The sequence below is a fragment of the Gallinula chloropus genome (genome assembly GCF_964237585.1).
Source record: "Gallinula chloropus genome assembly, chromosome: 4".
Classification (NCBI taxonomy): Eukaryota; Metazoa; Chordata; class Aves; order Gruiformes; family Rallidae; genus Gallinula; species Gallinula chloropus.
Genome location: NC_140088.1, coordinates 29,145,056 through 29,289,234, shown reverse-complemented (window position 1 = coordinate 29,289,234; position 144,179 = coordinate 29,145,056). Strand labels below are relative to the sequence as shown.

General features: G+C 39.2%; 2 protein-coding genes across 2 annotated transcripts; one reads left to right on the top strand and one right to left on the bottom strand.

Moving 5' to 3' along the window:
* Positions 1-45,022: 45,022 nt before the first annotated feature.
* Positions 45,023-74,295, top strand: DKK3 (dickkopf WNT signaling pathway inhibitor 3; the record flags this gene model as incomplete). The annotated part of the gene is made up of 7 exons (XM_084262975.1): positions 45,023-45,220; positions 47,237-47,374; positions 47,868-47,951; positions 67,243-67,335; positions 69,290-69,434; positions 71,449-71,605; positions 73,657-74,295. 7 exons carry the CDS (start codon positions 45,023-45,025, stop codon positions 73,898-73,900), a joined length of 1,059 nt encoding a protein of 352 aa, XP_084119101.1. The 3' UTR covers positions 73,901-74,295.
* A 2,173-nt stretch (positions 74,296-76,468) lies between these two features.
* USP47 (ubiquitin specific peptidase 47) lies at positions 76,469-130,168 on the bottom strand. The gene is made up of 28 exons (XM_084262739.1): positions 130,115-130,168; positions 112,581-112,784; positions 111,610-111,723; positions 110,491-110,629; positions 108,857-108,953; positions 108,206-108,351; positions 107,319-107,398; positions 106,368-106,517; positions 100,289-100,384; positions 100,043-100,195; positions 98,614-98,781; positions 96,469-96,600; positions 96,068-96,144; positions 95,703-95,758; positions 93,438-93,550; positions 92,776-92,880; positions 91,680-91,887; positions 91,149-91,264; positions 90,232-90,351; positions 88,206-88,980; positions 86,362-86,537; positions 86,104-86,184; positions 84,963-85,078; positions 83,393-83,511; positions 81,108-81,238; positions 79,084-79,131; positions 78,867-78,997; positions 76,469-77,923 (listed from the first exon to the last, which is right to left on the bottom strand). Exons 1-28 carry the CDS (start codon positions 130,151-130,153, stop codon positions 77,749-77,751), a joined length of 4,065 nt encoding a protein of 1,354 aa, XP_084118865.1. The 5' UTR covers positions 130,154-130,168; the 3' UTR covers positions 76,469-77,748.
* Positions 130,169-144,179: the final 14,011 nt, after the last annotated feature.

Genomic DNA, 144,179 nt, shown 5'->3' with positions numbered 1-144,179 from the left:
CAATGCCAGGCACAGTAATTTTAAAAACTGAATTGGTAATATCCACTTGGCTGAATGCAGCAAGTAGAGAAACTGCTGCCATTATTTGTCCATAGCACTGCAGACAAGGTGCCAGTGACAAGAACAAAAGTTTAAATCTAATACGCATATCTCCCTCACACAATTTAACAAACCATTTGCCTGAAAGAGAGCCCAAATAGAAACCTTGTAGAGACCAGGTAACCAGGCAAAGCTTGTCCAGAAACAGACAAGCAGGTGATCTCTGAATCCACATGGTCATCTGCAGAATTATTCCCTTCTTACCAGGTCTAGGAGGAAAAAAAAACAAGAAGAAACAAACCCCAGTTCAGAATCTCCTCCTAGTGACTTCAGTGTTATGGAAACACTGAAATAGAAAGAATCAGAATGCAAACTGGATATAAACTAGGGCAGTGGTGTCTATTATAAGTTGTGTCGTGGTAGGGTCTGCCTTTCCCAACAAGGAATTGGGTGTCTATTGCCCCCTTCCCTGTGATATAGATTGCCCACAAATATTTGGAGGGGATAATAAAACAAAAAAAATCCCAAACCAAAACCCCTCACTGAAAAACAGTTCAGAGCAAGAAAAGGGCTTGATAGCACACACTGCTTGGATTTAAGCACAAGTCAGAATTTTTTTCCTTTCATGGAACTAAGAGTCTAAATATGACTAAAGATCATTTTGGGGAAGTTTTTACATGCTTGTAAATGTAACTATGCATAGATGAAAGAGTTATTCTTAGTCATCTTCTCCATGTCAAAAATAAACCCAGCAATTTCCAGAATGTGTCACAATACAATATTAACTATGTATCTGCACAGTCACTGAATCAAGAGACACTTAATAGCCTTAATTTAGAATACCTGTATTTTCTGGAAAGAATCTAATGTACCATGCTGGAATACCATGAACTACTAGTGCCACTCCTGAAAGAGTCAGTTTGCCATATAAACACCTCTAAAACTGGTCCTAGTGATGAGCTGAGCAAAGCAAACAGCATGCTGTCCCTTAGAGGACAGGGTGCCAGACAAAGAGCAGAGGCCTTGTCTTTTGAATTAACAGACTCCTCACACAGAAAGTGGTTGAAAAGAAAAGGTGTATCAAGGAAACAATTGGCTCCCATACAAAACACACATGCTAAATGTATATTTCTGAGGTACACATGTATTAGTTACATACATGCCAGGCTGCCTGTACAGACATACAAAACAACCCCTCCACCTTCCTGTAGCTCATGGGCTCTGGATACAGCAAGTGAGAAAGCTGAGAAAACAGAAAGAACATACTGGGTGGCAGACCTGTTATCATCTGGTCTAACTGAGGGTATCCCTGCCCATGGCAGGGAGGTTGGAACTAGATAATCTTCAAGGTCCTTTCCAACCCAAACAATACTGTGATTCTACAAAACTGTCTTTGGTTTAAGGGAATCAAAACATAGCATGCCCCTAAAAAGCAAAGACTCTTTGACCAGAGAACGGAGCTTTTCTGCTGACACCAGGGGAATCAAAGTGAGAGGAAGGACTCCTGAGGAACAGATACATGTTACCAAGGACTCACAACAAATGTTACAGCCACGTGGAAGAGTCCCAATGGGAAATATATAGCATTTGAAAGTTTTCCCTTGAGTTTTCAAGATGCTAATTATAAAATACCAGAGCAGTGAGACAGCTGGAGCAGATACAAGGTACGTGCTAGAAGAGGTGAAAGGCTTAAAGCATATGCATGGAGAAACCGGATAGCGATCACCTCTCTTGTTTTATGGTTTCTTACACTTACAGAACATACCCAGCCAAAAAATAGGAGCTCTCATCTCCACAAGGAATGGAACAGGAGCACCAGACAAGAAAACTCTACTTCAGAATATATGTGAGAAAACGAAATCTTTTCAGATCAGTCACATTTCTAGATTCTAGACAAAACCAAAGGAAACTAACTCATCACAAACGGTGCAACCACCACTCTGGGATATTTTACTGCTATCCAGCATTAGGGCAACTAAGAGCAACCAAACAATAAGAAATTCAGAGTTCTAACCAGAGGATACTTCTCATTTCTGTATACTTTGTTGGTTTGCTAAGAATTTACCTAGTTTTAGAGACAGGACAGGAAAAATCACGTCACTTGCTGCAGGCCACATGGCAAGAGGAATTTGGGTGCAGCATCCTTCAGTTTCCCATTCAATCTTCATTTCTCCACCACATAGTATAAACTGCACCTCCAATATCTTTTTCTAGTACTATGAAGAGAACAACACTAACCAATGTCAAGCAGCATTTTAAAATCTTTCTTTGACAGGTCTGTTTAATGCAGGGGCTAATACATGTTTTGTAGCAACAAACTTAAAAAGAGAACAGAATAAAATGTGTGGGACAAATGTGCTGGTACCTGGGTGCTCACCCTTGCCATAAATCAACCTCCCAGCACACAGCCTTGTGGTATGAAGAATCCAAGATGTAGGGAAAGGACTGAGAATTTCTCAACCCAAAGCTTTAGCTGAAAAAAGACAATTACTCCTGTGCTGTAAGTAGGTGTGTCCATTCACACCACCTGATTTATACAATAGTGATGTCTTCTGGCCGGTGACCCCATTAATTGCCACTGCTGGTCCTGCTATCTGCCTGAAGGAGGAGGCAGCAGTGATAAGGAAGAGGTGGGGCGAGATTCAAGTCAGGGGAGTAAAGTGCTAATTATTGCTTTGGACAGCAAGTAAAATGGTTACCCTGATAAATGCAGCACTTATATTTTGAAGACAATTAGTATTTTCAAGCAGAGAATTGTTAGATTACTGTACACTTTTCAAGTTTCTAAAGAACTAAACATGACAAAACCTGAGACCGAGCATGACATTCAGTCTGAGTAAGACCAAGATCAAGGACGTGTTGAGTGTTAAATGAGTCAACATCATTTTAATTCTTAAAACATGTACTGACCTCATAATACACAGATAAAAACTGTACGCTATCTCTAGAGTTAGGAGTTCGCTGATGCTTCAGCACAGTATTTTAGAAGTACCTTTACCAGATGCATTCTCTAGAAAGGATAAGCACCGCTGTCTTTAGACAAATACCCAGATAAGTTCAAACTAAACAGACATGGACATACACTTAGAGCGCTTGTTTAAATGGTAACAGATATGAATTCTGGTTTGTTTGTTGGATAATCTGTTTTCTGCTCATGTAATATAATTAACAAACAATATGAAGTGGTGAAACGAGGGAGGGAAGATGCCCTCTCTTCTCTCAGATCAAGCACTTGACGAATATCAATTAGATGTTAATATCCCTGAGAGGCAAGCGTGACAAGATTTATTAAGCCATTTTAAAGATTAGGACACTGAGTCACAGAGAGATTAAGAACTTCCTCAAAACCAACAGTGGAGTTGGGGGGGGGCAAGTTGCGCCCCAGCCGGGCCTGGCAGCATAAGACTGCACTGATCCACCTTCTTTCAAGATACAGCGTCACCAAGGGAAAAAAATTTAAATATATATATATATACACGTATTCATCGACGCTCCTATGAAGTTTCCTGGCCATGCCAACGCACCTCAGTTTTGACCTGCAGGGACCATCTTTAGATACAAGAATGCAGTTTGGTTTCCATGCTCGGATCGCATTTTGGCTGAAAGTACCAGCAGGGTTGCCAACTGTAAACGGTTTTTTAAGTCGACAGAGACCTCCAGATCTTTTCTGATAAGCTTGAGAGAGGAGTGAAAACTTTTTGATAGTGGTTCAACCCTATAAGCCTAGGGGCAAATAAATCTGCAATCATCAGTCTTCAAGCTACAAGCCACGGCCAACCGTCTGATTTCAAGTCACATGCTGAATTTACACATTAAAAAGCGTAGCGAACATGACAAGACAATTACTATCGCAGGTTAACACATACTTCAAAGCACAAAGGAAAACCCAACAGATGCCATATTCAATTAGCCCAAAAGGTGAGCAGGGAAGGATGTTACGCTGATTAACACACTCATTAAGACGCATCCAAACTAATAGCCCACTTCAGTGTTGTAACACGTTGGAAGGCATTTTGCTGTCTTAGTCGCAGGGTACTTACGAAGCTAAAGACTGTTTTTACTTTTCCAGCGTCGCCCTCCGACAGAGCACGAGAGCGAGCCCCGACTTACCCTTCGCTGCCACCAACGCGCAGGGGCAGGTCGAGCCCTCGGCTCGCAAAGTGCCACGGCCGGCACAACCCCAACTCCGCCGAGTCAAGCCCAGCTCGTCGGGCGCGGCAAGCCGCTGCCGCACGCCCCGCCGGCACCGGCCGCGCTCCCCGCCGCGCTCAGCCGGGCACCAGCCGCCCGCGCCCTGCGAAGGGACGGCGCGGCCCCGAGCGCCGCCACCCGCGGAGGGACAGAGAGCCGCCCGGCTTCGGCTGCCCTCGCCCGCGGAGGGACCCTCCGGGCCCCAGCCGCCGCCCGCGGGGAGTCCCGCTCCCACCGCACCTGCTCCGCTCTCCACGATGCGCCCCCAGCCCCGCGGACCTACCGGTGGCGGCGACGCCGCTCCGCATGCTGCCCGCGGCTCAGCTCGGCGCGGCTCCGGACGGCTCGGGGCGGGGCCGGCAGACCGGGGCGGGCCGAGGCGGGATGGCCGCCCCAACCCCGTGCGAGCCGTCACCGGGCGCCCTTGCGCTTCGAGCAAGGTGCATTCCCCTCCTCCCCCCGCCTTTTCGGGACCAGCCGTGCCCGGGGCCGTGTGGGTCCCGCACCCCGCTCCGCCTGCAGCCCCGCTGAAGCTCACCTGTCCTGTGCGGGTCTGGTCCGGCGTCCCCCGCTGCCGGTCTCCACGGGCACACGGATAGCGAAGATGCCACCTGGAAATTGGGGAAGTGTGTGTGTGTGTCAGCGCATCCGGCAGAGCGCAAAATAGGGAACTCAGAACCGATCTGCCTGTTTGGTTTCTACATTTGAGGAAGCTTAAAAGCTCGTCATATATTCAGATGTTAGAACCTGTAGATCAGCAAGCAAACGAGGGAAAACTACTGGAAAGAAAGTCCAAGATTGGTAGGTAATGTAAGCAACAGCATGTGCACTACAACCCCCTGACTTTAATCAACAGTAACATCTTGCAAGTAGTAGAAGTGAAGTTTGATGAAAAAAGGACAAAGAAAAACAACCAGGATTCGATTGAACTGCTGCAACAGGGAAGGTAAAATGCTCCACAGCTAAAGGTCGTATCTGCTAAGCTAGAGGCTTGATTAAAAACCTCAGCATGCTCACTTTTAGGTAACTTAAAACATTCATAAATATTTTGACATCTGCCACCCAGACACTATACCTTAAATGACCTTGAAGAAAGCTGTGGCAGAACCAGGGAGCGGAACCTTAGCCTGCCATGATGGGAGCTACCTGACCTTTTTCACACTTGCCTGCTCTGAGCCAAATTTAAAGCTGCTTTGGATAACACAGAAGGAAAACAAGTGTGAATGTGGCCCCATTTATCCATGCACAGCTGATTGTATCACAATCCCTATTAAGCCAAGCATTTAACCAACTCTCTAAACCAATTTGTTGACCTCAAGGTAAGCATTTCATTGTGGAAAATATCCCCCTCATTTGGGTTGAAAGTTGTCTTATAGGTCCTTGCATCGTGCTTGGCCAAACCCAAGTTTTACTCAATCATTAACTTTAGAATTGCAGTATGTTTATCTGCTTATTTAACTCTGGGAGATTAAAAGTATGTTTGTCTCAAAGTGATAAAAGCTGAAACACAGACATAATGGTGCATACATACTATTTCTCTGTTATCTATAACACTACCTTCCTTAGCAGCCTTGAGAAAGGCAAGAACATGGAATGAGAAAATGCTCTTGGCAAACTTTCAGCAAGTGATCCGTAGTTTGCAAAGGGGGGAGATGTATGTATGAAAGAAATAATATCTACATGATTTGTACAGTCTTCCTACTTTCAGCCCAGCAATGAGAGCCACATGAAAGCAAGATTGATCCACAGAGAACCCAGAAAATATGAAGTCAAAAAGAATTTATTCCCTCCTGGGAACCGTTCCAAAACTTCCTTCTTTAGCAAAGATGTTCATTCTTGATTAAGAAAAATGCTTACGGTATGGGCATTCCCTATATCTCTTCACCTTTAGCAGCTGTCCTCTTCCCTCCACTCCTTGCAGAAAAAGTTACAAAATCCACAAAATGATAACCTCCTGCCAAGTCCTTCTAAAAATTTTATGTGCTCCCTGTAAAAGAGAGACATGTCAGAAGCTGCATGAAGACCACCAGGGACCTTGCTATTCTAACTGTAATATTTACTGATTGCCCTTAAATACTTGAGCTTTGAAAACGGCCAAAAGATGAATGTATAGTTCACGCTCACTAATCTTTACTGTTATCATAACCATCTTTAAAAATTATGTTTCATTAGATGTTACTTAACCAGAATGAAGAAATTCTTTATTCACAGTCACACCTACCTCTCTCCAAAGGAAACCATAACTAAGGTACAGTTTAATCACGCTAGGCTAAGATGAACACACTTCAGTAAAGATTAGATTAATAAACATTAATAGGAACCACAAATTTGGCATTACAGGTCAGCTATTCTAGCCCACCCTCCCAAATGTGAAGACTGGTACACAAAACCACAAAGAGAAAGAGCAAGCTCCCTGGGTGCTGCACAGCCTCCCCTCCCTGTGACACCAAGTTCCTAACCCATTATTTTTAACGCTGCAGCAACTTTGTTATTGTGCTGTCTTTGCCTGTTGTGTGTGTCTTCTCCACCACCACCACCACTGAAAGGACAGGAAAAAGGAGTAGGCGTAGCCCTTATGACAAACAATCCAGCCTTATCAGCTAGTAAAAAGCCAGGCCTGCTAACTGCACTGGAGGATGTTCATCCCTCACTGCAGCTGATTATGTAAAGCACTCCCTTCCCTGACATGTGCAAGCCTATCTATTCAAATTCTTGTAAATGGAATACTATCTACATACCCAACACAATAAAAGCTCCTCTTGTGGTATTTAAACAACCTGTCTGATCTCTTCTGATTAATTGTGTATTTCTTCAAAGTTAACTGAACTTTTTTATACAAAAGTGATGGTCTGGTTGTTATGTTGCAGCCTGGGCCTCAGGAGACTGTGCTGAACTCTCTCTTCCACCACTCATCCCTTTTTTGAGTTTAGGAAGTTGCACATACATTGTGTTACCATCAGTTCATGATCCTTAGGGTTAAGGTAAGACTTCCCTGCCTCTTGTGGGCTTGTGAGGGCAAAACCCTCATATGGGGGAAAAGCAGTGACATTGTACTACATCACAAGAAAAGTCATTATGGGTAGCATAGGTTTTCTCCTGCTCTTGGGTTGAAGGGCTGTCATCATATTCTTCTCTGGTGAGAATCAGTAGTTAAGTACAAATTTTCATATTCTTTTCCTTCCTTAATGCTTTTTGTTTTAAATGATGATATAGAGCCATTAGAGTGTTTCTTTTAAAGAACTTTTGCTTTATGTATTGAGGAAAAAGATCTAAGGAAAGGAAGCTGAATCCTTTATGTGGGAGCATATAATTTTCCCAGAGCCTGGCATAGCTGGATTTTCTTACCACATGTGCAGGAAATAGCCCTTCCTACCCAATCCTGAGTGCAACAGATAATACCCTGAGCATTGCAACGGAAGTATTCTAGCAAGAAACACCTTCTAAGCAACATTCCTGTTCAAGCTTCTAAAGACATTAAAAGATTTATACATGTCTATTGAGGAACAGTTCAAAACACTGTGGTTCATTGGTAACTAATGAATATTTAAATTATTTCACAGGATCCTTGTTTCTTAATTAAAAAACAGACTGAAGTACTAACAAAACACACCCAGCTAATTTTCTAGCCCTCTTCCCACAGATGACAAGTTTATTTGTTAGGGAAGTTTGGGGATGGGTCCTTCATCACCCTACCTTCCTCATATTAGCAATTTCTCCTATGCTCACTGCTTCTGCTGCAGTAATAGCAGTAAGGCTCTCCCACACTGGCAGAGAACTGCCAGGATTTGTATCTGCCCTCTGTTGTCACTATCCTTCCTTTAAGAGAGCAAACTTAGGCCAGTAACACATCCCCAGACCAGTAACATTAATTCTCCTTTCTTCAACAGAAAATAGTTTCTTCACCACCAGCCCTATGTGACTATTTTCTGTGATATTTTGACAAAAAGGAGATAGAATTTGTTATGTGGGTTACTGACCCAAATCTAGGAAATTTCACTCTCAGTGAATGAGTCTTCACATCTCTGCTGGTTAAATCTCCCTGAAGCTAAAAATTTTTCTGATGTGCAACTTCTAATCAAGTGCCAAATCCAAGCACAGGATGATCTCTTGCTCCCAGTACCACTCAGTATAAAGTGATTCAGTTCCTAAGAGACTTTGATAACTGCAATCTCATATGGGGAGTACCCAGCTAGCCAGTACCAGCCTCTTCAAAATCTTCATTTAATGAATCCTGAAAGTCCATCTTTGAAGGCAGATGAGCTTCACGCTCTCTAGGACATCTCTCATTTTAGTAAGGCATAAATTTATAATCCCCTTTGTATTCCTACAAGATGATCACATCTTAGTGTCATTTAACTTTATGTAAGGGATAATGTCAGCTTTGATGATGTTGAAATTACAAATCATGGAAACATTTTTTGATTTCTGGAAAGCAACAACCAGAACCTTAAGAAGCTTAAAGCTTCTCTTGGGGCACATATAATCATTATTATAAAGAGTTGGATTTTTTTTTTTTTTGTCCTTGTTGTAGCCAGTCTTTTAGTCAGCTGTGAAAAGATTTAGTCTTCCACAGGGATCTATTTGGATATTTTCCCTAAGGAATGTCATAATTATTGCACTAAAAGTCATAATTTTACTATGGCTGAGCCTCAGTACCCTGAAGGCTTTATTCCACAGATTTTTGTATTTTCACTTCTGACATTAGAGTTTGAGTCAGATACAGTTTTGACTCTGCTTTGATTTGCAGGAGTCACTTGTCTAAGAAACAGCCGAGAGAATATCAATGACACAGAGCTGCTACTCCTGCTGAAATAACGTCAACATCTTACTGACTTCAGAATGAAAAAGATCAAGTAATTAAACATTGTTTTGCATGTATTCCAATAGGCTTTGAATCAGACCTCCCTCATTTTCCTAGCTCATACTTGCAGCTTTGCTGCTTTGGATTCTGCTGACAGATGACTCTCTAAAACTAACCGACCAAGCTCAGCAAAGCTGATAAGATTTCCTTCCTGCACTGCTGTGCTAACACCTTCCCTGAAAATGCACACTGAGTTGGGTCACACTTGATTTCAGATTAAGACTCCGCAGAGCACTGTGAAAATTAAATGTCAGCTGAATAAAGAAATTTAAGTTAACACACAGTCTCTCAAGCCAAATGATTCTGGGCTGCATACAGCTGGTAAATAGATTCTGCTTTGTTGGAGTGCTAAAACAACTGCATGAGGCGGCAACTGTCAGCTGCTCAAAGGATGTCACATTGCAAAACAGCTGGCTAGATTAATTCAGATTGTATCAGGAGAAAAATATAGTGATCTGTGATAGAGATGTTGGGGAAATTTTGTGAAGACAAAAAAACCAACAAAGAACCCAAAGACCAACACAACAACAAAAAAGACTTGTGTATTTAGCACACACCTGCATTAAAAGGGCTCCCAGAATGTGACTGTGAGTGAATAAAGGGAATCTCCTGTAAATACAGAAGCTTAATATGAATTAAACCATTCTGTATGTGCTGTCAGCAAGAACCTGAGATTACTTCTTGTCTGTGGGAAACCTGCTGTCAGAGACAAAGATCACTTTCCAGATGCTTTGATGTTGGCATATTAAATCTTAGCAGAGACTTTACTTAATTAAACGTTATTTATGTTTTGTGGGTGTTACTGAACAAAGCCTTCCCTGAGTGTCATTAATGGAAGAATGACAGTTCAAACCAGTGAGGACCATCACGATAAGTCCAAGTGCAGAGATCTCTGGTGATGTTTTAGGGAAATTACTGTTTCTCAGACAGCTGAGCCCTCAGACGTACTTGCCTAGCTCAAGGATGAGAAACCACAACACTTCTAATTGCCGTGCTTCCAGTTTCACAGATTCTCATTCTTCATTTTTAAGTTAAACACTCCTAGAGAGTCTGTGCTATTGTAATTTTTTCTTAAATGAATATGACTCCATATGCACAAGTAAACCCATGTTAGAAGTTCAATGCTAAATCTCTTTTCTCATTCTCAGGCAAGGAGGTACTTTCTTTGGCAATTCCAGAGTTTACTTTGGGAAATACTAGTGACTGATCATTTACTTTGCTGCATTATGCTGTATTAGAGATGAGATGACATCGCTTCCCACACTTAGCCAGGAAGGAATGGCTAGGAAGATACAGTTTTTTTTTAAAAACTCTCTAAAGCAAATGTTTCTAGCTTGCTCTATGGAGATAAGAGAAAACAATCAGCAACTGCTGGGTATCACTTTTGTCTGTTACACATTACTGCCTGTCTTGACAGACCACATAAAATAAAGCATACCTATTTAGCCCCCTTTGTTTAAAAACTAAGATTGCTAAGAAACAACAGTTGTGCGTGTTTAACACCATTTACAATCAGCATTTATAAAAATGTGAAACCCAGCTATGATGCACTTGGACACTATTACAGTGCAACTGAAATGAAAACTTGTAGTCTGGGCAAAGAAGAAAAAATGAGAGTTTTTACTGTCATGTCATAATTAGGACTCTGACCAATGTATAAGTACAACTTTTAAAGTTCCTTTCCATATTCTGGATTCTGTAGGAAATGTCAGTTAATGTCACTGACATTTTTATTCTCATTTTTACTCTTCCCTCAAGATAATGTTGTTAGAGATTTCCAAAGGATACTATCAGTAAGAGTGGAATAACTAAGGACCTACAGGTTCTACAGAGATTGTGCATACAATTCAGCAACAGAAGTGTTGATCTGTATAAAATTTGGGTTATCTGTAGATTCACTTTTCCATCTGATTCACATGTGTCAGAAGTATTTGCATATGTAAACTTTGTTCAGAAATACTCATTTGTTGTCATGGCTCAGAAGGTAAGGGGTTATGCTCAGGGAAATATGCATACTGACATTTTTCACTATGTAAGAAAATTTCATCCAGCCTCCTACCTTTCACTGAAGTTAACCCTTTGCTCATTGAAACCAATAACCAACTTTCCTTCTGACCTCACCCAATTGAAAAAAAACAAACAACAACAAGAAGACAGAGACACCTGTTAAAAGCAAGGATTCTGCAGTCCTCACCAAAGGCAAAGAGCAGCCCAGAAACACAAGTGCTAAAGCTACTCATGGCATTGATAGGCTACCCACAGTATGGACAGAAGAGAGACTTTTTCCTAAACATGATGCTATAAAATTGTAGTGACTGGGGACCTGTAACTCACCTTAACTTTAGGAAAATAATCCTAAAAAAATTGGTCTGGTAAAAACTACAGCAGTGTTCTTTAACTGCTACTCAGGAATACGTTCTTGAAAGTTTAATCGCCTTATAAACTACCCATGGCAACTTCAGGTTTTCTATTTTATATCCAGCTACAGCAGCTCTGAAGATTTTTTATTTCTTATCTGATCACATTTAAAAAAGCAGATTATCCTTGTTTCCATTCTTTCATCCCTGGCTTTTTTTAATGGGGCCTAAAGCCATTTACCTCTTTAACCTTACGTGATAATTACATTGTTCAAACTTAGTCAACTTCAGTTTCCCCAGTTAAACTGGCTCCCTTCCAGCATTGTCAGTTTTCCATAAAGGTATAGGGAAGAGCCCAGCCTTAAATAATGCCTCCACTCCCAGAGGAACTCATTGCTGCTGTACAGACACAGGCCACATGCCTATGTGCTATCAAAACCCATCTGCCAAATTTGAAGTGGCTAAGGAGGACACAACCATCTTCAACACTGAGAGGGAAGACAAGTGCTAGAGCCCACCTGGAAGAGCAAAGAAAGTTTTACAGCAAGCATTTGATACACTGAGACTGCCTGTGGAATAAAGCCATGGTCATTTTCCTCCCCTACATAAGCTTTGGAGATTTCAAAGACCCTGCATGTAACTCAGCCCCCACTGCTGCCTCTCCCCGAGATAGCAGGCTCTGCATCACCACATTTCCTACTACCACTTGGCTACTGGCTTAGCTTTGGACAGAGAGTTGCCACCTCATAAATGGCCATGAGCTCCCAGGGTGGCTTGTTGAATAGTCTCATTTCTGTTGCTTGCATACTCTTACTTCATGTGATCTCACTGGATCACAGCACAAGCAATATTGTTCCTGACAACATCTAAAATATTTTTATGAGCCCCCTAATATAGTATTTAAACATGTCATGTCAGCAACTTCAAACAAACAAGCATAGCTTAAAGAGAGACATTCAGACATGCACCGTCTGCATCTGCTTTCCAGCCTCAGTGCTGGTATATTAAAAAAAGGTATTCTTTAATTAAAAAAAAAAAAGTCCTGTCCATCTGCAAATTTGTCAACAGGGCAATTGGCATCCTTCCACCTATCCTGCACATGCATACCCAGAGTTTGTAATATCAGATTTCAGCTGGTGAAGGAGGGGCCTGAACACACAGAGCAAAACCACTTTGAACTCTCTGGAATGGTAACAGCAGCACTTGGGTAGAAAACAAAGCCTGGGCACAAGTGCGTGTTCACAACAGCTGAAATAAAGACATCTAACAACTGCCACATTCCCAGAGGAAATCCTGTTGAGCAGAAACTTAGTCCGATCAACTTTTATGGTTGCTCCATGTCACTCACAGAACTCTCCTTTCTTTGGAGTGCCCTTCATAAGTTATTTAAAATTCATACATGAGATTGACCTGTGAAACTCAACACAACTGAGAAGTCTTTTGCCATTCAACCTTCCTGATTTGAAAGACATCTTTCTGCTTGTGAAGTGCTTCTTTTAGCTATATTGTATCCCTGCAATTTCTTAATGAGCTCTTTTATGCTGTTCTTTGGAGATATGCATCTGGCATCACACATTTACCAACACACTATTTAACAATGTAAAAGATAAAGTCTAAAAGGTTTTTTTCAGTATTAAAAAAGGTAAATTTCAAACAACTTTCCAGGAGTCAAATGGTTTCTTCATTTACAATAGTGCAATACTGCCTGTTCATCTAGACATCACTGTCTGGCCTTTCATTGTCACCCACACAGACAAATATTTGTTGTCAGACAGTAAACAGAAGTTTAGATATACATGTATAGCTCCTATCAAACTTCAATAAAATACAGTCACTATCTAACAGGCTGTTATGGAGAATGGTTTATTGTCAAACTTTACAGATGAAACTTCCTTATTAATGTTCTATCTTTCAAGCAGATGTCCATTTTTAATTAATTTAATTAAATGGCTGGCTGGCTTTATGAGCCCTGCCACTTCTCTTATCATTTACTCCAAGCAGTAACAGAGTAGAATTTTTATTTTTTTTAGTGTACAGTAGTTGGATTTTTTGGCAACATGCACATTTCGCTGTGCACTCATGGAGAGAAAGCTTATACATACTTCTTTAATTCCACAATATACCCAGATACTGGAAACTTGCCCGCTCTTGCCTTCTGTCTTGCTTAAAACATTAGACTACACAGCATCAATAAGCATCTTAAACTAAACTAATGTCTGCATGTCATTATTTATAAACACTCAGGCACTTGCCTGGAGGCAAAAGCACCCTCAGCACTGCTACCCTTTACTGTTATTTACATTTTGCTTTTTATTTTCTAGCGCAGGTTTTCCTGCGGAATTTCTTCGTTGCAGGTTTTCGTCCAGCCTGCCCTTGGTACTGTGCACAGTACCATTTCCACTCTCACAGCTCTGTACGCCGGCCAAAGAAGGTCAGCTGAGAACAAGGGGTTGGAGCATCTCCCAGGGCCTGGCTGGGCTGTACTACTAGCACTTCTGCAGACAAATATGCAAAGTTTAATGAAGTCAGTGGAAAGACTCCTACTGGCTTTCGTTAGCTTTGGATCCGGCTACAAATTAGGAAAGCCTGATTTTAGTTCCATTACTTGGCCACAATATTTTTTTTTCTGTGTTAGCAACGTAGCTGCTATTTAAACAATGACAGAACTGCTTCTTTCAGTCAAATGGTCAGTTTGTCAATGACTGACACTGTAATATGACCAGATAGGGATCCTAAGATTGCTGTTAACTTTGAGGGGAAAAACAGACATGATTTCTGGTTTTGAGGATGAAGTCGTCGTCTTCAAGGGACTTGTACAGTAGCCTACTGTGCTTTCTGTTCAGCATGGAGCAAAATACTGTTTTGAAATGTGTGAGTAGCTGTTAATCTACCTTTCTGGAAGAACAAACTGAAGAAAAATCACAGTCCTAGGAAAAAACAGTGAAATAATAGGAAAGCTCATTTAAAGCGACTCACTAATTTAGGTATGGCAGAAGCAGTATTAATGCAGCAATTTCTAACTTCTGTGTCCCATTCCTCACTCCCTCCATATGTATGATGTATACACATTGTAGTGCAGAAAAAAGCACATTGGAAATGCACAGTAAATCAGGCTTTTGTCAGTTTAACAAGGGTAAATTTAAAGAAATATATACTCTTAGAGTCGAAAACATAGGCCCTGAAAACAAGGCTGTTTATTTTGAAATTTAAAAGTGATTGTGGTGTCAACACATTCATGTGACTAAGATAAAGATGTAAAGAAAAAGTATTAAATAATTCAAGGGGTTTTTTAAATAAATAAAAATTTCCATTAAAAATACTGGTCTTATACAACAGACGTCATCTACGCAGTCATGTATCAATAGAATCTGCTTTCTGAGAAGTGATTCTCTCAGAACATTTTCTATTTATAAACCCCCTTTAAGCCTTTTGCAGTATGTTTCCTGTTCAGACATACCACTTAATTACCAGAAAATGACTCAGCCAATCAGTGCAGGCACTTCCCAAACACAGGATTCAAAACTATGAGAAAAGTATGAACACGCTCAAAACTTGATGAGTCAAGATACTGTTTAAACTGATTCTTTTTTCCTACAGAAGGAATATGTTAGAAATTGTTCACCCTGTCATAGAAAGCACTCGGGCATTTGTTCAGCAAGAATAAGAGTATTTTGCTCATTCATTCATTCTGAAATGATTTCTTTCTGTAATTACCACAGTATTATATTTCAAAAGCAAACAAACAGGCTGATGTTTGAGATTTGAGACACAGATAACTCCTGCTGCTCTTCTTTGGTTTGGGGTGGGTATTGTTATGAAGAAATGTTCATCTTTTTAGTTTGCGCAAGAAATTATCTTGGAAACATAAAGACATACCTGGCTAAAATTGTCATTTTCAAATAATTTATTGACTGATAATTATTAATCTCTAGCATATCAAGTAACTTGCTAAATTTTCTGTACACAAAAATGAGTGGTTTAAATATTCATCCATAATCATTCAGCATATTGATCTGCAAAAAATATTACAGACAGAACAGAAATACAGAGCATAAGCAATCTCAATTCCCCTTTCAAGAGCAGAAGCATTATCAAAAACGAAGAATAAAGTTTCATCCTAAAACATTAACTACTGCATAACCACTATCTGCATCATTCATCATGGAAACAACAACAGAATTTCGTCCAGACTCCACAGTAAAAGAAGAGCAGTGGGAGTATTTCCTTTTTGTCCAGACATAGAAGCACCAAACTTCTGACATTTCAACCATTTAGTTTAAAGACACCTATATAGATTGTCCTAATCTGTATGCACCAACAAAACCCAAAAATATTCCTGACCATTTGGAATTTCCTGGGAAACACAGTCCACAAAATCTCAAATCTGTAACATCTTCTAAATAGTACCACAGAAATAATAGTATTTTGCATTACAAAGGACATGAATTTAAGTACTCTTGAGTCTTACCCTGTTTTGCAGCTGTAGATGTTGTGTTTTAAGGAAATAAATGCTCACAGCACAAGCCAGTGGCTAGGTTCAGAATGGAATGGATGTATTGGTATATCTAGGCACAGCTTTCACTGTAAACCTATTCACCAAACACCTCCATCAGCTTCAGCTGCAAAAAGGAAGAAGAAAGCTATAGACATTACACCCAAGTAACTAAAAATCTATCTTTTAGGTATCAGCTTCTTTTCTGTTGTTTCAGGTACTTTCTACATCTGAGGCAGGAAGAAATAATCACTTGCCATTTATGAGACCTTGGTCTATTAAGCAGACAAACACACATGATGCATAGCAAGAAAGTTATCTTCATTTGATACTTATTGTAATTATTTTTCAGAGAAGATAGCCAGTCTTTCTCTAATCCCAGTGGTTTCTCTCAAGCAGACTTTTGAAACAGGTTGGAAGTGACAGAGGAACATGCTAAATATCTACACACAAGAGGGGACTTTTGAAGTGAAACCTATTTCATATTAACTAAGCTAACTTCATATTAAGAGGTTTAATATGCCATTTATGGATATATGCATGGCATGGCAGTATATGCCCCCACCCTGAACTGACCTGATTCCATGCCAAAATTGGTTGGAAAAATAAGAATGCTGTATCATCTAACAGACAATGTCATTCTGATAAACGTCCGAGGTCACATTCCAATGCTATCATTGCTGGTCTTTCATCTGCAGAAACCGCTCTCTCACTTTCACAGCCAGCAGTACAGCAAAGTGACTCAACAGCAGGATAACTACCATAGAAACATAAAGGAAAAAAATAATCAAAATACTAGAATGTGTTCAGCTACAAACACAGCTTCAAATGCCTTAATACCTATCTCTATCCAAGCTCTGTCCCAAGCATCTGCCTTTCTACACGCCACAGCCTTACAGCGGGTTCAGTACGGAAAGCTGACAGAAGGGGTGAACAATGAACTAGTGCTTACAAAAGCTTTGTATATCTTAGTATCTGCAAAATGCCATGATTTCTCCCATCTCTGAATGACATTTCAGGTTCTACATTGACTCCAATATCGAGTGATATTATGGTAATAATGAAGCTGCTTGTCAACACTGCAAAATCTAGACACACTTTGCCAAGTCCAATTTGCTATTAGTCAGAAAAAAAAAAAAAGAAGGTTTGTAGGTGAGAGATGCCTTCTCTCTCTTTTCTGAACCAAAGTTTTTTCAGCTGGTCCTGTAAGGGACAAGGTAACCTCAACTTCTGGAAATTAAAAATTTTTATATCTCTATGCTATGCATATATTTACTGGGAGAGGAAAAAGATGGGTCTTCAATGTCATCAGAAGTTTTCCTGCTGACCCAGGGAAAGTACATGTGACCCTCGCCCTATAGCTGCAAGAAGCCTTGATTTAAAATTTTGTTTTAAAATAGATTTGGACAGCTGCCTGAGTCTGAATGCCTGCAGCTGTGTTCTGCAACAGAGGGGAAAGAGGGACAGAAGGAAGAAAGAAGAGAGAAAGAGGGAGGAAATTGGATTAAAAAGAACTCCCCACATAAACACAGGCAAAATAATTAAACAGAGATCCTGGCAAACTTCATCTCTTAAAGTTATTAGGAAATAAGGATTTGAAAATACATGCAAGTCAGCCAATGTATAATTAAACAGTTTAACAGTGTACCTTTTATTTAACAAAAAATTGTTATGCAAATGCAGTTTTTACATTAGATAGAGTGAAATGAGATGCACACAGTACAGAACAGAAAAGAAACTATTTCCAAGCACCATTATTACTTCCAAGACCCCTTTGTATTGTGTTCTTAAGCAACTTCTCCATCTTCTTCTGTGGAGACTAACTTGCTTAGTTTGTCCTTTCCACGCTCCGCCGCCTTTCCCCACATCCCCCCCCGATAGGGGAAGTTCAGAAGGGATGCAAAGAGCAAACCAGCCAGGGTTCAGGTTGGTCACAACACATCCACAGGCAGTCCAAGGAGGTCACAAAAGCAAACTTCATCGAGACGAGGCAAACACAACAAACCACTATTGATATGTATTCTGTCAGCTAGAACAATAAAACCAAACACTCACAAAGGAGTAATATATCAGTTGGCCTTTGGTTAAGAAATGCTCAAGAAGTAAAAAACTCTGTCAATTATATCTGAAATGGTTCCAAAAGAAGGACCAACACCACATACTCAGTGGCTCTTAGGTAGTAAATTAGGAAACTTGCCACCATAGGCTGCTGATTTAGTCAGGAGGTAGAGAGGACCTCCCAAAGTGATAAGTCAGATGAAAGCTTCTTCCCTAACTTGACCCTGAAAGTCTCACTAGCCCCAGTCTGTCTCCTAACCTGAAGGGATGCAGTGTGAGCACATTTTTGCACATACAAAACAGTCACAAGACCAACACCTGTGTAGCTTCATCCCACTCCCACTGACTCCAGCAATGCATGAGCAGATGCATGAGCAGATCTGCATCTGTTGTAAGAAATAAGTTTCTTACAACAAATTAGTGTTCTTTCAGGAAGTGCTCATACATGACAAAAAAGTAAGGTTGTAGATAGCATAGGATAAATAATTTCTAAGCTTAGTTATGACCCAATGGCTAGGAGTTACTACTCCCCCAAACGCAGCACTTCATCTGACAATAATGCAAAGTAAATAGGTAATCTTAAGTCACACTTTTTACTGAAGCTGAACAATAAAGCACTCAAGTTATTGGCATATATTAAAACCATTCAGTACTTTTGCTGGTTCTGATAAACTTCAGTGTGAATTGTTGTATGAGTATGTGGATATCAAAAATAACAAGATTGCAGCCATGTCTTCTACTGTTTCAAGACATTGAATACACCCTTGATAGGCTACTAATACTCAGAAGGAAAATTGCATTCAAAGATATATACATAGATTAAGACCCAAGGAGCTTTATCATCATTTAACTTGACTTCCTATTTAATACAAGCTTTTAATTTTCAACCATATACTTTCCACTTGCTTTATAGTATCCATTTTAGAAACACTTTAGAATTTATGAAAAAGGCTCAAGTATTAAAGAAGCTTCTGCATACCAAGATTGCACCAGGAACTAGATTGCCTCAGAATAAAAAAACTGCTGCAGGTTATTTGTGGCTTGGATGTATCCTGTTTCTGCTTCCAAATTTAGGGTGTTTCTTCTGCTTGATTATAGAACTGGCAGTCACCTTTTTTTACTTGTGGACTGTGATAAATGCTAACTCTTGGATTAAATAAATTAGCTTTTGTTAGACTCTTCCTCCATAAGCAATCATTGTTAATACTCAAACTTAATATTCAAGTGGTCAGATCTTATCAAATTATTCAGGTCAAATTTTACAGGTGACTCGCAGTCATCAGCGTTTTCTATGTTGATTCTGACAAAAACATGGCATTTCACCAGAGCAAGAACAAACTCTTCTGAGAAAAATAATTCAAGCTAACTATTCTTCTCTGATAGCTGATAGGCTGAAAAAGTGGTTACCTAGCTAATATTACATTTATATATATTTAATCAGATCGTCCAACGTCCTGAGAACGATTGAACCATATGTTCCACAAACAATAGGTATGTTTATTAGCCACACTTAGAAATGCACATTACACATTGATTGTCAAGCGCCATCACCAATAAAACTATGTCAACTGCTATTAGTTATGTTACCATCAATTAATTATTTTCTAACTGCAACCCACCTCAAACTCTGTCTGATTTTGCCTCTAGCAGTATTAGAATAACTACTCTGAATTTCATGATCCATACCTTTTTTCAGTTTAAATATTGGACTATAATCTATTTTTATTCCATCCCATTCTACGATTTGGTAAAAACACTACTCGATCAAGAAATTCTTTAACCACCCAAGCTATATCCTATCAACTATTGGACTACAAAGCTGTAAACATATCTTTGTATATACGATAAATTAAAAGCAGGAATCAAGAGGGACACATATCACCATACAATGCAAAAAACCCTCAAAAATAACGTGACTTGAAAGTTTTTAAAGGTTATAAATTTCTGCTATCAATACATTGACTTTAACAAATCCTTTTAGTAGCAGTGTCTGTGCTGGAAGTTTGGCAGGAATTGCCATACTTCAGTCTGGGGTAAATAGAGGTATGGGCAACTTTCAAAACACCTCAGGTGGTAACAGGGTAAAAGCCTAGCACTCTTCTACAAATAGTAAAAAGAAAAGGTTCAAATGCTTGAAACACAGTTCTCTAATGGGAAGACTGAAAAATAACACAGCAGTCCAAATCAAAGGATAAAGTATCTGAAGAGTAATTCCATATAAAGAAAAAAACCCCCACCAGTAAATTCAGTAAGTGGTTATATTTAGAAGGCCTCAGTGGCAACTTTTTTCTGGTTATGAGTTGGTGCCAACCCTCCTTCTGAAGATAAATAACATCAAATGGACAGCTTTTTGGTCATGAGAAACAAGCACAAAGATGGCCAAGACTTAGCAGAAAAAGACAGCAAAAGGCTGCACTGGATCACACGTAGCACCTATGCAAGGGATCAAAACCTGATATTGCGGATTACTATGGCAGAGTGAGATCAATCAGAAGAAGCAATTTCATTCACAGACTTGACACAGTAAATCCAGGTTTATACTGGCCCTAAGCCCGTTTACCCTAGAACAAACAAATATGACCCTAAAAAAAAACCCAGGGCAAAATCAGAACACTAAGTATGACAAAGAACGTTTCACTTTGAAAATTCCCAGCAATATTTTCTTTTGTAAATAATTTAAATCTTCCATTAACTTGCAGTTAATATTCTGAAAGTTATTTTTGAACTCAGGTCTGGTTTTGTCCTACTGATACGTTTTGTTTCTATACTTTCTCTATACAGAGTGATTTAAGTGGATTAGAAGTCTCTACAGTTATTCACATGGGAGAAGACTATTCATCTGGGTAAGTATACTTCTTGTCCCAAGCACTACAGGCGAATATGCCAGAATTGGTAATGCATTTTGAATAATATCCAGCTTGAGAAGAAAGCCATTTGTAAAACAAACAGCTGTGATTGCATGAATGACAGATTTTTTTTCTCTACAAAGCAACAGAACAAACCTGTGTCATCTGGAAATCTTAAATTTAAACCAAGAAGTATCATGCTTCAGATATGCACCAAAACCACCTATATCTCAGGATTTATTTAGACTTTTGGATCTGCATTTGAAAGGAAAAAAGATGCTTACGGAGAGCAGATGCACAGAGTTTTAATCCCAGTTCCTGTTTGGGTGTACTTGGCTTCTCCTCTCATCTTCAACAGGATGTGAAAGTATTTAGAAATGTTTCTTCTGCGTGAGGAAGACCTTACTCATGTGATTACTGGGTTAAGAGGTACAGATTAATGATTGTAAAGTGCTTTGAAATCCTGAGATGAAAGGTATTATGCAAGAATGATGATTTTATACCATTTAATATCTGTATGTTCATGATGGTGTCACATAATGAGGAAGGAAGTATTCCTAAACTAGACACAGATCTGGCAAGGGAACTCGTATTCTGGCTGCAACAAATTTCACATGTCCATGTGGCATAGCAACATCAGAGACCCTCCCTTTCTTCACCACAAAATGGAAGTGAAATACTTCTGTTGTTGCACTAGCATCCTTCAACAGAAGTGATTGTGATGGGTGCAAAGCTGCTTGAATGGAACAGCCATATAACACGTACCATGTAGGACTGTACCATATAAGGAAAAAGCCACCCCACTTTTTTGTTTTAAAAGTCATTTAATCTAGTTTACTGCCTGCTTTTTCTGGGCCTCTGGCCTTTCTGGTCCACTAGCAGATTACATAAATACATACACATAAAAGGCAATTATTTTTTATTTTTCCTAGCCTTCAATGACCTGTTCACAGCAATACTCCACAGACTGTATCTCCTACTAGCTGATGAAAGAAAAGTGCCACATCTCTGCCCAGTATCATTTCCCAGTCCTGCTTGCCACACCTGGGAAGAAAGTGAAGTTTCTCCTGACACAAGGAAGGCAAAGAAATAAAATTAAAAATATGGATGTAGGAAAGATAACTGCTGTACTAGCAGTGGAAAAAGGATTCTAAAGTTTTCTTCCTTTATTTTTTACAAAACCCTAATACATACAAGATGCTAAAGTGCTATAAAGCATAATTCTACTTCTGCAATGCTGCCTTCTCTAAAGAAAGGCTTAGTCTCCTGGATGATCGTGGGGACAGCAAGGTCCCTGGGACAGGGTCGTGTCAGCCTGCCTAATGCCTCTGTTGCTGCAGCAGGTAACCTACTTGTCTCAGACAGACTCTAGTAAAAACTTCATGTCTCTCCACTACATAGCTTCACACATATATAAGTAAATACATCTCTCTGTGTATAGCTACAGAGAGGAAATATTTACACTGCTAAGCATTTGGATTATGAAAGCATAAATAAAGTGAAGGCTACTGGAGCCACTGTAAAGCATCAGAGTTATGCTAGCCTAAGTATGGTGAGATACACTGTATATTGTATCACCTGCTCTGGATGTGTCAATATTAGAATGCTGAACTGTGCTTTTCAGAAAACTCTATCTTCAGTAAGCACTGACAGTATCTTAATCCCTTTAGTATGGCTCTGATACACTGATCACCAAAATCTAGGGCAGGCCTCTGAAGTAGTTGGATCAGGCTCTAATACTCCTTTAGATCATAATCCTGCAAAGATTTAACATTTACAAATAACTTTATCATGTGAGTAGTTAAATGGGATGTTGGAAGATCAGGGTCAGAACCGGAGCATTCAACAAATTCCGGCTTCTATTATCTCTCTCAAGTATACAACAGAAACAAGAAAAAAGCTAGGGTGGCTTCTGATAGAACCTCATTCTTAGGAACATACAGCATTCAAGGACTTAAGTATCAGCTTAAATTCACCCACAACTATTCATTCCTATCAGCTTCAAAGGATCTTAATCAGCATGCAAAGCTAAGTGCATCTGCAAAAGATAGGGACCTGAGCTGTAGCAGTCTTTCCACTGACACAAATATTCTGCACTCTACTGTGACCCACTGCCTATGTGAACGTTCCCACACACACCATTTCTAAGCCTTTGCTGTTTTATTTTTTTTAAACTTTCATCCTCCAAATCATCAAGAAGGATACTGACCTGGATACCTCAGAGTGCAAATACTGCAAAGCTTTTACCTGCAAGAACAATCAAGATAAGGCTAGAAATAGAAGAGCTGAAAAAGAGAAGCTACTCTTTAATTTAAAAGCTAAACAATGAGTGTTTATAGCCCTCAGCTGAGCAAGGCCACCCTGCCCTTGCCATTTCAAAAATTCTGGCTGTTGATTTGGCCTCTTATCTTGGGGTAAAGCACTGGAAGTTTAATTCGAGGGAAAATCAAATTGTGTTTCTTCAACTAGTTTTCTATGTTTTTGCAGGGGGATGGAAGAAGCTGAGGAGAAAAAGAGGTGTCCAAACAAAATATATTCTAAAGCATCAGGCAGACTAGAGAAGGATCAGGTGAGAAGCATTTCTTGGTCAGATTGCAGGGATAAACACTCTCAGCAAAATGAAAAGTGTTCTGGAAATAAAACAGATGGAAAACAACTACTTGGGCCTGGCATCTACTTTACTCAATTTATACCAGTTATTGCATATATTTTTTTACTTTTTCATTATGAAGAAAATAATACCAGAAAGAAAACCCAACAGTGATTACTGCTGGTTTGTAGATCAGTGTACAATTAAGATTCAGACACTATTGGAAGAAAAACTGGGCAACAGCAGAGTATGAATAGTCAGTTCTGAAATCTGTGCCTATCTGGAAATTATGCAGAAGTCCTCAGATACTGAACAGTGCAAGCACTACATGAATAAAGGAGCAATCTTTAGCATGTTACCAAGAATCTAATTTTCTGCAGAATCTGTCCTTTAGTTATACAAGTCGTAAGTCATCTGTAAAAAATACTTCCACTGCTAATAGAAACATGTGGTATGAATGCTTCTTTAGAAGCTATCACTTCCTATTATCCATTATAGTTTAGTTCTAACAGTTGCATAATGGGCCAACTCTTTTTTTTTATAGGCTGCAGTGATACGATGCCTGTAAAACTGAGGTTATGAAATGCAAACTATTTTACAACAGCATGTCCCTGCTATCAGAGAGTAGCTTTCACAGCAAATTCACAGCTAAATATGTCTTCTGTGCTCCTATATTGATTTCACTCCTGGTAAACAAATAAAAGTCCCCCTCTATCATTGCAGGATGTTTGCTGCAAAATTCAATGTTTTGAACTAACATGGCTTGAAAGTAATTTATTAAACACATTAATCTTAAGGTCTTGAAAAGCTACACAAGTCAGAAACACAGTAACAGTGGTTAAATGCGGAAATAAGTTATAATATAATAAAGGAATTGTAATTTCTAAACAACATTGCTAGAGCTTGTGCCAAGAAAGGTTGGAACAGATGATCCTTGAGGTCCCTTCTAACCTGGTATTCTATAACTCTATGATTTCATCGAGATCCCATATGTACTTAAATCCTTGCAGATTGAAGGCCTATTGTAGTCTTTTTCCAATATTTTAAATGTTTCTAAAATTTAGTTTAGACAAGAAAAATAAAAATATTAATTAAAGTATGTCTCTATAGTTTCTGCCTGAAGAATCAAAGCAGATGGTGCCATTATTTACTAAAGAAAACACTGTGTGAATTAGATTAGGACAGGAAATTTGAATGTTAATCTATTTGTTTAAAATACAAGTGACAGGCTATAAAAATAGGTTGTTGTTTCTGAGCCACACAACAGCCTGGTAAGAAAAAGACCTCATCCAAATAAAACCCCGAGAGCTGGGATTTTTAATTTTTTTTTACAATTCTACGTCTAATAATACATTTTATCTCAGAAAAGGTTTACAAATCCTATTTTTTTCTAGTAATTTCTTAAAGTACAATGTTTAATGTAGGATTTTCCTTACAACTAAAGGCCATACTCATTAAGTAGCTTAAATATTCCTGGTTTAGAAAAACTCACAAGTAGGATGTTAACAGCCCACAAAAATAAATTTCATTTTTATAGTAATTGGCTAAATTATTAATCACATTTCTAGATGTGTTGAAAACAACCGTGTGCCTAAAACAGCACAGTAACTAAGTGTGACTAAATAATTACTAAATTCCTAATCCAAACTTCTCCAGTACAGAAATCCTGTTGTTTATGTGCTAGTAAATAGCCAACAACTGTGTATGGAATATCACCAGTCCCAAGGATTCAAAAATCATGGCTTAGGCCCCCAAATCAGAAGTTTTTTCATAATAAATATGCTTGTAATTTGCTTTTCATGTACAACTCAGCAGGTTGCTAAGTATTTTTCCACAACCACAAGAGCTTGATAGATAGGCTATTTTCACATGTATGTAAAAAATCAAGAAGCTGGAGCTCAACAAAACCCACCAAAAATGATGCCACACACGATAATGTGAAATTTAGTGAGGAGACAGATGGAAAAATGAAGTGATACATGACATTTTAAAAGCTGCTTAATTTAGTTTCATCATGGCACGTCATACAGACCTACCCAACAATTTTAGCATGGATGATAAAAGGACTCTTTTTTCAAAAGGAATTAAGGTAAGACAGACAGACTAAAAAAGAGTCCTGAAAGATCAAAAGGCAAAAGAAAAAAAAATTGCTTGCCTCCAGGAAAGGGAAAACCTCCTTGAACTAAACACCCAAGAGAAAAGGCAGCGTGTACATAGCGTGAGAAATTCCATCAATGGTACAATTTATCCTCCAGATTTCATCAAATGGTAAATGAGTGTACATACACATAAGGACAGTCAGCTACATTCTGTTCTTAGTTGTAGTCACGCAACCCAGGCGTGAGCAACCAGAGCTTAAGCAGCGATTGCTTTTTTACCTGTGTTCAAACACGTTCATTGTTTATGTGGATGTGAACGACAACAGCGCTTGTCCCGTATTTCTTCCTTCACTACATCTCTAGCCATTCTTGTAAGACAGATTCAGGTTACAGTGGAGACGAGAACAATTGATACCATGGGGATTTTAAATGGGGTCCCCATTTCCCTGAAGAAATACTGCAAATGTATGCTGTAACTTCTCAGTCAGTATGAACAGACTGCAGTCCAGCCCTGTCCATTCACTACAGCAGGATTTCACAAGAGCAACTGGGGGCAGAGTGCCGCTGTCGTGCTTCAAAACCTTTGCAGAATGATTGGATACAACTCTTTGAACAGGACTTAATTTTCTTAATGAGTCTGAGTAAATCATTAGCCTCCACAGTTGCAAGGGGAATACTTCAGGAGATTTTATGAGGTGTATTTTAGAAGAGCAAAACAACGCAGAGTCATACTGGCTGGACACAAGGTCTCAGAACAGAATGAACTGTTCCTCTACTACTTCTACTGCACAGTATATTTTTAAAATACTAAACAAATCAATCACACTGATTGATTGTACTGTACCAGAGAATATACATAATTTTTTTTCTTGTCAGTGTAATTATTATTCTTTCTTATATCATGATTTTACCTTAAACATGCATATCGAAGCGACTTAATCTCTGAAACTGAAACAAGGAATTATTTTTGATAAGTGAAAATGTGGATTAGTGGAAATCTTAAGCAGATGTCTCTGGAACCAGATCCTTCTCAGGGTTCACTCAGCATATAACATTTTCTTGCTTTCTTTTAGTGCCCAAACATCTGAGTACTGTGCTTTGGGAAAGGGCTGCCACAGTGCCCGGATGCATTGCATCGGTCACGAGTCCAACAGTTCTGGAGTCCAAGTGAAGGAAGCATGATTTGCTCGTGCCATTCTCTACGTGCCTCTCTCTGCCTGACTCACCTTTTTGATACTTTCCCCGCCCCGACCGGTCATACTGACAGTCTGCCATCTGCTCAGCCTATCTCAGCAAAACCCATGTCTTGTGCAAACAGTGGTCTGTTGCAATCTCTCAAGCGGGAAGCAGGACGCCCATGGGGACAGAGCAGAGCAAAAAGCTTCCTAAAATAACTATATCTATGGCCCTGACATAAAAACTGCCTTTCCTGAGGTTTATGCCTCAATGCCTCCCACCTGCCAGCAAAGAACCTGATCCTTTCAAATCAGCACCGACTTACATGTCAGGAAGCCCTAGGAAAGCCAGCGCTTCAGGTTAGCACTCCCTTTCCCCTGCTTAAACCTTCATAATCAAATATCAAAAAGAATGAAAACAAATTGTGGCTGCCATGGTTGTTGCATTACATTTTCTGTTATCACCAGCACATTTTGTAGGTCACTGTTAGGCCAATGAAACATAACACAGTGTTCCTTTACCATTTTGCCCTTGCTCCCCTTCTCCCTCCCCCTCCCTTAAAATTTAAAAACAGGTATCTTCTTCCAAATGAAATACTTTTAGCTATCTAACTTCACAGAAAAAGAAGGTCACAAGCTGAGTCATCAACAGCCAAAATAATGTGTTAAAGATCCTGGACAGGACATCAGATCATAGAAGTTATATAAATGCCAGGTACAGAGATACTAACCACCCTAGAAAACAGGTGTATGTGTTCTTAAGGTTTACTATGATTTATGAAGTAATAAACATATTACTCCAGGCTAAGATGTCCTGAGCCTGATCCTCCACTGCTTATCATACATGTACATCTATATATACATCTTCTACACTCCATGCACACAGTAAGCTTTCAAATAAATCAAAGCAGAAGGGAGTTATATCTCTGTGTATGGCATAAACACACAACAGTTGACTTCTAGAAGGTGACCTGCCAAATTCACTGAGAGAGAGGAGGACAGTTGTTAAAAAGAATCTAAGAAAAAACTGTAAAGATGCCTTTCTCCAAACAACTTATATCACAAACATTCAAAAAAACACAGAAAAAATGTCCTTTGCAGTAACTATTTGGCACCACCAGCTGGATGCTCTAAGGAACTAAGATACAGATTTTACTGGAAGTACCTGCAAAGTGAGCTTGTGGCTTATGGTCCTGTATACTATTTTGCTTTGCTGGTAAAGTGTAAATACCTGTACCTTCCATACCAGAGGATGGCCCTGCTGAATTTTATTCTCTGTGTCAAGCAGCACTCAAGTGAAATCTTGGAAATACTGAAGGATTCCATCAGTATGTTGTGTGCCTCAGGTGAGACCTCATGTCAGTGGATACAATACACACCAGGGTCTCACATGGACCTAAGCAGTTGGCATATATCACTCCTTCAGAGAAGTACATAGAGTGAGCCAAGTAGGAGCAATCATTCAATTTTGGCTGCCAGCAGGAAAGTCCTAAACGGATTAAGTTGCGGGTAACAGAATATACTAAATATATGTAACCTAAGTGAGGCAAGAATATTACTTTTTGATACAGAGCGTATCAGTTGCTCAGCAGGGTTCTGCTGTCCTTCGCCCTTTCCCAGGGATGATGAATGGCATGAAAGGGAATAAAAATTACCTCCTATAGATTCAGAACAGGTGTGGTGGTGGCAGGAAGTTGTATCTCTGCTCTCAATACTGGAGGCAAAACTCCTGTGTACAAACATCCATTTTGTCTGAAACTGTCTCTACTTAAAAGACAAAGTAATTCTGTTATGAACACAGGAAGGGAAGGGTGAGTAACTGCCTGAGATATGAAGTTTCATGTTCAGTGAGCTCAAAGGCATCATCCCCTCCCCCAATGACTTCTGGTCTGAGCAGAGTTGGTCCCTAAAGCTTTGCAAAAATCTTTTTCCCTTCCCAGACTGGATTCCTGTGCAATGCATGTTAGAGGTACATAGTCCAGCCCTGAGGAAGCAGGTCAAGTGGCACGGTGACAAGGACTGAGGATGGAAAAGGATTAGAGAGGCTGAGTCAGTCATGGTAAGCAATGATTAACTCCAGGTTCTTTGCTTTTCACATTCAGATCATGTAAAATCATGGGACTACTACGGTGCCAGTCAGGCCCATGTCTGGGCCCTTTCCTTCATAACAGGCTCCACAGACAAGCCAGATCATACCAGCAGAGTAAAGAGCAAAAATTGAAGTTAAGTGAAAGGCATTCACAATAACTTCTGCTTCAACAGAAACATTGCTATACCTATAAACAAATAAACTGTAAAATTTGGCACAAGAGGGGCGCAGGACTGGAATAGCAGGAATGTTGCAGATCAAGATTAATGTTCATTGGCAGAGCTACATGGAGAAACACGCACGGCACCTGTCTCCACGGTGCCTGTCTTGAGCTAATGACGTTAATCTCCTGGTTTCGTAACCATGGTATTCAAACCTACATTTAAAAACAATACCTTGTAGATTGTAATGTAAAGTATTTTGGGGGAAATTTTGCTGAGAAGAAAGAACATGCATACATGTAACAAGCCTGCTGAATAACAAATTAATACACCTCTATAAATGTGCTCCCAGAGGAAGGGTCGTATGTATTCTTTGGAATACGTATGTATGTATCTATGTATGTAAAACTATGTCTGTTTTATACATATATGTTGATAACAGGATAAGCATTCAAAAGTGTGACAAGAGAAATGAGGACTTTTTACGATCCCAGTCACCTGAAGTGCTGTGTAGTGCCTCCCAGAAACACTTTTCACCTTCTACCTAAAATCCCAGGGTGTCCTGCAGCTGGATTTAAGACACAAAGTCCTAACCTCAGTGGGATGCTGGAGAAGATGAAGCTTTGCTTACAAATGTCAATAGGCATCCGATTAGTTAGATGCCATTATGTTATTCAACCATCCTGAAATAACTATTACACCATTTCAGCTACTAATCCTTTCTGAGAAAGACAAGAAGAAAGCATTAATTGGGTGACCATTACATGAGTAGTATACTTTCTTTAGGACTGAGCGTACAGCGGGTTTCGCTATGTTGTATTCCTTCCTGAAATACTCATTGCTAAGCCCTAACTCTATTAATGTCAAAACTCCTACTACATTTAATGGGCCTAGAAAAAACCTTGTTTTCACCAGCTAACAATTCCCTCAAAAAGATAGGGGAGAGAGTAGATACAGGATTTTGTAGCCTGACTGAAGTCAGGTTGTTTTCACATGTTTTGTCTTGAAGAAAATAATGAATACTTAAACACACCAGCCCTCAAATCCCACCAAACAGCTTCTTATGTAAAATATTCTGAGATTAGCAGTACCTTTACCTGAGGGAAGGGCATGTCGAGCCTGAAAACTTTTCAGTGGTTTTCTGTTTTTAACTTATTAAGAAAATTCCTGGACAAATCATCAGTGATGATTTAGCTTATTTAGGAATAATGGACTCAGTATACACTGTAGTGAGAAAAGCTGAGCAGTCTATCATTGAAAGATTATATTAAATATTGTACATATTTTTAGAATACCCATGTGAAGTCTGAAATAATTTTACAAACAACGGGAGGTTCCTACTTTTGCTGTTTTCTCTCAGGAAAACAACAGATGTGCAACTGCTTTAAAGAGCAGAAAGGCAGTGTCCTGATATGCCAGAGGAGTGTCCTCAGCCCATTGACACCCACTAGATGGGGGTATTTCCATAGGACACTCCTGGATGGCACTCTCCTCCCCATCAGTGTTCATTGTGCATCACAATGATACCAACACAAGCTCATATTCATATTTCTTACTCTCGAGTTTTGGATAGGATCAGAGTTAACTTGTTGTAAATACTAATTCAGAATGGTAACATCCAGTTCAGGACATCTTGGGGAGATTTTCTCTTTAAAGAGCAACATATGCAATATCTTTAATGCTAGAAAGAACAGAACATGTTTCTCTGTGTGTGCACACAAACTCACACATACTGGCACACATAGACCCTTAGATGTGCTCCTAGAAGGAGCACAAATCCTACTGCAGCTTAGTTGGAATAAGCACTTCTCCAACCTTTAACAGTCAGGCCACTAACACGTGCAAGACTTTGGGCACAGACTGATTTTTCAACAGCTCTTATGTGTTTAGTAGTAGTAAAACTCAGTTCCAGTTTTGAAAGTCAGACATTTTGACTTGTGTGAACTAATATGTATGTGGTGTGCAAAAGACTGCATGATGAGTGAGAGACATCTAGTTTATTAAGTAGCCATCAATTACAGTGAAAAAGGCACTAGAATGTGTTAATGCTGTTTGATTTTTGTCATTTCTATGGTCTGATTTTCCAGGACTTTAATGTAAGTTGCAGAGATCAACTAACTGTGGCAATTCACCAGCCATAAGAAAGCACAGCTTTTCCTATCTGGTATTCCTAGTTCTTTGAAAAGCAGTATTGAATCCTAGTTTAAATCTTCCACAGCTCACTTTCCCCTTTATGTGTTCAGCTAAGGCTGATTTGACCACATGTAAGATACTTTTCTGTAGCCCAGTATTTTTCTTTCCAGTCTGTAAGCATCTGGTCAGTACTGCCTATGCAATGGGGTCCATGAAGAATAAGGAGCTACAGAAATGCAGAGCTTTATAAAGGGCCGGTTTTATGTATAGCAGTTAACTTCAGAACTGGGAATTTCTCTTATTTTTACCATATTTTGCACAGGTTTGGGGAGCTTTGAGAATCTCTTAGATCTACTCACTGTTTGGAAGAACATCATATAATTATGATTTTGAAAGATTTCTGTGTCCTTTTATGTCTATTTCATCTGTGCTCTCTCCACCTTTTAACCTCTCTGTGTTCCAAATGTGCCATATGCAAAATGACTGAACTAGTTGGTTGGTATTTTTTTAAAAAATCAATGACAATTAAAATGTTGGGGGGTGAACCACAGGGACACCGGGTCCTATATCAACTCCACAGGTCCCGTCTGAACTTCATATAATCCACAGCACAAAACAGATTCTAGAGACCTAGGAAATCATCACACATACCATTGAGCTAAATCACTGTATAAATGTTATCTTAGTTAACTATGTATTTTCTTACCCCTACATGCTGGATAAGAACACAGGAACACACTCCACACTATCAACAGGGCCACACTGTGCTCTCATCCCTTTTCTGTTACACTGATAACTGGATTTTTGCCAGCTGCAAGTGGTTCTTGGCTGGCATTTAAGAAATAACTCAGCTGGTGGCTGGGAAAAGTATGTAGGGATGATCCACCAGAACAGTTTAACTCCTTGCTATATTCTTTGATGCTGTTGGTTTTCCTTTAAGAATTAGGTGCTACTCAAATTCCCTGAAGTGCCTTCCTTTCTCCCACTTATTTGTTTATTCAGAGTATTTCAAATGGTAAATTAGAGGCATGGATTAAACTAGAGTGTATAGCATATGGAAAAAAACAACTTACACCCCATGTCATTACCTACATACACCATGAGTAAGAAAACTGGCAATTTATCTACAGCCTGCAGTTTTCCTGAAACAAACCATGTCAGTAGTCAATGCAAACTTGATTGTGGACAACTTTCCAGCTTCAGAGATATAACCCAGTGTAAATACCAGAAAGGGTTGTCCAAGTCAATTTAAATCAAAATTTTATTGTAAGGCAAGATGCTCTTTGTAAAATCATGTTTTCAGTGAAGTATTTGCCCAGCCTCTGTATCAGCAAATCGATGCTCCGTCAATCTGTAACATCCCGTTGACTTAAAAACCCTCTAGTGTATTCAAATCGTTGTGGTGAACATCTTAAATCTCAGTTGGAGCACACACCATTGCATGAAAACAATCATATACTTAAAGTTGTTGTTGATTCTTGCATGGTCTTACATGTCCTTTCAAAAATGCCTAAATTAATTTCATACATGTACCATGTTGAGATTCCCTCTCATAGAGAGTGAATGCCTTCCAAAGACTGAAATGCCATTGGTGAGAGCTTGCTGTCAAGTACTAGATATAAACAAAAAATATCTTTTCTTACTCTAAATCATAACATTCTAACCACTGTCCAGCAGCTGTGACCAAAGGAAACCCATGTTCACAGCACCATGGGAGAGGGATGGTAGTATCATGGACACAGTTCAGCTGCCTTTACATTAGAGCAATGAGTCTGTGCGTGGTGCTCAGAGAGCTCAGCCTTGCAGTTCAGTGGAGCTTAAATAACTTAGATCAAAACCCACTTTTGTTTTCCAGTCCTATAGAGCTGAAAAGACAGCGATGCACAAGCAGTTGAGAATCTAGCTCAAAGCAACATATGAAATTATAGAGACAACAGTGAAGACAGTAATTTCTAGTAATTCACTTTTTAACTCTCACTGTCATTTACAGCAACATATTAGTCATTAGCAAGTGTTTTTGTTACAGCTTTGTTGTGTTACACACTGCACATGATCCTCTCTTATCTTTTTATAAAAATGGTAGCAGTATCATGGTTTGTGTTGTTCAACAGCAATTCTCATTTTCATAGCTTCTTATCACACAAACACATCTTTATGCTTCTACACCATTCCCACCACAGGGGGGGAAATAGTTTTAATCTAACAAGCACAGACCCCACAGCAACTGTTTTTAAAAGTCAACCCCACCAGCTGAATAGCTGTAGACATACCGGTATCAGATCAATCAGATGCAGCTCCAACCCAGGCTTAGGTCCAGAAATGAGCTCAGTGTGCTCCACTGATCATTCCTCTTACCTCTCCTGCTCTAATTTCAGAGACATCTGTCAATGCCAGCCCAAGACCTGAAAGAAAAGAAACTGAAAAGAAACAAGGGGGAGATTGTAATCAGCACCAACAGTTTGCCCTTTCTCAGTTTTCATGTTAACTTCAGAATATCTCTAATAAAGAACTGGATGTAACACTAGTGAAAATTAATTAGAGTAGTGGAGGTGTGCTACACTAATGGTATGGCTTGTAGTTTAATGGCACACTTTTTGTGTCTAACCACAGGCTCCACATGGAGCAACCAAGAGCAAGAAAGGAGAGCTTATTCAACACATGCACATACAGGAATGACAGTCCAGTCCATGGAAATATGTCTATGCAGGAGCTGGCAAAAAATGTATGGAGTGGTAATGGCTAACAAAAAAATCAGAATGGATTAAATAACATTGCCTCAAGGGTACATAACTTCCAGTAAAATCCTTTTCCTTCAAAGGCTGACACAGATGCATATGCATGCAGCAAGTATCACCCACTTGTGTGAATTATGCTGGAAAAAAACGTATGCATGTTAAAAAGTAATAGGAAAACTTGTGGTTTGTTTCATTTTACTAACGTATATTAAAACCTTGCAACAGATGGCTTATTAAGTAATCTTTTCCCCTAATTGATGGCAAAACCATAGCCTTTTGGGAAATGAGACACAAATGTTTCTGTCCCTTGCCACATCTCTGTCACGTATCTATCATAGAAGGGATGAAACATACAGCACAATTGGAAATTGTGCTTTGCTTTTGCAGAACTTAGCAGATCAATACCATTGTGAAAGCATTTGTCTGACTGGAGGCTTGGGAGCAATCAATCAGAAATATAAGAAAGGATGCAGTCTTGGGAAAGAAAGTAGCTGAACTATAAATGCTTTATTGCAGCTCAGTAACAGTGATGCCTCCCAAGTCAGCTCCTGGCCATAGGACGGTCTGCTTTAGGTGCTCTGACTCCAGTAAAAAAGTGAAAGCTCAACTTGCAAATCACAATATATGAATTTTAATGAACTAGTCATTCATGCTTTAAATACAGTAAAAATTATTAATGTGCTTTTAGCATACACACAGAGATATGTACATACATATGTATATCTACTCCTTCAGAGCAAGAACTATGTTTCTGTATTCCTCATTTTTCAGCAGTCTTCGTGAGGTAAGAAGAAATTATGTAAGAGTTTTAAAATAATCCTTTATGTTCTTTGTTTTTCAGTCAAGAGGAGAAACTTGTTAAATTAGCAACCACAGTGGGTAGCATATTAAAATCAGTTCAAAAATACAGACTGCAGATTTATTAGTTGAAAAAGTACACTTAAAGACCTGAAAATACATGCAAACTTTGGAAATTAATGTAATTTTCCACTGAGAAATTATATTAGAACTGAATTATATTACTTAAAACAGAAGCAGGAATACATATTGTTAAAATAAAAGTTACTAAAATTTAAACACAGAAGGAAAATATGTCTTCAAAATCTATTCTCAAATCCCCAGGGTATAGGAAGAAAGGAAAATGCAAGCTGATTTTTAGGCATGTCTGATACAGAAAGCCAGCTCTGGACCTGCTGATTAGTATCAGCAGAAATCTGTCTCTGGGAGCAACCATAACATCAGGCTGAGGGAATAAAAGCAGAGACTTGCACAGGGGTATCGGGGAGGCCATAACCAAGCAAGCTTCGAAAGACAATGATGGTCTGTCCCTTACCCAACCTGGCTCTTGGCAGTCCATTTGACCACAGGGAGAAGGATGTGACCCAGAAGAATTAAAAATGTGAAATCTGGACTCTAACAGATTGCCTAGCATTGGCCAGAAAGGCTTTCAACAACTCTGTCTGTACAAGGATTGTCTCCTAACCTCAAAGATCCTCAGCAACCATCTGGAACAAGGATAGAACTTGTAGACTATTTGCAGAAAGATGTTCAAAGATGTTGAAATAAAAATTATGATCTTGGCAGACTCACACACTTCCAAAGTCCAGAGAAGTCACATTATCCAAAAGAACTGAAAGACTTCATAGGTGGGAAAAAAAAAAAAAAAAAGTGATTTGAGTCACTGGCCCAGTAAATGACACACTCATCCTGGTCAAACCCATAATGCAAACAAGTCTTCCACTGCATTATCTCTGTGTAGGTGTCTCACATCTGCTCCACACCTGTTATCTCATTACAGCATAATCTAGAAAGCTACCATGACTTCTTTTGCCACAGGCTGACAACATGCTGATTCATTAGTTTATTTCAAATATGACTGATAGCTGGAACCAATCACTGGTTGTCTGGCTCTGTTGGACACATCATTAATGTTCGCCTAGTTCCTCCAGATTCTGTCCTTGTTACTTTGCACAAATGGCAGTTTCTTTTATCCATTCATCCATTTTGGGTAAATTATGGGTGTTTCTTCCTCTCTCACATACAACCATGTTAAGTAGGCATTGTTACTACTTTTGAGAAGTTCTTGATGAATATTAGTTGAAATCAGTATATTCTCTTCTTTCTATAAGTGCTGCCTTTCCACAACTTGTACGTCTAATTCCAGTGGCCCCCTATAGCTAGTGAACAGGTTGCTTTTCCACAGGTATGCTTTTCTTTTGTTTAAAGCTTAGTCACATCATCCATTTGGTTTTATTCTTCCTAACAGCCTGTTTCTAAGTGATAAATTTGGTGGTACAATGTAAACTTCTTTCAACTATTCTTGTGCTTGCACAGCAAGATCAGCAACAAGAATGTATCTTCAGGGCTTGCAACTTCCTGGCAAGTTGTATTTCTGCAGCTTTCAAAGTATAAAACCTAAATGTTTGTCAATAATGCTGCTTAACAGCAGGTGATCCTCTTCGACTGTTGCTGTGCAGCCACACATCTACTGATAACGTTTATGGCACCAATAGCAAATTGCTCCTTCTCCATTCAAGCACTTTGATGTCACCGCTCTGCCACACTTTCCAGCTGCAGCACTGCACCATCTGCTGTTTGTAAAGTTTCTCCTTTTAGTGCTTATTTATAGTTTCTGTGTTTTATAGACAATCAAAACCTTCATGTTCTGGGAGGTCTTGTCCCAGTTGCTTTCATGGTAGCACTTGCTGTTTGTTTCCACAGTTCTTGCAGCAATTCCTGTTGCAATATGCCACTCTTCTAGCACATTTTACCTCTCCTTTGGGTCATTTATGACATTAATATTACCTAGATTTTACTTCATATGCTGTTCCTAAAACACAACCACAAAAATTTATCTGCACTCCACAGCATGGCATCATTCTGGCCTACTTGCATTTAAGTACTTTAACCTAGGATTCAGGCCTCCATCAAAGATAGAATCCTCCCTCATACAGAAGGATGTAGAAGTATTTGATTTTTTTTTTTTAAAGTCAAGATGCTTATTAAAGCCTTTCCATATAGATGGACCAATTCCAGTTCTGTTACTTTAGTAGGTTTTTCTGATATAAACAGTAAAAATTTAGTTTAAAAATCTGCAAGAGATATCACAGTTTGTTGCTTTAAAAAATATTCGTCCTAATTTCTTATTAAAGCTAATCAATTATAAAATCCCCAATAGGTTGCAGATAATGTGAATTTGCAAAGGGATATGCAGTAATATTTTTTCAAATATATTCCATATGGATTGTCAACTTTGCCCTTCATATTTCAATAGGAATTTAAGTGAGCATCTTGCCTGAGTAATATTGGAAAAATGCTAGGAAATAACAGCTGAATATACATGCAAGATAGCATGTGTAATAAATTCAGTTTTTATCTTATCTCAGAATATTTATGAGAGTGTTGTCAGTTCCTGCAATTCCTTATTGCTGGTTTCACAAGGGGATTGAATGCAGTAATGCCAGCACTGTTGCCTTGTCCCAGATAGCACTTTTTAGTGAACCTCACTATGATGTGTCCCATGTTCAAGGGTGAGCAGCAACTGAAACAGGAGAGGCAGATCTCCCCAGGGCAGCAGGCCAGTGGAGGGTGTGGTAGGAGAGGCAGGGAGGAACACATGAAGAATGTCTCCAAAATCTTAATGGTCAGGGAGGAGGCTACCAGGGTCCATCACATTTTACTTTCCCTATTCCCTTCCTATGTATTCAAATGTAAGAACTTGAGCTACCAGTGATCATTTCTTATCAGTAAAGGAAAATTGCAAGATAAATTGAATTTCCACAGAAGAATCTTTTGTCTTGACTTCAACAACAACCTTGAAAAGCAGATGATGTGAGAAAATAGTTTGCTAAAGTAAAAAACAGCCATGAGAAAAAGGATTATATAATGATCCACAAATTCAAGCAAGGCAAGATGGGAGGGAGCACCTATTTTTTCTTAATGAAATACATTTCTTTGTTCTGAATCATTCAATGTCTTTTTCTTAAGCACTTTAACAAAGACCATATGTAAGTTAAATAGCACATCAATGACTTTGTACTTCCACTAACAAATCTGAAGATACCCAGTCAGCTGGCTAGTCCTAGTTTGAACAAATAGGTTAGGGTATCTTTAATTTAGGAATTTTAAAAGTCAAATCTTTCCAAATGAGGGATTCATATGTTTAGTCTCAGGGATTCTGTGAAGCCACCAACTGTGAATGGCTAACCTTTATTGTGGGATTTCTGTTGTCTTCTGTTTAATACACAAACTTAACTATAACAGCCACTAAAAACTGTGTGGCATGAAACAATTGGGGAAAAAGGAAGCAATACCCATCCTTGAAGGAATAGTACTTCAAGCAAACTTCAATTCCATAGTGGAAAGATATACAAAATGCCATAATTCAGAATGGCAGGCAATTTTAAAACCAGAAATACTGGAGCTGTTCCTCTTACATTGATATAAATAATGATAAAACTGCTTAGATCTGCTAAAGTAAAGGACAATGCCAAATTTCAGCTTAAATTCTATTCTGTCTTTTGCGAAATAAATAAATAGTAATGTCTTGAGATGTTAGATAAACATATGCAAGGGAAATACATTCATAAGACCTAGTCAGAATAGGAAATGGAAAATCAGAATGTAGGAATGACTGCATTTCTTAGAAAGTTTTATCAGATTGTTTGCGTTTTATTTTGAAACAATGACATTAAAATAATTTTTGACTACATACTAAACCAGAAAAATTGAATAATGATACTCACTCATAATATACTATTTAGATAGAGTAGACATCTGGCAGAGAAAGGCTATATATGTTATGGAAGACAAATTAACCTGTCAGATGTTAATTATACCTGGTGTTTTTGATGTTGTAATACAGTTTTGTATTTCTCCTAACTTCATAAATACATGTGGCTAAACACGATGCAGCATAGCAGATCGACATAGCTTCACTAGATCTACAAGAGGGAAGATTGGTTTGTTTAGATGGTTAGGCAAATCTTTAGTGAGTCAGCTATTAAATGGTTTCTGCCAAGCTGCAAACTTCATGTGTATTTTGTCATTGCTTACTTGCAAAACATTTTAAGAAAAACTTGAGGAATAAATAGTTGTGTGACCTTTGTGGTATTTCTTGAATGCCCAGAGTCTACAGAGTTTTAAGTGGATGGCTGATACATGTTCTAGAATGTTTTCCTAATACAACTATTATCTCTGGGGTTTTTGGTAGAAGTGCCATGTATAGCATAAAAAACTGGCCAACACATGACATTCTTGGCCAAGATTTTTTCACCTTGGGATGAAAACTTCTTTATCCTCATACACAACCAAATCACTATTACATACCTGTTGTGATTGTCTGTAATATAATTTCAAGAAGCAGAATAGGGGAACTAGAGCTAGGAGATGAGTTCTCTACCAAGACTTACATCACACCTAACTTCATATTATAAGTGCTGAAGGTAATAAGACTGTTCACCAAGTAATGCCATGGAGCAGACTTAAAATATTTGACTACAGGTAGCATATCCAAGCAAAAGGTGACCTGCTTCCCTGTGCTATCCCCAAATTCCAACTCAAAAGTGGCCTGGAAGAATCCCCTTTGGTAATGACACAACGGCTTATTATTTGTTGATATCAGTTCTAAAAAGCAATAAGGTTGGGTATCAAAGCTATCAACTATCTACTACAAACTGAGTGGAGACATTGATTTATTTCACGTGAACCATGAAAGCTTTCAATCATTGCTTACTGATCTGAAATGCTCTAAAAAGTTCAGAAGATAAGAGGTTCTGTATTTGACTCCCAGATTTCTTAACATCAAAGTCCTAAAAAACATGAAACACTATGACAGTCCTCAGGACAGCATTTGTAGCTATGGACTATCAGTTAGCACTTTACCTCCTCCCCAACAAAAACCTATGTGCACACTTCTGTAAAAAACAACTTACATTTTCATTTATCAGAGAATATTGCACTTCCTGGACAGTCAGAATAATTCGGCCTGCAGAAGTTTTGAAGTGTAATTTGATTGTATGAATGCACATGGATAATACATTTGAGTAGCAAAAAGTCTCCCATCCATGGCCATGGACTTAAGCATTATAAATAGAACTAAATACTTAAAACTCTCAGAGCCTTATTGCCACAGGCCATTACTTTTAAATGGAGCCAATGGCTTGGAGTGGCATTTAAAGTGTCTAGGACATGCACTAGAGTACAGCCATTTGCCTATGCATATAATTTGCACTTGTGAGTGTAGAAAAGAGTCCTTACCAGGCTTTGGAGTTTACATAAAACAAGGCAATTCAATAGACTGTATTTCCGTAGTCTGGAAAGCAGATACAGAGGTTTCATCTGGTTTCTTGTTGTCACAGCTCTAATAATGTTTGGTAGGTGACTCACTGCTCCGTCCATTCTGGTCATGAGTAACTGAGATGATACAAGACACGCTAAAAAAAGACATTGTTGATTAGTTAGGTCATCACCAGTATAAACCTGGAGTACCTCAAAAAGAAAACATAGTCCACAAAGCAATAAGAACACAATCAAAGCATGTTCTTGCTTCAAATGCATAGCTGCTGTCTTGATAAATAACGTGCCATCAAAACCAAGGAATATCTGTATTTGCATAATCCTATTTTCTCTGGGTGAAGTACAGCTGCCATGGGATGACTGTGTTTGCAAAGACTGTAGAGGATTGACTGTGTGCTGATTGGTTAATATTTTAGAAGTCTTTGGCATACAGTAATCTAACTTCTAGAGAATATTATCGTTGTCCATGAGGGAGCCAAAAGGAGGTAATAAAGCTCCACTCTAAACTCTGCAGCTGCGAAGACAGAACTAATACAAATGACTTTCTTCTTTAAGAAAATGAAATTAGGCAAGCTACAAATCTCTTCGATCTATTAAAGAAAGTTCCACACAGAGTTCAGCGACATCTGACAGGTTACTCTAGTTCCAACAAGGCACAAAGTTAAATACTGCTCATAATCAAATCTGTGTTTGATACTCTGGCATTTTTAATAAGGTCTTACTACTGTGTGATTGAATTAACTTAGAAAGCAAGTTAAATTAGAGTAGAATGAGGCACAGTTATTCACAAAAAGTATTAAATAAGGAATTTTCCAGGACACATAATTCCAGGAAAACTCTCTCTGTTGATACTCCTCTCACTGCAGTCAGCTTTCTCCTAAACATACACTAGCATGTCCTCAACACCTCTATCCTTGAACAAGAACGATCCCTTGGCAGTACCAGCCCTCAGCATCCCTCCCAGCCTGGCTCCAGCCTCCGCAGGAAAACGCACGTGAACAGCTGAGGCGTGTATCGCTTAAAATGGTAGAAACTGCAAACTCCAGCGGTGTTAATTCCCTCTCTTAACTCTGCATCCCCTCTCCCACGCTGTCCTCTTCAGCAGGGAATTAAAGCTTTCCGTTTCTGGAAGTTTTGCCTTCTGGTGATAGATTTTGTCTTTGTTGTACAGTTTTTTTCTGTTTATGCTGGCATACTTCAGAAGGCTGCCTTTGCCTATTACAGGCTGTACATTAGCCAGACATCTTGCTATTCTTTTTTTTCCTGTGGCTAACTGATTGACTGTTTGCAGTACAATTGTTGGAAAGGGAAAAGACCTCTATTAATTATTTTGTAAATGAACATGCAAAATAGCAGATGTTTGAAACACCAAAAACAAAAAGTAATATACTGCCTTTAAATGAATAAACAATGTGTGGGGAAAAAATAAATCAAACATGTACAACTCCCTACCCTGCTGCTTTCAGGAACATGGTCTTTTGTCTTGAAGCTCATCCAACCAGAAGATGGTTTCTATTCTCCAGAATCACTGATTCAGATGATGTCTGCCTTTGACAAGAGTGCATTCATTGTAACAGGGGGGCATTAATGTCTCAAATCCACCTTTAGGGTCTTGTATCAAGGCTGACCTAAGTCTTACAACTTCACTTTTATTTAGTATCTCTGGGATGTGCTTTTCCTAATTGTGTTTCCAGTTATATTATTCCATCTTATTGTGTCCTTTCTAAATTAATGGCTAAAACCAAATTATATCTTGATAAAAAGAGGATATGTGCAATGTAGGGGGTTTTGTGCAATATATGTATTCTTTAGCCGTGTTAGTTTGTCTTCAAAAAACACCAGCTCTCTGAGCTACACCTTAGCTATGACAATTTTTTATAGTCGCAAACATATTCACTGACATCTTTTACCTAATATAATAAAGAAGATTTTGCACCAGTGTAATGTAAGAACAAGCTAATGAAATGCATAAGATAATCAATCTTATGTTCTCAGAAGCATGCTTTTAAACAGAAGCAGTATTTTCAACACAGATGTGGCTTTCTTGGTGCTGTAATAATGCAGAAGAGAGAACCAGATTCAAGCTTCTGTTATGTTAAATACAGATCAATTTTTATCCTTTTTTTTACTTTTTGTAGTTGTCATTGTTGCTTTAATCATTCAAAACAAAAATGGTAGAACAAATAACCAGAAGAGGTGATTGGTGTGACAAACTCCTCCTGATCCTCGATAATTCTGTCTTTAAACACATTATAAGCCCCATTGAAATTTCTGGGCTTTTCCTGCTCACCTCAGTGGGAGATAATCTAGGTTTAACATTTTCAATATACGTAATTGAAGTACGGAATTACAGAAGTGCAGCTACTATTAGACACACAGATATAAAGGTGTGATTTTCTACATGGGCATTGAAATGATGCTGAAAGAAGATACCAGTAACAGCTCTTCTGTTAGCTCCATGCTTTGCTATGACCTAACTATAAACCAAGAAAAGTACCACAGTACTAGGACAGGAGTACAGTCTTGTAATGCAACCATATTAGAATAAATTTTCATGCCCAAAATATTCCAATCCTTTTGCATAGGCACTCAGGACTGAGTTAATAAGATAAAGATTAATCATTACACAACCTAGGTTTTAGGAGCATTGTCATCTCTGACTATTTTTCCCTCTTAGTTTGCAATGTTCCTATACCCAACAGATCAAGTGATACTGAAGGGAAAAGCTCCCAGACCCAAATGCAGGGAAGAAATAAAATGCATGCCAGGAATCACATCAGGCTGCTAGGACAGCACTGTGCCCTAAGGTATATATTTGCCTTTCAGTCAGGCTAATGAGCTCAGGCACATCATGGGGTCACTGTGAAGGAGATCTGTTTTGTGTCTCACCAGCTCAACACCTGAGCAAGGCACACCACCCCGTGCCCATGGCTGTCCTTGCAGACACACCGTTACAGGTGCTGCAGACTTCAGCATCCCCAGGGCAAAGTGTAAATCCAAGCAGGTACTCTATGGTGCTCCAGGTTGAGCTTAGAAGATATAACTTGGCTCACCTGGCTATAAACACAGTCTAAAGCTTTGGTGCACAAGGAAGTTATTGTGAAGTAAACCAAGGTGACAGCAGAAAATCAGAGGTGCAATTCTGCACCAACTTCAGGTGCAGATCTTCCTTTCTGGGATATGTGTGCCCTCACCACTCAGTACAACCCCCATTCAAAGAAAGTTCACTCAAAGGAGTTTGGAAAACTGAGTTCAAGTCCATGAAAACAGAATAACTGTGATTGCATTGTAAGCTCATTCCATAATACTTCTCCATATTGAAAGATAAATGTAGTCTTAATTCACTGCAACAATACTGAACAAAACGTGTGCTGCAGCATCTTCTTAATTGGTCAAACAACACACGACTTTATATCCTGTCAGCCCTGTCACTGTCAGGGCTGCTTTTGCCAAACAACATTTATCAAAGGCACCATGGGAGGGAATGTGGACAAGCTAGGGATTGGGGCTGTGGCCCTCATCTCACTGCGAGAGAGGGAGGCTTTAGCACTTTAAACCCACCTCTTCCAAGGTATGTATGCAATACATATATACACTTACAATATATTACACACATAAATGTTTAGAATGTCTGGAAAATTCACTTGAGGTCCAAATTTACAAAGATATTACAAGGAAGTATCTAACTTCTATTCTATTTCCTTGTGAATCCAACAGACTAAATGGCTTTAGTCCAATGACTAAACACCTTTGGGAATTTGGGCCTCAGGTCTTTTTTAGAAATGTTTTCATTGTGTCTGATCTAACCTTCAATCACTCCTCAAAGCTAAGAAAACTAAAATTCTGAATGTTACTTGCCACCTGTAGATCGTCAATATTTTGAAGCTGATTTGAGGCTGTGGATGACCTGGAAACCTAATCATAAAGACAGAGGTGGAACTGGGGTACAGGAGAAACTCTGGGATCACAGGGGGCCTTCCTATGTCTGCTGCTCCCTAGCAGCATTAGGAGCTGACTGAAGCTGACCTAGGCTGTGACACTGGATTTTATATTGGTGATTATTATAATAATGCACTTGCAGGAAATTTTCAGGACTTAAGTAATTTCTGCAGAAATACTTTACTCACTATCAGCCGTCACTCAGACTCCAAAATAAAATGAGTCGTATAGGTCTCCTGGCACAACAATGTTGTTGCCCCAGAGCAGCAAGCTGACTGCAGCAAAAACTGTCCATGATGTTCTTGGGGCGCAGCACGAAGAGGAAAAATAACGTGGAAACTGGAAAAGATGCACATGGATATAAAAATAATGGTGCTGTCTGAAAATTTTATAAGAAAGTTTGAAAGGAAACAATCAGGGAGAGTGGGGTGGGTGCTGGCCAGCAGGATGCAGGATGTGTCACCTCTTGAAGACCTAGCTTGTCCTAGGAGCTTAAAACATATTTTGCAGCGCTTTGCTGACGACTGGGAAGCAAAATACATAATGAAGACGTCAGGCAGCTTCTGCCATCCTCTTCGCATTAAACCTGCTCAAAAAATCAAGAACGAAGGTCTTGGGTCTTCCCGGGAATCTCGCACTGCTCCTTCCCCTCAGCATCTCTCCCTCCGCCTCTCTCCCCTCCGTCTTTCCCACTCCCTCCGCGCCATCCATGCCTTGCCTCTCTCAAGCCCGGCGCTGCGGGCTCCGGCGGGGGGCCGGGGGGGCTGGGCCGATGCTGTGGAGACGGCAGGGGGCTGTGGGGGCCGGGCCAAGCCAACGTGGGCCGGCGCTGCGGGGCCTGTGGGAGGCTGCGGGGCTGGGCCGGCGCTGCGGAGCCGCCCGCTCCCGCTCCACCCCGCCCCACCTCCGCGCCGCCGGCCCGCACGGTTGAGGGGCAGCGGCGGGAGCGGCGCCACAGGGATGCGGTGCGGTGCGGGACCGGGCCCGCGGCGGCGATGGCTGCTGCTGGCGGCCCTGCTGGGGGCTCTGTGCTGCGCCGCGGCGGCCGCGGTGGGGGACGGCGGCCGGCGGCGGGCGGCCAGCTTGGGCGAGATGCTGCGGGAGGTGGAGGCGCTTATGGAGGACACGCAGCACAAGCTGCGCAACGCGGTGCAGGAGGTGAGGGGCCGGCGGGAGGCCCAGGGGGACCCCGCGGGGCAGGGGGGTGAAGGGGCTTCTTCCCTCACCACCCCGGGCCGGACCGCGCCGCACCTGCGGGCAGCGCCGCGCGGCGCGAGCATCTCACCCGCGCCCGCGGATTCCTGTCAGCGGCGCCTCTCCGCGCCCCTCAGCGGCGCCGAGCCCACCCCGTGCGACAAAGCAAGCGGCGGCCGGCCCAGTCCGCGACCCCCCGTGAGGAGCCGCTGCCCCAAGCGGCGAGCGGCGCTTCCCGCCCGGGGGCGCGCAAAGATCCGTCCACCGCCGTAAGCCCGCCCGGTGCTGCCGTCCTCCTCAGGCGGGAAGGCGGGAGGTGTGGGGGCTACCCGGGGTGGCAAGGTCTCTCCTCTGCCTCTGGCGCTGTTCCTTCTCGCCGGCAGGCTTTCCCGCCCCGCTTCTCCCATCGCCCACGCCACCTCGGCTGCTGCGCGTCCCCGCGGGTCTTGATGAGGCGTGTGCGTGTCTGTGTAGCGGTGCGGGGCTTGCGTTGCACAGCCGCCCTCCTGCAGCGGGGCGGGCTGATAGCGCGGCCAAAGCGCGGATAAATAGTCCGTCTGGGTCCTCAGCTGAGAAAACAAACGGTGTGTGGCAAGATGAGTGCAGGGTGATTGTGTCGTCCTTGTGCGGCAGGAGCCGAGGCACAAGGAGTTATCCCAAACAGGAATTCAAAGGTGCGAGACAGTTCTCAGAACACATGTGGAGAAGTGGCTTAGTTTTGGGTGTAATTCCTTGTCTTGATCTCAAGTTGCTTGCTCAGAATAGCACAGGACCAGTTTCAAAGCTGAATCCAGACCCCCAAGCCATTGTCTCGCTATCAGAAGACCTTGTTCCTGCATTCCCCTGACCTTCGTGCTTTTTCCCCTTCGTAATAAGAATCATCCATCCCAGTTCTCTTTTCCTCTCCGAAAAAACCTCTGACTGATAACGGCTGGGGAACCAGACCTTTCTTTGCTATAACTAGGTAATCTCTGAACTGTGACTGCCACCTGGACAGGTGCTGAAATCTGCCTTTGTCACCGGCTTCATTTAGACTGCAAACCATTTGCGGCTTTTAAAGAATTCTTTACCACGCTGAAAATATGCTTCATTATAAATATTACTATGTCAAATTATATAATAATTTCTGCCTGTTTGCTCTTCCTATAATCAGTTCTGGACTGAGGAATGTCCTGTATACAGCAAAAAACGTGGATTGCATGAGCCGCATTCCTAGCAGATGCAGCTTTACAGTACAAAAAGGTTTGCAGCTGTCTTTTAAAATAAACAGACACACCAGAAAGAGAAATTTTGTCTTGGGAAAAATCCTGTTGTTCAGCCTGACTGAACTTGTGGCCTCCTAGCTCCATTACAGCAATTGCACACAACAAAGGGACACATCTTACTCAGAGTTTTCATGTTCACAAGACTCCTGCCCTTTTGCTGAGCTTACTCCCTCTTCTGACTCAGAGAGTACACCTTTCCTGTTACATCTCTGGCAAACAAAGACAGAGGGAACTGAAACGGACAATGAAATTCTGGATGTATGGGCCCTGATCTATAGTACTGCTTCCGATGCCTTAAAGGGGCTTTGGCTGTGTCCCCCTGCCCTGCCAGAATACTTTCTCTTCTTTGTAAGATGGGAAAACCTGTCTTACATGTTCAGCGGTTTTCTGAGAATAGAAAGCTGGGATCTTACCCCAGTATCAGCCTGCGCAGATAGCGTATTGTCATTAGTCTTCACACACTTTTTCTTTGCAGGGATTGACTTTGGTTAAGCAGTTCAGAGCTCAAGGGTTTACCTCACCACTGGTTTTCTAGTCCATTAGAAGAGCTGCTGTGGTAATTGTCTGAAACAGTTGAGTAAGCGTTCACATACAGGGGGATCTGTACGGACAGCATCACATAATTAAACAGGGTGTTACCGAGGGCTGCACAAAAAGCATTGCCTGTTTTATGTAATTGTTGCTAATTTTGAACTGGTTTGTTTACATTTGGCAGATGGAAGCTGAAGAGGAAGGGGCAAAAAAACTGTCAGAAATAAACTTTGAAAAATTACCTCCCAACTACCATAATGAGTCCAACATGGAAACCAGAATTGGTAATAAAACTGTTCAGACTCACCAAGAAATTGATAAGGTATGAAAAAACATAGCAAGCTGTTGGTTCTTACATGCCTTTTCTTCAAAAATAAAACCAACTTTTGCACATTTTGGGAAGATCAAAGATAATTTGAAGCATAAACTTTCCCGATGATAATTACTTTGGGGTTTTATTGTATCCTATTTTATTTGCTTGCCTAATCACTGTGTAAGGGCACATGACTTAAAAGACTGATGCAAAATAATGATTTGGTTTGAAAAAACTGCCTGCTAAAAATAGACCACAGGTACAGCTATTACAGGGGTTATAAAAGAATGCCCATCCCACCCTCCTCAGTTAACTTCATTATGGTGACACTTTAAATTGATAAGGAGGTAGCCTTGTCATCTACTTTTTTACATTTTATATGGGTAACAACAAAATGGGAAAAAAATTCAAGGGGTGGGTTAATTATTGCAGAATATAAGACTGAGAGTAACAAAAGACTAATAAAAATGTAGTTCAATATTTTGTGCTTTTGCCCTATCAGGTTACAGATAACAAAACTGGATCAACAGTGTTTTCTGAGACAGTTATTACATCTATAAAAGATGGAGAAAACAAAAGAAACCATGTAAGTGAACACTTTTTTCCTTTTGAAAATTAAACAAATACTTTGGGTTCATGATTCAGAAGGTGATATAGTTCCCATAGCAAAATACCTGAATGCTTTTAAACAAAGAAAATCATTACGGATAATCAGTCAAAAATGGTTTTGGTTTTTAATTTAACTTAGGAATACTATATTATTATTAAATGGAAACAGAATTTCAATGTTGTGGTTAACTGAGGTGCCTGATCCGAATATTCAATTTAACTGTCAAATGTAAATGCTGTACTGAAAGAGCGAATATGGTTACCCAGCCCTTTCCACTGAGTGTGAATAAACCCTTGGTATAACAGTGCTTTGTATATGTCCTCTCTTTGCTTTTGGGTTTCATAAAAAAAGTGTTTTATAGACTTCTAACACGAGAAAATAAACCCCAAATTGTGTATCGTGAGGAGGCTATGGAACAACATACAGCTCTGTTTGCTTTCCAGCCAAACCTAGTCATGGACAAGTGGTTGTGAAATGTCACTTTGAGGAGGGAGTGAGGGGCAGGACAATAAATCCCCACCCCCTCTGGAAATATGGTTGTTTAAGGATTCTCAAAGAAGTTTAAAAGATCAAGAATATTCTTTACCAGAGTCTTGCAATCACAAGTACTTTTGTTAAACATCAGCAGTCCCATGAGAAATTCAGCATACACCACTACTTAGAGCAACTATTTGGTTTTCTTCGGTTACGGTCTTACCGAAATGGACTTTTTTTTATGCTCTAAGACAGAACTTGCCAGTGTTTCCTCTGATAGCTGGCTTCATCTAACTAATAATTAGTGGTTTAATTTAGTTTGGCATGTTCTGGCTTTTTTTAGAGTAACTTTCTTCCAGTTCTTTCACAGAAGCAGCTCTTTAACTATTTTATAAGATGTTAAAAAAAGAAAAAAATTATGGTGTTGGTTCTTATTTTTAGTAGGTGTAAAACGTGAAATTAGTGCATCTGTTCCGCTATCATAATCTGACTCAGTTTTCCCTCTTTCCACTCATATTTTTATACTGCTGTTAAAGTTAGGAATGGCAAGGAGCAAAATAAAGGTACTTTTTTTACTATTTGGCAAAGCTTATAGATGTGGTGGTAAGTCAAGTTACAAAGTAAATTGCAATTACAGTTCGTTTCTATACAAAGTGTTAACATACTCTACAATGATTTTTCATAATTAGATGCAGGTAATGATGACAATCAATATTTTTTTTCCAAGCAGATATCATAGAATCGTAGAATCACGGGGGTTGGAAGGGACCTCGAGAGATCATCGAGTCCAGCCCCCCTGCCAAAGCAGCTCTCCAGCTCATATCACTCGGATAGGCATCCAGACAGGTCTTGAATATCTCCAGAGATGGAGACTCCACAACCCCCCTGGGCAGCCTGTCCCAGGGCTCTGTCACCCTCACTGTGAAAAAGTTCTTCCGCACGTTGGTGCGGAACTTCCTGTGCTCCAACTTGCAGCCATTGCCCCTTGTCCTGTCTCCACAGACCACTGAAAAGAGGCTGGCCATTTCCCCCTGCATCCCATACTTAAGGTGTTTATAAACATTAATAAGGTCCCCCCTTAGTCCTCTTTTCTCTAGGCTGAACAGTCCCAACTTACTCAGCCTTTCCTCATAGGGGAGATGCTCCAGGCTCTTAATCATCTTTGTTGCCCTTCTCTGGACTCTTTCCAGGACATCCCTGTCCTTTTTATACCAGGGAACTCAGAACTGACCATGACCTTCAAAACCAGTGTACAAAGGCAAACGTTTCAACCTTCCTAACGGTGGTGACACAACATTGATCTTGTTTCATAATGTATTGGGCTTGTGGCATCAAATCATTCTTCACAGCTGTAGAAAGTATTTGTAAGTTAGCTTTCCTCAGTAATCATACAACGTTCCTTATAAGCTTCATATATCAAGTGACATTGTCTGGGAAGGTTGCCTCACTTACCAAGCCAGTGCTGCATCCAGAACTGTTATTAGTCTTTCCAGCTAAAGAATTTGAGGGATGAAGACAACTTTTGTTTGACTTCATGGCGGCACTCTTTATTCAGTTATGAAGTATCATCAGAAACCATTATGTTAACTCCTCAGCATTTAAGTCCCGGGGCACTTTCTTCATCAATATTCTTACTGCAGCTGCCAGCTGAAACAAAACTATATTTGTTAATGTTTATTTCCCCTCTTACACTCACTTTGAACTTTCAGCATGCCTATGGTATAAACGCCTTATTTAGAGGTTGCCAAGTTAGAGAAAAAGATAAATGGGAAAAGCAACCGACAGGCGTGTTTGGTTGTTATGTAAGGAGAGCAGACAAACACACACATAGTAATTTGACTGAAGAGATGCCTAATGGATTTAAAGCTGGAAATACTTGAAATAATAGCATGAGACTGAGAATTGGAAATTTTGTGTTACAGTAAGAAAAAGTGCTGCCAAGGGGAGGTCTACCAAGTGGAAGAAAACTTTTGCCCAAATTAAAAAGCACTATTACTTAGATCTGTAAATTTCAGACAAAAGTATTGGGAAAATAAGAAAACTTTGCACTGGCCTCTTAGGTCATTTTTATGTACATAAATTGTCATAGTTTAAGTGTTGTGTGGCGTCATGGGATGTTCCAGTCACTTTCCAGGCCGCAGGCATTGGATAGTGAAAAAGTACTTCAGCTTCTTTGCTGCTTATTTTAGATGTTATCAACAAAGTAATTTGTGTATAGGCATTGTATTCCCCATGCAGTTGTAAATGGAAACCTTTTGAAATCTGGAGATTAGCTCAGTGGACCTCTAAATGCAGCTAATATATGCTGCTCTGTAACAGACATCCTTAATACCCACCAGTGATTCATCCTGCTGGGTAGTATAATGCAACAAGAGATTTGAATAACTGTAGCTGTAAGTATTATCAGTCATTTGAAAAGGGTGATACTGACATTTTGTTCTAGGAACAGAGAATTTGGTGGCAGAGGCTGTAGGGATCCAGCCCTTGGGAACAGGACCTCTGTTACTCTTGTAGCTTTCAGATGAGTACCTCTTTAGAACAGTGCTTTTGCTTTTATTTTCAATTTGCTGAGTAAAAGAAACAGGCACATGCTCAACTTTTATGCTTGTAGGGAACCTGAATGCTGAAAGCTAAACATGTTACATAGGTTCAGTTTATAGGCTTAGCTTATAAAAGTTAAGGATTCCCACAGCTCCTACTCTTTAGCTACAAAATTGGGTGGTAAATACAAGAACTCAGCAAACACCTCAGCAAACCACTTGCTTTGAAATGTAAACTCTATATAGTTTATTACTGCAGTGATTAGTAATAACTGGAATCCTACAACCCTCAGTTGACATTTGTTCTGTGAGCCAAGTTAAAAGCCACTGTAATCAATGAAAGCTTTTTCAGTGACATTTTTGGGCTTTGAGACATGATACAAAAGCCTCACAGGTAAGCAAAGATGCGTCTTGTGATGAGTCTGTAAATTCACATACTGGCTGGAATTAAATTTGGCACTGGAGAAGCAGCTTCCTGGGGAACAGGTTGTGTCTGCTTTTTAAATCAGTGCCTGTGCCACCCCTATGTCCTCCTGCAAACAGATACAAATAGACATGTAATGCACACATGTAAGTATACACACACACACACACACACACATACAGTGCAGATACACTGTAATAGAAGTAGAAATCATGATCTTCCACAGATACACACTTTTCCCTCTCAGACAGTATTTCTCCTTGGCTTTGTATCACAAAAGTATTCTCTTCAGACAGTGCTCTCTGTTACCAAATGGATCCCTTGACAGTATTTTGATGACCAGAAGACTATCATTATTTTAAGTCTCCAGAAGAGGGATTGGGCTGCTTGCCATTTCTGGCACTGCAATCCAGTTCTTCAGAGGTGCTGCATTATTTGGAGGCGCCATTTACATTCCCAGACAAGCATTCACTTTCTCAGATGTCAGTGAGGACTGACAGTCACCAGCATAGATGTCAGGCTTGGATCCAACCATCATGGATCTTTAAAGAGGCCAGATACAGGCAAGTGTTGGCTGTGTGTGTGTATTTTTACTGTCTCTGCAGGGTTTTACATCCACTTGCACCTGGGTTTAAGGTTCAGATCTTCTATATTTTACTTCTCCAGGGAACATCAGTTAGGTTGCAAATTAATGAAGCGTTTCCAGTAGTAATCTCAAGTATAGAGCACAGATAAACAACTCTATTTCCATATGAAAATCAAATCTTTTTCTACCTTATTGACCAGTTCTATTTCAATTGTGATATGTTAGCTTAACTGATAAAAAGCAAGCATGAAAAATAAAAGGAAACAAAATTGGTACTGATAAGATTTGCTGCGCAAAGATGAGTTGCATTTCTTCTCAGTTGCATTCAGAGTAGTTTTACTCTTGTCTTTTAATTCAGGTACCCAGGATTTGTTTGTATATGTATGAATTGACAAATAAATATAGCCACAGTTTCTTTTTAGCAAGTAGTTTCCCCACCCCAACTTTAATAGAAATACATCTGGTTGGTTTCAATTGTCTGTCTTGAATGAGATTTTTGAAGATGCTAATATGTAGGGAGGGTGTACTGGGAAACTGGAAGCATCTCCTACATTTCTCATTTGGCTTTGGCACTACAAACACACCTCTCTGTGTCCTTCAAGGTAGGGGCTCTTCAGGGTGTCACTGTGCCTTGTCGTTAGCTACATGGTACAGGTCAAAGATTCTTTGTGGGAGAGCAAGGAGAGGTGTCTCCAGTGTGAGTCTGTGCAAGGTGTTTGCTCCTTCTCTGCAAAGGTTGTTGTGTGCCTGTATGCACACACCCGTGGATTTGGCACCCACCTTCTGTAAATAGAGCCGCTGGTTAGTAGGTAATTTCAAACACTCTCAGGTCCTTAGGAGAGATGCCCCATGATATCGGGCGTTTATTCCTGTGGTTAGAGGGTGCTGCTTGGATCCCTACAGCTCTGGGCAGGGACTATTTGAAAGCACTATGGAACTGCTTTTACAAGCTGACTTGGGAGGTTCTGGGAGTAGCTGCCAGTCAGGTCACTGGTGTATCTGTAGAGATAGAATGAATAGCATCACTGTTATAATCGCCTTATTTAAAGCATTTTTCATCCTTTAGATTCCCTGTAAAATAGTTAAAAGAAAGAAAATAGCAGAAGAAATAAACATTTCTCTCTGGGGTTCTATTTGACCCTTTTCTAGAGAAAAAAATGGTTTTAAATGGCTAAGTTGTAGCACTTCATAACCAAGCTTCCACTTTTCTGCAGATATTCAGAACTGCTAAAGCTACTGCTTAGTTCTTATTTGAGCAGCTTCTATATGATTTCCGTAACCATGTTCTCAACCACATATACTGGAGTTGCTCTCTTTGAGATTCATGCTGCTTCAGGGAGGGGAGTTCCTACCAGTGCTGAAGAGAAAAGGAGATTTGAAAATTGAGGAGGAACAATTAATGGCATGGAAATTGCAGTTTTTCCATCAGCAGCACTGCAGAAGAGCAGATGAGAGTGGAAATTTGAACATGCAGCATCTTGGTGTTGTCATCTGCTCCCTTTGGCACGACAGTGTCTCAGGGAAGACACTTCTGTGTCCAGTGTTTTTGTTTCATTTTGTTGCAGAGCTTTTAGCCCCTGTTGACTTGCACTCAACAACTTTAACCTACTAATAGACATACTAAGTGCATTCTTGGGTTGAAATCCTGGTCTCTGCCTAGCCAAAGATCCCATAATTTCTAAATCTGATAGTTCTTGTATACTGCATAATTTAATTCATTAGCACTCTTAGTTTGCTTTCCTGTTAACTGTCCAGTCTGCTCTGTTGACGTAACTTGTTACATGACTCATGTCTCTACTCCTACAGTTCTTTTCAATACACCCCACCCTTGAGGCAGTTCTTACTGTAGGAGCAGATAAGAAAAACTGTACTTACTATCTCACACTCCAAGAGAGAATTGAGAGACCTGAATGAACTGCATCACTGTTTTTCAAGTTTACATACTAATCAGTAACTCGATCGATTATTACAGTTATAGGCTGAAGCTTTCTGAAAGAAATGCATGAATAGCTGCCAGCAGCAATCAGTTAAAGAAGGGAACCATGCAGAATACCTGCATGCTATTGCACTCAGTTGTCACATTGAACTGATACTTCATAAGTAGAACATCTCAAATGTTTGCAAGTCATAGCTTGCATTTTAAAACAAAACACCTCTTGCTTTTCACTGGCATGTCTACCCACAGTTCTTTGAGTCCTCTCCAAGGCACTATCATGTGTGTTTTGGTCCTAAGTTTGCTACCTGTCTGATACTAGCAATCTGCTCATAGTCTACACTCACTTCACTGAAAAAGATATGAAGTAGCCATGCAAACCAGGGCTACGTATTTCTGAGCCCAGTTAGTGAAAGAGCACGCTGATACTGATCCTGACAGGTCTGAATAACTGTGTGATGTTTTGAAACAAGAAAATCCATCTCTCGCCTTGTTACAGAGAGCCAGGGGTCTTCAGCCAGGCAGGACTCAGGGATCCAGCCATTCCAAACATTTTACTGATCCTCCTTTACAAATAGCTTATGTTTATTAAGAGTAGAACATTATGTGGAGAAAGGTGCAATGGGAAGGAGGTTTTGGCCAAAGTTGAGAAAAACTTTACAATTATTTGAATTTTGAGCTGCTCTTATTAATCTGACATACTTTGAATCTTTGTTGTAGAGCAAGACCTTGTTCTTGTGTGTGACTGAGAGTGCACATAGCCCTGAGTATTCATATCCAACTCCATAAACAGCAAATGCTTCCTAGTGATGCAAAAGCTATTAAGAGATTTAATTTAGCTCTTAGATGATAGGATGGCCTTATTGTCAGTCACAGTATGTCTCTAAGACTGAAGTTTTTACTGGTCATCTGATGTTTACTGGACTATAGCCAAAAAATGAATGGAAAGTCCTGACATAAGGAGTTTGAAAAATATGTGTCACCTCTGATCCTGCATGAAAAAACTTCTCCAAGGAAGAAGGTGGAAAATCTCTGCTATTGCCAGCTGAGGTGTGTGTCACACAGCTCAGTGTCCACATCTTTATTTACTGAACTTAGTCCATTCTGAGCTGGCTTGTTTTCTCAGAAAGAATGCTGCATAGAAAGTTATGGATCCACACAGAGAAACAGGAACTGATACCACGTACAAACATAAGATGGTTTTGTAATACTATAGTGCTGCAATGGCCATGATGTGGAGAAAAGTGAGACTGCAGTTTCCATGGACTCAGATATGCTTGGTGACCCAGAACAAGCAAGCAGGTGTAAACAGCTGCTAGACCTTATCAGAGTACAAGAAGCAAGGTGCCTTTTGCTGAGAGGTGAGGCAAACCAAGCAGGTGTTTCGGCTGAAAACACAACAACCAAAGGTCAGAGAACACAGATCATTATCACATATTTTTTCTCTTAAATAGTGCCTTGGATTTACAGGCAAATAACCCATGCAACAGCAGAGGGGTTAGTCCTAATTAAAGGTATCAAATTCTGCTCTTGTTTGTATCAGTGGGAGGCTGAAGACATTCAGATAACTTCAGTAAATTTACTAGTAACCAAAAAAACAAGAGAGACTAGGATTTCTTTCATATTTCATATTGGTCTAGCTTAGTGTAAGGATTTTTCTGCCAAGTTAGGCAAACAAAACCATAGTGCTAATTGATATTCTGAAAGTAACATTCTACATTAGTAGTTCAGGTCTATGTCTGTGTTTAGAACTGCTTTAAAATTTGCCAGATCCTCATGTGCTATAATGCAGTATTTCTATTGCAGTTACACTCCAAAGAAAAAGAATATTTTCATGCCAGATCAGGTTGTCTGACAAACTGCCTCACCATTTTTATCTTTCTGCACTATCACCCTTCGAGTAGCTAAATACTGTTGGAATAAAAGAGAGATTTTCTTGGAATAGATGTCTTACCAAAAATAAGCTATGATTGTAACACAGTAACAGTGCCTAGAATTGACTCAGTGTTCTAGGTGATTGTGTTAGTAAAAACACCACAGTCGACCACTAAGTTTATCTCTAGAAGGTTACAAAGCAGACTTTCTCTCACAGAGTCAGTGCTCACCCACTTCTTCACCAGGGTCCATCTGAGAACAATGCTCCACTTCTAAAGCTTACAGGATTCTTCTTAGTTGTGGAAGTAAGTTCTGGCTTGTCTGAAACTTTTCATCTCTGGGGAGGAATGCATCACGTTCCGTTAACCCCTTCTTCCTTGTTTGTGTGTTGGCTGGTGCAACTCTGGCACACAAGCCGTGGTCAGCCAGACGTGCAGCTCAGAGGGGCTGGTTACCTTTTTCCTGGTTTAGTTCAGTCTTCTCACACATAACATGCTGAGTTTAGGGAACCAGGGCTGTCCTAATGTCTTGTACAGATCATGTCCAACTCACAGCGAGAGGTAAAAACAAATCTCCATGAGGAAGTTTAGTTATATAACCTATATATATATATAAAATATATACACACCTATTTATCCAAAGAGAAATTAAATCGGTATTTATCTTCGTTGTGTGGTAACAAATACAGTCAGGAGAATGAATTGTTTATGTGGGCTGGTGTCAATTCTGTGATCTACCCACTCCTGCTATGAGATCATAGTGTGGATTGTCTTTAGACAGCAGTGAAGGTTCAACAGCAATGTTTCCTCTGGTCACATCTATGTAGCAAAATTAATCATATGATAGGAAAAGCCACATGAAAGGCCAAAGACAGTTTTTTTTTTCCCACTGTTCTTGATTAGATGGTTTAATCCATTGGCTCCAGCAGATGCTTATTTGAGATTTTAGCTGAAACCATATTACCTAATTAAGCAGTAAGCTTTAGCTGGTCGGGCAAGAACATTACTAGAGGCTTTAGGAAACAGGAAATACAGGCTATGGTACTGGATGAAAAGCATAAATGTTTTGTCTTTTTTGTTTATATCTGTTATAATTTTATAATGATTCAAATATAAAGGATACAGATGAATGGACTAAATCTACAGCTGGTTTACATGTGTATTGTCACATGTAAGCTGACAGAATGGTGCCAATTTCCCATGGATGGAAAGCTGACACAGTTTGACATGTAGTTCTATATACAATGAGCCCAAGTCTTCTCTAACCTTTTCCTGGACCATAGAAGGAGTAGATTCATAAAAATCAGTAGAATGCCAGTGGTTTTACACCAGTGAGTAAGAGGAGCAAGAGGAGAAAGAATGAATGTGATCTGTGATTGCTTGGCCTTCTATACAGTTTTTACAGCCAGAGAGACATGTGAGATGCTAGTAGTCCAGCTTGATGCTGTGTTGTACTATGATTTACTAAGTAAACCATGGAAATTGAAAGCAAGTGGTGTATAGAATCCTGCTTCTGTTTGGTTCTGCTTCATTAAAGATTTGGCAAATGTGAGAAGAGCACTGTAGAATGGTGGCTTCAAATGTATTAGCTTGGGAAATGCATTTCTATACCAGGTAAGCCTCCCTTCATCCTTCCTCCCATCTGATTCAAAGCCAGCATTTTGGCATCTTTTGTGGAGTGAGCATCTGCCTGGCCTTTTCAGGGACAGAATCACTGTAATAGTTACCACTCAGGACTACTGCACCAGTGAATGCATTAGCTGTCAAATTGTGGTAGTTCATCACTGCAGCTTATAGAGAAACATTCCCCATCCCCCAACATTTCTACCTGACCCATTTCTTGCCTTAATAACAAGTTTATTTCTCCTTTCCCATTAGTAATGTAAAATTACATAATTGGTAAAGAGATATGCAGGGAGTTTTGCATTTGTTTACTTGTTATTCTGTCTGGTGACTCAGAGTCTGTTCTGTGAATTTATATCACATAAGGAATCCCTCAAACTTGTTTCTTTAGCAAGTCCACTCATCCCAAGAAGAAATGTGTTCTGACATGTAGAGAGACAGACATTATGGTCTCAGGCAAAGGGAAACCTTATTCTTTCTGTCTCCAATATATTTCATAGCCATCAGCAAGGGAAAGTTTTGGTACCCTAGTAGGAGTTTGTCTTGGACTTCATACATGGTAAAAATCTGTAAGATATTCACATTCTTATGTCCTTTCTGGAAAGACATGAAGAGTAAAAAGAGTATGCTGAAGACCCTGTTTCATTTCTTCTCCACAGGAGTTTGTTTAGAAAAAAGCCTCTACTGTAATCCCAACAAATGCCCCAAGGAAGAGGTCTATAAGAAGCCCCAAAAAGTCAACATCTATTACCCAGATGCCTACTCCATTCTTGGGCAGACATTCATCTTGTGTTCTCAAAATCCTCAATTGCTGGAGATAATTCTAAGCTCAGTCTAAAGTCTCTTTTGCTGTAATTTAAACCCCTTCATCTTCCATCTTTAGTTCATGGGAAATAGATGATTCCCTTTCCTCTGCAGTAACAGCAGTCTCATATGCTGTCAAGTCCAAAGGCAAAATCCATTGTAGATGAATTCATACCCCTGTGTTTCTGTTCTATTATTGTTGTTATTATCTTTGGCTGTCACTTTAAACACAGTAAACAGGTCTGCTGAAACAGCAAGCTACCAAAAGAGTGCACCAGATGAGAAAAAAGCACTTAAGATTCCGGGTTTGAAATAAGGGATTTGGCACAGGTTGGCATCTTACACTCTCAGTGTGCTACTCTTAATTTAGCCATTAGGATTAGCAAACAGCTAATAAGTGCAGAAATCCCATTTTCTTTTCGCACAGCTGTTTCACATCCTTGCAGTGCTCTTCTACTCTGGGTTGTTTTGCTTTTCTGAATTTTCAAAATTTACATAGTTTGGTAGTGAATCATGGAAACTTTGTAGCTGTGGACCGTAGAGAGAGGAGAGGCCTGCATCAAAATTCAGCCCCCAGGGCACACCAGTACATGAAAGCTGTATCTTTATGTGATTACTGACTAAGAAATAATGGCACTTTAGAGCTTTGTAGACAGTTTTACAATGTTTCTGTAACTGTTACTGTATCTTAGGACACTCAGAATAAAGACCAAGATCTTTTAGGTCACAAGGTTTCAGACACAACTTCTGATTGTCAAAGGTTACTGCAAAATCATCAGGAAAACTGTTTATAAACATGCAGCAGTGTTTTTATCTTGTATAAGAGTCTCATACTATGTGAAAAAGCTTTTCTAAACATGGGGCAATTAAACATGGAGCAAATGGCTATTGATTTTGGGTCTCATATTGTCTAACTTCGCAATATTCCTTCTCTAATTATGGATATAGAAACTTTTAGAGGCTCTGTGTATCTAAAAAAAATTAAAAATTAACTGAGTGTATAGCAGGGCCCTGGTTTTCAGGAGATCTAGGGGAAGACTTTGTTGTCAGAATTTCTACCATCCTGCTCTGCTCACAGTACACCTGACAAACAGAAGAGGAATTTCATGTCATAACCCGTCCTGCCTGCTCTAGGGCAAATGTGTGGGGATGAGACAAGACTTCTGCTATTGCAGTCACTGCAACATGTAGCCCTATAAATATATATACATACATGGCTTGATACATAAATATTTGTGTATGTATATATTTATATATATGCAATGTATACATATTTATATGTATGTGCACGCAGACCTTTGCTCCTTTCTTAGTTGAATAGCTCTTCGTTTCCAGACTAAGTTAATTCCCTGTTAAATTATTATTTGTGGGGGTTTCCTACAAAGTTTGAACAGTTCTTCTAGCATATCTCCTCTGATATTGCTGCAGAATAGATTGAAGTACTTTGCACTGTGTTTCCTACCAAGGCCCATTTCAGAAGCTGTAGTCTTGCCAGGATCAGATTATTACATTGCTTACTGACTAAAAGAGGGGGTGATGGAAGAACATGAAGTGATTGCTTCTGCAGAGTGGCCTGCCATAAGGTTATTACATGGCATACAGAGATTTTGACCATGCACGAACAGAACATGTTCTGACAGAGGATTTATGCATCATTTTTCTCATTATCCTGAGGCATTTGTCAGGAATCTTTCTATTTTTTGCTTCTGTGTGTAGTTTAGTTTTTCACTGACGTCTCAGTTCCTTGAAACGATGGATAATATTACTTTTTATTTATTTCCTTTATCACTTGCAACATTAACTGTGAGAGACTCTGGTCAGTGACAGATTTGCTGTATTTGTGGTGAGAATAAGCAGATGGTGTAGAGAAGGGTGGACTTCTTGCACTAGTTTGGTGGCAGGCAGTTTATTGGGTGACTACAACTTGCCTCAATCAAGTCCCTGGACATTTTGACACCGTGTTAAGGTTGTTGGTTGCTTCTGGTACCCTAAGCCAAGCTATCTTCAGTGATGTCCTGTAGACATGTTTTACATTCATTCATATTGCATCATGTAGAGAGCCAGAAACCAAGTTTTTCCAGTTAAAATGTTTGTTTTCTTGACAAGGGAAAAGTAAATGGGTGGGCTTAGTTCTATGGAGAAGGTCAAGACAGAACTGAGGGAGTTGCTTGTATTTTCTTATTTATTAGATTTGAGCTCAGAAGTCACATTCCCATTGCAAAGGCACATAAATAGCTGCCTTTCCCACATAGCACATACCGTAGTTTGCAGCTGACATGTCTGCTCTTTTAAGTATGCCTTTTTTTAACAGTAGTCCTTATTTTTATGAGTACTGTGTACTTGGCAGGACAGCAGTAAGAGGTTTGCTCTGCTGGAAAGTATTACAGAGGTTTTGAGGTATTTCAAGGCAAATTAATTCATATCTCATTAAAAACAAATGCATTCAGTGCTCTGTCTAGACAACGAAGAGATTAAGAACTGGAATGCTACTGCAGTTCAAGCTGTGGTAGTAGTTTCCATAAAACAATATTCCATTCTATGTAATTCTACCATTTTTCTTATACATGTAGTGCATGTAGGATATAAAATAATTTTCATGCTTCTTTTCCTTACTAGTCAGCAGTTTTTGCCATCTGCTGCAGTAATAGAGACAGTCCCTGTGTGAAATGACCTGTAGAAATTAAAACAAAACCTGGAAGGAGACATGAAGTAAATATTAACTCTTCAAAGTGCTAATTGCCAAGAAATGTCCATTTCAGTGTAAGCAAGGGCTTTTGGTAGAGCACTTTGGTCGTGGCTGAAATTACCATCATCTTAGAGATGCAGCTGGGTGAGCTCTGGATCTGCTTGGGAAGGATCTGTATCTGCTATTTATGGAGGGTAACATTGAGTTTTACTTGAGTTACAGGCTTTTGAAAAGGAAATCTCTATATATCAGGAGTTTTTAAGAAACATGTGAAGCGTTATTTTCCTTCAGAGAAGCTTTTGAAGTGTAGCTGTCAAAGTAGACTGTGAGAGGTGCCTCCACACATTTCCAAGGCTGTTACTAAAAATAATTCTCTAATTGATGCACCAACTGCTTTTGTACCATCACTTCCTGTGTTTTGTACCTCCTGGCAAAATTTCCTCACCTCTGAAGTCTGTGAATTTTGCCTCTATGCTTTATGGCTTGTGAACTCAAAGTCCATGGAGGGTTAGGAATGAACAGTTTGGAATGGCTGTTTTGGCTAACAGCTGTACAGACAGTGCCAAGAAGGAAAAAAAAAAACAAGAAAAGAAAGCCTGCCTCTCCTTCAGCTGTCAGGCAGTTTCAAAAGGTTTGCAAGTCACAAACTGCAACTGGATCAGAATAAGCCAGCAAACTGGGGACACAGCTTACACAAGGAGAGGAAAAGTGATTCTCCCCTTTGAATACCATTTACTGCTCTCATGTCAGAGCAGTCAGTGACCTTGGCAGACAACAGCTACTGAATTTCGCCACTACAGCTGCCCCTTACCCAGTGGGGACACTCTCTATTCCATATACACACCACCCCCCCCCGCCTTAGTGTTCAGTGTCTAGCCCGGATAAATGTACTGATCACCATTAAAAAAGTAGATAAAGTCATCAACAGTGCCTTCCTCTGCTTTCTTGGGTTCTAAGCTAAAGTGAAAAGAGCCCAGAAGGACAGGAAAGTTCGTTCTGGGTGGTCATTTGCCTGTCCCTGACAAATATTGGATGAAGAGAGGAATTGTGATGATAGAGTTGTATGTGAAGTTGTCTTTGAAGAAGGACTTTTTCAGAACAGGGGAGTATGGTGGGTGTGAGTGGGGGGAGGGAATAGACAAATGTTAATTTTTAAATTTAAAATCAGTGATTCCATTTTGAAAGTCAAACAGTATCAGAATAGACTTGAGTGTATTTTCTAGTCTAGGGTGTTAATTAGGAATTGAGGGGAAAATAAGCAAAGCAAAATGATCATGATTTCAGTACATACTATATCACTAGCAAAACAGAGTATTAAAAATACTGCCATTGTGAGATGCAGAATCCAGCTGAACAGTACAAACAGAAGTAGGTTTCTATGTGAAAGTAGGTTGACTTTGGCCTTGTAGTTCTGCTTCCATAACTTGCTTCTCCCGCGTTGTCCCTAGTGTGTAATATGGGCAGAGGACAATGTGGTCCCCACCACAGCTGGCTACACCCCACCAGCCAAGTACAGTCTGCCAAAATAGTCCATTCTGTCTTCTAGGTGAAAGGCATGGTATTGGGTGGAGCACAAAGATTGTCATATCACAATGAAATCAAACATTTTTCTCCTGTGCTTTGCATACATGTGTAAACATTCAGCCCCGAGGAAAGAACTCCTGTCAAAACCGGTTACACCAGTGCAGACCAGTACACTCCTGTGCCTTCTCACACTCCGGCCAATGTTTCGGTTTCTAGCAGCTGTGGTCCTACCACACTTCACCATCGCTGTCAGTGGCATTTTGATGCTCCAGTGCAGAGAGTAGTCACTCTTCAGAAAAGGGAGTGACAGGTCAGAATAACCCACCAAAGACAAGAAAATGGAAGTGCCTTTCACATCAGCTGTTTTAGCAGTGTGACACTATGGGGAACCTTTGCCACGAGTTTCAGTGTTTTGTTGTTGGGTTTTTTCCCCTGTTGGTTTTGGAACAGCTCCTAACCCCCAAATTGCTCTCAGGTTTTACAGAATATTTATTGCAGAGTACAGTACTGTAATAAGAGCCCGTGGGATGCTGAGTACGTACTTACAGGTACCTAGCATGCTCTTCTCCATCCTGGCTTCTGTTGTTTATGGGTCCTGGTATAGCCATTTGTAAATAGGCAATTCTGCTGTCATGTTGCATTATTCTTTAGCGCTTCTCAAACAGCGTGTTCCTTTGCTGCTTCATTAAATTAACCAGTTTTATGTTGTAATGGATTTTAGAGAGATAGACACCATTATAAGTAGCTAATTCTGTCTTTCAATTTGTATGTTCTGCTGGATGTCAGAAGCCAGCACCCTCTCTCCTCAGCTTACAGTTGCTCCTGCAAAGACAAAATTTCTGAGAAATAATTTAGTTTTCAAAATTCAAGAAAGGAATGGATAGTTCATAGTCTATTGCAGTTGATGTAGATGTTTAGGTTTGCTCCTTGTCCAGCAACTGTTGTGTCTCAAGGTAGCAGGCAAAGGTTTGTAGTCTGTACATAAATTAAAAGAAAAAAAAAAGAGAGAGGAAAAAAAAAGTAACTGGTTACTCATCTGCATGTGTAAGCATTACTGAGTTTTATAGTGATGAGGGGTTATAATACCTGGATGAAGGGAGTTGGTTTGGAGTGTGGCACAAAATTTCAGAGAGCACATGAAACCAAACTTTTTCCATGCCAGGAAAGAAAACCATGAAGGGATTTTTTTCCCCAGCTGAAAACCATCATAAAACTGGAAGTCTGAACTGGTGGGGGACAGTTCAGTAAGAGGGAAAAAAAAGGAGTTTTTGGCACGGGACTCATTAGTGGAGGAGAAAGTAGGGACTGCAGAACTGCAACTTTGGTGTTAAGTGGGTTTAGATCTAGAGAGTGAGTTATTCCATGAACTTCAAAACAATTATGGAAGGATTTCTTCTCCATGGAGAGGGACAATTGGAAAAACTGACTACACCGAAACCTGGCTGCTTGCCTGAAAGTGCACGGCACAGGAATGAAGCAGTATAGTTTATTCTGGATATGGTTTATACAGAGGGATTCATAAAAGAAGCTGACAAAGCTACAGACAGAAAATTGGCCAGAAAGAGCATGGCTGCTGAGGAGGAAAAGTGGCTAAGTGCTAACTGAAACCACAAACCCTCAAACATGCTATATAACATTTGGATGTTGACCCACCAGATTATGTAGCAACACAAAAGCAAATGAGCAGAACATACACTGCTCCTGGTTTGGCTGGGATAGAGTTAATTTTCTTCCTAGTGGGTTGTTTTAGATTTAGGATGAGATTTGGATTCCCAGTGCTCTGTTTTGGATTTAGGATGAGAATAACATTGATAACACATAGTTTGGTTATTGCTAGAGAATGTTTACACCAAGTCACAGGCTTTCCACCTTCTCATACTGTCCCATCAGCGGTGAGTCTGGGGGTGCACAAGAAGCTGGGAGGGGGCACAGCCAGGGCAGCTGACCCAGGCTGGACAAAGGGGTATTCCATACCATACGATGCCATACCCAGTATATAATTTGGGGGAAACTGGCCAGGGGCTGGAACTGTGGCTTGGGAACTATCTGGGCATTGGTGGTCTGCATCACTTGGAGGTTTTTTTAAAATTTATTATTATTATCATCTTCCTTTTCTGTCCTACTAAACAGTCTGTCCTCAACCCATGAGTTTTACCTTTTTTTTCCCCTCAATTCTTTCCCCCATTGCACTGGCAGGGGAAGCGAGCAAACGGCTGCCTGCTGGGTTAAACCACAACACCACTGTGCTGGAATAATGAAGCTGGAAAAACATCATGCTAATTTATAGCAGCCTAGACCCCATGATACTAAGGTCTGAAAATAGCTGAAATGGCTGCTTCCTAATTATAAAAATGTAACGTGAATATCATGTCACTTGAAAAGAATCAGGACCTTGACTCTGTTGCTTCTGTTCTGGGTGATCAGACTGAAAACATCTTAGGAGACCAAAATGGGTGACTTAGAGAAGGCAATTGCTCTTCATGCAGAGCAGCTTTGTCTTACCCAGGGCAAGAAGCTTCCATCAGGTTTAATTTGGGGAAGATCTGAAGACAGGATAGCTGTTTCACAATGTAATTTTTTCTTCTTTCAGTGATGATAGTAAATCAAGAGCTTCACTGAAACCTCTTGAGCTGATTTTCAGTCCAGGTGAAACACAAAACCCAACTGGGATGGTGTGGAAGTAGTTAGCAATTTAGGGAGATCTAAAACGTAGGAATAGAAAAGGCTTAGTGGAAACTTTCAATCAAGGTTGTACAGAACAGGCTGCCCAGGGAGGTGGTTGAGTCATCATCCCTGGATGTGCTTAAAAGACGGGCAGACGAGGTGCTCAGACATACGGTTTAACATAGGACGGGAACGGTTGGACTCGATGATCTTAAAAGTCTTTTCCAGCCTTGTGATTCTGTGACGACAGTTGCTCTGCTCCAGCAAGTGAGATTAGTATCTGGCAAAAAGCAATCAAGTGGTTTCCTCAGAGAATTCAGGGATTTTTTAATATGCCTTTTTCTTTTTTATTTAACTAGCAAAGAGACACCTGTGGTGGTACAAACCAATGATCGAGTACAAACAGTTCAGAATGGTGCTATGGTTTATTCTTCTGTTGTCTGGATTGTTTCCAGCCTGGAGAAAACACATTTTAAACAACAGGGTTGATCACACAAATTTTAAGAGTTAACCATTAGATGGAAAAACACTCCACCCCTGTGAACCAGACACATTAGGGGTATACAAACATACACACTTACTCTCTCTATTGTCTTCACTGCCACACCTGCTGAGTTATGTACTGGGAAGGATTTCTGACCAGTTTATACATTCATGCCCTGTGTAGCATGAATGAAAGGTGAGCAATCTCTACCACAGTGTTTGTGAGACCTCTGGGGGAAGAAACTTTAGTCTGTGATTCAGAACTTAGGGAACTTGGGTTTCCTTCTCACATGGACATTTTTGTTACGGCCATTAAATGATTCTGGTTTGAAAAGCTAAACACGTGCTCAAGCTCCTTGTAAGCTTGAAGCCTATGCCAGTGTCTTAGCTGGGTGGCAAATGCTGATGCATTAGGGAGTTGTGGGGCTCTTCTTTCCCTAGGCTGTATGTGGTATGTGGCTCTTCAATGCTTGTCAATCTTAAATTGGCATTCAAACCTGTCTGCTGAACATAAACAGCCAAGGAGGAGAGAGGAAACACTGAGTTTGTTAAGTGCATTTCAAAAGTGTGCAATGCAGAAACCACGTGCAGGGGGCAGGGAGATGCCAGAGGAATGATGGCAGCTGAGAATCTGCTCTAGCATATTTTGCAACATTCAAATTAAATTGAAGTAAGGATATAAAATTTCAGGGTGTAGGTATTTAGATATTTGCAGCTGTGAGATTGCAGGTGATGGGCTGTGGTGACAGGTACATGAGAGACATGGCATCAACCAAGAAGAGGAAACCCAATGATGTATGACACTACTGCTTCCCAGAAGTACTGGCTGAGAGGTGGTGCTGCTGTTACTGCGAAGTCCCAGGAACATGTAACATTCCCAGTCCTGTGGAAGGGATCATTGCATTTTTCAGCACAGCAGTTGCTGACAGAAGTGCTCAGGAACTGCAAAGACTGCCTGAGAAGGGTTTGTCTGCCCCATGCAAAGGGCAGCAGAGGAGCAGTTAAAAGGAAAAGGAAACGTGTTTCCCTTCTCCCTCAGGGCTGCCCTTGCTGGCGTCCACGCTGCCAAAATTTTCTGAGGCCGGCACTAATGTTGCTGGGGAAGAAGAAGGAGGACAGCATACCTGCTTTGGGATTAAGAAAGCTGTTGCAGAAGGGCTCTTCCACAGGGTGTAAAGATGCTCTTGGCTGCTGCAGCTGCTGTAGTGTAGCCTCATCCATTGGTCTTGCCCTCCATCTGAAAAAACAGCCAACAAGTGATGAATCACAACTGTACTCTAATACAAGTAGAATAGGTTTAATATGAATGTATTCAGGCTCTCCTCCCCCACCTCCCTGTGTCACCCACCCCACAAAAAAAAAAACAAACCAACCAACACCTCAAACCAAACCACAAGCCCCAAAATCCTGTAGAACAAGATAATTTCTTTTCTTGAGCTTGCTGGTCCTAATATTTATACGAGAAGTGAAGCCACACTTGTTTGCCAGGGAGACAGCATTGTCCTGTTACAGAACTGTGGAAGAACCAAAGCAAGCTTTTCTTCCTGATTCCCAAATAAGAAATGTAATCAGTCAAGATCTTACGACATTTCAAGAAGAGACCTGGATTTCTGTCCCGCTGTGGCAACTTAAACTTTTGTCTTTTTCTTCAGGAGTGTATCATTGATGAAGACTGTGAAACAGGGAAATATTGCCAGTTCTCCACTTTTGAATACAAGTGTCAACTCTGTAAAACCCAGCATACAGTAAGTCCTCAACGAGATGTGGTTTTATTTATATTTCTAAACCCAACAGATAAGTTATTGTTGCTAATGTCAGTCAGTCAAAATTAATAGGAAGTAAGATGCAAAGTTTTTTGCATGAGGTTAAAAAATGCAGGTGGTTGTTTTTTTCTTCCTGTTAACAGAGCCAAGATTTAAGGTTTCTATTCACAAATAATGCTTTAAAATCTGTCCCCTGCTCCTCCTGACTCAAGCTTGGCTTGTTTGCTGGCTTAAGGACAGCATAAACTGACACAGTGTAGGTTGCCAGTGGAATGGGCAAAGAGGAAGTATTGTGCCAGCTCCGAAGGCTCCGCTGACAGTTGGTCATGTCCAGCTCTGGATTCACACGGAGAACTGCAGCAGCCTGCGCTCTTCCCGCTGTTGACAACCTGTGCAATGCTGTAGTGCGATTGTTCCTGTAAATGAGCCTCTTGCATGGATGAGGCTCTTGCACTGTTTGAATCAGTGAACCTCAGGAAGCAGTAAATTCAGGTCTTTTGAGTTAAAAGATAAACATTTTTGGTAGTAGCTATGGGTAGGTTTCCTTCTGTAGGTGACAGGTGCCCTTTATCTGACTGTCCCTTGTCACCTAAGTTCTGCTGATGGCCTCTCATGATACATATTCATTCCTCAAAGCATTTTCAGACAGTTAAGTCTACAAGCAAGCAAACCTTACTGTAAAGTCATGTAATCAATAGGACTCCTATAAATCTAAAAGCACCAGGCTGTTCCTGAAATTATTTAAATACTTACTTACCTTGATAACCTCAAGGAACTCTGTTGACTTCAGTAGACTTGTTTGAACACAAGTCCTGAATGTATGCCCAGGTGTCATTAAGGAAGTGTCATTTCTTTGTATTTTAGAAAGTATTAGACCGATAATTTTTTCATGTTAATATGGAATAATTATAACCCAAGACTGGGATGTCCTAACAGCTACCCCTTCTCCTTTTCTTTGCAGTCCTCAGTAGAACATTTGTAGGATAAAGAAAGGAAAAATTGGGTCCAACCTACACTCCTGTTGTGATGTGAAGCCAAACTGAGGATGGTGGGATCAATTCCCTGACCAAGAACTGGCCCAATTACAAAAGAATTTTCCATTTTAATTAGCAGCTCCTAATAGTGCTAGTGTAGTGCTACTCCTTGTGTTAAGCACTTACTGTGGGATCCGCTGGAAAAGAAATTCCGATTCTGTTTGGCTGCCCAGACAGGGCTTTACACAGACAGAAAAAAAGCTGTTAAAGCTCTGACCTACTAGGAATCTTTAAGATGTTAATCAAACCATCTAAAAAAAGAAACCAAGTGATACAACGTTTTTATTAGGTTGATTTATCAGGTGTGTACAGTTGAAACACTGGGACAATTGTCATCCAAAGCTATCTCTAATTTGAGATTTGCATTTCTGATTTGCAAAGAGGTGGGTATTTTTTTCCCTAAAGATTCTTGGTTACAAATGAGCCATTTGTTACAACTAAAAATTGGATTTTGGTAAGCATTTTTTTTGCTTTTCTCTTTGAAAGCAATCCTCCTGAACAAGTGGTGAATTCCTGACTGCATTTAACAATGGAAAAAATCAATAATGTTTTCCAGTGATAATGTTTCATGGATTACACTTTGTTTCCCTTGACTGCACAAAGCTGCCCTGAAATCCCTGTTACACTGTAGGGTGCCTGGCTGCTGATCGATTTTCCTGTAAATACGAAAAGAGAGGAAATCCAGTAGCACAGAAGGAGCCCCGACACTCCGCTGCGGAGCTCTCTGGCTGGCACAGAGCTCTGGGTGTGCTTGAAGCCGAGAACCGAGGCGGTTCCGTTCAGGCAGCTGCCCCCATGAACGCACGTGCCTGCAGCTGCCTGCAGCACCAGGCTCCAGTGCCTTTGGCTGCGGGTCTGTGCAGCTGGTGCCAGGGTGACACCTTTCCTCTCCCCTTTGCAAGCGCTGCTCTCGGGACGTCGAGTGCTGCGGGGACCAGCTCTGCGTCTGGGGCGCGTGCAGGAACGCCGCTTCCAAAGGAGAGAACGGCACCATTTGTGAGAACCAGCACGACTGCCACCCTGGAATGTGCTGTGCTTTCCAGAAAGGTACGGAGGGCTTGCTGGTTATCCTCTGGGCTTTATAATATGGGAGTGTTTGTATTTAGCTCTTTTGCCCCGGGGAAGGGGTGAAGTCTCCACAGAACCACTGGGTCAGTCTCCCTGGGCTTGTGGCGTGCGCCGCCTTAGCTTCACTATCAAATTTTACTAGAATTAGGAGTGGGAAACGGGCAATGGGTGCACAATGGTGAAAGAAAAGCCTGTGGCACGCTGAACAGAAAGAGAAGCACAAAAGTCGACAGTTTCTAAGGGAGAATCTCTGGCATTAAAAGGACCGGAGGTCTCTATCAAATTTTCACCCAACAGAGCAAAAATAAGAGAATTAAAAATGTTCAAAATATATCAATGAGATTACCCAATGTGGCTTTTCTTTCATATCAGCAAGTAGGCCATCAGAGTCAGACCACAGATAGGTTTTGTACTCATGAGTTTTATATAAGCCTTCCAGGGCACCGTGCTACGCAATGCAGACTGGATAGCCAAAGGAATGATGTTCCAGATTATGTTGTCAGTCCACATGGGAATTTGAAACTTGATTTACAGAGCAGAGGGGGAGAAGGTATCAGGCCTGAAATCAGTTCTAAATCCTGCCTGGTCATGGGCCAACTACTTCTACTGTTTCATACCCACTGGTTCCTCGCTACTTATGTCAGAGTTCACCTTAATTTTGTAATGACAGGATACAATTACAACCATCTTTGTATACCAGGTAGACACTCCATTAGATGGCTTTCTTCCTGGCTTTTGCAGTGAGTAAGAGGTGACCCTGTACTGTGGCAGATAGCTGGGCTGCCCATCCCACCATCAGCCTGCAGGCCGGTCAGGCTGATAGGGTGTGTCAGGAAGACAAAGGAACAAACACCATTAGAAGGCAAATGGGTCTGCTCAGCTTTTCCTTGCTAATTTTGAGCATTACATAGCAAACCTTCTAATGTTCAGTAAGTTTGGTTTCAGCAGGCTTTGGGTGGAGCAGTTTTATTTTCCCCTTCATCGGGTTCCTGCCTAAAGCATTTACAGGTTTTGCCAAGCTCTGATAGAGGTTTCTTCATACTCCCATTCTGACATGAGACAGAAAGGGTGCTTCTAAAATACACCTATTGCTTGCACCTTGCAGGACTCTAAATCTCTGCTGATGCTGCAGAGATGATTCAATCAGTAATTTACATCTGTTGGCGTTAGTAGCACTAGGCCAGTCCACTGTGAAGGTAAAACTGCTGCTGTAGCCTGGATTTCCTGGGTGATCCAAACAATGTCTTCATTATGATTACTTCAGCTGCATTAAGACATTCCCATTAATTTGACTATTAGTGCTTGTCCTGAAATGAGATTTAGTACAAACCTGTAACTCAGGAAGCAACGGTACAGCAGGCCCAAATATTGATGGAACACTATTATTAAAACTTTAAATAGAGCTATTGATTAATAGCAGTGAACTTCTGTTCTCTACAGTATAAGCTTTAGCAGTGCTTTAGGTTGTTCAGGTTAGGCCCAACCTCTCCACCACTAGAATACTGCAAAAGGTTGTCCTCATAACAACTAGGCTGTCTTCTCCTGTTTACTTTGTTAATATAAAACTAGTAAACTATGGAGCATTTGCTGCTTAAGAGAGGATCTGATTTTGAATTGGGAACTGGTAAGTCATATACCTTAAGACGTGTGTGTATCTGTATACACACATATATATTTCGTCCCAGCCTGTTTTAAAAACTTAGGTTGAGAACTATTCACGTCTTTCAAACCTCCAAGGGATGGAGCTGTGCAGCACTACACTGGCAGTGGTCTCCTCGTGAAGATCTTGCTCATCAAGCATAAGCGTCAGATGTCTTACTCCCACCTAGTGGAAAGAACGTTAAGTTGCAGTGTCCGGATAAGTAAGGGGACTTCAAAAGAGGTCAAGTCAGTCTGTATGTTGCATGTAGATTAGGTCATCTAAAGATTAGGTCATCTCAATTCAGCAGACAGATAATAATGTCTCATAAAACTGATTCACTCTGCCATGCAGATCTCCTGTTCCCTGTGTGCACTCCGTTGCCTGAAGAAGGAGAACCCTGCCACGATCCTTCCAACAGACTTCTCAACCTCATCACCTGGGAACTGGAACCTGATGGAGTACTTGAGCGATGCCCATGTGCAAGTGGCTTGATCTGCCAACCTCAGAGGTAAAGATGGAAACTTGGCAAACAAGCTGCTTCAGATTTTCGAGGGGTGTCTGACGTGTGGTAAATAGATGCAGAACTTGCAGATTCTTCCTACATAGGAAGTGTTTAGACAGATTTTCTCATTGCATTGCATTTTTTTCATTGCACTGAAACTTTCTCAAACTTACTGCTTTGTCCCACACATGCGCCTAATTGAGTTGGGTAAAATCTTAATCCAGTGTGAGTTAAGTCTGTGAATTAATCCAGCTGGCACTGCTTTTTAATCCATCAGAAAGTGAAGAGATACCATTCCAGTATAAACAGGCCCTTTCCTGCACTACTGACCAGATTTACAGCTCACTCCCATCACACAAGGCCCAGTAAAATCGTTGCTTGCACTTTCAGTTTCCTACAACTGAGTTAAAGTCTGCTGTACATATTGTGCAGACTTCTCCACTCTCATCGAGTTTCATTGAGTAGGAAGCAGGCCAATTCTGTAATTACTGCTAGAAGCTAAAACTTAACATAATGCCCTTCATCATTTGAAAAGTTATTTGCAGTTATCAGCAATTTCATTGGCAGAAAAGAAGGTCATTTCAGTTTCACACTAAAAGCATTTACAAACCTTCATGTTACCTGTGCAGCAAGCTTTCCAAGCCTGTTCCTACACTTCCATTTTCATTATAGTAACTTTCAACAAGACAGCATGGCTGTGACAGAGATGTTAAATCACAGAATCATTTGGCTTGGAGAAGACCTTTAAGATCAGCAAGTCCAACTGTTAAGCCAACGCTGCCAGTCCAACAACCACTGAAATGTGTCCCTAAGCACGTAGATAAATATTTCTCTATGTCCAACTATGTTTCTACATTCTTTCACATGCGAAAAGTAATTAGGTAACATTTTGTTTCATAAATGGGACCTAAGGGAGCAAGCACAGCTGATCCCATCCTTTCAGCACCACAGTTCTAACTAATGTGGAAGTACCGTTAACCTCAGGGAAGGTGTTTCAGCAAGTGTCATGTCTGGTAAGAAGGAAGACAAGCTGTAAGAGGATACAGAACACAGAAATTAATTCAGATGTGAATAGAACCGAACTGTCCAGCACTAGTCACAAGCAGCATTTATCTGTTAAGGGTTATCACCAATGTGGTAATACTGTGAAGATTCAGGCAGCATTTGTTACTAAGAGAAACAGCCCATCTCTGCTTGGAACGGCCCTTGGCCAAGTGTTACTAGTGAGTGATAAACACAGCAGCCATCAGATTATATCCTGGAGAACACAGGGATAGCCTGCCCACAAATGGAAGTCTGAGAACTCCTAGAGAGCGAAACATACAGAGTTCAAAGCACACACAAAATAAGCATCAGGAGCATCTTTAGTTCCTCACCCGTTTCCAGTGACAGAGCCCAGCGTAAGGCAGGGGTTGAGGGGCACCTGGCACAAGTAGCATCCACCTTGCACTGTCAGAGGGGCCCATGCTGCACAGAGATAGCAGGTACACCACAGCCAGGTTTATTCCCCTGCCTCCTGTCAATAAATATAAATCATTCTGGTTCCTACAACAAACATGAGATGTTTCTTTGCAGGCAACTGAAGCCACTTTTCAAACCAAAGACAGCAGCAAATACAGCTACTTAAAGCCAAATACAGAACACTTGGGTTTCTCAACTCTACAGCCTGATGGCAAACAACATTTTTTCTGTGTTCCTTTTCAGTTGGAGTATCACTTTTCTTAACTCAGCATTGACATGAACAGAAAGGAGTAGTCAGTGTGAGTGCTTGTAGGTAGAAGGGCCAGACTGTGCTGAGGTCCCCTGCTGCTGTCTTGTGCCCCAGTGTCAAACAGGTTTTGCCGTTAGGATCTTTCTTCTGGCTCTCTATGTGGAAACTCTCCATCTGTCAAGCAAGTACAAATCAGATGCTTATTAAGTCAGCTGTAGCAGTTCTGACAGCATTATGCATTTAAGACACTTTCACATGGGGAGGGAATGCAGAATTGTATTAAAGAACCAGCAAAAGATCGTGAGAAGGTTCCCTGTATCACCAGGTGCATCTCTTGTTCCAACAGCCACAGCACTACGTCTGTATGTGAGCCATCCGCCAATGAAACCAGGAATAACGAGAAAGAAGATCCCTTAATCATGGAGGAGATGCCATTTCTCAGCTTGATACCCAGAGATGTTCTTTCTGATTATGAAGAAAGCAGCGTCATTCAGGAAGTGCGTAAAGAATTGGAAAGTCTGGAGGACCAAGCAGGTTTGAATCCTGAGCCTGACTCAGCTCGTGACCTGTTTCTGGGAGATGAAATTTAAAGCCCAAACACCAGAAAGTTAGTTATTTTTAGAAATTTTTGCCTAGTGTCTTGCTCGTATAAACCCTAAACACGTACTGCTGGATAGAAGTGCAATAAACAAGGTCCTCAATGAGCATCCTTTTCCATGCACCAAACCTGCATGTTCACATTGCTGTTAAATTCATCTGATCCTTGGACCAAACCTTCTGTCAAAGAGAATTTATGAGTGTTCTTTCTGGATTGGTACTTTCCCCTTGTACATTAGAAATAAACTGATCAGTACTTGTACTCATTACAAATACACATAAGCATACAAAAATCTTAAGTTATTAGTGACTGTAGAAGTGACTGTTTAGATTAGGTTATTTTTCTAAGATGAGAAGCCTCTACTTTGGACTGGTTTAGTCACTGATTTCAAGCAATTTTTTATTTTTTCTTTAGAAAATATAATCACTGAAGCTGCAATGTACAGAATCTGTGTGTCTGGTGTGTTGTATCATCCCTACCCCCCCCCCCCCCACACACACACATTGTGGAAGGATGGGAAAGGTAAAAGGCGCTTGCACCTTTAGATGGATATACCCAGAGCTTCTTGTCATCAGTGTACAATGGACATCACCTGTCCTGTAGCAGCCTTCCATGTACCTGAAGTTCCACATCTAGACTATCCCTTGAGTTCCATATACAATTGCCCTTGGCCTTGCCCTGCTACGTAAGGGGCATGCTATTAAAACCAGCCTGCAATATTTTCCACGTAAGTAGGATACTTAGATCTATAAAACACATGGGTTTCTAAAGAGGAACTTTCAACTTGACTATCCAGGGCCCTCTCTCTCAAGGCCAAAATAATGGGCTGACAGGACTATGCTCAAGCCAGAGCCAAACTGTGCCAAGGTACGGGGCAGCGTTTTGCACTACACGGATGTACCTTCCTGGGTAATACCAACTAAAGGATCTGCTGACTGCCCTCCATCATCACCTTCTCTTCTTGTAAGACAGAGGCAGACCACGTAAGACAGCCTCAGTAGCTCCTTGCATTTAGAGACTTGAGCTTCTCCAACTTCATTTTTTATATCCAGAGGAAATTCTTTGAGAAATGGTTTGTGCTACTCCACAGATCCCAGCTGTCCCAAGAATCAGTTTGCTCTGATGGCTCTTCCACCATTAATGGATTTTTAGGGTATAGATTTCACCATCTTTTTTTTATATAGTGTAAAAGATGAGGCTCCAGCTGTGTAAATTTCAGTGGTGCTTCTGCCTGAATAATCCCTACTGCTTCTATCTGATTTGAACAGGGAGGACCCAAGACTGCTGCTATTTTACAAGTCTTCCACCGCCTCCAGTCTATGAAAGCTTTACAACAAATGCCTTGGGTACCAGAATTGATGTTAATAACCACTATCACTGAACCAGAAGGGCAGTCCACAGTGGTCTGACTTTTAGCTTAAGGATTCAGATCTACCAGTTCTCACACCAACACAGACATGCTGGGAGGTCGCTGCATTTACTGTGCCTTCTTATCCTCTCATAAAATGACTGTGCTTTACAGACAGCCCAGCATGTACAAAGGAATTAAGATCAGGGCAGTTTTCCTACTTAATGATAGTATTAATTGCCCATAAATACTGTTCTACTTGAGGATAATTCTTCTCCAAGTTTCTTGATGCCTCAGTCCCCAAAAGATCAAGTGCTGGTGTTAATGACAAGTTCAACAAGATTTCCACTGAGCTAAGCAAGTTAGAAACTCTTGGCTTTTGGCTTCTTTACATGGCCATGGTCAAACTCAGAAATGTTTTAAATGATCAGAATAAAGCAGATGTTGACAAGCACCTCCCAGAACAGCCCAGAATATATTCCAGCACACTGGTGCTGAAGGAAATGCACCACTGGGCAGGATCCTTACACATCAGTGTAAGGATGGTACTCAGTCTTCCATCCCAAGTTGTTGACTTACAGGTTTAAAAATGAACTTCTTTGAAGAAATTCTCAGTGGAAGCTTCCCAAAAAGGGCTAGAGCTTAAACAAGCAGGTTATGGAACTCTTTCCTTAGTCTTATGTTTTTCCATCTCTAAACTTTGCTTCTCCAAATGTGGCTGAGTTGGAAAATTCACAACTCATTTGACAGTGAATTTTTTTCTCTCCCCAAACCTCCAAGGATCCTTGAGCAGCCTATATACCTATGTAAGGGGGAGTTTGACAAAGCACCCTAACTCCCAGGTGGTACACACTCATCTTTGCAGGACAAGAGGTGGCACAGGTCAAACGGACAAGAAAGAACAAGGGAATTCCGCTGCCAGAGCCCTCAGTTTTAGGCTGCAGTGGGTCAGTGCCCAAGAAAGAACTGGACCTTCAGTTACTCAAAATCCCTTTTCCTTTCTGGAGCAGGAGGCAGCTGTGAATCACATCTGGTGTGCAGAAACTTCACTGGTGAGGAATTCACTTCTGGAAAGGGGGCAATTAGAGCGGGACAGGCATTTCCTGGGGTGGTGCGCACACGCGTGGGGCTGTGCGCACACACATACACACAGCCTCACACTTCTGACATCGCCTTGGAAAAGTCTTTATTTCCATGAAATTATTCCGTATTTCTCCAAATAAAAACCACAGCATTTCATGATTAAAATAACACAACAGAATGAACAGATGTTTTATTGGCATGTTCATTGTTGTAAACAGCATCTGGCATGAAAAAGTTTACCAAAATCTTTTGATTGTTATAAATTAGGTGGTTTTCAAAAAAACTACGGAGAATTGTTCTCTATTGATCTTTATGGACCGAAGCAAAAGAATTGCTGTTCCTAGGCTTTGCAATGAAATCATGTTGACTGCATCAGTCTTTGCACCACAACCTGAACTACCAAGTTTGTATGTTGAGGTGTTAGAGGTCGCCCCAAACTTTTGACTACATATAGCTACAGAATCAACTCTGGGAAGAAGAAAATGCCTTTTCAGTGGGTGGAGAAGACGCAAACGTGTCAGTCTCAAAAACAGAATGTACAAAAAGTAGCTGAACAAAACAAAAAACTTCATTAACAAGGGGAAATACAACCCTAAAAGTACCCAGCATCATCAAACATAAAATGAATACAAATTTAAATAGGCAACTATACTTCCAAATGTACAGAATGACTGTCGATATGTGAAAAGAAATACCATGGTAAATAGCTGAGCTGCAGTTCTGGTGACTGGACAGGGCAGATTATATTTACACGTTGAACGCAATAGAGCTGCTCACCACCTTCCACGACCTATTACAACCCAGTTTACCTTACAACAGCACTTCTGCAAGATGAACCGACACCGCTGGCAGCCTTCTGCAGACACCTCTCAGACTACCTGTTATGGAAGAATATTCTAAAACCTGACAATTGCAGCACATCCTTTCCATCTTCGAGCCTTCGCTGCTGCTTTTCCAGAACCGATGTGTTAACATTTACTTCAGACTCTCTGATGAGGTAATACGTGTATCAGTGAAACAAACAGAAAAAAGGATTCTTTCATGGCCTTAGCACAGCTTTTATTATTAAGCTATGAGTATCCTGTTTGAGGCTAGTTTCACTAGCTACTATGTGCACACTGTCCTCAAAGATTTCCACTCGTTTCCCTCCCCGCCCACTTTTTAGTTCTAATCTTTTATTTGCACATCCCTTTCAGCTTTACAGTACATTTGACTATAGTGCACAACATGATTCCAAGTCAAGCAGCGACCCAACGGGGCACTGCGCTTCTGATTGGTAACACGGCCCAACCAGTGCTGGTGTCAGCGCTTTACACCTAATGAGTGTCCTGCCGTAACGGCACTACACAGTAGTAGTGAACCTTTATTTTAAACAAAAAAATTCCCCAGGGAAAATGCTATAGCGAGTATCAGTCTTGAGTCAAATCTTTATTTGGTGCTCCATCCAGATAAATTTTTAGTGCTTTTTCTTTACGAGGAGAGTAGGTTACCCGGTGTCCAGTCTTCTGGAGCCTGCTGCTTTCTTTTTTCATCAGTTCATTTCGCTGCTCGTCTGTTAATTCCATTAGTTCTTCAGTTTTATCCCTAAAATGCAAATATATGTTAGAACTCAGGTTAACACATAGTTAGATTTCAGTCCTTTTTTCACTTGGAGCAACACAGTAAAAACACACCACTAAGCATAATTCTCCTTACAGATTTTCTTCTCTCTAAACCTGCTTTTCTGTCAGAGACTTTCAGTTCCCACTGACAGCAGACCCAGGGAAACAGCAAGAACCAAGCCCAGACTCCTCCACCCACCCCGTAACTCCTGCTCTTTACAGACTGCTCTTTGTTCAGTCACAGCACACAGCTGGAAGCAGCACGCCAGCCAGCTCCCACTCCAAACTACCAGCTGTCCTCCCAAATGATTTTCTTCAAGGCCAGCACATCACTGACCTGCTGTTTGCCCCCAACTCAGGTGGAATTATGAAAAATACAGTAGACCATGTGTTCAGGAGGCTGCCCCACTCGTGTCTGGCAGAAGTGACAATATTCGAGCTTAGTCCTCCAACAGTGTCTTTGGGCTACTGCCACCCATTGAACATTTTTCATGTTAATAATGTTATTGTAACATCCTTTTTTTCCAATGAAGCCATACTAATTTCTTAAAGAAATCATCTCAGAAGATAAAATCCTTGCTCTCTAAAACCTATGGCAAGGCACTCAGACTGCACAAGGCAAATGGTTCTATTAAATCCAGACACACACTCAAGCACAGCAACTGGCTGTGCATTCAGCGTTGCTCTCGCTGCTTTGGGGGGAAGGACTGAGCAAGAGGGTACAGTGTTTGTTTTCTTAAACAGCAAACAATTCATATTCAGGTTTTTCGGAAGCTGGGGAGCACAAACATTTCAGCTCAAAGTTTTAAACCCTCTTTGATAAGCATTCCTCCTTTAAAACAGAAGAGTATTTTAACGATTCTGTTGACCGCATCACCCCTCATGTTACACACAGATGGTTTTTTACATTGCAATAAAATACATACCTATAAAATATTACTGCACCATCATCACAAATGTACAGAGGCCAGACATTCAGTGTAGATACTTTAGGATTCCAGTCCAAGTCTTGGTGGATCTCTAGTATGGAAATGTCACATGGAAACGTTCCTCTACCCTGAGAGGAAACAATTACTTAGTGAATAAAACTCAAATCACACATCCATGCCATTAAAAAGTAAAAATAGGCAAAATCTTTCTTACCTTTGCAAATTCTATGTTTTCTAAGGGTATTCCACTTATTTCACTCAGCTGTAAAGTGAAGAAAACAATGCATTTAATACTATTCCATGTTATACACAGATCTGCCAAATCTAGAAGTCAATTAAAATATTCAGAAGTCCTCAAATGATCCAGTTAATACAAAATTACAGTGCTAAGGAACAAATTTTTGTTTTTGAAGTTACTAATGTGCTAGAGGTGACACTTGCTGTGATAGTATTTCACCACACTTCTCATAACAGTGAAGGGGTGACAGAACAAAGTTAATAGGAACAATTCATTAGTAAGGGATCAAAGTTCCAAAATACAAAGAAACCAACTACTTCATGTTAAACCTTTAAGTCCATCAGTTTGCCCTCAGTTTCACGCCTGAAATGAAACCTGTTATTGTTGTGTCAACCTGGAAGCAGGCCATGACACACAACAAATATATCTCCACACACCTGGATGTCCTCCTGCAGCAACCCCACTGTTCCCCAGGAAGCACCCTAGGCTGCTCTTCCCCTTTGCCTCTCCCTCCCTCCCTCCCCCGTGCTGCAGCCCAGTCCTAGCACCCATCACAGAGCCTCAGCAGAGCTCTCCCTCATCACAGTCTCATCACTACCTCGCCCTGACTCAATTGCAGGCTGCATTCTGGTTTCCACCATGACACAGACACTAGCTCAGAGCTGTGTTCATCCCTGGCCATGCATTTTCCCAAAGCTTGAAGAGATGCACTCTTCAGATTCTTGCCTCCATCAAATGTGCTGTGAAACCACACACGTTCAAATTGAACTGATAGCAAGGAGACACTAACAGCCAATATGATTTCCTAACTCTCCTTTCCTTAGAAATAAGGATAAACAAAAGCCCTGACAAAAGCCAGACAAACTCTGAAATATACACTGTGCTAATAAAATCTGTCTGAAAGAAGAGCTAGCTGGACACATCTGTTACTACAGGTGTGTCCTTCAATTTTCTTTTATTATTGGTGGGAGTAATAAGATTAAGGCCTTTTGGAGAGAACACTGATAGATTTGCTCCTTGGACATCATTCTTAAGAAAACAAGAGCCAACTCTTTCTTTCAAGTAAAGAGGAAATCTTGAAGACTGCAAGCAAGAACCTGTAGTTTTAAATTCCCTTCTATCTGAAGAATACAAGAGGTCAGGCCATAGTGTCAGCGATGTACATGCACAAACCCAAGGCTGTTGCATTCTGTGGCAGCTGTGAACAGCGGCCCTCTTTCCAGGCTAGGAACTAACCTCACAGCTGCTGAGCCTTTCAATAAGGGAACACTGGCACTCTTCACTAGTACTAGGATTTTTGCTGAGCTCAACATCCAAGGTGGCCTTCTTGCACCTGGGCACTGCCTCATACAAACAGCCATTTCTTTAAGAGGGGAACCCTTGATATACTAGATTAACACAACAGTGCCAATACAAGACACATGTCTGCTCTGGATTTCTGCTAGGATGGCAGACGTCTGCTTACCTCTTAGAGTGTTCTGGCCTTAAGGAAAAAACCCAAAGCAAAGAAGCAATGCCACAGCCATATTTCTTTCCAATCAAAACATAGTTCACTACTTGGTACAGGTACTTTGGCCCTAAGCAACAGCTGTCAAATTCTAATATGAAGAGGCCGAGAGGTTTGGTATTTCAAAATACCAAAATAGTGGCTTAAAAACCCAAAGCCACAATAATTCAAGCTTTTCTTTCACATGTGCTTTTCCAAGAATAAGGGACACAGGTAATAACTCATATGCTTATTGAACTTTGAGATATGACATACTTTGCATGCATTCACCTGAAGGCTTCTGATATCAGACCATTATAGGAAACTAAGAGCTAAAGCTGATAATTCATGTGGCTTTGGTAATAGAAGGGACAGGTTCTTGTTTCCTTGGGATAAAAAAAAACAAACGACCATGCAACAAGACTTGTGTAGCCATGACATCTCTGTGCTTCCCAGCAGATGACATAGGGCCCCTAGAAACCACAAGAAACTTGCATCATGTTACCCATTTTACCTTCTCTTTTAATTCTTCGACACTGCTGCTCTCCAGCACTACTTCCTGGAAAGAATCTAGTTTCATCTCGGATGGCCTCCAGCGCCTCGATAAGACAGCAAGTTGTGACATGGATTTCATCTTTTCTATTCCTAGGAAAGAAATTTATTATATGATCACAATATACCCTGTTTAAAATTAGGGGTTTCTCAGTGCATAAGTATATTGAAATATGGAAGCGCGCACTACACACACAGAGTAACCTAGTCAGTGTGCTGCAAGGAGTCCACACACCACAAGAGATGGGGGAAGGGACTAGGATTTAGTTGAACTTTTCTTCATCAACTCCTTTCAAGGAATTTTTCATAGGCAGCATCTCTTAGAAGCCATGGCTTTCTCCAGGGCACCTTTCATCACCACACCCACAACTTGGTTATACATACAATATCCACCCGGAGGCCAACCTCCAGACCCTGCATTTGCAGGAGCCCTCTCTCAGCAATCTGATATTTAGTCATGTGTTTCACTCCACCAAAACGAAGTAAAAATCTTGCCTTGCAGACTTCCCACACGAGCTATACAGTAGTAACTAAAGCCTACTTTACACCTACTACCTTGAAGACTTTAGTAAGTACTGCCTCCAGCCTTTTGCTATCAGTTTCAGTTAAGGGCTTTCTCTTCTTGACAGGGTAATACTGTTAATGTTTAATTAACATCAGATAAGCAGATTAGTAACAAAAGGCTGATTTTTATTTTAAATTAGACTAATTTTGACATTTAGCATGCAGAACTTACAGCTTAAACACTTGTGTTAACCATTACATTTGTTTTGCATGAAGCCACCACCACTACTGAAGCTTCTCCCTAAATACCTTCCTACAACCTTGCCTACATTTGTGCTGCCTCTCAACACTAACCCAGTGTCTGAAATGAAGATACAGCCACCTAGTGCTTCTCTGCACTTATTTCAAGTCTGAGGCAATTATGTAAGCTTTCTTCAGGGCCAAAGAGGATCTAATTTACATTATCTTCAGTAGCATGTTGTAAAGCTGCTATGTTAAGAAACTTAGTTAAGCTATTCTAAGACACCTTAGTTACCTGCCTAATGTCTTCTGCATTTACCTGAAGTACAAGATGAAACAATGGTGATGGTGGAATGCCTTGCAAATTCTGACTTAAGGTAGTTGTGTTTACACACTTCTAACAATCTCTGTAGTAGCATCGGTTACATACAACTTAATTTTCACAGGATACAGTGGCATCTAGCTGCATCTTCTGCAGCTGGATTAAAGCAGCACCTTTTGAGCAGAGCTTGACAGTTATACAAAGCATTACAGAATGTTCAGAAGCCCTATAAGTCTGTAATGGGGCATGGCTGGAGCTACGTGGGCTGCAGTGGTCTAAGGAGTACCTCCAATACCTACTCACTACAGAAACAGGAATGCAATTAAATCTAAAGCCAAACAAAAATACTTCCATCTGCCAAGTTTTACTCTGAGGTGTGAGCCGATACACATCCCCCCCCTACATTGATCTGCAGGCCTCCTGAACCGCCCGTTTGTCACATTTTTGTACTCACTCTGCCACAATTCAGTTATAACAAAAAAATACCAGGATTAATCAGTTGCCAGAAAAGTGGGATTACAGCTACATGAGACTTAAGCCAGGCAGGCTTGTGAAGAAAGCTCCCCAGTGAGCAGAATTAAAGTTATTCTTCTATCCATTAACAGAGGAAAATCAGCATGGCCTACTTCCCCACCCCCAAGTTACACCTTTGGAATCCAAGTTTTAAGCAAAAGATAGCTTAAGAAATGCCATGCTTTTAATGGTATTTAAGTAGAGTTTAATAAACAGGCTGCTCTCACATTTGATCCAAAGATGTTTTGATGACCACAGTCTGGTCAAAAAGTTAACACTTCATGACAGAAAATGAGTGGTTTTTCACTCCTGTCTGAAAAATACTAAATGACTGAACAGCTGTGCTGACTTTAAAAACAAATTCTATGTATTATGCACATAGAATCATACACCACCAATACTAGTCCAAAGGTTAAATCAAATAAAAGCCTAATGTATGGGTGTTCCTACAGTTTTTACGTACAACGGAACTGCACTTGCAGAGTCCCCAGTCCCTGGCTTCATGCAGAGCTTTCATTAATTTCTGTATTTTTCTAATAACATGCAATTAAAACTTCAGTAATAATCTTTAAAAAAGGAAAAAAGGGAAACTAGACTTTCTAATGTGCTCTAAAGAAGAAAACCTCTAACGTTATCTTTACTTTCTCTTGACACTATATCATTATTACCATCAAGTATTTCTAAGAAGACCTCCCAATTGCTTGAAATATTGATATCTTCTTCATAGATATGGTAATCCAGAAACACTGTGCCTGGGTTCTTCCAGGTTTTCTTTCGTAGACGAAACCTGTAAATACATCACAAAGAAAACACTTGGGTTTAATCTGCTCATAAGCACTTACCACTGCCAGAGGTGGAAACTGAGTATTTTCTGACAAACCAGTATACAGTTCTTTTATGTGAGGTTTGTTAGGTTTATCAGGACCAAATTTAACATTCTGAAATAGTCCTGACAAAGGTATCACTGCTGGCTCTTAGTGCCACATCATTCACAAACAAGGAAAATAAGCCTGTGTTCTGCTTGTTCAGTGCAAGAAATGTAGAGGGATTGAGAGCAAGCTGACAGTTTCCCCTTTGGGCTAAGCAGACAGAATATTCCCAAACACTTCTGATGATATGGTTATTAGTCTTTCTTCTCCCCCTTTGAGAAAGCAGTAGGGAAGAAAGAGAGGTGGAGGACCACACAAATGATCAAAGGGCTGGAGCACCCCTCCTATGAAGACATGCTAAGAGTGTTGGAGTTGTTCAGCTTGGAGAAGAGAAGGCTCTGGGGGACCTGCCTGTACCTGAAAGGTGACTGTAAGAAAGCTGGGGAAGAACTGCTCAACAAGGCAACAGGGCAAGGGTTGATGGTTTTAAACTAGAAAAGGGGAGATTTAGGTTGGATATTAGAAAAAAGTTCTTCCATCTGAGGGTGGTGGATCACTGGAACAAGTTCCCCAGAAAGATAGTGGAGGCTCCATCCCTGGAGATATTCAAGGTCAGGTTTGATGGGGGTCTGAGCAACCTGATCTAGTGAAGATACCCCTGCTTACTGCAGAGGGATGGGAGGGGACCTTTATAGGTCCCTTCCAACCTAATGTGTTCTGTGATTCTACGATTAGAAAAGAATTGGTATCTGATTTGTTACTGGTTATACTGCATCAATCCAGTCATAGTACGTAAGGATGAGCTTTGATTTAGATGTGGAGGTAAAAAGAGGTACAAATAAATAAAGTGCAACTAAACATGAACACAAATCTTGAATTGTAATGGTTTCTCTACACAGAGAGGCAGACAAATTGTGATGTGCACTTAACTGTAGGGCACTAGAGAACATAACCCAAGCACAGCAGTCAAAAAATGCTTTGTCCCAGTCATGGTGAGAAAAGGAGAAAGACAGTTTGCTGCCGTCATCTACACTGAGCCTGCACCTAGTAAGAAGGTGGCTTTGTGGTGAACTGAATCAATGCTGTTCTTAATGAGGAAAACCATTCTTAGAGAATAAAACTTCTCATATCTTAACCTGAAGACATTCTGCACAGAGGCAATTCCATGTAAATATGATTCCTTATATCATTCTATGTGAGATGAAAGCCAAGAACTGCCAAGTTAATATGTTTGTATCCACAATCTGATTCAAGGACGACAATAATGTGTTTCTCCTCCTTTTATAACTTCCTTTCTCCACAAGAGAAAAACACACATTTTAAAGTCATCTTTAATGAGGTAACTGTCACAGACTGCAGTTCTCTTTACCTGTCAATTGTCAAGTCTAGGCCACATTGTTCTCGAAGCTGAGGAAGCAATTCCTCTTTTGACTGCCGGACAGTCATTCCTTTAGCAAAAACCGCATCTAGAAGAAACTTGCATGGCTGTGAACACAAACAGAAAAGGATTACAGACTTTTTTAACAGGAAAAAACAGATTTGCCTCCTGTTCCTATTTCTATACCAGTTCCATCCACCTCACAGAATGACCATGACAATGCTTTTGATAAGCAAGGGGGTCAATGAACCCATTTAGAATCAGGGTTACCTAACTGGTGTAGCAGCAGCCTTTAACAGGCCAAACACTGAACACATGCCACTGCAGAAACAGTGTCCTGTGCCTGAATTACTACTCAGTACCATTACATTAACATTCCAAATTAGAAAACAGGTTTTAAATTAAATAAGCCATATGATTATAAAAATGACATGCTTTTGGCGTCAATTGATCAGTCAGAGCAGAACTCCATGATTGGAAATTTATTTTTCAATTTATCTTGTTCCCTGCTTGATCAATTCATAGTTTGGTCCAAAAAGTCAAATCTGAAATTAAGGTGCATACAAAGTCAATTTTTAAAGACTGAAACCTATACAGTGAAATCCCTTTTTTACTTTCCATGCCCCAAAAGATGTAACAAATGAGCTGTGTTATTGCAAGAGGCATTTTTGGTTTTAGTACTCCTTCAGGCTTGCCTTACACAGAGGGGACTATTATCCAGATAGCCATTCTGATAAGCACAGTCTGCAGTGCAAGTATGAGACAAATGCAATCAGTACACTGTTACTGAAAACTGCAGCCATGAGCAAAAACAGTTTCTTATTTGGAAACAACTCTACAGGATTTTCATATGTTTAACGAAAACAAAGGAACAATTACATCCATTTTCCCTCCATTTACACTGCTGAGACACTTAAAGACTCTGTAGATCACATTCCAACTGTGTACTTCAAACAGCATAAACAGAAATAATCTCAGGTTCCATTTCTAAATCCAGGAAAACTTGCAGAAAAAAAGCAGAGGAGAAAGTGGCTTCCTCCCCCCCCCCCCCCCCCCCTCGAAGATTTCAGAGAAAAACCTTGGCCAAGGCACATATTTTCATGAATCATTCTTGAAACATTCAACACCTTACCTCTGGCTCATTTACCAAAAGCTGATAGACCTTGACCCTGTATTCACCCTTCTTAAGGGCTCTTCCAAGTCTAATAGTTATCTAGAAGGCAAAAGGAGTATCTGTTAGAACTGATATCAAAATTACATTTTGTAACAGTCCCCAGACCAATGTAATGACTTTGGCTGGCACATTAACAAGAAGTTGTAACATGTGTTCTTAACTTTGTCTATATTGTACCAATATATTTCTAATGATTCAAAGTAATTTCTGAATAACCTTATTGTCGTCAGAAAATGATGAAAGCGTCTCGTTCAGCCGGACACTCTCAAACTCTTGGTTGCTGGCATAGACTCTAAAGACTTTGAAGTGAGAAGATGGAACTCCAACAAAAGGCTCCAAATGTTGCTTGAAGGCAGACAGTGTAATTCTTTTATCAACATGCACCATTAGCCCTAAGCAAAAATAAAGATAAAATGACATGAAGCACCACGCTACCAAAACCCAAACCCTGTCTGTTATTTCCCTATATTCACAGTTATCACTTACAGCAAAACAGCACTGAAAAGTCAGAATGAGTTAATGGCCATGTCTACATGTTATCTGAGGGTGCTACCGCCATAACCTTTAAGAGTTTGTATTTCAAGTGTTTACAGGCAGGTGCTCCTGGAAGACACAGCAGTTCAGAACTGCCCTATTATGCTATCACTGAAGTAGTGGAGCAAAGCAGTGTCTCTTCCACTCATTAAGACAAACAGAATCAGATAGTTCATTTGCAGATGACTACCTACAGGTTTCCCTGCCTCACACAAAACAAGTATTTAGAGTGGGGGCTGCCAGGCACATGCCACCAAAAGCTTTTATTTTTCTCCTGGCTTTCAGGATTAAAAAGTTTGGTTAACTCTGTTCTGAAAAGTCACAGGACACCACAAGGCAAGCTCAAATGTCGATTAAGGGACTTCTTCATGGAATAAATTTGTAATTAAGAAGGAGCCACGATAGTAATATGAAGTTCTGGTAAGTAAAATGAGTAGTTCATCTTTACAAACTGTGTTTCTTACTTTGGACTACAGTACAAACCACACTATGATCATACTGTGTTTGAACTAGTTGGAATAAAAGATTGCTATATTTTCAGAATATTTAACTCAACAAACAAACAATCTGGATTATAAACATGTTCATGTTGTCATACTGAAAATGCATAAAAGCTTTCCAGTCAGGATAATAATTTATACAGTGTACTATGAAAGCATCAAAATTACTTTAAACAACCAGTCCTACAAAAAGAGAAAAACTAAAGTAGTTCAAAGAAAAATACTTTCAGGCTAAAGGAGTAACTCTGTTCAAATCTTTGCAGTAGCTGCAGTTAAATTTCTCAATGGTTTTAAAATGAAAAGGTTTGCTCTCCAAAAAAAAAAAATCAGCAAAAAATATTGCCTATTTATTATTATATCAAGATTTCTAGATAGACAGGAAAACTTTATATCCTACTTTAATTATTCTTCTTGTTAGTTATATGTAGCCACTGAGCACTGTTTTAAAATTATTTGTCTTTATGATCATTAACACACAACTTAGGCTCTTACACTGAACTTAATCCGGCATTTTCACATCAGCCATATGCTACATTGTACCTATTGTACTTATACCAATGAAAAGCAAGTCTACTGAATTAAATTATCAGTATTCATGTATATTTGAATTTCTTCAGAGTAGGATGACTAGAGTTCTCAAGTTTATTAATCTAAATGTTAACAGAAGTACTGCTGTGAGCCACAGTCAATATCTGCATTCTGAAACAGGCAAAGCAGCAGCACATGCAACTATTTTCCTTTCACTGGAAGACAATTCAGCTCACTCTCCAGAAAATCACTTGCAGAGGCAGCTTTCAATTTTCTTAAAAACAAAAGCAAGACATACTGTTTAAACATGCAATCACTTATTGCAAGCACAAAATTAAGCCAGGTTGTTGGAACATGACACCACCACCCATCTTCACACTTTCATTTGCTTTAGTTTGACATAGAAACAAGTTTTTCAATACTGTCATTAGACATTTTAATACAGCATACGAATCACATAGTTTGATTGTTTTAAGGCGTTTTAAAAGGAATACATACATTTTTGCCCTTCTCCCGAACCTTCATCTGCAGAGTAGGGTTCTGACTTAAAGTACATGTATTGTGCTTCTCCTCTACTCTTGCCACTTTCATCATATTCACTGTCTGTTCCAGAATCTTCTTCTGCTGTGTCCCAGGTTTCTTTCTTCCCCTGATTTGCTTTTGATCGCCTACTACTTGTGATACTATGAGAATCGAGTCCATTAGCCAAGGGAAGCGGGGCATTGTCCACATTGCATAGAGTATCACTGCTATGACTGGAGCTGAGGATATCACTGTCCACTGAACTCGTACTCCTGTCATTATTTACATCTGAGTCTGACCGTTCCTCAGACTGCAGATTTTCTGGATCTGAAATCTGAATTTGGTTGTCAAGTTCTCTGTTTTCTGCTGATGCTGAAGAGTCTATTTCATTTAAAGGTGATTCAATGTTCTCAAAATCACTGGCTTCTGTGCTTTTGCTGCTGTCTCCATTGTCTCCTTCCTGCTGCTGTTGCAGGGACAAGCTTTTAAGCTTTTCAGTGCTTTCTTCCAGAATTGCCTCTACAGATTTCATGTTACCTGCAGGGCCTTTTACTCTTTCACAGGCTTCATCAATGTTGCCTGAATCTCCACTACACTTCTGATAAATTCGTCTAAACTGAGATCCAGGAGACTGCTCTGGTAACGAAACATATAGCCTGATTGTATTTGCATGACGATCCAGAAGTTTCCATAGATGAGAATCTGTATATGCCACATGATGATCTAAAGACTCTGAGCTTTCAATAAATACCTGAACATAAAATAACAGTGTTATTTAAATAAAATAAGAGCAACCACAGCTAAGAGACAGGACTAAGAAACGTCAACTTCCATAAAAAATTAAAAATACATCTTTAGAAAAAGACTAAGAAGTCTATACTTTGATAATGATTTAACTTTGTTATTTTCATAATCCTGTTAAGATTAAACTAACTAGACTGACCAGCTGCAGTAAGCACTTCCATGTTTAGAAGTGTATTATACAGGACACCAATGCCTGTGCCTTCATTGAACCTGCTCTGGTGGGGCGGTTGGCCTCGATCTCTGGAGGTCCCTTCCAAACTAAATTTCTGTGAATCTGTATACTTAGATTACTTATGGCATCAGCGAGCCCCACAACTACAGTTGGCAGTCTTTATTTTTAAGTACAGTGTCATAAGAAATATTAATATGTACACATGGGTAAGCAATAGGACAAATTAGAATACAAGCAATAAATTTATCTTCTCCCTTTGTCAAAGGCTGCTGCGTTGTAGTGATAATATGAATGTGAATGAGCTAGAAGTAACTGACTAACAAGTCCATGCCACTGTTTTGCTCAGCTATAAGCCAAAGCCTTCCTTAATCTTTCTACATCAAGGATGGTATGTTCTGTAAGTTTCAGACACCAAGGATGTGCAGAACATGCTTAAAGATGTACTATTAATCCTGTAGTAAAAAGGGCAATGTTACACATGTTATTTAAGTAGTTACCCTTTTTCTGAATGCACTGCATAAATACCACTGGGAACATTTACTTCGAAGTCTTTTTGGAAGAGCAATATGACTTTAAATTACTGAATTTAAGACAAAACCCACCAAAAACTTCCTTAGTTTTGACAGTTGTTTCTTCCAAACTTTAATACCATGACCAGGAAAAGGTGCTCAGAAGGTTCAGAAAATAAATCAAGCATATTTCAGAGTAAATTTGCAACTTCTGTCCTCTAAAGAAGGGTTGACATTTAAAAAACTTCATAAAGGTTACCTCACCATCACTTGAACCTCTGAGTACCAACCAGAGGTCTCATTCTGAATCTGCTCCACCTTGTTATGTACACCTTGGTACAGATACAGCCTACAGTATTCATCAGCACTACAATGTTTGCTAGCTAAAAATCCCCACACAGTACTCGATACATAAGTGACAGCTGCCCATTCCTATACAGATATCCAGACCTTTTATAGCACAGCAGTGAAATCCACAAGCACATGAAATGAACATTTTAAAAACCAGAGCATGTACCTTGTTGCTTCTAAAAAAGCCTTCAGCTTTCAGGGTTTTGCTGGAAACATTCAGAAGACGCAAGTCATTGTAGCAACGTTCTAATACTACCCGCATGGTGTCAGCAGGGAGGTGTGTAGCCTAAAATAAGACATTGACAGTAGGGTAACATGAGCATTACATCTTGTTTCAAGCACTGGAACAAGTATTTCGTTTTTTAAGACTGTTCACAGGGAAAGGAGAGGTTATTTTCTTTTAAAAAAAACTGCAAAGGCACATGGGAAAACTTCCCAAACCAGTTCAGTCCCAGTTCCTTTGACACGTAACAAATGTTAGTTTTTCCAAAAGTTCAGTAGACTAAAATGGCTTGTCTCTGCAGAGAACTGCCAACTTGTTAATGACCAGTAATATGAGGAATTGGTCTTATTCTTTAGGGTATGAACCAACTGAAAACAAGAAATATTCTTAAGCATCACGTTTTGTACACTGCTCACTTCTTGATTAAACTGAATTCAAATTGCTGAAAAAGTGATTCACAACAAGTATTATGAATTTACACCAACCACTGGTCTATTTTACACAGAACTGATCAAGTAAAACATCCATCTTCCAATTCAGTAGAAGCAGTAATATCCCATGAACCCAACTCCTCAGCTTCCCCAAAATCATTATTATTCAGTAAGACAGTAAGCAATATGGCCTCAGAGTGGCTAAGCTTGTGCAAAAGCCAGGATAGAACTCTGTATGGAGGCAAGCAGCAGATAGCTACTTTTAGCAGCAGTGAGCAGACAAGCTCAACTGCAACTGAACCCTACTGGACATGACGCACAGTATGACCGGCAAAAGGTGCAGACTATAATTTTAGGTATTTAAATTATGACATTTTCAGTCAGAACAAATCAAAATTCTAATACAAGTCCTTAATAACAATAAATTACCTTTGAAATTAGCTGTTTAAATTCTGAAACTGTTTGATTCAAGTAAGCTCGTACACTTATTGGAGGAGCAACAGATTCAGTCTTGAGGTCAACTACGTGAACCTTTACCATGACCTCTGCAGGGAAGAAGAAAATGAAAACAAAACCACATTTACGTAAGAGAATTCAACAAGCAAAATACACAGACTTATCTGAAGTACTGATTAAGGGGTTGCATTAAATTCATACAAGCAGTAATGAATTTGAAAAGCAGTCCAATTTCAGAATTTCATTTTCACATAAATTTTAATACAGAGGAAAAAGTGTTCCACATTTAACAAAATTTCAGTATACCTTAGAACTGTTTCAATTAGAAGCTGGCAACACAGCACAGTACGTAGTCCCAAGTACTGATTTCATAAAATTTTGTATAAAGTTTTTACTCTTTCACCTACCATAACGAAGTTCTGTATTTTACAAGTTTTATTTTCACACCATCACACAAGGGACAATTCTAGTTTATCTTTGTCTAGACATAATTATATATCTTACCACCAGGTTTATAGCACTGGAAAATTTGGTCAGGTCGCCTTGTTTCCAAAAGTAAGTCAAACATGTACGTTGATTTGACACCTCCAAGTAATAAACCCATTGGTGTATCCTCTTCTCCTTCATAAGATCGTTCCAAGTAGTCATGGAACTCATCGTATTTGACAAGACGACAGCAATCCAAAGGAACAGCCTCTTCTAAATCCATTAGCTAAATCATGCACACACAAAGAAAACCCCAAAAAGTTTAACAACAGTTTATTTGTGACCTTACTTTTTCCCCCTTTTATGTGTCCATTCAGAAATTCTTTGAATTCACAGATTTCAACTTGGCTTTAGAAAAAATATGCACACACATCATATGTATCATATACATACTATATATACCTATTTATACATGTATTGACAATTATATATGTTTTTCTAAATTATGGGAGAAGTCTACATTAAAATTAAAAAAAAAAAGTAAGTTTGGGAAGTTTGAAAAGTATGTATACAAGCACATGCATTCCAGAGGTTAACTCATTCCAAATCTAACTTCTCTGCTGCTACTCTCCCAGGCAACAATGCATACGGCAAGAACAACCGAGTACAAGGATGCAAGAATAGATGTGTTTGACTTCCACATGTTTGTGGAAGCAAAGATCAACAGATGCTTTTGGTGCCTGCTGATATTATTGTATTAGCTATGTGGTAAGTTTCTTCAAAGAATTCTCATTCCATATCTAATACAATTTTTTTACTGCAATAGAAATACGCATTCTGAATTATTTTAACTTACTGAGGCTACTGTGAGTCTAACAGCAGCTCTCACTGTCTGTTTTTAAAATAAGGTTATATAAAATAATACTGCCTTTTAAAAGGGCAGGCTACATCAGAAATCATCAGATAGCTAAAAACTCTGTCAATACCACTCAACTAGAAAACTTAAAACCACTACCACAGAAAACCCCCAAATCAACCCTCAAAGAACCATCCACAATAAAAAAACTTCACAGCCAACCCCTCACACAAACACTCCCTTAGAAATTTTAAATCTGAAGATATACAACAGCAGAAAAAATGATTTCTAACAATTAGGCTGTTATGCATATCTTACCTTGTAAGCTATTTCCACAGCTTCCTTCAGCGTCCTGTCCTTATGAACCTCTAATTTGTTCTCCATCATTATTTGTTTAGTAGGATGCATGCAGAACAGTTTAATCTATTAAGTACAAAAGGAAGAAAAATTAACATTAAGGTATTTGCAAAGACCTTGCGTATTAAAGTATATTTAAACTTACAACCCTATATTCAAACAATCTAGTATGAAATACATTATTAGCTCTACTTCAGCTATAGAACAGTTTACTTTCAGCTGTTACAGCCCAAGGCACAGTAGATATACACATGTACAAACTAGTGCTACCTATATATTTTTGCAAACTAACATATACCATCTATAACCAGAACATCTCTAAACTGTAGGCAGGGTGCAAATCCTATAAAAGAAAGCACACATTTTGCTGCAATCAAGTGATGACAGATTAACTAGTTCTGGTTTGGTTTTAATACCAATTGATAATTGACATTCATACTCAATGTCTGATGAATATCTCCTCCACTGTGTACAAGCTTCCAACAGGCATACAATTAATTTTAAAGAGTTACAAATACAAAGACATCACAAGAGTTCCTGTATTGTAGTAAAAAGTTGTTCTTTGTTGTAGAAACACTTCTTACTAGAAAGGTATTGTTACTTTAGTCAGAAGAAATTCTAACCTTGCAAGTGTTGCGCTCAATTTCACGTTGCCTCTTTTCTTGTTCTTCCAATTCTCTTTCTTTCTGTACCAATTGTTTAATATGCTCTGGATACTCATGTGCCTCAAGAAACTCTGCCAGTAAAAACAATACAATAGTTTAAAAGAATCCCACTGTGAGCAACATCTTCGGAATCATTATTTACCTGTCTTGCTTTTTCCCGCACTCTTCTCCACCCAAATGTATCATGCCCACTACACCACGTCCTGTTTTCTGTTTCATGATTTCAATGAAAATGAAGTCAGCCTTTTATTCCACCTAATTATATGTCAGCAAGGCCAGAAAACGCTCTTAGGACAAGATTGATATTCCAGTATCAGTAAGGGAAGCCTAGCTGCTAAAGAGAGACACACAGACTGATGGTTGCACTTCAACCTGTTTTTGCAATAAAGGAGGCATGTCCTAGGAAGTGAATTAGCTGACATAAGTCCTAAGATATTGCCTATGTTGTGATATTACACTTAGAGACTGGTGTGCTTCACAGGATTTTGGTTAATAAAACAAGAACATGTAATACTTCAGAGTTTAAAAAAAAAAAATCAGGTTTTGCAAATATAGTTGTCTTACAAACCTGGTGCCACCTCTACCAAAATTAATTGGGAAAATGGGTTTGGCATTGGGAAATCCAAAACAGCATATTCAGCTTTTTTTATTTGCTTAAGAATTAACAACTGTGGCACTTACAGGAAAAAAAAAATAAATCTATTTCTAAGCACAGCTCATGACCCACAAACTTTGTTTATGCCTCTGCTCATTCTTCAGCTTCACAATCTACAGGCACTTCTTGTTCACAATGATTAACATTGTTTCAAGGATAGAAGCATTGGAACAACATTATTTTTGTTGCTCTTAAGACTTACTACTTTATCAATTTGTGATAAGAATTTTTAACAGTATCCTCCTTGTACTGAATCCACCTCAAAACTAGATAAAGTATCTACTTCCGATGCTGCTACTTTGAAACTTACGGAGAGATTTTTAACTGCACTGCCCCCCCAGCACATATTCTCAGAAACACACAGAAGCCAATAAAAATTGATTTTGTGAGATACTTAGGGTTTCCCCTCCTTATTTTCTCTATTGTTCAACTTTGAAGAAAGCCTGAGAAAAGTAAATTAAAGTAGGAAAAAAGTGGAAAAATAGAAGGTAAGATGTCTGAAAATACTAGTATTGAAATACATTGTTGCTAAAAATGTGGTTTGTGTTTATAAGGATGTTGAAATGAGGTGACAAATTTCCTCCAAGTATCATAAAACACTTCTTTGAATATACTGATACAAAATAGTTGCCATTTACTTTTATTGATTTTAGTTGTGGTGTTTGTTTTTTAATGATATTTATTATAAATTTAGGTGTGAGGAGTGCTATTATTTTGTATTCCAAAAAACATTAAAGCTTATTTTACTCATCCTTGCACTGTCAACTTCTTTCCTTATTCTTGCTAATAGTCCTCTTCAGTTTCTCATGGTGGAATTCAAAATTTTAGTCCAAAAGAAACAGTTACAGGAAGCAGACAACCATCACCCTTCCTGAATATTTACAGCAGCAGAATGGGATAAACAAAAAGTTATCTTCAAAGATTTTTTTTTAATTCCCTCCTCCTCTGGACACATTACAAGCTGGTGTGTTACAAACTTTAAAGTATACTTAAGCCTCTGGTATGCTTGCATATGCTTTAAAAACGAGTATGCCCCAAAAGGAGCTACACAATATGAGATGCCAAAGCTTTCAGTTGATACTCATCTATTAAGTCTTATGTAACTTCAGTTTACAATTAATAATAAAATAAATCCACCACTACCAAAATATTCTACTTATGGAGTATGATTTTAAGACTGAGAGCTTGAGTCTATGCTTTGGAACACCTGACCTCTTGAACATTTAATGACAAAGAAAACACACTAAAGAATGCAGGCTACAAAATGATCGCTTTTCCTTTATAAGGGCAAGCTACTGAACTTCTCCTTCAAGAAAAAAATAAATACAGGTATGATACTGCAAACAAATTAATCTTTGGCTCAATTCAACCAGTCTTAATATTAACACTTCATTCTTACTATAAGAAAAATATTAAAAAGCTATAAAAGATGTCTTCCTATAGGAAAGTGACTTTATCTGACCCTAAAAATACCATTACTACCATCTTCACCAAAGTTAGGCCTTATCATGTGTAAAACACCCTGGTCCACAAAAGACTCTTACGAGTTAACTGCAAAACAGACTTACTTGCATTTCTTGTTGGATCCTTCAGTCTGTAAATCAGCATGTATGCATTTGTGGAGCTGGTGGAGAAACAAATAGTTACCTGAATTTATTGGACAGGAAGATAATATTTCATTTCAAAAGATGTTTTAGTTATTTCAGTAAGGAGCTACATCACACATAGCTCTGCAACAGGCTAACCAAAAAGAATTTTCAAAAATAAGTACCACATTGTTTTGATGATCTGAAACAGCAGTCAGGTTAGTTCTAAAACCTGAAGCATTTACGATTAATTTTCAGCTGACACGTTAAGTACATGTATCTTGGTCTTTCATCTGATTACACCAAACCACCATCAGAAAGAAAAGTAGCATTACAGTACTACTAACCTAGCAAAAGCACTGGAGTAATAGCCTCTGCTTCCAGAAGATCCACCATATGTTTTCTTAATATCTTCCTGAGTTATCTAAAAGAAAATCAATTTAGGGATTATTTGAGAAATACCAATGAAGATGCATTTACTGTCATTAGGAAAAACAGAATTACATCATTAAGGCACAATAGCAATAACTATTTTACTAATACTTCTGCTTATTTGCTGACCGCAAACAATCTGTTTCAAAGTGATCTGACTCCTCATTTTAAAACAAATATAAACTTTTTTTTAACTTCTTAGAAAAACATTATCCAGGTTCTTGATTTGAGTAATATTTATGAATACATGTAACACCTGAAATGCAGCAGCAGGACAATTCCAAGTGCACAAGATAATTAAACATACTATTTTTACCTTGCTAACATGCTGATCGTTAAAGCTGTACCACTGGTCGTCACTAAAAGATTTTATACAGGCATAATAATGGCCACCAGCAGCACTTCCAGAATGAACCATAACAGAAAAAAGTTCATACAGTAAAGAACTCTGGGGAGAGAAGAAAAAGGTGTTGTATGTGTTAAGAAAAGGTAACCTAACAACCGTATTAAAAAGTTTTAACAATTACAGGAACCCAAGTATACAAACAGTAGCACGCTACAAAACAGATTGATATAACAGAAATGCATTACTGCAACAGACTCCAAACAAAACTGGACCCCTGATATACTAAGCATTATACAGGGGTATGTATTAATGCAAGTCAAGAGTAATTTCCCCTTTCGCTGGTGGGGAATGACTTATGAAAAAAATTCTGAAAACATTTCTTGAACTGCCATAAAAGCATTACTGTTACCTTTTTTCTTTCCAAGCTCTGAATTTGTGAATTCTTGTTCAAGACAGGTATTAAACACAAAGTAATGACCAACTTGCCTGCAGCTACAAACTTAGGCTTGTTATCACCCTTCCCTTCATTCCTGAAAATTGCTTTTTGCCACTTACTCTATGTTGCAAACCAGCAACATGACATCTACTGCTTATCAGCCTTCTGCATTAATTTCCCACAGCACTCCAAGTTTGCTGTCATAAACCTTTTTTTCATATATGAAATGAAGGGTATTAAGGAAATACTTTCGGTGTTGTGCATATATTAAAAAGTAAACAATACTGAAAGACACATAGGTGTTACAAGAAATAAATATTTTTAGATTATATAAAGGAAATTTTCTGTAAATTCTCACCATACACTGCATCTATTAAACTAACAGCATGGCTTGACAGCTAGCTTTCCAGGAGAACAAGCAGTATGAATTAATGGGACAAAGCTACTCTCAGTACTAGGATATGACATCTGCTTCAGAGATACTTAGAACAGGGACAGAATATCCTACTGAAACTATGCACCCTTTTTTTTTTTCCCCAGTTAAGATTTATGGTATTCAGAACATTTGTAAGGAATAACACATAACATATACGCTGTAGAGATTACAGTAAACCAAGATTTTAAACATTATTTTGTATTGGCAAGAAACCTCAAAGGTTCTCCAATATCTCTGATAATATTTATGTCCCACAGAAGGATGACTGCTATCCTAGACTGCTTGCTGCTCAATTCCTCTATATTAACTCAAGGTGACTGAGTGAATATTTAGCCTTCAGAGCCATTGCCTCAGCTATACAACCATTTTTATAAGGACAAGAAACAGATCGCAGCAACTGATGAAAACTTTTGAATCTTCTAAACGGCAAGAAACTTTTACACTCAAATCTAGCAGGCCTGTAACAGCTCACCTCAAAGAAAACAACACTGCTCAAGACAAAACAATTTGAGGGTCTGCTGCCAAAACAAGTTCTCGATTTCTCGAGTCTGACAAGCTTGGAAGACCTTTTTCTTGGATGATCTCCAAATCAGTTGCATGCTTTCCTTTACTGTAGTGTAATTCTTGGAATTTGAATAAACACACACCCACCCCAATGTGAGAACTAATTATATTTTTATTATTCACATTTGTGGTGGGTTGACCCTGGCCAGCAACTGAGCACCCAGTCACTCCTCCCCCTCAAGCAGGATAGCTGTGAGAATTGGAAGACCAAACATCAAAAACACCTTGCAGTTGTATATTATAACAGTTTAATAAGTGAAAGGGGGGGGGAGGGGGATGAAATAATGCAAAGGTAATTAACTCACTCTCCCATGCCAGCAGACCAATGTCCACCCAGTCTCTGAGCAGCAGTTACTTTGCAAAACCACATTTTTACTGCTGAGCATGTCATTACACAACAGGGAATACAGCACGGAATATCCCTTCGGTCAATCCAGATTAGCCATCCCAGCTATGACCCTCTTACAGCCTCTTTCCCACCTCTAGCCCCGCTCATCACAGGGGCAGAATGAGAAACAGAAAACGCTGGTGCTGTGCTATACTGTTCAGCAAGAGTTAGCACATAGGTGTGCTGTCAGCACTGCTTTAGTCACAAATCCAAAGCAGAGCACCATACAGGCTGTTAAAGAGAAAATTAACCCCATCCCAATCAGATCCAGTACAACAGTTTTGAACATACCTTTTCACTGCCAGCTTTAGAAATTCTTTCTGCTGCACTATTGCTTTCTAGGCAGATTCCTTCATCAACTCCATCATCATTAGAAAAATCATTACTCATCTGATCACTGTGACAACTGCCTTCATTTTCAGCTCCACTATCAGTGCAACTCTCGGTCTGAGGAGATTTCTTAAAATACAGACATACTAATATTAGAACAACTATTAAAGATACACACAAGAAATAATATATTTGTGAAATGAAAAAAATTCTAATCTGCAAAACAATGAAACTCCTCAAAAACCCACAGACCTCTGCAGTTCAGCAATGAGAACTGACTTGTGTCTGTTAGTAACTGCCTTCAGTTCACATCTCTGATCAGCATTTTTACATCCTGTGTGCAATCAAAAAGTAATTGCCTGGTTTCATACTTGACAAGTATGTATCTGTTACTACCTTGTTCCACCTATTAATTCAATTAAATACCTAGAAGTCTAATATTAATCAGGTAACAAATCCTGTTATAGCATGGGTCTATTAATGAGAAGTGATTTGACTAGGAAGATTTTCATCCACAGATGACTTTTTTCCATTTCAACTCACTGGACAGAATTAAGGGATTACACTAAGACTGATTAGTGTTTTATTAGCTGGAAAGCACGATGTGAACACTATGAACACAGTTCATTTAGTACAAGTCAGTATACCCACCTCTTACCTGATACAATTTCCTCTGGGTAATTCTTTTGATTGCTAATTTTGCTTCAAGTTCTGTTTTCCCACATCAATCTTTATTCTCATTTACCCCCCTCAGTAACACAGAGCTAAATGCTTAAATGGCATGCTGCATAAACCAAAGGGCCATACAGGGCCTCTCCATATGCATATCAGTGCAGCATTATACTGCTACAAACTAGCAAAATGACAAAGTTTTCAGGAATGGAATTAGAGGACTTAATTTAGTTTTTAATGCAGAAGGTGCACAAAATTTTTGGTGAATGTACTTGCACAACATGGATTTTTGGCCAGAACTGAGGGAAGTAATCATTAATGTTTCTGGACTAAACTCACAGTTTAACTTTCTCTGAGTTTCTCATTAAGAACATTAAAGTGTCAGCCTAATAAATTCATTTTAACTATTATTCATCTATATAAAATGTTCTTTAGCCATGGCAATATTTTAATTTGAAACTATTAAATCAGGCCACGTGTTTTTTTGTTATATTGCAAATGAAGCATGTTTCTATAATGACTATAGAGTTCCTGTGTTCTAGTAAGAAGCTGTTTCTCATTTCTTTTTTCTTCACACAAGTGATTTAAAAAATACAAATCTCAAGGCTTCTATGTATATTGCAAATCCAGAATGAAAAGTACTTCAACTTGTCTGAATCTCTTTTGGTCACAAAGGGTGATGTAAAGTTAGACTTTTCTCTGAAATGAAACACTTTACCTCATCTTCAACATCAATGAAGACACTCATGTCTAACTCTTCAGGAAAAGTCATACGATCGTTGAGTTTAATTCTGTGCATAGTGGTATAATCGAAGTCAAACCTCTTCAGCTGCAGTGTCAGCAGATAGGGAAAATGCAAGAACCGCAGACCCTAAACAAAGAAAAGACAAGAGGATTGTGCTACCGTGGTGAGGATTGGCACTTATCAAAAGTCATTTTCACAAGTGATTTGGACAGTCTTTACCTTCCTGGCATCACACTTCTTCTTACACCGTTCACAAAAATACTGATTGGGGCCATCAAGAATCTCGGGCTGAATGAAAGCATGCAGTGCTTCTTCCTAATAATAAAAAGATGTTACCTGATTTTTAAAACATGTTTGCTATGTAGATGTAAATCAGAATGATAAATTTACAATGAAACTGCAAACACATACAACTTCAATTAAACCTACAACCAAAATTCGATTGACAAACTTTGATACAGACACAGAGTCAGGAAAATATTAAGACAAACCAACCTTTCTACCCAGCTCAAGATTAAACAAACCACAAAATACTGCTATTTCATTCAGTATTTGATGAATCAAAATTTGTCCTTTTCTTTTATAAGTACACAATACAAAATGGCATTTACTCCTGTTATCTTGCACACCACATTCACATCTTTTCAATCAACTGCTGTGAAAATGAGCTTTAATTTTTTAATCCTGGTTTGGCCCTGTCCTCCCAGAAGTGAGATAGTTATTATATATATCAAGAATAGTTTTTTCCCACCTGATATCATCCAAGAATTACTAAGTGAGACAAGGCAGCAGGGAAAAAAAAAAAGTAACTCAGTTCCTCAGTGCCCTGCCTAAGAAGCCTTAGGCCCAGTCTACGAACCTATAGTTGAAGGTCCTACCACTTTTGAGAGGTGGAGAAAGGAGGGTGAGAGGATTTGAGCTCCACTCTAAAGAAGTGAGAATGAGATACAGCCATCTCCTATAAACACAAAATTAGCTTCCTAGAATAAGCCTTATGAAGTGACTGACCAGTAACTGGTATTTTGTCCTCTGGCAGCTGCCTAAAACATCTCTCACTAATCCTTAAACCCAGGAGTTTAATAATTTCTACTACAGCAAGTAATACTTCAAATACAACCAAAGTGATCATTAGTCCTCTCCCTATCACTATTCGCAACAATGGTGTTGTACAGAAGTTACACGTACTTGAGAACAAACTTGTTCAAACTAAAAATACAGATGGATGCAGAGAAGAATTTTACCCAGAGATGTTAAAAGTTAAAGCCTTTAACTCAGCCACCTCACTCCCTGACAGGTTTTGGGTTTCTGAACTCCCAGAACCCAGAAGTTTTCTGTTCACCTACAGAGGTGAACACAAGTACTACCTGCATATAGACATTCAGTTTAAAGTACAGACAAACAGAAACAATGCTTTAAAAATCAGCATCTCTTAAACGGAGTGCAGCTGTTCCCTCAAGTCTTAATAAGAAAGAGCAGGCTTAAGTGGGCAGAGGAAACTCGCCAACTGTAACATAGTAATCTCAAGTTCTCTGCCAGCTATCTAAATCATGTCGTTTGACAAATCCCACTTTGGGAGGAAATCAAGGATATGTCAAGTTCTTCAAAAAGACTCCAATTCTTTCCTCCTCCTTCCTGTCTGAGAGCTCAGGGAAGCAGCAAGAACAATAATAAAACCAATGTTTCATAAAAGCTCTGTTGAGGAGAAAGGACTTTTTTAAAAAGGATTTTATCCCTGGTGACAAATACTGACTAATTAAAAACGTGCCCAACACAATAAGACAACTGTACACTGAAGGCAGCTGTATCACCATTTTCAGATCCAGCCTGAACAGCCTTTCAACAGTCCTGACATCACAGCTCTTAGGAAGAGACACTCTCTAAATACATGGAAATATTTCAGAGATCAAACCAAACTACTATTTCACTTCCTAAACAGTTCCGAGACTAGGTTGCTTTTTAATCGAGGTCAACAAATAGCTAATGTTTATCTAGGTTATGCACTGAAATGTGAGGAATCTCATTCTCAAATGCAAGAAAGTTTAAGGAAGTTAAAAACCTGCTTAAAGAGAAAAGGGAAGAAATAATTTTAACTGTTCTGTGAAGTAATTAAGGAATTCAGAACTATTTAAATGAACACAAAAGAATTACCAGCCAACACTGTAAACATCAAACACAGAAGACATTAATGACCACAGAGCTATCTTTTATGAATCAAATGCCAGTCAAAACAATTAAAATGTATTTCAAGTCAAAGAAAAATCTTGCAATTCCTGCATCAACATGAATATGAATGAACGGGAATATATGAATGATGGGACATAAATGATTAATTAATGCTTATGTAGACTCATGTGATGTGCAATGTAACAAGGAAACATACTATAATTTTAATATATGGAAAAAATTTTCCTTCGGACCCTCAAAAACTGAATGAAGCATTACTACACTGCTCTTGTGGTTTCACTTAACACACAGAGCAAACTGTGCTTTGAAAAAACCTGATTAAAACTGTTGAGAATCCCATTTTTTTTTTGCACTGTATGAATATACTTGTATTTTTTAAACCTTGCATGAGGAAGGCCTCTGTTCCCTAGGTTTACTCATTTGTCTCCTCCAGCTTTATCCTATATAATCTTTGCACCAAAGTTATTTCTGCTGAGCAGGATGTTTCTTAACACAATCCCTATTCTAACGCAGTTCACTATTTTCAACTCTGACAGTTTACTCAGCAAAACCAGTGATAAAGCTTCTACACCACACAACCTACCACAAGACGTCCCTGATTTTTGTGCAGCTCTACTTTTGGAGTAAATGTTACCTTTGAAGTTATCTTCAAAGACATAACTATTATGTAGTCTAAGAGCTACTAAGCATTTCTAATGCATGCACATTTCAAAACAGCCCATAAAAGATCAAGCAATAGATTAGTATGTAAAAAGCAAAACTTTTTTTAGCATTTACAGAATCAGAAGAGCAATACAGGCCAAAAGAGACTTCTGGAGATCACCTGATTCTAACTCCCTGCTCGTAGCAGGTCCAACAAAGCACACTGCTCAGGGCCTTGTCCAGCCAAGTTCTGAGTATATTGGTTTTTAACATTTTGATTATGAAATTTATAACACTTAGCATACTAAAATGCCATAACAAACAGTCAAAAATAACTAGATGTCAAGACAACTAGATGGCAAGATGAAAATAGGCACTTCTTCACAGAAATGCGTTATGATATAGTCAACAGTTTGACAGCTAGGTTAATGCAAGCATTGGCATAAAACCTGTGAACAGGAGCAGTAGGTCCTTTAAGGAAAGTTACACAAAGAGCAATTAAGCAAAAGTGTTCGTGGGAAAAACTAGACACTAATTACCATCTCAGATTTTCAAAGATCTAGTTTACCATATCCAAAAATATGTTCAACTAAAAATGCAAGACCTTGTTGTTACCAGCCTAGCTTAAAACCTGTAAATATCACATCATCCACATTCCTTCAAACTGCCAACACTTAGCTTGGGAATAGTACCAAAAAGTTCACACAGAACTACATACAAGGTCTACCTGTATGCCTGTTTACGTCCCCAAAAGAAGAGTTAACATACAAAAGATAGTGAAAACTAACACCACTTAGTGAAGCAGAATGGTACTTGTTACATCTCCAGAATACTTGTATTATTACTAGTTTTCTGGTATTACAAAGCACTTTCCACTGTTTTCTTGTATCATCGTTTCAGTATGACAACTAGATCCTGACTGCATCTACTCTTCTCTCAGATGTTCTTCATCTTGTGAAATTTTAAAAGTTTTGCAGTCAAGAATTTTTTTTTAGCTTATGCATAATATGTTGTTAAATTCAGGCTTCTACACTAGTACCTACAGAAATCAGTATATGAATTGCTGCTCCTGTTTACCTCCCTGAAGTGACGTTTTTTTACGCATACTTCTAACTGACCTTATGGAAAGAATGATTCAGGTCTTTTTAAAACCATGCCCTTGAACAATGCAGATAGTGTAAGTATTATTTCAAAAACTATCTTGAGATACATACTGACAGATCTCAGTGCCTCAGAGGAGCCCTATTAAGTTTGCAGCTATGCAGTCTTGCTACATGAACTGGGGATGGGAATCAGAAAAAAAATTTCAAAATGCAAACTTTCAGCATACTGAAGAATTTCAGAATTACTTTGTATTAGTAAATAAAGCATAACATTACCCTCCCAGACCATCAACATTCCCACGTATTAAAGCAGCAATATATATATACTTACACAGAAGTACAATAGTTCAGATATCTACATTTTTCAGTAGTACACAATGTCGAACAGTGGGATAATACACTTTATATGGCATTCTGCAGATTTACCTTGCTTAAAGCTCACACATCCATTCTCTCTTATTAGAAAGTAATGGAAAATCACTTACCTCTAACTAGAGTTCTTTGAAGGTAGTATCCTCCTTAGATCCCCTATCTTGGGTTGTGTCGCCTGCTGCAAGTTCCCATAGAGGCTGACTAGCAAGGTCTAAAAAGTTTTACATTCCCTTCTATAAGCCCTATTAGCGCATGTGTGAAGTTTTGATCTCTCACTCATACCCTTTCAACTATGCCTAATACATGACCATCATCTATGGATCAATGGAGGATACTACCTTCAGAGAATTCCATTTAGAAACAGGCGATTTTTCCCTTCTCCAAAAGCAAGTATCCTCCATATCTCCCCACTGTTGAAGACTACAAAACTAAAAATCACATCTGCTATAGATAATACAAATGCAGGGAGGAGAATCAACTGAATATGATCAGAAAACGAATTAAAAAAGCTCAAAAACTGAAGCATCAGTACAAACTGCAACAACCCTGTGTAGCAAAAATCTTCAAACTATTGTCCTCGATGTAGCAAACCCAGTAAATGCTGATTTACAGGAGAAATATCAAATACTACTATAAGTAATCTGATATTTAAGTTCTTAATTGCTCATATATTTACAAATATATGAAGTTGGTTTTTTAGCATTCTGCTTGACCTCTCTACTAATGAAAAATTGCATTGTTAAATGCAGAATACAGCTACATGAACTGAATCATTTTCAGTACTTTCACAGATCAGAAAAAACTCATTATTGAATGAAAACTACAACAAAAATTTAGTTTAAGGAACAATTATAGAAATTAATTTTAAAAGATGAAAAGGGAAGCCATCTACATAAAACATTGATTTGTATCAATGGAATAGCACCTCAAACTACAGCTTCAGTTAGCTGGATAGTTCTAAAAAATTTTACTGCAATCAAAAAATTCAAACAACACTAGCTTGAATACTTTGACATATCTATGTCCCTCATCTTAAGTACTTCCCAACAGGGGTATTTGAAGTTTTGAATTATGAAGTACTTGGAACTTGCACTGCACTTAAACCTAATTCTAACAATTCTTAACAGAATACTGTTAAGAATTATAGACTGTAAGCACTTAAAAAATATTGCCAGCATACTAAATATGAAAGGGAAAATCCTATATACAATAAATAATCCTAGTAAGCCAACAATACAACAAGCATTTGTTTAAAACAACCTTTACTGAAAGGTTGTTCTCTCACAACTTCATCCACAGTACAGGCATTTTAATCCACAACAGTGGAATTTCACAGTTCATAAATCACATCTTTTCAGGGGGTTGGAAAAAATGAAACAAAAAGCTTTCATAGATTTACTAAGCAATACATATGCTTGCCAACATCAGTAATGCTGGAGCAAAAGTGACCAAAAACACTGATGCAAAACATGTTTTCTTATTATTAAATCGCTTGTTAAAAGCATATGGTATTTGAGAATTCAACTTTAAAAAGCACAGCAACAACATGGCAATTAAACTAAAAATTTTAAGTCAACGTTCTGTTCTTTCACTAAGACTTTCAACAATACTATGAAAATTTAGCAGATGTGTCAATAAAAAGAACCACCGAAATAAAACTTAGTGATCTCAAAAATATCTCTGGTAATTGTTGAAGATTTTATCCAAAAGAAAATAATTGATTACTGCAGCCCTATGTCAATAAAGTTGCATTTCCCCATCCCTTATACATGCACCAGTAGGACTCATTGAAGGGCAAAAGAAAAAACAAAATGAAAATAAACCAAAAAGCCAAAATAAAATCTTCTAGAACTTGCTAGCTGGTTCACTGCACAAAGACGAACACCCCAAGATGGAGTATCTAGGATGATACTTACCACGTAACAAATTATACCACTGTCGCATTATGTATTCTATGTGTGTATGGATGCACTATTAGTCAGCATAATAGTACACACCACGCTAGCAAACGCCTGGTTGGAGCCATATGGCCTGATGACCAAAGGAATATCCAGGTAAGTGTCGATTCTCCAGCCTTCATAGCCGCATTCTAGACATCTTACATAGTCCTTCAGCTTGCCTTGATACAGCTGATTTATAAGATCGGCCTGAAACAGATACGCAACAGAACTTCACACAAAATGAAACAGAACACAGTTCCTTTCTTCAGATTTACAAGAAAATGCCTTTTAAAATTAAATCTTAATTGCAAAGCTACACATTCAGAATGCCATTCCCCAACAGAACATCCATCTTGGTTTCTTGTTTTCCCTTGCCCCACCACTGCAGAAAACACCTCAAATGAGCTTCCCAAACCACATTAGACTTCACAGTTACATCTTAAGAGTGACTACAAAGCTACCAAAACTGAAGTTTATATTTTAGAACCAAGCCTGATCCTGCAGACATTGTTAACAGACTGGTTCGGCAGCCCTTCCCTGTGTCTCCAGAGGTAGATGCAGAAGAAGAGGGATATATACCCATCTACAAGTTTGAAAATTGGCCACTTATCAGAATGCAGTACATATTACCAATATATTCCTATCTTTCTCTAGACCAGAAGAGTGTGCAATGTACCCTAATAAATACTGACAGCAAGGAAACCACCATGAAAGAGGAGTTACATAATCATTTGCTGTACTTTAAATAAAGGCTAAATACCCAGAGTTCAGAATATTCCACTCTCCATATTAACTGGGAGAAGAAAAAAAATAGGCAACATTCTCAAAAGTAATACATAGCTTAACTATTGCAACAAACAAGAAAACCAGCCAAGTATTGCAGACTTTCAATAACCTGGTGTTTAAAGTTCTATTAACACTTTTCACAATCATACTTAAGAAAACGAACAAAACCTCACAGTACCACCACACTTCTGACTGAATGGAAAAAAGCTTTTATACAATTACCTGTTCTGTTTGCTTCCACTTCTGCTCCAAAGCATCAAACATGACTCTACAAAGCTCCTGTACATCATGTTGCTGCCATGCTGTTAGAAATTTAAATTAATCTAATTAAAACCAAGACATGTTATTAGACCCAACACCAACCACGGCTTGACAAGGCTTCCTAAAAAGCTACCAATTTAAGCCTTTACCTACTATTTACAACATTATTCACTATTGGCCCAGTGTTCAATTTCACAAGCAGCTGCCTCTTAGTTTAGAAAAATAAGCAGCAAGCTTGCTCACAATACTTATGTATAAACAAGAATTGCGTACACAAGCAAGAATGTGTAAAAAAAATGGAAATGACAATGTGCACTGTTATAAAATTAACTGCTTTGACTTGTTTTCTAAAGCTGAGCTTCATTTCCTCTTGTGTCTGTAAGGACACCAAAATCCAACTCCTTATCATGTGATTACTCCACAAAAAATCAGGTTAGGAGGCAAAATTACATTGCATGTGTGTCAAAGACCAATACAGTGTTTGATATTATGGAGTTATCTATATTATTCGTTACAGAAGTGCAACACGTGCATTTGACATTTATGATTCAAATCAGATGCAAGATTCTCAAGAAGATCTACTTCTCTAAAAACAAATTAACCACTGTAATAACAACTTAATTACAAAATTCCAATGCTTACCTTAGCCTGAAACTCAGATAATGTCTTTAAAAATCAAACGCACACCAAAACAAAGTGTCTATTTAGGTTATTTTGTTTTCCATTGAATCAAATTGGATTCTAATAATTATTTTAATTATTGTGGCATTTTCCCCCCTTGACAGCACTCAGGCCCTTAACAGGCAGCTATCAAAGCCAATCTCACATACTTAATAGCTGCCTATTACCTTCACTACTATCCCATCCAAAACTTCGGGTAACATCTGTTGTTTCAATTGCTCTTTTCTTGCTGGTTTGCAGTAGAACAAACAGTCTCTGAAGCTGGTAGGGGATACTCGTCACAGGATCTTCTTCAGATTCTTCAAATTCCCATCTATTCACAGGATATTTGACAATTAAAAATACTTTGAAAACATTACTCAAAAAGACATTTAAATCAGCATTTATTACATTTCAAGGGGTCTGACAGGTTACAGAGGTTAACTGAATCTCTGTTTCTTGGGAAAAGTCAAATGGAATACTTTACCATTGCTGCAGTAAATGACAATACCATCTGTTAAATGTACAGACCTAACAAATGAAACAACTTTGAAGCCATCCACTGCACATGAACTGCACTTAGTATCAAACTTGAAAGTAAGTTTCGAGTTTTCAAGGTGGGGTAAATGTCCATGCCACAACAAGTAACTTATCTTGGGGTTTTACTGAAAATGTCAAGCTTTTAAGTGGATATAATTTACAATAGTCTATCCATCTTGACTTGAAGTATGCTTTTCTGTATCCAAACAAGGAAATTCTGACAGGAGGAATCTGAAAGAGTCTCCTTCCAATATACAGCAGGACAAATTTAAGAGGAGGTTTTGATTATATGTACTCACTTATATAACGCATTCCTAAATTCAGGAGTCATGAAAAGTGTTTGTAGAAGGCTGTTCAAATAGCAAGTCATTGCTTGATTTACTAGCCCCACATAACCTAAAAATACAAGAATGAGATGGAAATAATGCATAAATCCAACACTTTTTAGAGTTACAAGTTTTGAAATAAAACAATTCTATGATAATGTTTAAGAACAGCATCCAGCTGTTGGAATTTATTGTTATTTCCATTATAAATATTACAATTACTCACTTCTGAGAGCAACAGGGAGCAATAATTTACACGACAAATACATTTCTCTAAATGATTGGAGCTATTTTAGTGATCATAAGTTACGTTTCACGAGAATAATCAATATATAAGGTTGAATAGTGCCCCAATGGGGATAAAAGTAACTCAATGTTTTAATAGTTGATTTAAATATTTTACAAAAGAACCTAGAATCTGTTAAGAAACAACTGTGTACTAGTTTACTTATTTTCGAATGCCAACTAAAAATATCCTAGCTATAATATAAATAAAACTTGTATTTGCATTGACTTGTATTATCATAGCATAACTACAAAAAAAAAATCTCTAAAGCCCCCATGGACATGTGTCTTCTAAAATCTTGTCCCATAATAACCAATAAAAACAGTTTCTAAAAATCAGTGCAATTTATTAGCTGAAAAGGGAATTTACATTAATCATACCATCATTTTTAAGATTCTCAAAAATATACAATATTAACTGCTGATAAGCAGCATATACTGAAACCTAGTCTAATAAATAACTTAAACATGCCTACTTATAATCTGAAGATCTTAGTAGATATTAAAAAAGTAAATTCCCTACTAGAAACAAAAAGGCACCCACTCCACACAACAGGCATTTTCTGTGCAGAGTTAGAACACATGGATTTTATTTATTACTCTATACAGATGAAATTTTCATAGTTACATTACAGAAAAAACAGTATGTGGTAGATATACTGTATCTTGCAAAAAATCTTGGAACGCATATAAACTAATATAATATAAATGCCCTCTTTGTACCTGCTCAACAAATTCAGTATCAGGAGTTTGTCTCAATACTGAACTACAATTTGCTGCTCCCCCCACCCTCTGCACAGTCAAGGCATCCAGGGATGCTCCTGGGATCTGCTCTGGCCTCTGTCTGCAAGGCAGAGCTGCACTTCCTTTCCAGAGTCTCTGCCTGCCGCTGGAGAGTAAAGTAGCAAAGGATGAACCTCTTAAGGAGTTACAGTGCAGAGAAACCTCAACCAGGGGTTGCAGGAAGAAGACTTCTGCTAACACAGGGACCAGAGAGATTCACAACAGCCCTTCTGTACCGGAGTCAAGTACTCATTAAACTGAGTGAACACACAGATTAAGGTGAATAGTTTTTTGTAATACAACCCTGACTCATCAACTAGGGACGCAGCAGCAGATTAATACTGAAAAGGAGGGACACAGTTGTTCTGTTCCCAAAATATGAGAATTTTGTAGAAAACATGATGGAAGATTTAGTAGCGATGAGGGTTTTGTTGGGTGGTTTTTAAATACAGTGCAGTTGCTTTTAAAAAAGATCTTTAAGTGCTGCTATTTAAAATAGGCTTAACTAATCATTGCGTTTACAAGAGAGCATACTATACCTGTGTCTGATTTGCTCAGGACTGAAGAATAGGAATAGCTTTGAGTGACATAGTCGGTGGTACAACCAACAGAGCCTTCTCTTGGAAGAGGGCCTATAAATCTGTCTTGTGCACTCTCATCTGTTGCACCTGACTCCTCCTGAAAACACAAATACATTGATGTTATCCAAAAAATAAAGAAAAAATCCTTAATGAACCAGCTATGAGTTTTTACTTATTTCTCTTGTGGCTAATAAATCAATTTTGCTAGTGTATTATACAACACCAGCAAGCCTGTAATTTAGCATTTCCTACGTCTCAGGTTTTCTGTGTGGATATACAGAATAAGTTTTAGATAAAAAAATTGCAATTAAGTACTCTTTCAGAATCACCCTCAAATTCTCATCCTGTGCACATTTAAACATAGAGGTTTCTCCCCCCTTTTCAGAGAGTTAAATTCACAACAAAGTCTAAGTTGGCCGGCATTTTGCTGACAGGATATTTGAGTAATAAATCTTCATATACAACTAGCTACAACTAGCCTATCCAATTCCTGATTTAAATGAACTGCAGGTGTGTTTATCTTTCACAGCATCATACATTTGAGAAATATGAGATTTCAAATATTTTATGGCAGGCAGTTGCTTCTAGCAACATGGACAAATCTTCTATACATTTACACCACCACCACCCATTCTCTTAAAGGTAAGTTTGCAGGCAGGTAACAGCTGATGACACAGGATTACCATTTCTGAGAACTCTGTCAGAGTGGCATAATACTGCTTTCAAACACCAAGAGGAAAAGAATTAGGTATATAATTCAACCTGCATTGTGAAGACTTATCTCAAAACATCCATATTAATATATAACCACAGAAAATTACTCACAGCAAAGCATTGCACAGATATTTAACAAGCATGAAAAAAAATGACAGAAAATCATTATTAATAGAATTAGCCCTACTCAGGAGAAATCTAGGTGTAAAACAGTAGTCAAAGGCTGTTGAGAAGAGTCCTGAAGCTCACTGCATGAAATAGAGCCTGATTTTATTTCATTTTCTGATCTCACAAGAGCAATACACAGAACATACATCTCTCTCCAACACCACAGCACAGTCACAGAGTGAAGATTTTACTTACCGTCATTATATGAGGCTGCTCACCATCTTTGTCTGTCAAATGCAGAAAGTTCTTCTTCCCTGGCTCAAAACCCACATCAAGAATAGTTTTGTCACTGTTCTGATCTATTGGAGTCTGGTAAGAAAGAAAACAAACCACACTTTATTAAAAACAGATCTATATACAATGAATAGATTCCATCTAAGCACATTGCTTGAAATAGCTTCTGACACACTAATATGAAATGAAATTAAATAATTATCCAGTATAAACACAACGTATTCATCATTAACACTGGAAGAACTTGCAAACCGTTTAAGACGCAGTATAAATTAAGTATTACAGTACAGATTAAGCTTTAGAAGTTGGTTAATATATTCAAGCATCAAGAAACTGGTCTACAAGCTTCTTGCAGGACATCAAACCATCTAGGGTCCTCCATAGCTTGCATACACTTTATTTAAAGGAAAACAGCTCAGCAAACCTAAGTGTGACCTAAAATAAGCTAGCATCTTGGGTTTTTTAAGGAATCTTACAAACATTTCTAGGGGAACACTGAGTTACAATGAAGCAGATTTTAATTTTTTTTTTACCATTATAAATTCAAATAAGCATAAGCAACATGGAAAATCACTACTCAACATGCTTCTGTTAAGAAACGTTTCAAACGACATCAGGAAACTAAGATTAATTATCATTCATGATAATGAAAGCTGGTAATGAAAACTAGCACTACATCTGAATGATCATGATTTTTGTTTAAAGATTAAATGCATATATCAATTAAGTTCATTTTGAGACTAAAATGTAGATACAATTAAAAAGAAGAACTCAGCTAAATCAAAATATTAGTGTCAGTCTGCTCTGGTGCACCTACTACTAATTTTCAGAGGACTTAAATGAGCACCACACAATACAGATAGTGCTTGTCTATAATGTGAAGATATCAGGTGTTTGCTATCAAGAAGAAATAAAATGCACTTTTGCCATACCGTATCAGTTACATTGTCTCCATTTCCCCACATTAAATCAAAAGTTCCATTCACATAGCCCACTTTTGAAGCCACATCTTCAAACAGCCTTTTAAGTGGTGTGGAAGCTGGTAGGTTCAAGGTAACACGCTCATTTACTGTCTTGGAATTGGTGGTATCTTGTATTATACACAGCACCCTGGGCTCTTCAGCAGCACTTTCCACCTGAAATGACAGCAGGCAACAATTCATGATTCAAGTTAAGAACACTTTTGAATTTAATGGAAAAATCAAACCACAAATTCACCAATAAAATGTGGTATACTTTTACAACCTAAAGATCCTAAAATGGGACTATTTTTCAAAGCGGGCATAAGATAATTAAGAACCTTCCAGGATTGGAAAGCTTCTGTTAAAACAAGTTCCATTTTTATAGGAGGAGGAATTTGGATGGGTGGATCACTGCGTAGAGAAATTCAAGTTCTGGACAGAATTTCAGCCCCTAGGCAGATAGGAGATATGGGAACATACACTAAAATCATCACTTTGAGTTCCTATTTTGTTGTGACAGGATCATAAATCCTGCTGACGTAGAAGTACACTTTTTGTGCTTTTTAGGAATGCAACCCAGAGATCTGCAAGCTCAAGAGGAACAGACTAAGAAAATTATCATTGCCAAAAGGCTACAAGACAAAGAGATATTAATCAGCAACTTCAATATATCTGAAACATAACGATTAACCATCCTGAATGAAGGTGGCAATGGAATACTGGTAAAATTTTGCAGACTCGGGTAAACCAAGAAAATCACACATGCCCCAACACCAAAACCGCAGGAAATCAAAGATCTAATTACAATCAATCATCTCAATTATCCAAAGTTGTACATCAATAAGAAATAACTAATATTTAAATACAGGTCACAAAGCATCAGGTCTGTAACAGGAACAATTAGTTCCCAAGGACTCAGCCTTTTCAACTTCTAACACAGAAAGCATTAGCAATGCATGTCAGAGCACCCAAAGCTCAGTCCATGGCTAAATGACACACCTAGAACAGCAAAAAATGCATGCAGTGCTATCCCGATTTTCAGTGGATAAAGGCATTAATAGCAAGAATTGTGTTCATGCTAAAACTGTCAGCCATGACATAAGCATCTTTTACAGAATAACGAGCTGCAAAGAAGATCTAAGTAACTTCCACATCCCTTGCACTTCTCACAACCAGCCTCACAGCAGATGACCACTACAGAAATATAGTCCCTCATGAGACCTCTTAGATCATCAGGTCTTTTAAAAAGATAAAAAAGAATTAGCTGATGCTGCATCCCTTTATTTTACAACACTTCAAGATCAGCTGAGAGTCTTCACCCAGCTATAAAATAAAAATGTTAGCTGACTGCAGCATCTATTCCTACCATCATCAGAAAAGTATTGTCAAAGAAGGGCAACTCAAATCACACACACCCTCAACCTGTATTACATTAGTCTGCCTTTTTTAAAGTCCAGTTTCTCTAAATTTATCAAATGTAAAGTCCTGTGTGGAAATTTTCATTAACTGTACGCTCAAAAAGATTCAAGGCACTATTTCCAGCAAGTCTGCAATACTTCACACATTTCAGCTTTACTGGAGAATTTTAGGTTTATGATCTACATTTCAAGAAAAAAAAAATAATTCCAGACAAAACTATTCCTGAAACATTAACCACAGATTACGGTGAAAACAGTTTAGAAGTCAAAGTAGTTTTAACATTTTATCCTCACTTTCATCCACAGCACCCAGAGACACTCAGGACTGTACTTGAATAGACTAAAATTAAATGCAAACAGTGACACTTCTGGGTATTTCCTTTAAATTTCCCAGTACAGCTTCATTCTTCAATTATTTTTCTCTGAAGAAAAAGCACACAATTTGCCTCTCATTCTGTGGTTGCAAAAGAGAAAGTTAGGCTTCTTCAGTGCTCTACTTTCTTGATTTTTCCTGGATAATATAAGCCGCAGCTAGAACCCAAACTCTTTAAGATAACTCTACAGTTATGATCAGGCTTGCTCTGGGTGTAAACCCACTCTCCTCCATAAAACAGTAGAGATGCTAAAAGGCATTTGCTACTATTTATACAGCTGAATCTAGGAAAATACAAATTACCTCAGATTTAACAATTCCCACAGTAATTTTGTACTGATCCTACAACCTGAACTGCTACTGTATATGAGCACTTCAGGAACAGAAGTCTTCCACTGAAGATTCAGCTCCTTGCTGTCCTTGTGCCTTTATATAGCCAATCCTACAAGTTCCCTCCACTCTGCAGAGGAGCTGTAAATCAAACTCATCCTACTCACACTTTCTACACTACTTTTGACAATGAATCAGTTGTGACTTTGATTCAGAGTTGTTACTGAAAATAATTAGATACACACCATCTGATGGATGGAAATAACATTAAGTGAACAAATTATAGAAGATTACAGAAGATTTGCTAGTTGGGCTGCTGAATGTTCCATGCCAGACAAATCCTCTCTTCCTTGTTCAAAGATGTAATTCTGACAGACTGCACTGGTTTAATACAGGGTTAGTATAGCAAAGGATATTAAGCCATCATTTGTGCTGCCACTTCAGGTTGTTCACAGTAAATACAGCAAAAATTCCTCAGTTCAACTCTATTCATGGCAAGCATTCACATATACCATCTGAACTATCAGGCAACAATGCAAACATCTTTGTGGTTACTTTACTGTAGTGTGAAAGGCTGTACTGGCCAGCAATAGGCCTCCAAACTATTTTGACAGGCTATTATCAAACTGAGTCCACAAGTAAACACAAAACTTCATTTTAATCATTATATAATCTGATACATTATGACAGCTACACAATTAAACTTCTATGAAAAGCTACAGCAGGCCACCAGTGTAAAAGTATATTTTCCACCAGTGTAAAAGTATATAAAGTTTAAAACTTCTACCATTGAGACTGCATTGAATAGGTACATATATCTTTGTATTCAAGAACATGCACAAAAAATTTCAATAGCTCATGCTCATGTTAAGAAATAAAAGCTACAGCATCATGCTGTTAACTATTTATCTTGCTTATTTTATAAAATTCATTTCATCTGTCTACCTGTGAAAATTTCTTCTTCATTTCAGCAAAGATACTTTGTCTGCAACTCCAAAACATATCCTATAGTGTATAAAAACAAAATTAACAAGTCATGTTTAAAATAGTAAATTTACCTTTAAGTCAGTTTTATAGTACAAATTATTGTTGAGTACCAAACCACAATTCAAAGAATAACTTTAAAATTAATATCCTCTAAATACTATCCTTTATAATATGAAGTTCAACATACACTATTTTAACATTAAAATTATCACAGAGGCAGCGTTACATAAATGTTACGTTGTAATACACAACAAACTACATTTCACAGATTAAAAAAGCAAGTAGTTAAGAAAAGGTAAACAGCTCAAGATAGAAATTCATACTAACAAATTCCTTCATTAAATTCAAAAAGCCCTCCAGACATAGGTAAACATTTTACCTCAAATGGCTCAAGTGCAAGATTAGCATATAACCTTGTAATTCAGTTTAGTTTATTGCATTTATAAATTATGAAGGTATCTAGTTTCATATGAAACTGTTCCTTCATGCCCCAATTATTTCCTGTTGGAAAGTTTTTCATTAAAATGAAATTCAGCTGAAGTATTCACTGCTCTTAAATAAAGCCTGCCTTATTATCTCTGTTGCACCAAAAATGCAGCTATCAACATGACCCGTACAAAACTGTTTTCTGACAGTGGACAAACATCATATTAACTTAATCTGAGGAGTAACACTTTGTACTTTTCCAGAAAGGAAAAACAGGAAGTGAGAATGATGCTAACATCAACACTGGTCTTCTCCAAATTTCTTCAACTGTGCCCTCAGTCAAGATTATCAAAACAGAGAATATAACATAATCCTTACTGACATGCCCTATTTGCCCCACCAAATGACCTACAAAAATAGCTCAAATTAGAGCACTGCATTTAACTTCTAAGCAGGGTGACAGATAAGGTGAGATTTTTCTTTGTACACAGAATACTGAGGTTCCAGTTTTGAAGTTTTAGTAATCCAATTATGTTCTTTACACAATGGTTTTTAATTTCATATTTGACAGATTCTGACAGATTTGCTCTCAAATTAAGTTATATACATTGTGCTGAGTGAAAGGACCTCAAAGCATCATTTTGAAACTGCTGGTTTATAATATTATTATATTGCCTGGTACTGAAAAGTTAAGTCTTCCAATTTTCCTCCCTGTCAGTGGCTTCAAAGAGCCCTTACTTTAGCCTGAATTCCTTTTCCACAGAGACAGGCAAGTTAAGTCCAGTACACACAGGGCATATATAGATTTAGTGTGCTATTTTACCTGGTGCATGCAGGGTGGGGGGATACAGGAGACACGCTCCAGGCATCACCTGAACTGGATGGAAATATCTACAGGTTGATGCTTTATAAGAATGCTCTTACGCTGGGCTCTCAGCTCTTGATTTCTCAAGAAAGGACTGCTGAATGACTTTCAAGAGTTACTTCATTCTAAAAAAATCTGAATGGCAAAAGTTGATTTTCAATATTCCACGTAACTCATACAATCAAATTTACAAGTTACACTGTTGATATGATGTTCAGGAATTTTAGAAGCAACTATGAGCCTTCAGCCCTGACAAGATAAATCTCAAATTCACACAGATGTGTCAATCTATCAAATGCAGCACTCCCTACTTTTCAATGAAAATTCACTCTATCTGCCTATGAATGTATTTCGTAATAATTACTCTGTAAATTTTACATTTTACAGAAAAGCTCCTTTCACTACAGAAATTTATGCTTTGAAGTACAATTAAAAGAACAAATATTGTGAGATAAAGTTGTCTAAATTTTACCCTGATAAAAATGACCCTGGAATTCATCAAACCTCTTACTACACCTCACAAAATAGATGAGCACATTACCTACACAGGGGAGGGGTTTCCAACTAACATACACATGGTATCTGCAGGTACAAACAAAAATATCTTTTCTGAGGAAACGGCAGTAGTGTAAGAACAAGCAACTCAGGTAACAAGCATGTGTATTCTGTACTTGTGATAAGTCCCCAAACCTAGATGTTACTCCTTTGCTGTACCATGACATGGTATGCATGCTATCAGCTTAGCAAAGTAAGCTGTGCACCCTTAACTGCATAAGCCTCTAAAGAGGCAAACACAAAACACAGACTGCTACTCAAGGCTGCAATTTAGAAACCATCCTATTATTATTTTACCACAGAAGTCTTCAAGCTAATATTTTGGTCTATAAGTATTTGAAATTAATTTCAAATGTTAACCTTTTAAAAATATCAAAACACTCTGTCACTTTCATGCCAAATCAATCAATCCTTTATACTCCTCCACTTCTAGAAAGGAGATGAGATTCCCAGAACTGAAGGTAGAAAATTTCTGACTATGTATTAGACTAGACTTGAAAAACTATTTAGAATACAAATATGCAACAAACACACAGGTCTGACACGTACAGACATTCTAGAGCACCATTCTACATTTACCCCACACACCTTTCTAGAAAATATTTTCTTTTTTTACATGAAAGATCAGCAGCTGTAAGTCACACAGCATACAGCAGCACTGAAATAACTCAAGTTGTAATTTCGTACATAGTAACAAAGGAAGCATTGGTATTAGAGTCATCTACAACACAAACATTAACTTTGACCATGTAGGTAGGTTCTGTATTTGTTGAAATTAGAGGGAAAAAAATTAGTGTTACTAGATCTGTCAAAACAATATTCAAATGCAAAACTGTAGTGGGTTTAACACTGCATTTAGATGTGGCTTGCTTTTTCTCAACTCTAAACCACTGAGTTCATTAAAATTCTATAGTAGCATTTTACTAACCTTACTGAGACAAACCAGTACAAACATTCTATTTTTCAAATGACAGAAATTATCTCAACGTTTTAAATCCTGTTTCAGTTCTTTTAAATATTTTCAGAGACTGAATGTAAAATCTGAACTCAAACTTCATGTAGAATCTACCCAACATTTCCAAGTTCCAATAGTCAAAAATACTGACAGCGCGAATCAGTAAAATCAGAAGATTAAGGTCAAGAGTTTAACTAACAGATGTGTGAAGTCTGACTGCCAAGTAAAGTTAATGGCCTACTGAGACAAAGTGATCACCAGTAGAGAAGTTCCTACATTTCCACACCCTATAAATAATTCTTACAAATCACCGTAATAGAGGAAAGGCAAAAAGAGATCAGTAGCAAGTGACAATGACAGGTATCATGCTTACATATCACAAAATGATTTGGATGATTAAGCCTAAGCAAGCAATTCTTAAAATTCATATAGCTTCAGCAACTTAAGACGCCAGTATGAAATGCACAGACAACTACTGCCTATCACATTTCTGCTGGCCAAACTGTGTACATTACAAGTCTGTATAATAGATTGGGTACTCACTTCCAGCAATTACAAGTAAAAAGTGAAACTTGGTAGCTTCAGTCACAAAAAAAGTAGCCTGCACTTATATACGGTACTCCAGTATCATCACAGACACATTCAGACATTAATTACAGTCCAGCTAAGCTGAAGCTTCTTTCAACTCTCTCAGCAATAACAAATTCCCATGAAATCAGCTCCTTTTTGAAAACACAACTGTATTTCAGGTATTCCTTCACCTATTCCAAGGGGTCCAACCTATTAAACATATGGATACATGCTGACAGCATTGCATTCTGCACAAGACATTAAGGCCAAAGACCTTTCAAACATATAGCAAATAAGAGGAGAATTATCAGAGAGCTAGGTCACCATCTCTACTCAAAAAACACTCTGTACCCCATACATTTTGAACTAGTGACTTCAGAAAGTCCTTACAGCCCACAACTCCTTTCTCTCTACAGTGTGGCTAGTCACACTCCATGTTTTTCACAGCCCAACACAGCTCTTTTTCAAAGGCCAGCTTCCCTGATATAGCTACATGAGCAGGTCACTCCCACTGCAAGTAAAAAAAGGGATGATAAAGGTCCTTGGAACGAGCAGGCAGTCTCCATTGCTTTGGGCACTACTGTAGTTACTCATCTACTAAAAAAAAAAACAAAACAAAACAGACTTACATTTTGCTTTTAGAGAAAAGAAGCAACGTTTTTTTAGAAGAATCTTATTGGACTGATTCTGTCAGAGGATTAGGAGTTGTTCCTCAACACAGGTGCCTCACCACAGTCAAGTCTGAGCTAAGGAGGGAACAATGCACTCCAGAATTGTTACAAATGCCTGAACCAAAACATATTTCACAAAGAAGTATTTCACAGTTTGTGGCAAACTGAATAATCCTTTTCTAAACAGTGATCCCAGGAGGTCTCAAACAGAATCATTTGGAGCTGTTAACTTGACATATCACATGTTGGAACATTTCCCAAGGCAAAATAATTCTGAACAACCTTTAGACACAATAATCACTTAACTCTGAACCTGACTTTGTGGTATCAGGTTCATGAGTACGTGAAAAACATTTTATCCTCAATTTCAAATTCTTCATTATACCTAGAGAAACTTCAGGCAAAATCCGACAACTGTGCTTTGAAGGTAGCAAAAGTCAGAGGTTTTCTGTTTCATTACTAGTTAGGAAAAAAATACTTCACACTGAGGCTAAAATATGATCCATAATCAAGAACATTTATCCTTTTTCTCACCACTTTCTTAATTACTGAACCTCCCATTTTTAACAGATATCAAGGGCTCACAAGACTTAGGAAAATCTATTCTTCTTGATCTTAGAAACAAGACTGGAATATTGGAAGGAAAACTACCAAAAAGACGTGTACTGAGCCAGGCTGGGGTACAGGTAATTTTCTGCGCTATTTTAGACTTGTGACTGAAAAAAAAGCTGATGTTTTAGCTCTCACTGAACACTGTTTACACAGCATCAAGGTCTTCTCTGATTCTTACTCTGCCACCCGAGCGAACAGACCGGGAGGTGCACAAGAGTCTGGGAAGGGACACAACCAGGCAGATGACCCAAACTAACCAGGAGATATTCCATGCTATCTAACACCATGCTCAGCAACAAAAGGGAAAAGAGGGGATATAGTTAAGTTCCATCTTTGGTTGCGAACTGGCTGGAGTCTACCCACAGGATGTTGTGAACAACTGCTTTTGCATCACTTGTTTCCCTCCCCCCCGTTCTTCTACTTTTCTTTCACTTCCAAAACAATTTTATCTTGACTTACAAGTTTTGGTACTTTTACTCTTCCTCTGTCTCACTGGGGATGGGAAGTAAGCAAGGGAACTGCATGCTGCATAGCTACCTATGAAGGCTAATACAACAGGGCGATTAAAAGAATTATATTGAAAGCGATATCATTATTGATTTAACTTCATATAATTAAAATATGGATTTTTTTGTTTGTTTGTCTTTAATCCTCATTGCTTATCATCTTGTAATACCCATCCACTTCTGCCAGATGCACGATTTCAAACTACCCCAGACCCCCAACTAGCTAGAAAGACTTCAAAAACAGTGCAAGGCAAGTAAAACACCTGACAAAGTATTTTAGAAAACTGTCAATAGAGTAGAAATCTAAAACACTTAAACCACACACAGGCTAGCCCAATTATGACCCCCATAATTTGATGCCTGAATGAGATCCCATGTTAAGACCACTGCAAGCAAAAATATTATGACACTGCTCTATAATAACATGCACATACCCACCCATTTTGGAAACTCAACACAAGACTTTGGTGAACTAAAAAGCTTCACACATACACACCAGCCTAAATGCTTTCAACACAGCAACACTTCAGATATACAAACAGCTAAAGCCTGAATTGCTGCAACTGCTGTAAGAAGCAGCAGTCTTGCTCCCAATTGCTTATTTCTACCCCCACATTGTCCCGTTTCTTGCACTGGTACAAATGGTCATGCATGTTGAGTAGGCTCAGACAGCTAATCCTTCTTAAAATTAATAATTTCTGGTTGGTTTTTCAGTAGGTTTGCCTTTACCTGAGTCAGCTCTCTAGCTTTTCAACAGAATCCTTAACTCTCCTGGAAAAGCACAGTGATATAACGGCACCAGCGGAGTAGTAATAACGGCATTTTAAATGCATGTACTACATGGAGTAGTACTTACATTACTAATACCAACACCTACCTGTGCCTACTGCAACTTTCTTTGGTACTCTGAAAGATTTAAAAGACACTCCATCCCTAGGCATGAGTCTCTCTAAATGTCAGTGCTGTTCACAGGACAAGAGGAGTAACTCACCCTTTCTATTCTGAATGGTCTAGAAGAGCAAAAAGTGCCTATTACAGCAGCCATCCTATTGCTTCTGCCTTCACACCACACTCACCACGTTTTCCAGCCTGCTGAAGATTAACGATAACTACTGGGGATCATGGCAGAAGGCTGGAGCCATACTGAGACTAACTGCCCTGAGAAGCGAACAACCCTAAGAATGCCTACCAATGGTGTACAATCCAATACAGAAGGAAGAGAAGGTATAAAGCAAACTTCTGTAGCAATGCCTCTGATCTTGCTCCTTTTGCCTCATGTAGATCATGAATTCATTTGCTGTTTTCAAAAACCAGCTCCTCAAAACACTTGCCTAGTAACAAAAGCTTTAATTTAAAACCAAAAGTGTTTGACACCTCACAAACAAAATCATGTCAGCTGTTAACTGTCACATCTATAAAATGCATATGGAATTTTTTTATAATATACACACACAAAGTCTAATACTTCCAACTTTCAGAACACATCAAAAAATAACCCTGCGCATGAGAAATAAGGAGTATCTTAGGAGGTTAATATTTACCTTGGGAGTTTGTTCCTACTGTTGTGGAATACTGGGTCATTTGCAAACAGCATTTATGAAAGAACAGAAGCGACAATCAGAAAATGTTGTTATAGGGTCAGAGGTAAGTACATGTATCCGAGGATTCCAAAGGCTATCAAAAAGCATATGGGGGAGAGGGCACATGTCTGGGGACAGCTGAACAAAAAATGAACACATTTACTTTTCAGTTTTATAGAAGGTACTTTACATCTAAGCCCTGTATTTTAAAGGATTTTAAATATATCTTTCTTAAGAACACCTTGAGGAACTAGTCTCATGCTTATCTCCTTTTAAATATTGCAAATTAAGGTGATTGAAGATTAATGACTTCCCTTAAAAAACATAGCAACTGTCAATAATGAAAGAGTACAAATATTTCCTGGTCATGCCTACAGATCAGACAAGAACTCTATCAAAGTCTCCTGTTAGTAAGTTAAGGAAACAAAGAGGTAACAAAGAATACATCCACACTAGTAACAGACTAAGTTCTAAAATCTAAGCAGCTTTGTCGTAAACACTGGACATTGAGTATTTCACCCTCTTACTCTTAAACATTATAATCATATATATGTTCATATTTTCTTTCATCCTGTGACCCTGAATTGTTTAATTTCCAATGGTTTAGGTAACAAGACTAAAAGAATTGAGAATTAAACGTATATCAAGTTATATATATTTTGCAAGCTATCTACCAGCCTTTATGCATTGATTCCAGTATAAACTTTACATTCAAATCTGAAACAGCTTCATCTCTTGTTTAGACCTTGTCTTCACCATCACCATGCTCCTTGTTTTCCCTTCAAAACAAAAAAATCTGAAAAAGGGGCCGCAAGAACATCATGACATACTATATTAACATATAACCACACTATTTGTTTCCTATGGAAATGGTCACAAACTGTGGATGTGCTTTTTTACACTTGTCCTCCATACCTTCAAGTACAGAACTACCATGAACATTTTATTATGCTGCCAATATTCTGAAGGACTTTCTGCTGGACTGAGTTACAAATACACCATTAGCATAAAAACAAATTAGCCAAACAAACAAACAAAAAGAAGAAACAAAGTAAAAAGAGGAGTGGGATTTTTTTATGATTTTGAAACGATAGTTTGCTATAAAATTACCAACAGACATATATGCTAATTTTTTTAATAGTTTAGAGATCAAAAAATGTTAATACAGGGGTAATATTTAACTCTTTAGTAGCTTTCTAATACTAAACTGTCCACCTGCTGCTAAGGAAGGATAAAGTGAAGTTGGATAACAAGGTGGGTCAGCAGCAATTCTTCACGTAGTTGTCTAGCAGTATTGTACAAAACGAAGGATAATCATTAAGAGCATAAGCACCCGTTAAGCTTGGGCCTCTATCTGCTACCACTACCACAAAAGGCTCAAGGGAGAACATGGAACTCTTACACACAGTGTTGCCATACAAAGTATAGATGTACGTATATGTAAGGACCTACATGATTTTTCCATATATTAACTGACAAAAATATTTTACTTACAAAAACCAGGTACTACTTTTAAGTTGTTATAACTGATACTTTTTTCCTTTTCCTTCAGTCACTGTTACTGATTTGAACATAATCCTTATGTAAATAAGTACTGCAGGAACAAAAGCAATTTGTTCTCTCTGCCAGACTTTCAAAAAACACTATTTACATCTGTTTTCAGACATTGATAGTTAAAACTTTCAAGTATATTAGGTATATTCCTCACACAGCTTCAAAATTAGAGCATTCGGCACTCCTGTGGAATTCATACACATTAATTTCTCATGTTACTTAAAAGGCTTTCATCACACACAGTGACTGAGAAGATACACCTGAACCGCAGCAGGATAACAAGTTCTAAGCTATTCACAGAACTGCCAACCTAAAAAGAATCTGTGGTCATTTTTCAGAAGCACTTAAAATATCCTTGTAGTCACAATCTTCAAAGTTTAAATAAAATCAAGTTATTTTACCCCTTAATTTTTTTAGAACATGGCCAAGATGTCCCTTCCAGAAGTTATTTTATCTGTCAATGCTGTGCAAGACTATTGGTTCAGTGCAAGCTGATTACATGCCTAACATTGAAAAAACCAAAGAAAATACTACACAATTTACACTGACTGAAATTGTGATCAAGTTGGTTATGAATTTATCAAAAGCTTACTTTTTAAAAAAAAATTGCTGATTTTCAAGTATTTCTTCAGTAACTAGCAGCATTGTTTCAAGAACATTTTGTTCAAGACAAGAAAAACCAAAACGCTCAAAGTAACCATATTAAATTTCAGAGCGATAAAAGTAAAAATATCAGCTCAATGTTCACAAAAGGAATCAAAAACTTTCAAACTGAATAAAAAGGCTGACTATGTATATGTAAGTCAATCACTCAATTCTCTAGAGACAACTTTTGCACTTGGTTTCTTAAACCCAAATATGTTTTCAAATACAACAGAAACAGTGGGACCATGACTGGATGAATATATGAACATCTGTTTGCATTCTAGTGTGTTACTGTACCAGGTTTAATGTACTGGGAAAATGGTTTAAAATAATACCTTCCCCTCCTCCCTTTGCCCCCTCCCAGTGTAATTATGAAGAGACAAAAACATGCAAGTCAAGGTAACATAAAGTCAAGGTACAGATCTATTTCACCAAGTGTCTGCAAGTTTTAATCTTATCTTATCAATATATTCTATCAGCAAAAGAAAGTTGGGTTTGTGTGGTAGGACAATTAGTATTTTAAAACTATGGCACAAGGCTGCATTTATCTAAATCCGCAGGTAATTAGGTTTTAAAAACAACAGAAAATAGAATTAGAGGACTTCATTGTAAAATGACAACAAAAACACTTTGTGAAACTTCCATTGTAAACTGAAATTCTGAGGTCAAGAAAGAATGTAACACTGATGGATCTTTATAACATTCTTTGCCACTTCAGAGCTTAGGGAAATGTTCATTAGAAGTTTGATAAACTATGTGTATCTGCACAAAAAAATAGGGTTGCATTTATACTACTGTACTAATTTGACTTAGTAACTTTAATCACCAGTTTCCCATGGAACAATACAGAAAACTACACTTGCACGTGACGTTCAAAATTTATTATGTTTTTCCTGTGGCAACATAGGTGGATGTTTAGCTCTACTGAGAAATAACTTTTATCAAGCAGTATTTAGAAACTGAGGTTACACACTGAGATAGTCGATACCTCTTAGGCAAAAGCTTTTCATTAGACCACGCCAAGAGATAATTAACCTGATCATCTTTCTTACACTGCACAGTAAATACCCAGATGTACATAGCAAGGGAAAACCAAACTGTGCTAAACTGGCCAGTGCCTGACCAGGGAAAGATCTTGCATTTTACACTCATGCCTCACTCATCTAACTAAATTACTACCTGACCATCATTCGGGAAGTGACTGCTCACAAGAATAGATAACTTGGTGAAATTCTGCATAGATTTTCTGTTTCTTAAACCCAACTTCCTGAATGTCTGCTCAGTCAATGAAGTAGTTTCTCTGTCACAATAATAACTTTGTATTTTAGAATGGAGCACACCAGAGGGGAAGTAGGAAAAGCAGGTAAATTATACATGCCATAACTACTTGTAGAACCGTTCAATACACAGGAATGAAAGAACAATGATGTAATCAACATTGAAAAGAACATACCTCTACTAAACAAAACTATAAAATATCTTAATCGGACTCCTGCTCTTTAGTGAAGTAGTCAAAGCAATACCCATATAGAATCATCATTTATTTGCTCAACACAGAAGATTAAAATCATTACTGTAGGATGAAAAGCCTCACATTAGCAACTCTAACTTCGACTTAATGACAGCAGGCAAGGCATATAGATATATATATTTATTCTGACAGATGTACTTGGGATAGTTCATGCTGGAACATGTTGAGAAGATATCAGCACAGCATTTATTTAATTAGTTGCACAGACACTTCAAAAAACTCATCGCAGAACATATTTTTTTATATTCTGACCAATTCTTTTTACAGTCTGATTTGGGGGCAATATGCATTAAGTTCTCATACGTCTTGATTTTCAAGAAAAGTCTTAAAGTTCACTTCCATTAGCAGTAAACAAACACACGCATCTAACTTTCTCATTAACTGTGTGAATCAGAACATTATTTTGCATTTTCAGAAGACTTGCCCAATATAAGTTTCAGGTCTGCTTTTCCTCTTAGAAACACTGAAAGTCATATGTTTTCCCTTCCATTAGCAACATTTTCTACTTATTTTCATTATTATCTTACTTAGACTATTCCTCCTCCCTCCCCATGGTTACTGTTTTACTAGACTTACAGGGAAAAAATGATGTCTAATAAAAAAATCAATTATTAAAGAACATGCTTAGTATTTACTATCAGGGTGCAGCAATGTCCTGTATGGTACTCAAGACCTTCTATGTTACTGGAAATAAGAGGTAACTAAATTGAATGATTTATCTTTCAGATTAAGAGAGAAAGAGAATTGAGGACTGGAAGGATAAGGAACATGGCCTGATTCACACTAAACCCCATATTTAACAAACAGGGATTCTCATTGCCCCCACCATGAAGAATTATTGGTCACACAATTACAAGAACAGTTGGGGAAGCATTAGGCCGCGGTAGGGATGCAAGAACAAATTTCCTATATGCCTTGAACTTGGGCATAAATCTTAACATATGAAGTCCCAACACTAGTTTGTGAGAAGCTGCTTTAATACTTCTGTTCCAAACGAAAAACAACTTTATGCCAAAGTTAAGAGCAAGACAAAACAACAAGGCCCTCATTATCTGCACTTTAGTGAGGTACCTGAACCTATGCAATGTCCAAAAAAAAAAAAAAATTTCATTAGAGACTAAAAAAAGTATATTTTAAGGGCAGCAGTGAAGCTACAATTATTTTGTATCCATGAAAACATACTTTGACTTTTTACAAAAACAATGAAAAAAATCCATGCAACATACTGTTAGCATACACAGATACATATACACACACATATACAAGCACAAACTGAAGACTTATGAACAACCTATCTTTCCATTCCTACAAAAACAGAGTTTGTTAATGTTACAGATACCTCCTACTACCACATCTACCATGGCATCACGTAAGCGCACAGGCAAGAACCAATTTTTTTTCCCATCCACTCCTTTAGATGATTAGTCATTCCCCAGATTGGCCTAAAGCAAACATTACATTTCATCTTGCTCTTTTACACTGGAGCGCAAGGAGAAATATGGTTGTGTACTCATCTTTAGCAGACATTGGTTCACATCCCAGTTCAATCTTTGAAACAGCACAAGACAGTGAGCTATACAAGCAATACCACTCAGCCCCTTGAGACAGGACAAAAAACATGAACTGTAAGCCTTTATCCACCCCTAAAGGGCAGAACTGAAGCTCCAAACGACATGTTTTCCCTCCAGCTGCTAATAATGGCACAACAGGATATTTAGAAGGCTGTTGAGAACTCAGAGACCTGGAGAATTCTGCTTACCCATAACTCAGTGCTCTCTGCAATGAGACTATTAATGAATCTCAGAAGGACTTAATGGGCCTGCTGTAGCATGAGAGTTATTAAACTTCCTATCACTGAAATAAAAATGAGGATATAATGAAATGCATTGGAAAAGCTGAAGATAAACTTCTATTACTGCACATCTCCTAACGGGCTTAAATAATTAAACCATTTCACTCAATTTGATTTTTCTGATACTCTGGTCAGGTTTTTTATTTACAAAATGCACAGGGACATAATAAAGAAGCCGACAAAACTCACTGAGGAAAAGCAAGTCACGCTAGCATTATCAATGTCCAAAGTTTATAGATTTCACACTGTGTTTAAGACACCCATATCTATAAGATGTATTCGTCTTCCCTTTCCCATACTTCCCCTCTATACAGATAAAAGTGCATTCAAAATCCTAGCCCAATGAGTCAGTTAAAAATACACATCTGAATCATACATATATTCCGAATACAACTTTAAAGCCAACAGGGATACTATTAATACATATAACTCAAGAAACAGCCTCAGCTAGCTGCTTTTATTAATCACCTTGCCTGTTCCAATTAGCTACAACTAACACCACAGGTTTCTTTTGCTGTCCTTTATCTCTATGTTTCTTTGGTTTTAAAATGAAACATTTAAGTACGCTAGTTACTATCTTCTAGCCCTGGTATTATGTTTCTGGAGTTGGTTTCTTTAAAGCAAATATTTAAGCACACTAGTTGCTACACTACATCCACTGTGTGAAGTTTCCGGGGATTTCTGTTTCCTGTAAAAAGCCTTAGCATAGTGCTTTAAACCGTAAGATTTTAAGAAAACAAGCCAAAGGTAAATTTTACCTTTGTTCTACATACATCTTGTAGTTACCTGCACAATTGTATGCACAAATATTTGTTCTTAAAATTCAGTATTGGTATTTGTTTCACAGTAATCCTTGAGGATACCATCTCTACAAAATTTAATCCCGTGCCTCACGAGGCTTCCTACAAGAATACACGATGGAACAGATAGTTGTAACAAGCTATAGATATTTACAAAAAACAACAGCAAGGCTTCAAGTAATATATCAGAGCAGTAGAGATGTCAGAAAAGTTGGCTGGATATGTTACCATAGCTGTTCATGAAATAAAGTTTCTGCTAACACTGGTCTACAAATAACTGTTTCCAAACATCTCGCACCATCACTTGAAGACTCCTTCAGTGTCGCTCTCACTTGACACGTGTCATTTGCATATCGCTGCAGGACAGAGGCTTCGCCTTCCTCTTTCAAACAGCCTCTTATCTTTACCCTATGACTAAAAACAAGTCTTCTCCCTTCCTCCTGCAGCAGAGAAGAGATGAGGGACTCACGATAAAGGAAACAGTCTACTGCTGAGCCAGGCCACATTTTCTGGGGCACCCACCGCAGGCACTACGGCCCGACCTCTGCAGCGGTTCGCACCGGCGCCGGGGAGGCACGGAGCCGCCCCACGAACTCGGCAGCGACCCCCTACCCACCCCCACCACCCACCACCCCTCGCACAGCTGCCACTTCGCACGCCGGCCCTTTCCAACAACGGAGGACGCCCTCGGGCACCCGGAGACCCGCCTCGCCGGCGGGGCCTGCTCGCTCCTCTGCCTCCTGAGCGCAGGGCCCTCTACCCTGAACCTCCGCTCCCCCAGCCGGGCGGCGGGCTGCCCTCCCCGAGGGCTTCACACAAGACCTCTGACACGCGAGCGACCCGGCCCCCGGCCGAGCGCAGGCGCCGGCGGCCCGGCCCGGCCGCCACGCAGGCCGGCCTCCCCGCATGCCGCGACACAGACAGGTGCAATTCTCCGTCCGCCTCCGGGGCCTTGCACAGCCCAGCCTCGTCTCCGGCCTCCTCCTACCCATACCAGCCCACACAGAAAAAAACATCCCTTCTCCCGCTCCGCGAACCACCATTAACCTCTAGCCCGGCCCCCCGCGGGCCAAGGGCCGCCCGGCCCCCTCACAAAGACGGGCACTCCCTCCCACCGGGCCTCGCACCGAGACAGCGAAGCCGAGCCAGGCCGGGCCGGGCCTCCTTCACCCCTCAACTCAGCAGCCTCGGCACCTCGGGCCTCCCACACGTCTCAGGGGCCGCCACCCTCTCCGACGCCCGACCCGAGGCTTCCTGACCCTGCTCTGCCTCACCTCTTTGGGGACGAGTTGGTTCTCCTCGCTAGGCACCATGGCCGGTGGCGCGGCGCTGGGCCCGCAGCAGGCTGAGCGTCGTCGTCAGCAGCGGGAGGCGGGGGGACGCCAGCGGCTCATCCTCCGCCACCGCCCCACCAGCCGGCGAGGGCAGCGCCGCAACCTCCGCCCCCTCCGCCAATCAATGGGGAAAATGGCCGCCGCTCTCGCGAGAGCCGAGCCGGGGCCGACGGGGCATGAAGTACCGCCGCTCTCGCCTTGGTCCCAGCAGGGTACGCGGCGGCGGTCGGGCCGCTCGTCTGCTTAGGGACTGACCTGGCTGAGGTGCGCAGTTGTCGACTAAGCAGGGGGAGGGGTGCGCGAGAGGCAGCGCTGAACTCCCGCGGGCAGTCCGGGCAGAGCCCAGAGTCCCCTCCTCCTGCCCGTCGCCACCCCGCTTCCACGTTACGCTGCCCCAGAGAGCAGCAGCGGGAAACGCCGTTCGCGGGGAGGCCGTCTCAGGCCAGCGGGAATGGGGCAGGCGAATGTGCCCCCCGGCTGCTTCCCTTCCTCAGGCTGTCCTTAGCGCCATAGGGTGTCCCCTCCGCAAAGCAGGGGGCTAGGCTCACAGCAGGGCAAAGCAACAAAAGACTAAAATTATACGGCACTAAACAAGAAAACCATATATTTAGGGATTACGGCTTGCAGGTGCGGGAGAGAGCTTGTGAGGGGCTTCCCGTGGGCCTGGGGGCCTTCCCCAGCTCCTAAGAACAGGGCCCAGGGGCTGGGCTGTCTCCTTGTTTGGGGCCTAGGTGTCTGCTGTGAGGTAATGGGGAATGGGAGCCAGCAGTGACTTTCTCACACTGCAAAAGCCTGCTTTGCTTTACAGTGAGTGACCGTACAGCCTGTGAGGGGCCCGTACTGGAGTCAGGGTCTGCAGGCTGTGGTTTCAGTTTGTGTTGTGTGGGGTTTTTTTCTTGTTTTTCCTCTTACTTCTGGCTGTAACTTGATAGCGCTTGGCGGGGGCAGTGTGAGACTGGCAGGAGTGAAAGTGTAAGCACTGGCTGACGCAGCTCATGTGGGCTTTGGTGCCCAGGAGTTGTTCTTTGAAGTCCTGCTGGGATGCATGTGCTTGCTTCTCTGTAAGTTCAGGGTTAATAGTGGGTTTTTCTTTGAAATAAAAATATTTCTGTCACATCATGTTGACTTTTGTCTGTAACAAGCTTAAATATGTCTTTCATGCTACTTAAGGTGTGCTAAAAGCCAAATGCTAATCACTGGAGTGACTCAAATGCCCCTTGGAAGAAAAGTAATTACATATTGTCTCCTTGACTCCAAAGTATTTTTGAAGTAAAAAGCATTGTACTTAACTAATAAAGAAGAATAGTACATGGTAGATGTATGCTTTTTTACAACTTTTTTTCTCACTTAGTGTCCTCTTGTGGAAGAAGGCAGAGTTGAGGACACTTTTTGGTTTTGTGCTCAAGAAATATTACATTTAGGGCTAATTTTTGATACTTGTTATACCAAAGGATATTGGAAATCTATTTTGAAGACTTAGTGAAGTTAAAGGACCTCTTCTCTGTTTTCACGTTGGGAGCATGTAACTTTTCAGGTTCCTCTCATCACCATACTTTTTCAAAGGTAAGTTAAGTAGCATATTATGGAGTCAGGAAACATTTTTAGTATAGCTTTTAACGCCTTAGAAAATACTTTGGTCATTTGTGTGAAAAATAACATATAATCATTTAGGTTGGAAAAAGTCTTTAAGATAACCAAGTCCAACCATTACCCTAACACTGAGAAGTCCACCACTAAACCACATCCCTGAGTACTGCATCTATGCATCTTTCCAATACCTCAGGGACTGATCCAACCACATTTTTGAGCAGCTTGTTCCAATAATTGACAGCTCTTTTGATAAAGATGTCTTTCCTAATATCCAATCTAAATCAGTAGTTTTATTTTAATTTTTGAAGTGTGCTGTGGTTTGAAGTTTGCTGCTTGAACTAAGCACAGAAATAACCTCATTGAGAGCTTGCTTTCAATTTTTAAGTGTATGTCTGACCTGTTTTTCTTTATTTTATTTAATGGGATCAAGTTATTTCTGTAGTAAAGGTTGGCTGGTTCTTTGGGACAGGACCTCTTGCCCTGTACTTTTAAGATATGTTGCACCCAAAAGCCTATCACCTTGGGCATTTGAACTCTAGTTGGATGAAATTAAGCATCACAGCAAGAACCTAGAAGTCTCTTGCTTTTAATATTTTAAGTTAAGCATATAGCTGTGTAGAGCTACCCATCTACAAGACAGGAAAGTATGAAAACAGTTGAGGTTTTTTCACAGGTAAGATAGTATGGAAGGAACGAACTTGTACCTTTTAGAAAAGAGTTTATTAATGCTTATTGGCTCTGTTGTTGAGTAAAAGGCTTGGGATTTAATTGGTATTTTTGGTGGGGACCTTTGGAAGCATGTTGGTGTAAGAAAAAAATGTAATTGTTCATGGAAATGAAAAATGGCATCAACATTTGTAGATACTTGAAGAAGCACAGCTGCCTGGTGATCTTCTGTTGTCCAGTGGTGTCCTAGATCCACAAGATAAGCAAGCAAATACTTGAGGAGCTAGAACAGAGACAGTAGCTTGCAGTAGACAGCGATGCAATCATCAAAGCACTGGCTGGGAGCCTCCAACAGTAGTGGTATGTGACTGATGGGCCCAGTGTTACTTTTTCTTCTTCCCTTTTCTTTTCTTGGGGGAGGATATACATCAAAAATTTCTTTCTCTGTTTTATAAAGAATCCAAAATTCAGGAACAAGAAGCTTTGAGAGGTTACTTTTGAAGGTTCTTTTGACTTCCTAAACTGTTAAGTTCTGTGGGTTTAGGATTTTTTTGTTGCCATTTGTGCTTTACAAGGCACAAAGCTATGGAACTTGATGGCCACAATTAAAATACATTGTTCTGTTGGGATAAAGAGGTAGGTAGCTACCACAAATACATGCTTACTAGATAAGAATCAGGGGTTTGTTTTGTAAAGAAAGACTGTTAGATCCTCCTGCCAACCTTTAAAACTGCAAACATCTAATGTAGCCTGTGTGCATGAAACATCTTTAATGCAGTAATAATCTCTAGTTAATAATTAAATCTCCAGGAGGTTTTGTAATTTGTGAATGCTACAGTGTTTAATCTCTTTACATGAGACTTCTTAAAGACGTATATTTATAATTTGAGTTTCATGAAGGGAATTCTAGCCAGTAAAGACTAGCTTAACATATCACAAGTTTAACTTGGTATTAGTGTGGAAAAAAAATTATATCTCAGACTAAAAAGTATGCTGGATTTGCTGTTACAGGTAAATTAATTAGGCTGTTCATTGTCAAGCTGTTGTTCAGAGATGCATTAGTGAGAGTCACAAGTGCTGAAGTGTCTCAGTTTTCAATGACACTTGACTAGTTTTAGTCAATGCAGTACTTACTGCTCTAATGTATGTATTCATCATAGTAATGGGCATGTAGTTGTGCAACATCAGTGTGCTAGGGTAAACAGACCTTCATTACATGAGATGATGAACTTTTAAATTACTCTGTGGGAATGGGATAGTTCTCCCCTCCTCAGCCTCTTTAAGGTTTGTGTTTGAATCATTTCTTTTCCTCTGTAAGAATTTATATGCTCTTGTGCCAATATCAAAGATTTGATGAATAAGGAAAAAGTTTTAAAAACTAAATGGAATGAGTGCTGCCATTTAGCTCTATCATATGCACAGTTGTACACCAAGAAATCTAGGTGTGCAAAATATTAAGAAAATAGGTAAATATCAGAATGCAAACTCATGTTATGTTGTCTTTCTAAAGCAATATTACCCTAACTATTTAAAATAGAAATTCTATATAATCAGGATTGTGTGGACTAATACTCTTGATTTGGGATGTCTTTTCTCAAACACTTCAGTTTTCATTTTTCATGTAAGTTGTTGATGGAGTTTCAGAGGTTGGTAGTCTTGTTTCCAGAGGCAGCACTGAAGTGCTTGTTTTCTTCTGTGTTCTGTTAGAAAACAAACAAAAACCACACACACCTCCCACCACCTAAAAAACCCACAACCCTGAAGCTTTCCACCCTTGGCAAGCTGCTGCTGAATTGTCATTCTGCATTTACCAGCAGTAGAAATACAGCCAGTGCTGATGCAGAGTTCTTCTAGAGCTCTTCTGCACGGTCAGCACTTAAAGGAAAAACAGCTGAAGGCCTCACCTCTTTTCAATCTTTGGCAAGTCCACATCTACTGATAGAAGAGATGTGTGAAAGTTGAGAGTATCATAATCCAGCACTTCATTGCACCATTGCCCTGCTGTTACAACCTCAACTAAATTTTCCATAACTGCACAGAAACATTTGAAGCATTTATATGAAAATTTGCAGTATACTGATTGCACCATCCAGCCCATTCAGTAAGGGGACACCCCCCCAATGAACTAGTAAAATTTGCCTTTATACAGATGGAGTGAATGTAGGGTGAGGGCAGAACAGGGCAGAATTATTAGGGCTGATTAATAGAATTCTGTAGCTTTAAATGTGCTTTTCTGCTAGATTTCCATTTCTTTGATCTTACCTCTGTAAATATGAAGCAGGCCAATAAAAGGCTAAAGAACAAATTAAGATCTTCAAAAGGCGAACACTGATTATTTTTAATTCTTCTGCAGCTGCTGTTAGGGGTTTTATTTTTTAGCATTTTGAACTGTTTCTTGAATGTGTTAAAGGGCAGAATCAAGGTATTTAAAGGAATCATTAAACACTTTCCTGTTAGCTGTATCTTAAAACAAAAAAATATAGTCTTCCATGGATAAAGAAGCACATGCAGAATTTTAGGAAATAAAAAATAAAATCAGCTTCTAAGAGGTGAGAATGCTGTGGGAAATTAAAAATTTAAATGGAAGATTTCCTATGGAATAAATATTACTTTGCCTTAGGAAGACCATTGTGGTAAATAACCTTGTAGACCTTGTAGTTAGGTAAGCCGCCCTCTGAAGTTAACTTCATGAGATTAAGAAAAAACTTCAGTTTTAAATTCAGTGCTAAACATCATGTTCTGCTGTTCCTGAATAGTGCTTTCTGCTGTAATCTCTGTGAGCGTGCAAGTGCTTTTCTGTCCTCCAACACTGTAATTAATCTCAAGACCTTTTTAATCAAAACTAGTAGGGAATTACTTTAATTAAAAATCAGCAGCCAGGATTCATTGACATTTTAGTTAAAGATTATTTTCTTATTTTGGTTTCAGGACACTGAGTGTTCAGATATTAGCTTAAAAAGTTAGTTTCTATGATAGCATTAATCTTATGTATGAATTCCCAAATGGGTTTGAAGCTGAAATTAGATTTGGAAAGAGAAATAGAAATCCTGCAGAGAATTTTGCAGCACCATGGATTACTTGGTTAACACTGAATTCCTGTATCAGCTTGACTTAAGATTTTCAACTTTTGTACTTAAGACTGCATAGGAGTTTCTAGCATTAGTAGTCTAAACAAATCATAGTTCCAAGATGTTTGACCTCTTGATGCACTTGTCAAAACCTTCCTGGTGTGACTGGGAGTAAAGCATATGCACTAGCAGGCTGATTTCCACTGTGGTTAGAGTTTAGAAACAGATGTGGCTTGGTATCATGTAGAGCTTGTGAGATCCAAACAAATCTCACACTGTTTTTTGGCTCTTGAAAATTGTGTAGACTAAGTAGAATGTACTGCAAACATCCTTTGTTATATGGGCTGGTATGTTATCTATCCTCCTCCCTCTAAGGCTGGAGGTTGTTGGGGGTAAGGCATCTCTGTGCACAGCAATGTAGGAAAGGTTTATGTGTGGGAAAACAAGATTTGCCTTGAATGCATACCATGGAAGTAATATCAGTCACCAGAATGGTTCAGTTATTTGAGGTTTAAAAAAAACTCACAATGACGTAGCCAGTATATTTAAAACCCCTGAATTAACACTTGTTGCACATGAGGAATTGCTGCTGGAAGTGTCACTGTAGAACTGCAAACGCAGCACTAAATAAGACTATGTAATGTGCAAAAATAACAGGACTAGCTTAGCTTCACATGGGGCTGCTCTCAGTATGGACACTCAAAGTATTTATAGCTGCCCTTGGGTCCAGGGGAGTTAAATAGTTCAGGTTTCCACTAGGGGTTCCCAGTGACCCTTCACATTAAATATGGTGACGTTTAATATTACAAGCAAGTGCTAATTACACTGCTTACCACTCTTTGGGAAAGCAGGAAGTGGTTTCCCATCCTCAGTAGCACATAGGGAACATTCATTCCTTCATCCCATATTTAAGTACATAGGTGACCTTTCCCTGGATGAAACATGTTGTCTTCATATTTTCTTTGTAAGGTGTTGTGATTTATCAATGTAAAGCTGTAGCTCACAGGTGCCTGGGCATCACACATCCCCTCACTGAGGGGAGGAAAGGAAGGTTAGCACTAGGGATCTTTTGAATGTGCTGCCCCATGGCTTTCAGTGTTAAGGGCATTACCTGCAGCAGGATCTGTGCTCTCTGCTGCCTTGTGGTGTGGTCCATCTTTGTCCTCCATGCACTACCCAGGAGTAGAGAGACACCTGTCAGCCTTCTCTTCCGGAGTGGAAAGCAGGGGGGAGCTGTCGCCTCCTACCATCCCCCCCCTCACCCCCCCCCATCCCCCCCCCCACCCCCCCCACCCCCGTTCTCCCTGGATGCTGCTTCCTGACAGTGCTTGACGCTGCTCTTTCTGCTGTGCTCTGTGCCCTTGTTAATTTTCTTCCATTAGTGGTGGGAAGAACTTTGTATTTTGAGGCTGTGTTATTTTATAGTTGGGTTAGGATTGCTGGGGAGCGAGAGGAGTTGCTCATCATCTGTGGTCATTCCTTGTGCCATGGCTGCTCCCTTGTTCATCACAGGAGGAGGCCTATGTCTGCAGCCCTGTAGTTTCCTTGTTGAGAAGGCTGCTTAGCAAACATTTTGTCCCCACAGTGGTAGGGACTCAGTGTCCTGCAGCGGGGTGTCTCTAAAGAAGCTTGTAGGTAGTGTGTGCACAACTGTTGGCAGACTTGGTCTGCAACCCGCTACTGGCTCTGTGGCTCTTTAAGCTCAACCTTGTCCTGGTTTTGCAATATGCTGCCTCAGAACATCTGCAGCTCTCTTGAGCTTTACAGGCTAGTCTACTGTGGGGGTTGCTAAGCTTTTTCTTGCGTGAATTAATGTAGCTTTACCTTTGGCAGCAGCAGAGTGTGCTGCCAGAGGTCTTACATAGCGTTTAAAATGTCAGCTGCCAGTCTGGAGCAGCTGCCAGCACTGGAGCTCTGACGGGGAGAATGCTGTCACAGGGCAAATGTGGGGAATGTCAGTGTGGACACAGCATGAGTCAGGCTGGGCAGGGACTTGTGTACAGAGTATCCTGACGTTGGTAAAATGCCCTTTGAAATCTCTCAGCATGTTGTCTGCTGTGTTGCTTGGGTCATATATAAGGAAACACTACTAGCTCTTGAATGTCATGTTTTGTATTCAGACCTGACTGGAAGTAGCCTGTCAGAGTGTGGGGTCTACACTGATAAAGTAGACCCCAAGAGCTGGTAGTCTCTCTTCTGGGTGAAAGATTAAGGAAAAGAATGCTATTTCTGAAAACAATCTCTTTTGTTCATGTGCATGACAATGTTCTGATGTGGCTTTTAATTCACTTTTTCTTTTAAATGTTTTGAATACATCTGTTGGACTAAATTAACATGGGAAGAATAATTTAAAATTAATTACTGTCTGTGTAGGTCATCATTGCCTTTGTGAGAAGATGCCTCTAGAGAGCAGGTGTGTTTCTTCAGCTTCTGTATTAGAAAGCTTGGCTGCAGAACTTTGATACGTGTGCACATTTACATTGATTAGAATCTTCTACTTGCTGTTAGCAATAGTTACAGGAAGTAAATTTCTTCTTATACTGTTACAACAAGGAATTGTGCCAGCTATTATAAGCTAGATATATACCCATTTGCCTATCACCCATGTTTTAATCCAAGCTTTTTAACAGGCCCTGTTAGATGTAAGCATGTCTACCAGAGATGCCCAAATAGGTAGAGGCAAATTCCAAATTATTTAGATTGGATCCAAATCCATTCATGAGACATAGCTTTTCAGGAGAGGGTGTTTTTCTATGGCCATGTTAATGGAAGAGGGCTCATTGGTGAGCTTGTTTGTTGTTTGGCTGGTTAGTAATCTAGGGTGCATCCGTGGAATGCAAGGGTGTGAATTAGAAGGGTCTCAATGCCAAGCTCATATTATAATAACAGGCTGGGTACTATAGTATTTACCACAGTGTTTTGCATATGGAATTAATCTGTGCCCTTCCTTGCGCAGGAAATGTGTGTCTCATACCCTGTGCCTTTGCATATGTGCTGATTTTGTGTTCCTTATGGTAACAAAAGATGCACATTAAGCAGCACAAACCAATTTTGAATACTAACAGGCATATAGAACTGTGCTTTTGATACTATCAGTAATGGAAATATTTACTGGAAATCAAATTCCAGGCTTGCTCATAGGAATGCAGTCTACCAGGATAAGAGTGAGACAAAAGATCAATGAACTTTTTGAATGTTTATGTTTACTTCTATGTACAAGAAAATTTGCATATACAATAAAGCCTACATCCTTTTCTGCATCCAAGATTTGTGTTGTATTGCAGTCTAGGAGGGTTTCTGAACTAGGGGAAGTGCAAGCCTCAGGTCATCAGAGGGTTATCAAAACTGCCCAAGAAGTTATAAACAAAAATAAAAGCCATTAATAATTTAGGGGCTTTGTCTGTTCTGACCACTGAGTTCTAGGAGAAATGAAAGCTTGGCTATAACATAGTTCTCTAACTGCAAAATTTTTGCTAATACCCTGACTGTCCTTCAGTCTGGTCTTCCCTATTTTATTGCTGCTCCATCAGCTTTTCCCTGTTCTTGCTCGTCTCAGACTTTTCAAACAAAGGCAGAAACTATAGTGGCCTGTCCCTTGTTTGTATTCTGATGTTATTTATTTTCATGTCTTAGAATTTATTCAGGATGGTGCTAACATAGTATACATGTTTCAGGCATGAAGGGGTACCTCGAAAACATTAATGTTCTTGTCAGTCTTGGGAAGGCAGTTATTGCCTGCAGTCATATACAAACACTATGATCTTTTTTGCTTGACATATTTCCTATACATCCAGACTAGATTTAACAGAATCTGTAGGGTCCTTTCATACATTCTTCAGCAGTGATAGAAGTTTTATGGTGCCTCTTTTGAAAACTGAAAGGACAACTCTTAGCAAACAGTTAATCAAGCAAAGTATTCCTATGTTAAACTGAATAAAATAATGTTAATGAAAATGTGTTTTGAGGATGTTTTTGTATTTTAATTTTTTGGAAATAAGACATTCATAGCATAAGAAAATTCTCAAAGCCTCTCTCAGTTGGATTCTGGTTCTTTGGCTACTTAAACCATGGTTTTCCCTTAAGATGCAGTAACTAGCTAGTTTCTTTTTTCTTTTCTTTTTTATTTTAAATTTGAGGAAGGGGAAAAAAGTGAAAGCAGTAAGAATTGAAGTGAACAGGCTATATATATATTTATTCAATCTCCAATGGAAGTGAATATATTGGGAAATTTCAGAGTAATTACTAGTCACTTGTGCTGCACTGGCTGTTTCAGATACATCATGTGACTGAGAATGGTGCCGTTCAGTGCACTTGTGTTGCTCAATGACTCTTCTGGTGAATGTTGTGTTGTAAACCAGCAGTTAGGTGTGTTGTAAACCAGCAGTTAGGTGTGTTGTAAACCAGCAGTTAGGTGTGTTGTAAACCAGCAGTTAGGTAAGGTGCTTCAGCCGCGCGGTTAGCCCGGCACTGGTGTGCACGATGAAGAAATCCTCTCAAAACCGTGATGCCTGTGGGACACGCACAGGCCGAACTAAAGAGCTGGGTACAAAGTAAAAACCAATCCAAGCCGCTGCTGCTGCAGTGCTACACCTGTATAGAGTCTTGAGATGCGAGAAGTGTGGTTTCAAATGCATGGTTATGTTGTTTGGTCATGCTGTTCCCATATGCGTTTCAGGAGTCCATAATTGTTGTTGTTAAATACATAAGTTGTTTATCTGAATGTTGCCACAGTCTTGCAAATAGCTGAGATTTAGGATTTTTACGTTTCATTGCCTGTTTTGCATTTTCTTACATTTTTAAGGGGTAGTACTTATTATATGCTACTTTTAGTGAGCAAGCATATTCTGTTATAGCTGAAATATCTAAACTTGAAGTTCTGTATCAAGTATGCCAATCCTGAGATAGTCATTCAGTGCTGCTATTTTGAGCCAGGGAAAGAAGTCTCTGATTTTTAAAGCTGGAAGTCACTCAGGCTATCTTTCCTACTGTAAACTAGATGTATTGTAACATTAAAAGAAGCTAGATGTTAGCTATTGTGAAATGGTAACTGTAGCATGATTTCCTTCTGTTTCTTTGAATTGATAACATGGCTTAATTTTGTTTAAAAAAAATCTGAAACAATTTAAGATTTTTTGAGTGCAGAATTATACTTTCCTCTATCACTATCCTAAGAGGCTGAATGTGACTGGATTAACATCTCTCAGGGTAACAGTTTGCTTTAACATTGTACTAGCAGTGTTCCCTTAGTGAACATTAGGTCATCAGAAAGCATGTGAAAAGAATATGGAGATTTCAAGAGCATTGCATAGCTGCATGTGAACACTAGACTTTACTGCATATGATGTAATTCATGACAGTTATAATTGTGCAAGTTACTGTATGTACTAGTTTTTTCATATTAATTTCAAGCTTTTTTTCCTAAGTACTCTCAAACCTGAAAGAAGGACCTAAACTTGCTTGTTACATAAATTTGAAGTTTAATGTGATAGAGAGCCCTTCAGAAACGGACATGGCAAAGTAAAAGGTAAATCCAAAAAGTTTGGAAAAGAATGGGAGACAAAGGTAGATGAAAATTAAATGTCATTGCTGTAAAATAAAAGAAAACCTCGATGCATGGGTAGCTGTGACACTGGTCATGAAAGGAATAAGCAAGATAGAGTCCAGCTGCTTTTTTTGGTGGTCTTTCTGTATCCAAAGATATTCTTGGAACTGCCAAAACAGTTGTCCATGGGCCCTTATAGGAAAGAAGAAAAAAGCTATTTCCTGGGACTGCAGTAAATAGTAATAATTAGGAAAGCTTTTGATAAGAAAATCCACTATATTGATGTTTTAGCATTTTTGTAAGTTGAGAAAATCATCTGCCTTTTCTGTATCATAGAGCTCTCTTTTGCTGAGAAAACTGAAAGTAACTGTCACAGAGACAGCTCTAGGTGTCAGACACCTTGCAAACGGGAGGTCCGTGATTCTCCTGCGAGCTGTTTTGATGGGGGAATCAAGGTTTGAGGAGAACAGGAAATTGCATAAGGGTTGTCGCTGTTACTAGTAGGCAAAGCCACTGGACTAAACAGCTGTGCAGGCAGTGCAGGGTTTCATCTGTTATCAAGTGTAGCAGCTCTGGAGATGAAAACTTAAAGCTTGGGCCTTGAATTCAGTGAAGGGTAATGGATAGGGAAGCTCATCATATGACTTTGAAAACTGATTCCATATGCAGTATATTTCATCATTAAAAAGGGCTTTTTTAACCCAGAAGTTGTTTTTGCCAATATCTCTCTGTAAACAAAACTTGAAAGTTGGAACCCTTGCCTCCCCCACCTTCCACCTCTCCTCCCTGATGCTGTGGAGGTATTTTACAGTTTTGTCAAGAAACTTTGGACAGAGAAACCTGTTACGAAAATTCAGATTTCTAATAGCAGTATGACATCAAGGTGGGGAAGACAAATTCCTCAACAAAACAGTGTGCAATGCAGGCAGAGACCTTCCTCAGTTCTTCAGCCTTAGGCACCTCTCAACTAGGGAAAGATCTGTAGGCTGACTCTGTGACTAGACCTCAGTCTGCCTTGCAGAGTTAGACACAGCGATGATAATGTAGGAGTGCCTTCTTCAGTAGAAACTGACTGATGGTTTCACACTTTTGCTTAGCATATCAATATTTGGATCCACTAAATGTCCTCCTGCAGGTGTAGTGTTTTCACAGAAAAAGGAAAATAATGATTTCACCAAGTTATAGATATTTAATAAGGTAAATTATGTTCAGATACTGCATAATTTTGTTCCTTTACAATGGAAGGTGATTGAGATGCTGAGTTTTCTAGACCACCATGCATGTATCCAGTGCCAGAAAGTGGGGTGGGAAAAAAACCCACCAGCAATTTAATAAGACTAAAACATGCTTGTTGTTCCACTGCTGAGTAAACTAAAAAAAAAAATTATTTACATGGGTTTGCTGGAGATTAAGGCTGACTTATTATTTCAGTGTAGTAGAATGTAGTGAGTGGGCTGGAAAGAAACATGCTCTTGTATTGGAATTATTACACCTCTAGCAGAGATAAAGAATGCTTGATTTACCTTACTGAGGTCTGTATTCTCCTCAAGCTTTCTGCACAATAATGTCCAGAGACCTCTGTGCTCCATTCTGCGTCATCAGCCAGTTAAGATGTGTTACAAGAATATACCTCTTTGTCATTTCTGAAATGGGAATAGTTTAATTAGATTCTTAACTGCATAACAAGTTCAGTCACAGTGTTTCAATGTTAATATGTCTAATTGAAAAGGTCAACTAAACAGGCAAAGATTTTTTTCAGCACAATAGAAAAATCTTGATGCTATTTTTCTGTTACACAGTAGGAATTGTACCCTGTATATTCTTGCTGTTTTAAACAACAATTTAACACTAGTCCAAAAATAACAAAGGTATTATGAAAGCATTTTACTTGTTAATATTTAATTTTTGTGGCAAATTAGGTTTTTTTTATTAAAATCACACAAGGTTTTGATTTAAACAGCTATTTAAAGCAAGCTCGTATTTACTGTAACTTGTGTGTTGCTCTATTATTTCAAAATTCAGTATTTCATTTACATGCAGCAAATACAATTGTTCTCCTTCATCTAGTACTCTGCATCGCCCATCTATATATATTTTTAATCTTCAGATCTAGCCATCTTTAAGTATTTAAGGCATAGGTCCAACATGAGTGGTAAGCTGGCTGCTCTTCTGTTAACTTCGCGCTCTCTTTTCTAGATCTTAGTGAAATACTCGAGGTGCTTTACTTATCATAGTCTGAAGACCTCATTACTCACATAAGGCACCTGTTTTTTCTAGCCTGACTTACTGCTGGCTTTGAAAGGGCAAATAAATATTCAAGAAAGATCAAGGTATTAAATGCACTTTGTTCAATTTGTAAAATACAGTAACTTCAGATTTTTATTTATACAGATCTCTCAGATTCAGTGTTGTTAAGGAAAGAGGAGCATGCTTTCTCAGATGCTAAGAAGGCAACATAGGGGTGCAGAGAAGGGAGTGATGGAAATATGCAGTTTCATACCTCTATTTCTGTGATCTCAATCAGACGTTGTGTGCCTATTCCATTTGTAGTGTTGAGGCAAGTAACCTGTTCCAGAAGCTGTCACTCATGTATGTGTGCAATGTTGTATGTAGAAGGAATATGGAATTCCAGGGATAATATAGTCACCATGGCCAAAATAAAGCTTCTGTAACAATCTTTTATTACAAACTTACTATCTGCAGTGAAGTAGATTTTTTATGCATAAGCCTTTTATTGTTTAACATGGATTAAGAGTACCTGAACTAGCAATGCCATGCTGAAAGGGGTTAACACCCTTTGGGGCAACAGTATAAGAGAGACTTTAAAAAGCTGAGCAAAACCAGATTTAGTTAAATACTGATGGCAGAAGTAGTCCTAATTAAACAGGTGAGGTTAAGATAACATGCAGGAAATAGAGAAAGGAAGAGGAGATATATTTCAACATGGGAAAGTTGCTGTCAAAGTGCAGAAAAGATGCTGGCATGCTTATATTTCTACAGTTCTCACTTCCATGGTGCCAACTTATCTGCTTGCTATTTTTGATCTATTTTTGGTAGAGTTCTTCTGAAGAGATAGTATTCTACTGTTCTTATGTAGCAACATTTTTGGAGTAAAATTCTTCCTTTAGCACTTTGATAC

Coding starts and splice junctions, on each gene's coding strand:
- USP47 (XM_084262739.1), bottom strand. CDS start 130,153: ATGGTGCCTAGCGAGGAGAACCAACTCGTCCCCAAAGAG. Junction 91,888..92,775: donor CTGTGGAAATAGCTTACAAG/GTAAGATATGCA, acceptor TGCATGATTTAG/CTAATGGATTTAGAAGAGGC. Junction 91,265..91,679: donor CCAGTGCTATAAACCTGGTG/GTAAGATATATA, acceptor TCTTCCCTGCAG/AGGTCATGGTAAAGGTTCAC.